The sequence below is a fragment of the Carettochelys insculpta genome, chromosome 16 (genome assembly GCF_033958435.1).
Source record: "Carettochelys insculpta isolate YL-2023 chromosome 16, ASM3395843v1, whole genome shotgun sequence".
NCBI classification, from domain to species: domain Eukaryota; kingdom Metazoa; phylum Chordata; order Testudines; family Carettochelyidae; genus Carettochelys; species Carettochelys insculpta.
Genome location: NC_134152.1, coordinates 4518305 through 4660954, shown reverse-complemented (window position 1 = coordinate 4660954; position 142650 = coordinate 4518305). Strand labels below are relative to the sequence as shown.

The 142650-nt window shown below is 48.8% G+C and overlaps 1 protein-coding gene across 2 annotated transcripts; it reads left to right on the top strand.

The window, feature by feature from the left end:
• Positions 1-25667: 25667 nt before the first annotated feature.
• On the top strand, positions 25668-140401 carry AXIN1 (axin 1). Of its 2 annotated transcripts, none has more exons than XM_075010836.1 (10): positions 25668-25872; positions 27917-28885; positions 89085-89225; positions 107586-107682; positions 115393-115530; positions 123130-123674; positions 126077-126253; positions 132819-133064; positions 138083-138250; positions 139905-140401. In XM_075010836.1, the coding sequence occupies exons 2-10, from the start codon at positions 28008-28010 to the stop codon at positions 140029-140031; spliced, it is 2517 nt and encodes an 838-aa protein (XP_074866937.1). In that variant the 5' UTR covers positions 25668-25872; positions 27917-28007; the 3' UTR covers positions 140032-140401. The 2 variants fall into 2 exon arrangements, with proteins under 2 accessions (XP_074866937.1, XP_074866938.1); XM_075010837.1 differs by having other exon boundaries at positions 27914-28885.
• The last annotated feature ends 2249 nt before the right edge of the window (positions 140402-142650 follow it).

The window sequence follows — 142650 nt, the reverse complement described above, 5'->3', positions numbered from 1 at the left end:
TGTAAGACATTTAACTTGATATTGCACAATCTTTGGATTTAAAAAAAACTGGAAAGGTATCAAAGTCGCATGCATGCAATAAATGGATGAAAAGCTGGCTAATTGACAGGTCTTGAAAATTAATTGCAAATGAGGAATCCTCCAGGAAGGGGTGTGTTATCACTGGGATCCTGCAAGGATCAGTTCTTGGCCTTATGCTATTTAGTATTTTTATTAAAGACCTGGAAGATAGCTCAAATAGTCAATGCAACGGGGTGTAGCTGGGCCTTGCTGGCCCCCCTGCTGGAGGCTCTGCTTTCCTGATATAACCTGCTGCAGGGCAGAACAGTGGATGTGGGTCCTCCAGGCCTACCTAGAAAATCTGCACAGAAGCAGCCAATCAGAGCACAGCAGGCTCAGATAAAAGGAGCTGTAGGGGGGCCGAGTGGTGCATTGGCTGGCTGGGACCAGAGGAGGAGCGGGGGAAGGAGCGCTTGGTCTGGTAGCTGCAGCTTGAGGAAGTTCCCTCAGGATGTATTCTGATGGCTGTTTGCGTGTAGCGAGGACAACAAGTCTGAGCACGTCACCCCTGAAGAGAAGGGGGCTATGCGGGAAAAGGCCCGGGGAACAGCAGCAGGAAGCTGCAAGCAGTGGTATGTGGCTGCTGTGTGTCACGTCCTAGGGCTGGGACCCTGAATAGCAGGCAGGATTGGATTCCCCCGCCGATGACGTGCCTAAGCCCTGCGAAGGGGCCAAGGCTCGTTGAGGAGCCTGAGTGAAGGGCTGACAATCAGCGTTCTAATTTTTCCCACCCCATGTGGATTCAGTTTTGTGACGTGTGACGCATCGCCTCCGTGTTGGTGCATGTAACAAAATTCCTGTGGTGGAGGGTGAGGCCAGGGGTTCTGAATGTGGGAAGGGGCTCAGACCTCGGGCAGAGGATCGTGGTACAAGAGTGTGAGGGTTCTGGCTGGGGCCTGGGCTTGGGGCGGGGGGAGCTGGGGATGAGGGGACCAGGGTGGAGCAGAAGGTTGGGGGTACCAGAGGCTCTGGCTGTGGGTGCATGCTGTAGGATGGGGCTGGGCTGAGGGATTTGGGGTGATGGAAGGTGCTCTGGAGCTACTGTGAGGACAGAGGACTCCCTCCAGCGCTTTCACTCTCTTCAAACCAGTACCTGAGGGGGAAGGAGCTTCTCCACACTGGGGTTGGGGTGGCAGGATAGACATCCTTTCCCCACCATGGCGGGTTGGATCTGGGGCTCGGCTGTGGGGGGCCAGGGCTGGGCTTCCTGAGTGCCAGTGGCACTAAGCAGGCACCTGTGTGGCCATGGAGCTTAGCTGAAGACCCGGTTGCATGCAGTTAGTTTGAACTTGTTGCTACCTCAGAAAGGATCTATTTGTGTTGCTTGTGTGCGTTGGCCAAGGACTGAGCCACCATAGATCTCCCTAGTGAAGGTGACAACCTACAGGGGCACCCGAAAGTGGGGGAGGGGGGGCGGGAAGATGAAGTTTGCAGTTGACCAACTGTTGGGAGAATGGAGAACAGTGTTGGGGACAGGTGTGCATTAGAGGATGGTTTGGATTCCTTGGTAAATTGGACGCATGCGACCAATACGTGTTTTAAGGTGGCTAAATTCATATCTCAGAACAAAATATGGGGGCCCATCTAACAGGATGGGGAACGCTATCCTGGGAAGCAATGACTCTGGGAAAGATCTGGGGATCATGGTGGGTGATCGGCTGCACACGGCCAAAGGGGCTAATGCAATCCTTCGATGCATGAGCCGGGAAATCTAGGGTAGGAGCAGCAAGGTTATTTTACCTCTGTATGTGGTTCTGCTCCAGCTACTGCTGGAATCCTGCATCCAGTTCTGGTGCCCACAATTCCAAACGTGGAAACATTTGAAAAGGGCTCAGAGAAGAGCGATGAGAGATGATTGAGGAGCTAGAAAATCTGCCTTTTCATAGTAGACTCCAGGAGTTTGGTCTGCTTAGCTTAAAGAACAACAAGAAGTCCTGTGGTACCTTATAGACTAACGGATCTATTGGAATGTAAGCTTTTGTGGGCAAAGACCCATGACCGCTTATGCTCCAATAGAGCTGTTAGTCTATAAGGTGCCACAGGACTTCTTGTTGTTGTTTGCAGATAAAGACTAACACAGCTGCTCTTCTGATACTTAGCTTAAAGAGAAGATTATAGATGAATCAAGTCACTTCTTAAATACCTACATGGGGAACAAATTTAATAGGCTTTTCAATCTATGAGAGATGATCCAATGGCTTTGAGCTTGAGCTAGACAAATTCCGACTGGAAACATGGTTAATTTTAAGTCGGTAATCATAGAAACAACTTATCAAGGGTGGTGGTGGAATCTCTCCATCATCTGAATGTTTTGTGGGTTTAAAAAAACAAGACTGGATGTCTTTCCAAAGATCTGCAGTGGGAATTCTTTTGAGGAAGTTCTCTGGCCTGTGTTCTTGTTGATCTAGACAGTCCTCCTGCAGAAGTCCTGTGGCACCTTACAGACTAACAGATATTTTGGAGCATAAGCTTTCGTGGGCAATGACCCTCTTCATCAGATGCATGTAGCTAGATCAGTATTTCCCAAGGTTTCGGTACATGAAAGGTTTTCCAGGGGTGCATGGCAGAAAATAATAAATCACTCAAAATCAGGAAATAAGCACTGGGCAAGAGGATACACTGGTAAGGCTGAAGTCCTGAAAGGGCTATGCAAATGTTTTACCTTTGGGCGTCACTGGTCTAGATAATCAGCCATCCCTTCTGGCCTTGGGATCTATCAATAACAACGGGTTTCTTTAATGTACACCAGGACCCAAAGAAATCCTAGCAATGGCATAGGCCTATTACTAAATAAGGCAGAAAGCAGGGATGTGTACAATAAATATTTCTGTGCTGGATCAAGTCTCACATGAGAACCGGTACTTTCCAGTCCATGACTAACCAAAGAGGATGTCAGCCAGCGTCCTCTAGGACTAAATGATTTTAAATCTGCAAGACCAGGTAACTTGCGCCCACGTGTCCTAAGAGAGTAAGGTAGCGAGATCTGCCATGAAGACTGGATTTGATGACCTCATGAAGTCCCTTCCAGTACCAGTGTTCTGTGAGTTGAGCTCTAGCCTGCTGATGATAATGTTTAATAAATCCTGGAATATCGGGGAATTTCCAGACGCCTGGAAGAGCGCTAATGCTGTGCCAATATTCAAAAAGGGTAAATGACATGACCTGCATAATCATAGGCTGATATCAGTCTTGGACAAAACAGTGGAAAACCTCATATGGGTTTCAATCAATAAAGACTAAAAATTAATACCAGCCATCTGTTCTTATATCTGACCTCATTCTGGGGTGAAATTCAGCATGGTTGATAAAGGTAGCTGCTTAGGTGCAGTGTGTGTGTGTGTATATAGATGTCTGGGCATTTGACTTCAGCACTGCACAATATCTAATTGGAGATACACATCTCCTAGAGCTGGAATGGACCTGGACAGGTCATCTAGTCCAGTCCCCTGTCCTCTTGGCAGGACCAAGCACCATCCCTGACATCTATTTGCCCCAATCCCTAAATGGCCGCCTCAGGGATTGAACTCACAACCCTGGGTTTAGCAGGCCAATGCTCACACGCTGAATAATAATTTAACTGTGTATGGTATCTATAAAGACCATGTTAAATGGTTGGGCTCAGACAAGTTACCCAGGGGGAATTGGTGTGGAATGGACGTGTTTCTAGGGAGGTTTTGCAGGCACCAGTAGAAGGCCTTATGTCACTCAAAATTTTCATTTGTGATGTGGAAGTAAATATAAAATTGGGGGGTGACCTGAAGACTGGCAGAATGGTGACTATAGTGATGGAGGACAAGGCAGTCATGCAGAACGATTGGGATCAATGAGATGCTTGGACCCATTCAGACAAAAGTTAACACCACCAAATACAGATGTAGCTCGAGGCGCAGGGAATAGAAGCCAGGCTTACAGAAGTGGGGGCTGCATCCTGGAAGCAGCGACTCTGAAACAGATTTAGGGCTCCAGAGAACAAGCAACTAAACCCGAGCTCTCAGTGCAATGCTCTGATAAAAAGGGATCAGGTGATCCTGGGGTGGATAGGGAAGGGAGCACGCAGGTGATCTTTTTTTTTTAAACCTCTGTGCGCAGCATTCTGAGACAATACCAGAATAACAAGAAGTCTTGTGGCACCTTATAGACTAACAGATATTTTGGAGCATAAACTTTCGTGGGCAAATGCTCCAAAATCTCTGTTAGTCTATAAGATGCCACAGGACTTCTTGTTATTCTCAAAGACACAGACTAACATGGCTACCTCTCTGGTACTGGAATAGTATGTCCAGTTCTGACATCACCTCTTAAAAAGGATGTTGGGGGAAAAAAATTGGAGAGGTGGAGAAAAGAGACACAAAGTATTCTCAGGCTGTCAAAATGGCCTAGAACAAAGGAAAAATTTTTTTCAAGGTCCAGATTTGATGGACAAAGTATATTCAAGTTCCAGAACCCCACCCCCCACCCCACCGCAGCAAATTATTTCAAAAGTAAATAAAACAGATTTGGGGGTCTGTTCAAAGTGTCAGGCAATCTGGCTTTGACCACACCTGCCCCAGAGGGAGACTTCAAGAATGTTTAGTTTATCAGAGCTGATATTGCGAGGTGACTTGGTAGACAGGAAATACCAGGCAATAAAGAACTCTTCAGTCCAGTGAAAAGGCAGAACAAGAACCAAGGGCTAGGTGATGAAACCAAATAAATTCATTAGACATAACTTTTTAAATGGTGGGGGGGGTAAATAACCCCCAGAACAAACTACCATGGGAAGCAGTAGGTTTACCATTATCAAGATGGGATGCTTTTCTGCAAGATATGCTTTAGTTAAACACAAGTTATTGGGGTCAATACAGTGTTGGGTGTAACCGATGAAATACAAGGGCCAGTTGTATACAAGAGGTCAGACAAGTCAAGCTAGTGGTCCTTCCTGGCTTTAAACTCTCAGAATAGCTGAGCTGAGGCATTAGAGTCAAATCCCTCCCCCCATTTTTATTCTTGTAATGTACAAGCAATAAAACCATCACACGCACCCACCCTGCCCCCCGCACTCCTGTTCAGTGGCTGAAAGGTTCAAAATTAATTGCTTTAGGCCTGGAAAATGAAACAAAGGGGCAGGTCAATTTCACTGGTGTGTTTAGTCAGTTTCTAGTAAACCTGTGCTAGAACAGGCAGCAGTACCCCTTGCAGAGGCTGCTGGGTAACGTTTGTTTAACACAGCTCTTACAATTAGACTTCTTTTACCATAGCATGAAAGTACTTCCAGCTGTGTTCGGTTTGTTGTGTGTTTTAAATTATAAAACCTACAGCTGGGATCGCATTGGACGTGAAAGTTCCCGTTAAGCTTTTACCACAGGTTGCATCGAAGCAAAACTACTCCATAGCACCATCTAGTGAAGCTGGGAAGCGTATCAGCATGCATCTGATGAAGCGGGTCTTCGCCCACAAAAGCTTATGCTCCAAAATATCTGTTAGTCTATAAGGTGCCACAGGACTTCTTGTTGTTCTCAAAGATCCGGACTAACGCGGCTCCCTCTGATACCAGAGCTTTCAATGTCCGATGAACTCCACCTGTGCAATCAAATGTAGCAACTCTGTAACTAAGAGGAATCAGTACTTCCTGTCATAAACCCAATTGTTTTTTATATACCACTGGTAATCTAATCTTAAAGCACTACCTCATTAACCCCCACTTCATTAATCCTCACCCTCAGGGAGACATTAAGGCAGGATCCACAGACTTGGGTTTGGGCTGAGGGCAGGTCCATGAACCTATATGAAGTCTGGAGCCAGATAAGATGATGTTTTCCCTCTTTCTTGACTGGCTGCTTTGTGTAAGTGTCCAGCACAGTGTGAACCACTAGTATTGCAATCCAATATAGGCATCGAAGCCAGGGTTCCCTCCAAATTTTTCCATCTATGAGCGGAATAAATTTTATGTGCCCCAAAGCATGTGCAGATGTACACCACCGATAAAAACAAGTGCTGCCCATTGTGGGTGGCTGTGGGTGCTCTACTAATCATCTGGGCAGCATTGGAATCTCTCCGGGGCAGCCATCCAAGCCTTCGGCTTACAGGGAACACTGGTCAATGCTTATCTGCAGCCTATGTCACTAAAGCCCTGCACAGGTACACAACAGGCGTCCACGTTCACAAAAACCGTCTGTGGATAGCTGCGTCCACATCTGCAGATGCCTCTACCTGCGGATGTAAAGGGGATAGCGGCATATTTGCAGGGTTCTAGATATAAAATTTATGTGCACAGCCATATCCGCAAAAATGAGCCATGGATTTGCAGGGCTCTGTATGCCACCGCTCAAACTTAATTTACTTCTCTGGAGTCTGAGTCAGTGAGGCTTGAGTGGCTGGCTGGGCCTGCAAAGCAAACCTGAAAATTGATTTTCAGACTCCGACAGATGTTTGTGTAGTTTTATAACCTAGCTACAGCCAGCTCCCACCCTGCCCAGGAGACTACTATGTGCACAGGGTCAGGATGCCCAGACGCAATCTCCAGGCAAGTTAAACTACAACAGTGCTGTGGAAAACGTGATAGCTGATCATTAGTATTCACTGCAGGTGAAAAACTGACAGCGCGATGCCCATGCACCACTTAAGTCCCACTTACACCCTAAAAATAAGCCTTAAGTGGGCTTTGAGTGGCTCACAGTAGAATTGAATTTGTAGGATTGAATTTCACCCCAAAGGCAGAAATCACAGGGTGTGTTAGAATTAGGCAGAAAATGAACAATCACTTGTATTGGCTTTGCACATGGAGGAGGGAGGGGATGGTCTGGGGAGGGCCTTTGGTTAGATGGATCCAAGTCTCAATCTTAAACCAGACCTACTCACACTTGGGTTTCATCTGTGCAGTACACCGCGGTAAGTGGTGGGACAGCAACCTGTGTAGACGTACCCAGCTTGCCTAGATCTAGCTAGCTGGAGTAACAAGAGCAGTAAAGATTTGGCAACATAAGCTAACTGTTTGTGTAACTATCCAGTGTTCCCGCACTGCCATGGCTTCACCCTGTTGTTCTTAGAGCTAGTTAGATCTAAGCTATACAAGCATAATAGTCCTGCTTAATAGTGCAGGCGACTAAAGTAGACCTCAAGGGATTCTGTCCGGTCCTAGGATTCTCTGCTGCAGTCACATCTCTGCTTGAGGTATAAACAGCCTCTAATTCACCCAAAATATTGGTGGTCCCTTTGCACTCCTTCTCAAAGCTGCTCATGCTGAAATGAGGTCTCTTATTAATCATGAAGATGTCCTTATTTCCTAACCCTGACGATTTCCTGGTATTTACTGTTGGTATAATGAGTAATGTGGTACTTAATTCTAGTAAACTGCAAGGTATAAATAATTAAAGAAAATACATTCTGTGATGTGCTGTCATTTCTCTGGAGGTGTTTTGTCACCGACACCCTCATCCTGCAGACACTTAAACATGTGCTTAACTTTACTCACAGGAATAGCTACATTTAGCTAAGTGAGGTTATTCACATGAATAAAAACAAGAAGTCCAGTGGCACTTTATAGACCAACAGATACTTTGGAGCACAAGCTTTCATGGGCAAAGACCCACTTCGTCAGATGCATGCTTTGCCCGCGAAAGCTTATGCTCCAAAGTATCTGTTAGTCTATAAGGTGCCACAGGGCTTCTTGTCATTTTTGAAGACCTGGACCAACACAGCTACCTCTCTGACACATGAATAAAGTTACATACATATTAAGTGTTTGCCAGATGGGGAAATTACTTCCAAAATTGCGTAATTCACAAGAGATCTCCATGTCATTCACCTGAGTTAGTGCAGCGGGGGTGGGGAATTGTAATGTAGGTTTAGGAAACCAACATGTTAATTGCAAACTTCAATGTGAAAAGAATAAAATTTCAAGGAACATTCTATTTATTTTAGAATGCAGATTTACCCTTTGTTTCAAAGGGAGGTTTTCTGAAACTCTCCCAACAGGAATAGCTATATTTTAAAGATTTACTTGTAAATTGTTGTTGTTATTGTTATTATTATTATTTGTAAGTAGCCTCCTGCCATATAAAAGAACTAGACTGTGAAATTGATGAAAGACAAAAACGGAAACTGACCAGTTTGACATCCTTCTCTATACCTCTGAATGGTAAATCAAACAAACCAATTTCTGAGCAAACAGGAATTGTGATGTTGTAAGTTCATTGGGTCTGAAGCCAAGAGTTGTCAGTGAGACAGGAAGGGACGGCTCTGGTTATTGCAATAGCTTCTTCTTCTATTGACAGATCTACTTAGTCAGTTTTAAACGTGACACCCCCACAGTATCCTACGACCCAAACACTCATTCCGAAGTATTGATTTTTGAAAGGCAGTAGGAGGCAGTAAGGCTTTTGTTTTATTCTTTGCCTCTGATCTGAGATACAGTACTTGAAGTTGAAAGAAGAGGCAAAGGAGGGCTCCAGCGAAGTGTTTGGCTTGAGTCTGTATTGAATTTGCCCTCCAGGGTGGAAAGCGGAGGCTGTGTGTCTTTATCCTTAGCTGCATATTTCGGGTCTGATACTACAGCACCCCAGTGTTGACATGTATCAAAGACCCTCACAGTGGCCAGTGCTTGTAACTTCCCCCTCCGAACATCCTTATTTGCCTTCAGAAGTGAACCTTTCGACAAGCTGTAGAGTCCCTCCCCCACCCCCTTGTCCATCTCTACTAGGCTGGGGATGGCCAGATGTGTCCCGGCAGTACCCCTTTGCCTCACAGACATGGGAGTCCTCACTGGGAGAGGTTTCTAAAGGAGGGGATTAAATTAGATCCTAGGTGTAATTCTGCCAGAGGATGGGGCCCACTACTAAGCTCAGCGATCCAGCAAGAATACATCAGTCCCCAGTGTGCGAGACCAGTCCCCCCAGGGTGGGCAAACCTTTGGCTCGTAATGTTTAAGCAATAAAAAAGGAATCCATGCAGTGCACAGAAATCTCCGGGCCTTGGGCGGTTTGTGAATGATTGATTGATTTCCCCCGGCCCTTTCATCTCCTTTCCTGCACACACAAAGGGGCGCGCTGGTCTGTGCCAAGAAACGTGTTGTCGGCAGCTGTGTTTGCAGCTGGAGCCATGCCGCGGGGGAGGGGAGCCCTTGGGGCTTTTAAGAAGCCCAGCGCAGTGTGGCTGGCCAGGCTGAAGGAGAAATGGCAGCTTTGCAAGTTTGCTTTCTAGCCCACAGCAGCTCCCAGCTGCGGAGAGGACTCAACTTGAAGCAAGCACGCGGGAGGGCAGAAAGGAGGCACTGTGTTTTTCTATCCGCGTCACAGACAGCGCTCCTTAGTGGCAGCAGGGGCGGCTGGAGCCAATCGCAGGTGGATTGGGACAACGGAGCAGGCCAGGGCCTCCTGTAGGAACCAGAGAGGCATGTTAGGCTTCACTGCGCCCTGGCCTCTCGCGGCTTCTCTGGGGTGCCAGCAATAAGATGCTGGGGAGTGGTGAGAATTAGTGAGGTCACCCATGAAACTTGTTACTCTCAGCTGGAAGGTGCTAGCAGCTACGAATGTGCCCTCTGCCCTGCTGCGCGCCGCCCGTAGGCTTGCGCAGCGATGGCTGCCTGGACGTCACCCAGCCCTTTGCACGCCAGCATCTGCCCTGTGAGCCACTCTGGCTCTACAAGGCTAAGGCTGGGGCAGAAACTGCAGCGAGTTACCCTAGAGTGAACGTCAGCTGCTCTGAGGCGTTGTTGCTGATTCTTCTGACGCTGTCGCTAGTCCCACGACAGCGCCGCCCTTCCTTGGCACGGGGTGATCTCGGGGGTGAACGCAGGACGCCTGCAGTTCTCTTCTGCTCGCTAGCTGTTGCCAGCCGTGGCCTGCAGTTCTGGCTGCTGTCCGCAGAGGCTGCTCCAGGGCTGGCTCCTGCTGGTGCTCTTCTGCTCCCTGTCAGCGCGCTGCCGGCCTGCTTGGGAGTGGAGCCGTGGAGGCAGCAGCAGAGACGGCTGCTAACTGCGCGGTCCACATGGCACTGCCCTGGCGGCGGGGAGGAGGAGGGAGAGAGAGAGCCAGATGCTTGTGCACGCTCCACACCCCCAGCCGCGGCGCTGCCAAGCGTCTGGCGCCTTACCTGGCATTTGCACCTGGCTGCCCACGTGCAACCTCCCGCACCTGCTTGAGCACTGGGCAGGCCATGCAAGGACAGCCAGCCCTTAGCCAGCCAGCCCCCTTGGCCAGGAGGGGTCACTGAGGTGTCTTCTCTCCCTGCTGCCTCTGCTCTATCCCTCCCAGAGGGGCCTGCAGGGGAAGGGTTGCAGTGGGAACAGGCCAAGGGGGAGCCCCGGGCAGTGCCAGATTTTCTGCCTGCCCCTGCCAGCCACTACCCACCTACAGCCTCCCTCAACCCCCGAACCAGCCCTGGAGCAGCTGCTGCTCCCCACAAGTCCACACCGTGCCCTGGCCACCACCCTGTCCTTTCAGCGCCCCCCATTCTCCCTGCAGTCCTTGTGCCTGACCCCACATACCGTCCCTTAGCACCTGCAAACAAGCACAGCTGCCAGGCCCACCCAGGCGGCGGGGGGTGGGGGGCATATGGGACAGTTGCATGGGGACTCCTTTGAAATGCAGCAGGCAGCGCTGCTCCACATGGTTCAGGGGGCACCGTGGTGTGGTCTGAGTGGCGCTAAGGGCGGGCTGGAAGCGTAGAGTGGTGCCACCCTGCCCCTGGGCCCCTGGTGGCTGCTGGCCCCAATGCACTCAGATGACAAAGACCAATCCCAGCTGCTCACCTCTCAGCTTACCCCCAACAGCGCCCGGCTTTCCCCAGCCAAGGGTCAGCACTGATGTGTTCACCTGGAGCCAGAATTGTCACAAATAAATTCCTGGAGCGTAGGGCCAGACAGGGCCATCAGGTCATCTAGCCTGGCCTTCCAGATGGCAGAGGCCAGAGATCCTTGCCCCCTTGAGTCAAAGGCTGGAGACAGATGGCAGGAGACAAATCGCTTGATCACTGTCTTCAGTTCACCTCCTCTGGGGCACCTGGCACTGGCCACTGTCAGCAGACAGGGTACTGGGCTGGATGGACCTTTGGTCTGACCCAGTATGGCCGTTCTTATGTTCTTGCCCCTGCAAAGAGCCCAATGACTTTTGTTTGGCCAGTGCCTTGTCCAAAAAGACACTCAGGCTCAGGCTGAAGCCAACCAGAGGCAGAGAATTCACTCCCTCTCCCCACACACACACTCCACCCCCAGCAGCTTCTTCCAGAGGGCTGGCACAATTCCCAACTCTTTCTTCTCTTTCATTGCTCCAATTTACTTTTGCTATTTTTCCTTCAAATTCTTCTGTAACACACTTTTCATTCCCGCTTACTTCAAGAGGGTATTTTGTGACTCTTCCCGTGCCTTGCAGCATTTTCACCGGCCTCGTCTGTCATTTTAGCCCCAGTTGCCCCAGTCTGCCCTGCGGTCCAAGCTAATGCTGTACGCGTCGCAACCTGTACTAACTGCTGGAAATGTAATTTCATCGATTGGATCACTGCTACACATCGAGGCGCCCTTTATCACCACATGGCCTGAAAAAATTAAATCTGAAAAAAAAACGAGCACTGCTGCTGGGCAGACAGGCGAGCAACACTGCATTGGATCTGGCGTAACCACTACTAGTTGTTGTCATGGCAGCTAAAAAAATCAGATGTTCTTTTAGATGTGACTCACTTGACTTAAATCCTCGCACTTCAGGGGGAGCATCTACAAATCTCCTCCATTTCACTCTGTCTTGGGACAAAACTTCTAGCTGACTCCAGGAGTGCCCCATTTGTTGTCCTTAAACCTCAGTGGATTTTCTCCGCGTTGTCCAGGGTCTTCCTCTTTTGTGTTTCCTTGCGGGTTCCATTTGAGAACTTGGCGGGCTAGGCTGGACGATGGTTTTCTGAGCGTGTGGCCTGACCATCCCCACTTTCTTCCCTTGATTTGAACGTCAAGTGGTCAGAGCCGGTCTTAGGAGCCGGCGAGCCAGGAGTACCGCCACTTTCAAGAGGCCGCCAAAAAGCCTGTCCGGCGTATTGGGCTTGGCAGCCAGCTTTCCCCCATGTTGCGCACTCCTGAGTGCGCACTCCACTCCCAGGCCAGCCACCGCAGTGCTGTCTGCATTCCCTGGCAGCCCCCACCGCACTGCCTGCGCTCTGCTCCTGGGCTGGCCCCTGCCACGCCGCATGCATCCCCAGGCGGGCGCTCTGCTCCCGGGCGACCCCGACCCATGCGCACTCCAGGATTGGGATGGCTGCTGGCTGCAGAGCTGGCACAGAGCTCTGGGCTTGGGGTTATTGTGGGGGCCGCCATTTGGAAGGGGCCGCCGAAATTTGCCTGGGGCAGCCAATTGGCTAGGACCAGCCCTGCAAGCGGTTCTTGTCCTGCTCTGTTCCAAAGCTCCTCATTTGTGACAAGGGCTTGCCGTTTGATGGGAAGGATGTACCTCAGGCGTCTGCTTCTGAATGTCTGTAGCTTGTGATGTGAAGACTTTTTAGTACGCCAGGTCTCGCGTCCGTACAAGAGCGCGCGCTCTCCATCTGTGTTGAAGATCCGCAGTTTCATCTTCGCAGATATTATTTGTGAACGCCATATGGGACAAAGAGTCTTGAATGCAGCTGTTGCTTTCCCTAGACGGACTAATTCCAAATTTCTCTTTTCGACCATCTGTATATGCAGTATTTGACAAAAGCAACTCTGCTTTTCATTTAGATGCACTTCATACCTATTCTCTCTTCTTTTTATCACCAAGTGTAGAAAATCTAAATCCGCATTTTGCTATTCAGTTTTCCGTCTGTAACTAATAACCCCCATGACCAAAAGTTTTGATGTTATTTCCTTGCCTTTCAGGTAGTTTGGCTGCACTTTACCGTGAATGGCATGTGATGCGCTTATGTTGTGGGCTACAATAGTTCATCTCTTGAATTCCCAACGGTCCTTGTATAGTTGTTTAGTATTTTTGTCGTAGCAGTTCCAATTAACTCAACATTTTGAGGAGTAAAGGGACTTCGATGGAGCTCAGGCACTTCCAAGTACCCGCGGCTACACACAAGCCAGCACTTCAGAATTTCACACTTCGAAGCTGCTGTGGGGGAGATTTTGACTAACGAACTGCTGCATATGCACCGCAGCACTTCATTAGTAAACTCCCAACACCCTAATTACCCTTCGAAGTTAGGGGCTAGTCTAGACACAGCCCTAGGCTCTTTAATCTGTCTTCTAGTAAGCGACCAGGGAGCTTTGCGACCGGGTGCTGGCAAACAGGGTGCGTGCTAACAGGAGGGAGTTTGGAGAGGCTCTCCTGGAGGAGGAGAAGGAAGGAGCAAACTAAAGCACCTTGGGGTAAGTGGCTGCTTATATTTGGAGGTTTTGGGCTTGTGTGTTTGTTTGGAGTTTGGAGTTTGTTTGTTTGTTTGGAGTGCTGAGCTGAGTGTTTGTTTGTTTGTTTGAAAGGCCGTGTGCTCAGGCAGGCAGGCAGGCAGGCAGTTGGAAGCTGATTAGGTTTGAATTGAAACACCGTGTGCTGATTGGCTGAGCTGTAGGCAGAGGGAGGAGCTATCAGGGAGGCTGAGCACTTAAACCCTGCTAGTAAGCGACCAGGGAGCTTTGCGACCGGGTGCTGGCAAACAGGGTGCGTGCTAACAGGAGGGAGTTTGGAGAGGGGAGTTGAGAGGGGGAGCTTGGAGGGAGCCAGTGACTTCTGTTGCCCTTAAACTAAATCCTTTATAACAACCTCTATCTGAAACATTTAATTAACCCTCATATATAACTAGAGTAGGAAATGGAGGCAGAAGCCCAGCAGCAGAGTGGGGGCTATCCTGTTTATTGTGTCGAGTGCAGTATGTATGACTACCTACCCTGTGGGCGGGTGGCGTATGTGTGCGCTCGATGCAAGGAGCTCCTGGCCCTCAGAGACCGAGTGCGTGCTTTGGAGGCCAGGGTGGCTGAACTGGAGGAGCTAAGGAAGGCAGAGGTGTTTGTGGATGAGACTTTCCGGGACATAGTAGGGCTGTCCCACCTCCAATCTGACAGTCCTGAGGCTGTTACGGAGGATGAAAGGCTCAGGGAAGGAGAGCAGTCAAGGGGAGCAGAGGGAAACCATCCCGTAGTTGGGACCCTCCTTCCAGAGGGTGATGTTGTATCCTCTCGTGCCGAGGATACTTCTCCGGGGGAGGGAGCACTAGCTGTTAGGAAGAAGTAGGTTTTAGTAGTGGGGGATTCGATCATTAGAAATATAGATAGTTGGGTTTGTGATGACCGGGAGAACCGTATGGTGACTTGCCTGCCTGGTGCGAAGGTTGCGGATCTCTCGAGGCATCTAGACAGACTTATGGGCAGTGCTGGGGAGGAGCCGGTCGTCGTGGTACATGTTGGTACCAATGACATAGGGAAGGGTAGAAGAGATGTTCTGGAGGCCAAATTTAGGTTACTAGGAAAGAGACTGAAATCCAGAACATCTTTGGTGGCATTCTCTGAAATGCTTCCAGTTCCACGCGCAGGGCCAGATAGACAGGCAGAACTTCAGAGTCTCAATGCGTGGATGAGACGATGGTGTAGGGAAGAGGGGTTTAGATTTATTAGGAACTGGGGACACTTTTGGGGTAGGGGGAGCCTATACAGGAATGATGGGCTCCACCTAAATCAAGGTGGATCCAGACTGCTGGCATTAAACATGAAAAAGGTCATAGAGCAGTTTTTAAACTAAGAGGTGGGGGAAAGCCGATTGGTGCGGGGGAGCACCTGGATCGGACGGAGACTTCTCTTACACGAGGCTCCATAGACAGGGATTCCCTAGAAGTTAGTCAGATAGGGAACGTGGGAAATAATATATGGGCAAGATCAGATGTGAAACAATCGTGCATAAAAAAATCCACCACGTCTGTGAAAGGTGGACATATAAATAGTGGTAGTTTTCTAACATGCTTTTACACTAATGCTAGGAGTCTGTCTAATAAGATGGGTGAACTGGAGTACCTCATATCAAAGGAGGAAGTTGACATAATAGGCATCTCAGAAACATGGTGGAATGAGGACAATCAGTGGGACACTATCATACCGGGATATAAATTATATCGGAAAGACAGAACAGGTCGTGCGGGTGGCGGAGTGGTACTATATGTGAAGGATAATATAGAATCAAATGAAGTAAAAATCCTAAAGGAATCAAAATGTTCCATAGAATCATTATGGATAACAATTCATTCCTCTAATATGAATATGGCATTAGGAATATATTACCGACCACCTAACCAGGACAGTGATAGTGATGCTGAAATGATGAGGGAGATTAGAGAGGCTATCAAAATAAAAAACACAGTAATAATAGGAGATTTCAATTATCCCCATATTGATTGGGTGCATGTCACCTCAGGACGGGATTCAGAGATTAAATTTCTTGATGCCTTAAATGACTGCTTCTTGGAGCAGCTAGTACAGGAACCCACAAGGGGAGAGTCGATTCTCGATCTAGTCTTGACTGGAACGCAGGATCTGGTCCAAGAGGTAACTGTTACTGGACCGCTTGGAAATAGTGACCACAATATAATAACTTTTAATATTCCTGTGTTGGGAAGAACACCGCAGCGGTCAAACACTCTGGCATTTAATTTCAAAAAGGGGAATTACACTAAAATGAGGAAGCTAGTTAAACAGAAACTAAAAGGTAGAGTAATTAAACTAAAATCCCTGGAAGCTGCATGGAAACTGTTTAAAGACACCATACTAGAGGCCCAACTTAAATGTATACCCCAAATAAAAAAACACAGTAAGAGACCTAACAAAGAACCACCATGGCTAAACAGCCATGTTAAAAAGGCAGTGAGAGAGAAAAGGGCAGCTTTTAAAAAGTGGAAGTCAAATCCTAGTGAGGAAAATAGAAAGGAACATAAACACTCCCAAATTAACTGTCATAATGTAGTAAGAAAAGCCAAAAAAGAGTTTGAGGAACAGCTAGCCAAAAATTCAAAAAACAATAGTAAAATGTTTTTTAAATACATTAGAAGCAGGAAGCCTGCTAAAAAAGCAGTGGGGCCCTTGGATGATAAAGATATAAAAGGAGCAATCAAGGAAGACAGTGCCATTGCGGAGCGATTAAATGATTTCTTTGCTTCAGTCTTCACGGCTGAAGATGTTACAGAGGTTCCTAAATCTGAGCCAGCCTTTTTAGGCGACAAATCTGAGGAACTCACTCAGATTGAAGTGACATTAGAGGAGGTTTTGGAATTAATTGATAAGCTGAATAGTAACAAGTCTCCAGGACCAGATGGCATTCACCCAAGGGTTCTGAAAGAACTCAAATGTGAAATTGCGGAGTTATTAACAGTGGTTTGTAACCTATCCTTTAAATCCACTTTGGTACCAAATGACTGGAAGACGGCCAATATAACGCCAATATTTAAAAAAGGCTCTAGAGGAGATCCTGGCAATTATAGACCGATAAGTTTAACATCAGTACCAGGTAAATTAGTAGAAACACTAGTAAAGAGTAAAATTGCAAGGCACATAGAAGAGCACGAATTGTTGGGCAAAAGTCAGCATGGTTTCTGCAGAGGGAAGTCGTGTCTGTCTAATCTATTAGAATTCTTTGAAGGGGTTAATAAACATGCGGACAAGGGGCACCCAGTGGACATAATATACCTAGATTTCCAGAAAGCCTTTGACACAGTCCCACACCAAAGGCTTTTATGTAAATTAGGTGGTCATGGGATAGGAGGAAAGGTCCTTTCATGGATCGGGAATTGGTTAAAAGACAGAAAACAAAGGGTTGGAATAAATGGTAAATTTTCACAATGGAGGGGGGTAACTAGTGGTGTTCCCCAGGGCTCAGTCCTGGGACCGATCCTGTTCAACTTGTTCATCAATGATCTAGAAAATGAGGTAAGCAGTGAGGTGGCAAAGTTTGCAGATGACACCAAGTTGTTCAGGACAGTCAAAAGCAAAAGGGATTGTGAAGAACTACAAAAAGATCTCAGCAAACTGAGTGATTGGGCAGCAAAATGGCAAATGAAATTTAATGTGGGTAAGTGTAAGGTAATGCATGTTGGAAAAAATAACCCAAATTACACGTACTACATGATGGGGTCAAATTTAGCTACGACAGATCAGGAAAGGGATCTTGGAGTTATAGTGGATAGTTCTCTGAAGACATCCACGCAGTGTGCAGCGGCAGTTAGTAAGGCAAATAGGATGTTAGGAATTATTAAAAAAGGGATCGATAATAAGACAAAAGATATCATACTTCCCCTATATAAAACTATGGTACGCCCACATCTCGAGTACTGCGTGCAGATGTGGTCTCCTCACCTCAAAAAAGATATATTGGCATTAGAAAAGGTTCAGAAAAGGGCGACTAAGATGATTAGGGGCTTGGAAAGGGTCCCATATGGGGAGAGGCTAGAGAGACTGGGACTTTTCAGTTTGGAAAAAAGGCGATTGAGGGGCGATATGATAGAGGTACATAAAATCATGAACGGTGTGGAGAAAGTGAATATAGAAAAATTATTTACCTTTTCCCATAATACAAGAACTAGGGGACACCAAATGAAATTGATGGGTAGTAGGTTCAAAACTAATAAAAGGAAATTTTTCTTCACACAGCGCACAGTCAACCTGTGGAACTCCTTGCCCGAGGAGGCTGTGAAGGCCAGGACTGTATTAGGGTTTAAAAAAGAGCTTGATAAATTTTTGCAGGTCAGGTCCATAAATGGCTATTAGCCAGGGATAAAGTATGGTGCCCTAGCCTTCATAACAAGGGCAGGAGATGGATGGCAGGAGATAAATCACTTGTCTTCTGTTCTCCTTCTCTGGGGCACCTGGCATTGGCCACCGTCGGCAGATGGGATGCTGGGCTTGATGGACCTTTGGTCTGACCCAGTATGGCCATTCTTATGTTCTTATGTTCTTATGTTCTTATGTTCATATGCAACCTGCTCCAAAGCCCTAATCATTTTAGTTGCCCTTTTTTGACCCTTTTCTAATGCCAATGTATCTTCTTTGAGATGAGGAGACCACATCTGCACAAAGTATTCAAGATGTGAGAGTACCACGGATTTATATAAGGGCAATAAGATATTCTCTGTCTTATCCTCTATCCCTTTTTTAATGATTCCTAACATCCTGTTTGCTTTTCGACGGCTGCTGCACACTGCGTGGATATTGTCAGAGAACTATCCAGGATGACTCCAGAATCTTTCTCCTGATGAGTTGGAGCTAAATTAGCCCCCCTCATACTGTATGTGTCGTTGGGGTTATTTTTTCCAATGTGCATTACTTTACCTTTATCCACATAAAAGTTCACTTGTCATTGTATTGCCCGATCACTCAGTTTTGTGAGATCCTTTCGAAGTTCTTCACAGTCTGCTTTGGTCTTAACTATCTTGAGCAGTTTAGTGTCCTTTGCAAACTTTGCCATCTTACAGTTTACCCCTTTCTCCAGATCATTTAGGAATAAGTTGAATAGGATTGGTCCTAGGACTGACGCTTGGGGAACACCACTTGTTACCCTTCTCCATTCTGAAGATTTACCCTTTATTCCTACCCTCTGATTTCTGCATTTTAACCAGTTCTTAATCCATGAAAGGATCTTCCCTTTTATCCCATTACAGCTTACTTTACGTAAGAGCTTTTGGTGATGGACCTTGTCAAAGGCATAGTTTATATGATCTTTCCGAAGTAATCTAGTATCAGATATTACCCCTAAGGTACGTCTTCTGTAGCCTGGATGATTGGCCCATTCAGGGATGGTCTAGACAGTATTTGGTCCTGCCAGGAGGGCAGGGGGCTGGACTGGATGACCTCTCAAGGTCCCTTGCAGTCCTAGTATTCTACAAAGCTCTCTGGAGGTCTGATTTTGTGCATCTCGTAGGAACATGCGAAATCAACCTTCCAGGGATCACAGTTGATCCCTGTACGCCTCGTGAGATGCAAGAAGTAAGGGAGGTCACCAGGAGAAACTCTCCCATCAGCCTTGTTCAGTAGGGACAGCCAAGTAAGCTGAGCACAGATAGGTTGATTCTGTCTACACAACTGCCGTAGCTAGAATTGCGTGTCTGCGGTCGACTTATTTTGCCTAGCGTAGACGGAGCCTTAGGAATTTAAACTTTTAACTAGTTCCATTTGTTCTCCACACAGACAGGTTTGATGTTCCTTCGTCATTTCTCCTTTTTTAGAGAGATCAGATCTTTGGTTGTAGCAATGGGGAGGGTGAGTCCCTCAGTCAACTCTTCATTGAGTCTCTTTTCTGCCACTTCAGTACTCTTGCTCCTAACCTGCTGGGCACAACTGCCTGCAAATGGAATGACACTAGTCTCTGGCACTTACTTGTCTTGGGAAAATGAGACACCCTGTGTGGCTAGTCCAAGCTCCCCGCCATGTGTCTGAGAACCTCCCACTCGCTCCTCAACCCTGCATGGGGCTGGCCCAAGCCCCTATCCCCATGTAAGGTGGCCCCCGCCCCAGGCTGGGGCTGGTGTTGCTACTCCCTTGAGCCCTGCCTCCCCACCTTGTGCAGCGCTGGCTTGGCTGCTTGCTCCCCTGCATGGTTATCTCAGGCCACATCTACCATACCCAGAAGTTTGACCCACTCAGAGCCAATCTTCCGGGGTTCGATTTTGCGTGCCTGCCAGAGATTAAATCGACTTATCATGGGTCACCAGTCAACAGCTGTAGTCCTCGCTATTGCATCAACCTGCCTCAGCGAGGGCGACCTGGTAAGTTGGCTGCAGATAAGTCGATTCTAGCTCTGCAATTTCTGTAGCTAGAATTGTGTTTCTGCAATCGACTTACCGGTCCAGTGTAGACCAAGCCTCACTTTTTTGACAGAAGTTGGCGCTGACAACTTTTTTGACAGAAGTGTCTTGTTCAGCCACCTGCTCAAAGAAGTTTGTTTGCGTTTGTTGCGGAGCAGCTTCAAGTTGTGCTTAGCTTGCATTCAAGTGAGTTACGCGCAACCTGAAGCCGCATATTTTGAGGGTTTACTGTACTGAAAAATTGCTTCCTTTCTCTTGTTTACTGTAAAATTATAAAACAAGTGAATTAGAATATAAATACTGTGCTTAATCCTGGGTGTGCAAAACACAGAGCTGTACAAACAGGTCATTGTATGAAATCTGTTTGTACCTACTTTGATAATGCTTTTTAAGTAAGTCTGTTGTAAAACGAGTCAAATAACTTGTACCCCCTGCAAGACCTCTGAATACCCCACGAGATACAGGAACCCCTGGTTGAGAGCCACTGTTCTAAAGGCCATGTCCATTCTGATGGTAGGTTTTGCAGGCCGATGTTCTTTTTCATCATGTGAGTCAGATGCCACTAGGAGACATTTGATTTTCTTTTTGGTCGTTCAGGTTCTGTAGTTTCCGCGTCGGAATGCTGCTCTTTTTAAGACTTCTGACAGCTTCTTTTCCCATCTCCTCCCGCTGGGATTTTTGGAAGACACTTCAGAGTTTTGAATCGGGGTCAAACGCGGTAGCTGTCTTTAGAAATCTCACGGTGCTACCGTCTTTGCATTTTGTCAGCTCTGCAGTGAAAGCGTTCTCCAAATGAACATGGGCTGGGTCATCATGCAAGACGGCTGTAACATGAAATATATGGCAGAATGCGGGTTGAACAGCGCAGGAGACATACGATCCTCCCTCAATGAGTTTTGTCACAAATTTACTTCACGTTATTTGTTTTTTAACGACCATCATCAACACAGAAGTGTGTCCTCAGGAGCCATGGCCAAAGCACGAAGGGGCAGACGAACCGTTAGCACATCAGGCATGTAAATTCCTTGCAATGGCAGCCACAAAAGTGAACATAAGAACGGCCATACCGGGTCAGACCAAAGGTTCATCTAGCCCAGTATCCTGTCTTCTGACAGTGGTCAGGATTTAGAGCCAATGCCAGGTATCTGAGAGGAAAGAACAGAACAGGTAATCATCATAATGATCCCTCCCCATCACCCTTTCCCAGCTTCTGAGAGAGACTAGGAACACCATTCCTGCCCATCCTGGCTAGCAGCCATTGATGGACCTAACCTCCCTGAATTTATCCAGCTCTTTTCTGAACACTCTTAAAGTCCTGGTCTTCACAACATCCTCTGGCGAGGAGTTCCACAGGTTGACCGTTCGTTACATGAAGAAATACTTCCTTCTGTTTCATTTTTTTTTAACCTGCTACCTAACCATTTCGTTTGGTGGCCCCTAGGTCTTGTATTGTGGAAACAAGTAGATAACTTTCCATGTTTATTTTCTCAACACCAGTCGTGATTTTATAGAGCTCTATCAGATCACCCCTCAGTCTCCGCTTCCCTATAGATGAAAAGTCCCACTTTTTTTAATCTCTCCTCATACGGCAGCCGTTCCAAACACCTAATTGCTTCTGTTGCCCTCTTCTGAACATTTTCCACTGCCAAGAAAAAGTTGCGTGGAAGGGCCTGTTCCACTTTCATGTGACAGTGTAAATAAGACGTGGGCACCATTATCGGCCAGAACTGAAAATAAAATAGTGTTTATCTTAGAGATTGGCTGAACAAGAAGCAGGAATAAGTGGACCTGGAGGCTCTAAAGTTTTTCTTTGTTTTGGCATGCAGTCATTTAACCAAAAAGTCAATGTCCCTAAGTTGCACTTCCTGATAAAGACTGCACTGTAGTACTTGTTTGGGCTGAATTGAAAATTGCTATTTCTTATCATTTTTCCAGTGCAAATGTTTGTAATCAAAATAATATAAAGTGAGTACTGTACAGTTTGAACCTCTCTAATCCGGAACTCTCTCGTCGGCAACATCCATAGACTGGCATGATTTCAGTTTGCTGGACAATCACTTATCATGAGCATGGCCAAGCTTCCCATGGCCCCATGAAATTTGTTTCCAGCCACCAGTCCTGGCTCTCAGGGTTCTGTGCTGTTATTTAGCTGTAATTTACCCCAAATGTCTCCTAAGAGCTCAGTAAACAGTGGAAGTGTTGGTAATGCTGCTGGACAATACTGACCTCCCCTAGCCTGGCAAATTTTCTCATCTGGCACCTGTCAAGTCCCGAGGGTGCCGGAAGAGAGAGGTCCAACCTGTATTCTGTGTTTGTAACCTTAATACACATATTTGAATATGTAGAGAACATCTAAAAATGTTTCATTTCAATGGGCATTCAGTTGTTTAACTGTGTGATTAAAAGTGCGATTAATTGTCATGTTTTGAGCTGATTGCATGAATCGTCTAATTGACTGGCAGTTCCCTGTTTAATCCATAGGGTTTTTTTTAAAGAGTCTGCATCTAAGTAAAAACAACAAGAAGTCCTGTGGCACCTTATAGACTAATAGATAGTTTGGAGCATAAGCTTTCATGGGCAGAGACCTGACAAAGTGGGTCTTTGCCCGCGAAAGCTTATGCTGCAAAATATCTGTTAGTCTGCAAGGTGCCATGGGACTTCTTGTTGTTTCTGAAGATACAGACTAACTGGGCTATCCCTCTGATACTTGTATCTAGGTAGGCATAAGAGGAGTCATGTCTTTTCCTGCTTACAGTTCATGTTGCTTTTCACATGGCTGGCCCTTTAGTACTACCTCTTGGTGAGGTCACTGTTGACTCTTGCTCAGACTTTATTTAATCTGAGCCGGGAAACCAGAGCCAATACTGTATTTTTTTTTAACCAGTTCTAATTGTTCGACCTGAAAAGAGCGACTGATAAAGCAAGTGTCTACACCCCATCATCCACTGACACAAATGTAAGGCTTGGGATATTCTTCCAGGAAATACATTTTATTAAATCATGTTGCCTAGCAATGTTCCCTCAATTGTTTCCATCCACGTGCGGGATAAATTTTGTTATGTGCACCACCAATAGAAACACACGCTGCTGGCTGTGGGCGCTTTGCCAGTCAGCTGGGTGGCAAATGGGTACCCGTCCAAGCACTCAGCTTACAGGGAACATGATTGACTAGTGAACTTTGGGGATCACGCTGGTATTTCAGTTTCAAACTGATAAGATATCCTTTCCCAGATTCTCAGAGAGGTCGCCGTGTTAGTCTGTAGCTTCGAGAACAACAAGAAGTCCTGCGGCACCTTATAGACTAACAGAGATTTTGGAGCAGAAGCTTTCGTGGGCAAAGACCCGCTTCATCAGATGCACGAGTGGTGGTGTGGGGGGGGGGGTTCAGAGGGATATTTAAAGAGTGGGGTCCCAGTAAAAGGGAGAGCCAGAGCTGACAAGGTCTGTTCATTCAGGGTGGAAATGGCCTATTATCAGTACTATGTATCAAAAGAGGAAAAAACAAGTCAGATCAGACAGAGGGGATGTGCCCCATTGTCAGAATCTTCTCTGACCTGGGTGTTAACATCTCCACAATAGATTCTGACAATGGGCTGCATCACCCGTCTGATCTGACTTCATACATACTGCTGAAAATGGGCCATTTCCACCCTGACTGAATAGACCTTGTGAGCTCTGGCCCTCCCCTTTACTGTCACCCCACTCTTTAAATACCTCTCTGAACCCCCTCCCCACACTCATGCATCTGATGAAGCGGGTCTTTGCCCACGAAAGCTTATGCTCCACAATATCTGTTAGTCTATAAGGTGCCACAGGACTTCTTGTTTTTCCCAGATTCTGAATCTCAACCCAATGGAATCCCTCAGGTCTGGGATGGGGACCCATCTCTCCTCTGTTTTAAGGTGTCCTGAAATGTAAAAATAGCAGATGCTAAGGGAAATGGTATTCTCCGAAATGTCCTTTTAAAATAAAACCCTGTCCCTTATTTTTTCGCAGGGTTTTTTTCCCTTATGGCCACACAGCAAAGGCAGTCACTCTGCTCAGGTCCCCCAGCAGGGATGGGTTGGATGGAGGCCATCCAGGCTTTTAGGAACAGCCCTACATGAAGTCCCTGTGGCCTCGTCTCCCCATTGGAAAGGCACTTCCACCCCCAGAGAGGCAGGAATAGCAGCATGGAGCCCACTTCTCCTTTCTGAGAAGCAGCAGCAGCTTCCCCCACCCTTTGCAAACAGCAGAGATGGCAGCGGGGATTCTCATGGTCTTGTCCCAGCAGCTGAGGTGCTTGGGCAAAGCCTCCTCAGAGCAAGGGATCTCAGCAATAGCATGGTACATGTAGCCTTTCCCCTCCTTGGAGCTAGTAGGTCAGGCTCCCAGCGGATTCAGGCAGGCAACACAACAGCAGTTCTGCTTGTGCCCTGTTTTCAAACTATTCTACCTCCCCTGGAGGGCTAGAAGTTAACTTTTTGCATCTATGGAAAATTTGAGATTCTGACATAAGCACATGACTCCAGGAGCTAAGGAGGATGGGGTCATAATTCAGAAAGACCTGGACAAACTGGAGAAATGATCTGAGCTAAGTAGGATGAAATTCAACAAGGACAAACGCAAAGTACTCCACTTTGGAAGGACTATCCAGTTTCATGTATACAAAATGGGAAGTGACTCCCTAGGATGGAGAACTGCAGAAAAGGATCTAGGGGTCCTCGTGGACCACAGGCTAAATATGAGTCAACAGTGTGATGCTGTTGAAAAAAACCCAAACATCGTTCTGGGCTGTATTAACAAGAGTGTAGTGAGCAAGATAGGAGAAGTCATTCTTCTGCTCAACCTTGTGCTGATTAAGCCTCACTTGGAGTATTGTGTCCAGTTCTGGACACCACATTTCAAGAACAACGTGGAGAGATTAGAAAAGGTCCAGAGAAGAGCAACAAAGAATGATTAAAGCTCTAGAGAACATGACCTATGGGGGAAGATTGAAAAAACTGGCTCTCTTTAGTCTGGAAAAGAGAAGGGTGAGAGGGGACATTATAGTGGTATTCAAGTACCTAAACAAGTGTTACAATGAGGAGGGAGATAAATTGTTCTCCCTGGCGTTTGATGACTGGACAAGAAGCAAGGGGCTTAAATTGCAGCAAGGGAGGACATTAGGAAAACGTTTCTAACTCTCAGGCTGGTCATGCTGGACTAAAATGCCGAGAGAGGTTGTGGAATCTCCACCACAGGATTTTTAAGAGCAGGTCGGACAGACATCGGTCAGGGATGATCTAGATGGTGCTGGGTCCTGTGGGGAGGGCAGGGGGCTGGATTTGGTGACCTCTGGCCGTCCCCTGCAGTTCTAATATTCTGTGATTCTTTGCCCTTGTGCCTTCATCTGGCCTTGCAGACCAGGCCTGGCCTCCCAGCAACCCCCCAGGCCTGGCCCGGGGCTGTTTACTGTGCAGCAAAGGTTCAGCAGTGGGTCTGCCACGACGGGACTCTCCATTTCCTCCCGGCCCCGGCCCCGGGCTTGGAGGTCGGGGGAAAAGAGCCGGCGGGCAGTTGTGGCTCGGGCGAGCCGAGGAGCCTGCAGCTGCTGCAGAGGTGGGCCGGGGCCGGGGGGATTGTGGAGGGTGCCTGGAGGCAGGGCCGGGCGCTTTGGCCGTGCCCTGGAGCAGGGGTTGGCTGGTGGGGGTCAGATCCCCCCCACGCCCCCGCCCCCCTGTTAGCCTGGCCGGCGGCGGCGCCTCCCTCCTCCCCGCCTTTGTAACCCCCCTGTCACACGTGGGGCGGAGCGGTGGGGCGGCCCCCCCCTCCCCCGCCGCCGGGGCCCTCCGGCGCCCCCTGGCTCGGCGCGGCGCGCTGCCCGCAGTACCGGGCGGAGGCGCGGGGGGCGCGGCGGAGCCGGCCTCTCCCGGCGGGGCTGGAGCCGCGGCGCAGGCTGAGCCGTGCGGGGCTCGCTGCTCTCCGCGTCGCTGCCAGACCGAGCGGCTGCGGCCATGGGGGGCCCGGGCCGCCCGCCTTGTGCTGCTTCCCGGCGGCTGCTGCCCGGGCGCCGCCGCCGCCGCCGCTGCTGCTGCTGAGCCGCATGGGCCGGGCCGGGCCCCGCGCCGCGGCTGCTCCGAGCGGGTGAGCGAGCGGGAGCCAGGCCCCGGCCGGGCTGCTCCGAGGCCGAGCCGGGGAGGCCGCCCCATTGTGGGGGCCGGCGGGGGGACGGGCCCGCGGCGAGCCGGGGCCGGCCGCTGTCACTGCCGCGGAGCCTCCCAGCCCGCGGCGGGGGGGATCCAGCTCCGGGCACCCAGGCCTCGAGCCGGCCCGGAGCGGCACGTCGCTGCCGGGAGGGGGCCCGTGTCCCCGCCCCTCGTACCTGGCGGTGCCCGGGGTCCCCAGGCGTGGCGCTGCGCTGCGCCCGGGCGCGGGAGACCCGGAGCAAAATGGCTCGTGGCTCCGCTAGGGATGGGGCTCCGGGCAGGCCAGGGGCTTTCTGGGGAGGGCCGGGCTGCTCCCAGGGCCGCCTGGGGCTGGTGATGGCCGAGGGGCGCGGGGCAGAGGGTGCCCTGGACGTAGAGTACATTGCAGGTGCGCAGGCAAAGCTCAGCGGAGAGACTGACCGGGGTGTGTGTGTGTGTGTGTGTGTGTGTGGTGTGTGTGACCCAGGAACTGTAGTAAGTGGCAGTGTCTCATGATCACAAAAACAACAGGTCCTGCAGCTCCTTAGAGACTAACAGATCTGTTGCGGCATAAGCTTTCGTGGGCAAAGACCCGCTTCGTCGAAGCGGGTCTTTGCCCACGAAAGCTTATGCCGCAACAGATCTGTTAGTCTCTAAGGAGCTGCAGGACTTCTCGTCGTTTCAACGCAGCGGGTCTCTGCCCACGAAAGCTTCTGCTGCAGCGGATCTGTCCGTCTCCGAGGAGCCGCAGGACTTCTCGTCGTTTCCGAAGATACAGACGGACTCGGCCACCCCTCCGATGCTGGAAATACGCAGTTACCTCGGTCTTCAAATCAGCCTGGCTCTTTCCCACGTTATTAACTTTGTGATGACCTGCAAGCTGGTGTGGCGAAGGCTAGCAGGGGCCCCTTTTAGCTGTGCGTTTTCAGCTGAGTGGGGAGCAACCCAAATGGGAAGGCGGTCAGAAAGATGCATTTGTAGGGGTGTGCTTTGGGGGAGAGGCTTTTAGTTCATAAAATAAAATATTGTTTGGAATATTTTTCCACATGCAGTTGAGTTGGTGATCTGTGAGACAGCTGCAGCTTTCCAGCAGTCCGGGTTTTGAGGTCACCGGAGTTATTTTGTAACGCACAATTTTGGTTAGCGCCTTTAAAGTCTTCAAGTTGTATTGTTTAAGTGCAAAGTAGGTACCAGAAGTTATTCATCTTACTCCTCCGGTCCACCAGAAACACACACCTTCTGCACCATGTTGATTCAAATTAACTTTTAAAAAATATTGTTCGATTATTTCTCATCCTCAGGTGGTGATCAGAAATGTTCTCACGGTCAGCGGCAAATAATGTTCGTTAGCTTACGTGAAACTTAAGCAAATAGCCTGCATTCCATGAAGTGCGACGTTCTGCAGCTGTACTATAAAATACACACCGCTTTTACATGATGCTCATCTGTGGCAGGAATATAATTGAGAAATAGTGCAAAATATTCTGGGAATGGCAGTGTATTATTATTACCTGTACATCATGATTTTAATTTCGCTACAGGGTGTTATTCGCTTTCCCTAATTAATGCTGAAAATGCTTGTCAGAAGTGCTGAGATGATGTTAAAGTGTGTGGGGGAGCGGAGGGGAATTTCAGACGGTTGATTGTGTTGAAATTTTTTCCCTGCTTGATTAAGTCTTCATTTTAAAGCTAATTGGAGGTTTTGTTTTCCACATACTCTGAAAGCAATTCCAAAAGCTATTTGGAGACATGGATTTGGTATTTAGTTATGTAAAAATGCTGTATATTTTCTGAGTTAAGGGTATACAAATACACATATTAAAAATTCAGCTACATCTCCTATTTCAGAAGTGTATAAAATCCTCAACTAGGATTGTCCATCAGCTTGTTTAGAAACCTCAGTAACAGGAAGCTTGGGAATACTGGAGTCCTCTGCAAATAGTCATGGGTTTTAGAATTTTTATCAGCCGTGTTTTAAATTTTGTTCTCGTTTGTTTCAGCAGGACAAACACATTCGTTCTGGAACTACTGATACTGGTGTTTTGAGACGAAGCCCGTTCCCTCATCGTTCCCGTGCAAGCAGGTGCCATAAAAATGAATATCCAGGGGAAAGGCTTCCCTTTGGATCTTGGGGGAAGCTTCACCGAGGATGCTCCAAGGCCACCGGTCCCTGGTGAGGAGGGTGAGCTAGTTTCTACAGATCCAAGGCCCATCAGCCATGGCTTCTACTCTGGTAAAAGCGATGTGATTAAAAATGAGACTTCTACAGCAACACCGAGGCGCTCTGATCTGGATTTGGGGTATGAGCCCGAAGGGAGTGCCTCTCCAACTCCACCCTACTTGAAATGGGCTGAGTCGCTCCACTCCTTGTTGGATGATCAAGATGGGATAAATCTGTTCAGGACTTTCCTGAAACAGGAGGACTGTGCAGATCTGCTGGACTTCTGGTTTGCCTGCAGTGGCTTCAGGAAGCTGGAGCCCTGCCTCTCCAATGAAGAAAAGAGGCTCAAGCTGGCTAAAGCGATTTACAAAAAGTATATTCTGGATAATAATGGGATAGTGTCCCGGCAAATCAAACCAGCCACAAAAAGCTTCATAAAAGATTGTGTCATGAAACTGCAGATCGATCCGGACATGTTTGACCAGGCCCAAACTGAGATTCAGTGCATGATCGAAGATAATACCTATCCTTTGTTCCTTAAGTCTGATATTTATTTGGAATATACAAGGACGGGTGGGGAAAGTCCTAAAATTTATAGTGATCAGAGCTCAGGGTCTGGGACAGGTAAAGGACTGCCTGGATATTTGCCTACTCTTAATGAGGATGAGGAGTGGAAGTGCGACCAGGACACTGAAGAGGATACCAGCCTAGATTCAGCCCCATCCAACAGGCTCACTCAAAAGTTGCTTTTGGAGACAGCAACCCAGCGGGCCACCTCAACCAGGCGATACAGCGAGGGGAGAGAGTTCAGGTACGTTAGCCAATATCACTAAATTTCTAGTGTCCCATGCGTAGAACTTTTGTGGCAGCTGTTTGGGCTTCTTGGGCCGTTTGCGAATTCGGGGGCTGCGAAAGAGTCAATTTTGGGGCTGGAATGCAAGCTTTTTTGGGGGCGGTGGGGCGTAGTCTGTCTGAAATGTCTGTGAGTGCTGAGAACTGCACTTGGACATGTATCTTGATACTATTAAGGGCACCCAAACCCTGTTTCTCATCTTGAGGAGAGCTTGACTTGAAGCTAGGGCTGGTGAAAGATGTAGAGGGTAATGCGCCAATAGTAGCCACGGATGGTCCTCACACGTACACTGAAGAATGAGGCAAACGAGCGGCATTTCCAGGCTCACGTATGGCTTGTGCGAGGTGTGGGGATGGGGAACGTCACTGTGTGGTGGTTGGGTTGTGGATTTACGTACACATTGTAGGACTTTTCCTTGCAAATACATGTTCAATGCGTCTGATGGCTGGTGGCTCGAAGTTTCTTGTCACTGGAGTGATGGCACCTATCTTCTTCCTGTGCCCCAAACAGGGTGCAGAGCAATCCCTAGAAGTGATTTTGATTTGGTCTCCAAAGGCTTCCTGATGGTTGATTCAAGTAGAATTTGCCAAATTTTAGCTGTTTGTTTTCCTTAGAAGGCTTTTCCTGCCATGCAAATAATTGCTTTTCATAAATAAGTTTTTCTCTTTCCCGTCGTTCCTCTGGTAGCCTTCCAGCTAACACGGTTTTGTAAATTCAGTTAAAAGTCCAGTAACACCATTTGGCGCAACAGAACATGCCCAGAATGCATTCTTATCGCTTTAAAATCAAATCGCCTTTTTAAAGGCTGGCTTAGGCTAAAATTTGCCCACTTTGTGAGGGTTAGAAAATGAAGCAGCTAAAAGTGTCCTCATCAAAGCTGCCCTGGCCTTAGGAGAAAGTATTTATGGATTTAATCTCACTCAGCAGTCCCTTCAGGCTGGCTGCTGGAAATTTATCCGTCCCTCTGCAAAGCCATAGCCCACTGCAGATGCTGAGGCATTTTCATTTTGATCCTTGTTTTCCTACAGATTTTGAGGAGGGAATGTTGAATGTGAAACTTTGAAAAAAGGGGGAATTCATGTGAAACCCTGCTGGTTTAATCAAGAGTCTGAAACCCAAAATCCCACATCCTGGGACTTTCCTGGGGAGTTAATAAAAGCCTTGAACATTTCTTGAAAAGCATTTTGACTGAGCAAATGGATATTTACTATGAGGGAAGATTAGGCAGTTTTAAGATCTAAGTATCTTTTTATTTAAGTGATAAATAGCTTGTAAGATTGGAAATTGTTTGAGGCGCAGTTCTCTAGAACAGGTCACAAAAGAGTGTTTACCACTTCTCCACTACTCAGAGCTAATTTAGGGAAAATACGGTAAATGTATTGGTTGAATACTTGTTTGCTGTGTTTTAAAACTGTTAAGTTCTCTACTCTGTGTGATAAAGTTCAGAGGCTTTCATGTGAGATCAGAGCAAAATGAGGTTGGATTAAACACAGGTTGTGCAGCTCTGCAAAAAATAAAGAGGGATATTCATCTTTCATAAAACATTGTGCCCAACAGTCTGTCACTATGGCTACAGATTTTTCACAGTCAGGTGTCTTGGAAGTTCTTGCCACCAATGGACGCTTACAAGAGATGTATTTTGTACCTGGAATTACTGAATAGGAATACAGTTTATTAAAAAAATATTTGTGTGTGTTTCTATAGGTCCAGAGGACCAACTGAGCGAAGAGGCTGTACAAATATAGATATATGTAGACATGATCCACCTCCCCATCCAAAAAAAAAGCTCAAAAATAATTTGAGATCTTCACTGCCAATCCATCTTTTGTAGAACATGTCATCTAACCAAAACCCTCCAAACATACAGGCTACGTCTACACTACAGTGCTCTTTGAAAAGGAGCCCTTCCAAAAGAGCTCTTCTGAAAGAACTTCTTTTGAAAGAATCTGTCCACACACAAAAGCGTATGAAAAGAGTGATCTTTCGGGGGGGGGGAGGGTCAGGAATTGGAAAAATCAGGCTTCATGAGGGCTGCTCTTTCGGAAAAAACGGCCGGTAGAGCATCTACACGTGTTTTCTTTTGAAAGGGGGCTCTGTTCTTGAAACAGGAAAGGAAGAGCGATTTCCAAAGGAGTGCCAAATTCTTTCAGTTTACTTTCGAAAGAGCGCTTTTTGTGTGTAGACGTTCCCGAGGATCTTTCGAAAGAGCCCCCTTCTGATAACTTGACTGATTTTTTGGACTGAGCAAATGGATATTTTGAGATAATTTGAGTCAGGCTCAATTTATTTGGGTCACATTATCTCGAAATATCCATTTGCTCAGTCAAAAATCTTTCGGAAGAACTTGCTAGTGTGGACGCAGTATAGTGGACCAACTGTTTTGAATGGTCTGGCTTTTCAACACTAAAGCCTTGCTCCTGCAAACGTTTAAGTGCTTGGGTTATTTTCGCCATGGTGGATTAAAAAATGGTCAAAAATCTGATTTATTTTTAAAATAAAACCTGGATCTTTTCTTTAAATAGTTTGTAATTATGAAAACCTGTGCTAAGGCCTAAACTCGTTACAATTATTTTAAAGTAATTTAATGTTTGTTTGTTTTTTTATAAAGCAATATTTTTGTTGCCAAGCTTTAAAGTCAAATCACAGAATGTGTGGGAGTCACTGGGTAAGCTTCACTGCTTAACGAACCTGAGTGTGTGTTAAAGTGCTAAATTCTCTTTCGACAGGAATAACCTCTTCTGCAAATGGAGAGAGACTCTTTTTGTCATTTGAGTTTATTCAGCTAGTTCAGTTTAACCAGCAGCTCATTCTGAGATATGAAACCAACTGGGGGCTGTGAGGAAGTAGGAAAGCTTGTTTTCCCCTTCCAATTTCTGAATGAAAACTAGGAGTGAGAGGATGAGATCTACTAGCTCTAAAACCTTGAGGCACAGGGTGACTAGTCAATTGAATTCGCTAAGTACAGCTGAGAATCCTTACGTTTAATAAATCAGTTTGGTTTAAAAACAAATGATTTTGATACATTTTTGATAACCCTTTTTGTTTTGATGTACCCAGCAGATTCAAGACAATCTTATTTAACTTACAAAAAGCCAGTCATTTTAAAATATGTTATGTATTTCCAGTTGCATTGGAATTTCCATCCAAGTAGAACTTGATACAAGTACGTAAAAATTAATAATCTATTAATGTATCATTCGCTGTTTTTCCTAACATAATGCAAATGTATTCATAGTCTTCAATTTTACATTTTGAATTAAGTTGTAGAAGTACTTACATGAGTCCGTATTATCTCAAAATATCCATTTGCTCAGTCAAAAATCTTTCTGAAGAACTTGCTAGCGTGGACGCAGGATAGTGTACCAACTGTTTTGAATGGCTTGGCTTTTCAACATTAAAACCTTGCTCCTGCAAACGTTTAAGTGCTTAGGTTATTTAGTCCGTAACTAAATTAACAGAAATTAAAAAATTGGGAAAAGGTTCTATTTAATTTCAAAATTACATTTTTAATGGTACAAGACAATAAAAAAACAGCATTTCTTTAGGAAAATAACTGATAAGTACAAATGCAGAATAAGGTTTTAATCCATGACTTACATCATGGTTAAAATCACTTCAGTTTAAATTAATCCACTTTGCTTTTGAAGCCTGTTGGACTACTTACATATGTAGGTTTGCATTGTATATAAGCACTTGCAGATCAGGGCCTTCGGGTTGTTTTCAGCATTTTCAAAACTCTTCCAGCTTTGTATCTAAGATAATTTTCAGTTTTTATTATTGAAAGATCACTAGTATTATCATTGTTTCTTTCAGACTCTTACATCTGTAGTTTGTTTAATCTTCCCCAAACTTAACCTCTGTATATTCCTTGGAAGCTCAGTAAAGAAGAATTTGTACAGTTAGAACTTAAACTGTTTCTGTTTTTGTGACCATGCATTTTTGAATCAAATCCAGATTTTTGCAGCATAAGAGGCTTAAAGGGTTAAATTCCTCCTCTCTTGAAAATAAAAATATTTAAAATATTTGCTCAAACTGTTCAAGCCTCTTATTAGTGTGATATATTCCTGAAGGTATGTGTATGCAGTCTGCAGAGCATTGTTAAAAATAAAAACTGTCATTATATCACCTACTGTGTTTTTGTACATGAAGGAAAAGGCCAACAGTCATTATAGGTAGGCTACAGCAAATTAATTGGACATTGGTTATGGATCAGTGAACTTCAAAGAAGGTAACCTCAGAAGATCTCATGCATTAACACACAGCTTCCATAACTGACACTAGCATGGTAGTGAGCGTAACTAAATCTTTCATTAGCCTTCCTTTGACATCCCCAGATTGGATTTTCTGAGATAAGGAGAGCAGAAATTTTAAGTTTTGCCTCAGAACTGCTTAGCAGAGTTATTTTGAAATGTTCTCATAAACTTTGCAAATTTTAAAGATTTGGAAGTCTGCTGCCAGTTGTTAAGTTTCCGGGTTACTTGTCATTCTTCTTTTGTGTGTGCTGGTTTTGTCTACTCTTTATTTTATCTGTTCAGATTTGGTCTAAGAAGAATTCCCCGCCAATGGATGCATATCCGGTACTCTGGGTGCTCTTCACTTCCATCATAAACTGGGACTTACCAAGCCTCCTGTTGAACAGTGAGATCATACTTGCTGTACTACAGTCTGTCTTGGTGGTCACTCGATAATGAGTAGGACCTCTCATGTCACTACAATAAACTCCCACCTACCGTTTTGTTTTATAAAAGAATAATTAACTTTGTTTTAGAAAATACCTTACATGCACTTTCTTGGCTCTGTTTTGGCATTGGTAATCAAGGGAGAAGCACTGTGTAACAGCTGTTCCGGTTATTTTTTCACAACAAAATAACCTAGTGGTGGTTGGTTTCTCCATTTTTAAAACTTTTTGAAATTTTGTGCCACTCTGAAATATTTCCATGAATGTGACATATACTAAGGAAAATAGGTGGTGTGGTTGGAAGGGGACATGGTTAAAGGTGACATTTGCTGTCATTGGAGGATGGAAAGTTCGGCTTGAAAGGGCTTGAAGCGTCAGAGCTGGGAAGCTTGTGGAAGGTGGGTGTGATGTCTGAGGGCTTGTCTCTACTACATGGAAGATCAACCCAGTTAGGGTTGATCTTCAGGAGTTTGATCGTACGCTTGGTAGAGACGTTGAAAATGGAACTATCTGAGGTCGGCAGTCTACCCCAGTACTGCTCAGGAGTAAGGAAAGTCTCCCGTCAACCTCCCACTGTGAAGAAGGTCAGGTAAGTCGACTGCAGATAAGTCAATTCCAGCTACGCAGTTACAATAGCTAGAAGTACATATCTGCAATCGACTTACCTCCCTCGAGCAGACCAAGCTTGAGTAACATGAACTAGTTTTTGTATGAGGCTGTCTAGGCCATATTATTTTTCAGTCTTTGCGGAGTTGAAAGCATGTGGGGGCGGAGGGTAGGAGGGAAGGTATTTCATTCCAGCTATAGTAAATGTGAAAGATGCTCATTAATGTTAAAAATAGCATACCGACATCAAACTTCAGTATGTAAATTTATCTGAGTCAGCATAACCAAGGTTGAAGGAAATCCTGGGAAACAAGTTCTTTGAATAGATGGAAGTACTTCTTTTTAACCGTTTTTAAAAGTAAATGTAAGCACTGCTGGCAATTAAGGGGTAGAATTGGGCAGATCTGCGTTCATCTCAAAATGTAGGAAAAAATGGTTCGTGTAGGTGGTTCAAGAACAAATGTGTATTGAAGAAAACTAGTACAATCATTTGAATAAGTTTGGGGATCTTGTCAGGAAAACTGGAAAATAGATATGTGATGGCGTAAGTCCTTGTTCCGGGCTGGGGCAACCAACCAGTTACAGATTAAGAGCCAAAAGAGCTGTGGATGGAGTGCAAAGAGCCATGTAGTCTAACCCAATAGCATCTAGGCATCCCCAGTCCCCCAACTCTGTACCCAAAACCCCTCCCCTCGTCCTAGAGCCAGGCACCACCAGCTGCCCTGCTCTTACCCAATGCCCTCCACCAGAGCCAGGCACCCTCAGTCCCCCTGCTCTGACCCAATGCACTCACCCTTCCTCCACAGCCAGGCACGCCCAGCTCTCCCCTCTATTCCTATCTCCCACCCCTCCCCAAGAACGAGGCTCCCTAAGTCTCCCCACTCCAATGCCTAGGTCTTACCTGAGCTTCCGCTGCTACTGCAGTCACGCGCTTGTCCCTCCTGGAGCTGGGCACTGCGTGCAGCGCAGCCCTGAGCAGTCGGGGTGCATTTCATTGAGCAAAGAGCCACAGGTTGGCCATCCCTGTTTCTGGCCTTCCAGAAGCAATCCAATACAAGGTAAATTCAGAATGGTTTCTGTACACCTTCAAAAGGCAACAAATGGCAAAGATCAATGGATGATTGTGCCGTAATAATAATTGAAAATTAAAGACAATGACTTGCAGCCTTCTTCATTTGAACAACATTGCTTTGATTCCTTCCCCAAATGATCAGCTCAAAGCAGGGATGGGCAAACTTTTTGGCACCGATTGGGTACCGAAATTGTATGACAGGCTGGGTAGAGAAAGCTGGAGAGGCTGTGCCTTCCCAAGCAGCCAGGCATAGCCTATCCCCTGCCCCCAAATCACCTGCCTCCTATCCAACCCTCCATGACCATGCTGCTCAGAGCTCCAGCGCTGTGAGCACACTGTCCAGGCACTGGGGAGCTGAGGTTACCAGAGAGGAAGGGGCAGAAGGGAAGAGGCCGGGGGTTAGCCTCTCTGGGTGAGCTGGATCACCGGCTGCTCCGGCTTGTCATGCTGCCCTGGAGTTGGGTTGGGTCCTGGGCAAAGCTGTCCTGACCATGCTCCGTGGCGGGAGCTTGGGGAACAGACTGAAAGGTCCAATGGGCCAGCTGCGGCCCTCAGACTGCAGTTGGGTCACTTCTGACTTAAAGGAATAACTGAAGCACTCATCTCGGATTCGTCCTGCTGCAGGGTGGCTGGCATGAAATAGCTATAATCTTGCTTTGTATTTGTACTTCAGCTATTTTCCTGAAAAAAAGAGAGAGAAACGGTTGATTCTCTTCAGTATAATTTAGCATGACTTTTTGCTAACTTGGAAAATATATTACATATACGCATGGCTTAAACAGTTGCACAGCTTAACATACATTTATTCAGAGTTTTAATTTCTACTCATCACTTGTTCGAGGCTGCATTTGGATGGAAATTAGAATTCTATTAAAATGCACAGAACCATCATTTTAAAATTCATTTGTAATAAAAATGGCTTTAAATAAGGTGGATACTTTTGTGCTATAAGTTTATCAATAGCCTATTCTGCTGTTTAAACTGACTTAATAAAATATTGGTATTTAGTGAAATGGACCAATTGTTTCTGGGCCCAACGTTCTTGAAGATTTTAGAGCTAGTAGATCTCATCCTTGCACGCTTTACTTTTTGACAGCGGAAGACTCTTTTTCATGCACAGAGAAATTTTTTTCATTTCCGTTTATTCAACTACTTCAATAACGAATTCATACAAAGTTGAAAAAACAACTGGGAATCTTATTTTATTCTTCCAATTTAGGATTAAAAATAATCTGGCATTTCCGCAATTTTGGTTCCAGGAGCATAGCCAGCGACATCCACCATTTCTGTAGTCTGACTTTCTTTGATACTTTGGCAGCGAATGTATTTCTTGAGTATTATTTATTTTCAGTAATTTAAATGACTTTAGTAGATTACAATAAATGTAGGCTTTAACATTGTCATAATTTCAAATTTAATTTTAAATGGGGATTCTAAAGAGAAAATATATTACAATTAAATAAAACAATCTAATTTTCAAAAATCATTGATTTTTATCCACCCTGCTCTACTCCATAGAGCTGAACTTGCCAGTCCAGTGCTGGATTTTGCAAGTGAAGAAAGAGCACCGTTTAAATAAGTAACTCAAGCCAAAAAAAATCAGCACTTAGATTAATGATCAAATGGCTGGCAGATCATAAAAGTAAGGGTTTCAAGAATCCATACTTGAAAAATTTGATCTGTTATCTAAAAAAAAGACCATGGATCATGTGAAATTGGTGAAGATGCCATCCAAGAACTTAAAGGAAACTATGAGCCATTTGCACAGACAATAAAAATAAAAATAAAAAAAAATGAGAACTGCCTCAATACAAAGAGCCGAAGGTTCTGATTTACGGGTACAAAGCTTATTTCTTAAACTGCGTTATGAAATAAACAACGTTGTTGTGAAGCACTTTGTGGAAGCTCAAAAATGCTTTTAGTCGTCATTAACTTCAGAGTAGTTTTGCTGAAAAAGCAGGATCAATATTATGGTTTCCCAAGGACATTTTCTAGAAGATTCTGTAGATTTGCATTTAAATTCCATCAGTGTTAAATTTTCATCAAGCAGGAGGTGGCTTCTGATCAAACCATAGCCCAAGATTTCATTAACCTGACACTCTACCAAGAGGTACGAGACCACTTCAGAAAAAATTTAAGATGGTTTCAGAAGGATATAACAATTTAGTCTGACACTTCGCTTGCAGTTTTAGTGGAAATCTGACTCCATTGAACCATCATGGAAGAAATGGAGTTCCAAAGAAAGAACACTGAAAAATACTGGACTGTGCTTAATCTTTCAAGACAACTGTACCACTCCCAGGGGTCTTTTGTCTTGAAGTCCCCCAAATTTCACCTCCCATAAAACGTACTGCATACAAAATCAGATGTAAACATGCAGAAGTATCACAGTACATTGTTACTAAAATTGTTTACTTGCTCATTTTTATCATAAAATTGTAAAATAATTGGAATGTAAATATTGTACTTATACAGATTGAACCTCTCTAGTCCAACACCCTTGAGACTTGACCGGTGCCAAATTTTGCCAAACCACAGGAGGTTAGCATTGTCTAGCAGCGTTACCAACGCTTCCACTGCTTACTAGGGTTCTTAGAAGACATTTAGGGGTAAATTACAGCTAAATAACAGCACAGAACACTGAGAGCCAGGACGGGTGTCTAGAAACAAACTATGGGATCATTGGAAACTTTGCCACACCCATGATAAGTGGACATCTGGCGAACTAAAACCAGGGCAGACCAGAGAGAGCTGGATTAGAGAGATTGAACCTGTATTTCAATTGTTAGTAAGTAGAGCAGAATAAATGTCGTGTGAAATTTGTTTGTTCTGACTTTGCTAGTGCTTTTTAGTGTAGACCGTTGTTTAAAAAAAAAAAAGACAAATACCTAGATGAATTGCTGTACTCCCTGGAAGACTGCTGCATACCCGCTGGGGGACACATACCCAGGTTGAGAACCACTGGCTTACCCAGCATAACTGAGCCCAAATCAGGAAGAAGAAGTTTAACCCATGGCTGGTGGAAGATGCTCTTCATGTTTCTTTTCTGTTTGTGTTTACATTTTGAGACCCAAATTTCTACCTTGGCCTGCGTTGGCAAAAGAGTTTGTCACAGTTTGTTGCATCAATGTTGTGGAAAACAGTGGAAAAAAAAAACCTAGGATGGTTGAATTCAGAATCTGCCCATTTTTGTAACTTGCTTTGTGGTGTAGCCAGCCTGGCATTAACAGGACATGTTTTCATTAAGTTTGGATTGGTTTGGCTGAAACTACATAGATGGGTTGGTTATTGAAAGAGGGCAAAGGTACCAGAGGAATACCTGCTTCTAAAATCAGATACAGAAAAGTTGGATCTTGCTGTGGGAGTTGGGTTGTTCTGTCCACAGAAGTACAAGATTTTTGCTGCACAAGATGCTCCTTGGGGAAATAATACACTTTGAAAGAGATTCACTTGGGCTCCTCCGTTTGGCAGTGTTTTTTTGTAAACTTATTTTTCCAGATAATCTTATTTTGTTTGTTATGAGGACCGTCACAACCTGGACCTGTAGCCACGAACAGGCCACAACCTGTGCCTCAGAACCAAAGTCTTTTTGCTGGGCAAGGCTAGTGCAGTGCTGAAGATGTGTCTCCATTAGGAAGAGTAGGGTGCCATGTGCCTCAGTGGAGGCCAGGAAGCTTCCTTGGCTCAACAAATCACCTTTTGACATAGGCAGTCTAGGCAGACATTGTCCAGTGTGGCGCCTTCCCTTTTGGAGTATGGTTTTGAGAAGGTTATGGCAAGTCAGTTCTCATAGCATCTAGTTTTGCCAGATTTTCTTGGCCCTGGTCAGTCGAGGTGCAGAACTTGCTTTGCTACTGCTCTTGTTTGGTTGATGTTCTTTCTTTGATGTGATGGACACCAATTCGGGGTCACTGCTGACGCATCAGACATGCAGGCTGCTCTCCGGACTGCTGACCATGAGGTATTGCTGATTTGTCTTCAGTCCCAGGCAGGAACGTAGGCAGCTACCTTGGAATATCTTTTTTTTTTCCTCATATCTGAAAGCCCTCAAAAGATTATAGTGGATAATCCCTAATGAACTCCAAGGGCACTCTCATGCTCATGGGATAGCACAAATAAGAGTTTATCGTCCTTCCTATTTAGGGTCCGGGCCATCCCAAGGTGGGTGCAGGGCCTGGAAAAACTCCCTGTCTCTCACAGGGCCCACCCTGTCCCCAAACCCTGCCCCTGTTTTGCTCCCTGCCCCAGGCAGAGTGGCCAGGGAGATTACGGGGCCTGGCACAGCAGCTGCAGGGGTTGCCTACCCCCACCTGCTCACCACTCGGGCCGGGAAAGCCGGAGGCTCAGCAGTCTGCCCTGCCCTGCCCCCTCCTGACCTGCTGCTCTTGGCTTCGCTGTGGCAGTGAGAAGCAGAGCACCCCGCCCCGCGGCAGTCACTTCCCACTGCCATGGTGAAACCATGCACAGCAGGCTGGGAGGGTGGTGGGCCGGCGCGAAGCAGGCTGGGAGCCTTCTTGCTCCCGCTGCTTGAGTGACGAGAGGTGTGGGAGGTGACCTCTACTGCTGCCACGCACCAGGCCCTGTAAACCCTGGCTCCTCCTATCCATAGGACAGTTGGGCGACCACTGTGGGGCTCCCAAAAGCGTGGGGCGGCTGTCGTGATTCGTCTTATGGATGGGACAGCTTTGTTCAGGGTGCATAGGGAGCGGTAGGGAGGTTAACGAGGGGACTTGGGCAGCGGTCCTTTCCGTCCGCTGGTGACAACCGCAGCTCTGGGTTTATCTCATGGTGTGGTGGCAGATGGGATGTGGAGCTGGCTGAGGTGTCTCCATTGGACAAGGCCAAGGTGATGCTGGTAGGTTAAGAGAAACAACTGAAAGTGAAGGTGGAGGTTATGTCTGGCTCTAGAATTGGGAGAATTCCATCACCCTTGTTAGACTGAAGGCTTGACTGGCGATCTCACTAGAGCAGCGTCTGCGGTTGGAAAAAAGGGTAGGAGCCGTGTTCAAGGAAGGCTTTTGTCAGCTGCATCTGAATAGGAGGGTATCTTCTCCCAGCAGAGAGGCCTTTCTGTACAATCAAGTTGCACTGGTGTAACTCAACCCATTTTTAAATTGGTGTTAAACTGATGCAACTCGCTGCGTGGACACGCTTATCAACTGTTTAAAGTTTGCTGGTTACAGGGTTTTGCTTGGATTTCAGTTAAAAGTTGGTTATTTAAACCAGAGCAGCGTTTCTTTGTAGAGATGGCCTGATTTACCAGTGGAGCTGACAAAATAGTTCATCAGTTGCGTTCGGGTGTGGAGTGACGTGGGTTTCTCTTCAGACCTAGACACAGCAAACCACTGGTCGTGGCTTCTGATAAGCCATGACCACGTTATCTCTCTCTCCCCTTTCCTTTCAAGGATTGCATTGAATCTTATTCAGATCACAAAACGTGTTTTTTAAAAACAAGTATTTTAAGTAGCGTTAAGGAGGTTTTTAGACTTCTTTATTGCTAGCGCCCTCAGGCTTGTTTTCAGGCACCGACGCTCAGAAATCAGCAATAAAATCATGCAATAAACCACCGTCCTTTTCATAGAGATGCTTCACTTGTTTTTTTTAATATAGCGTCATGCAGATTTCTTAAAGGGTGTATGTTTCTGGTAGTATGTCCATACCAGAGCCTCACAGTTCTGTTGGCGCCAGTGCTAAAGTCCAGTATTTGGGAAACGTAGTTGGATCTGACAAAGCGGGTCTTTGCCCACGAAAGCTTATGCTCCAAAATATCTGTTAGTCTGGAAGGTGCCGCAGGACTTCTTGTTGTTTTTGAAAATACAGACTAACTTGGCTCCCTATCTGAAAGTTGGATCACAATTTTGAATACTGCGCAGTTTCCAAAAAAGATGGCTACTGAAAAGCTAAGTGAAAATTGATCCAATCCCAGATATCTGGGCTGAATATATCCAGTTAGTGGGCCGTGTGGTATATTTACGTGCCTCGCAGTTCAGTCTGAAGTTTGATTTATCTATTTAAAGGTGTTCTTTGTGTCTAGAGGGGGCTAATTTTCCGTGCAATGTGTCCTGCAGCTGGAATTTGCTTTCCTCATATGGTGGTTGGAGCCTGGGTGTCTTAGCTGTCAGGATGTGCTGCAAAGCTGTATTATACTGATGGAGCGGGTCTTTGCCGACGAAGGCTTATGCTCCAAAATATCTGTTAGTCTGTAAGGTGCCACAGGACTTCTTGTTGTACTAGAGTCCTAGTCACCTTCCTCTCACAGAGCACCAGTGCAGAGCCACTGGGCACAGAGGCTTGCCTGTGTGGACCACCTTGCAGGACAGTGATTTCAGTGTGGATGGGTGCAGTCAATTTTGGGCGGTTCTGATTTGCTTGGATTTCATTTTACTCCATCCACGTGTCCAACACTAGGTAAGTCCATAAAGAATGGCAATGAGCAGGCGTGGCACCGATGAGAGGCTGTGGCTCATGTTTTGACATGTTCAGAGCAGATACACGTAGGACAGGGCGACACTAGGCCTTAAAGTCGATCATAGAGACGCAACTCTAGCTCAGGGAGTTGCGAAGCTGGAATTGGTGTATTTACGATTGACTTACCTGGCCATCTTCACTGAGGGAAGTCGATGGGGAAGTCCCTTACTCCTCACATGAATGAGGAGTACAGGGTGGGCTGCTGACACTCGATAGTTCGATTTCGTGTGTCCCCACTGAGCGCACAAAGTCAAACCCCAGAACATCAACCCTGACTGGGTCGAACTCGCAGGTATTATGGATGCGGACCCAGCGATACACCCTCTTGCTGCTGTTTCAGTTTCAGCATATGTAACTCACCCTACCTGAGAGGTAAAACAAGGGTGGGTCATTTGTGTCCAGCAGTTGCTGTACATATTATTAAAGAAACTTAATCCTAAAGATTTAGTGGGAAAAGAAAATTCTGGTTTGAAAAGTGGCCATTCATTTAGTGCAGAGAAGTCACACCATAAGAAGAGGCTTAATTAACAGAGGCACTGACATCTGAATTAGTTTGTAGAAATATCACTGGCTTATTAGCTTCCTTCTGAACTCTTTTAAGAAATTACAGTTAATAATTGAAAAGAAGGAACCTGGATCTTTTATAAGACCCAGGTCTTTTAAGCTATAGGTGGAAGCTAATAATGATTTAATTTGCAATCTGCCACTGAGTGGAGTGAATTAATTGGTTTCCCTAGGTGGAGGGATTTGAGATGGATAGAAACTGAGATTAATTATGTATTTTTAATGGAATATGTAATGGGAACGAAAGCAAGAACCTGTAGAGTTTGGTGTGGTCTGTGAAGGTGGGCATGATATTTCAGTATGGAGAGAATTTAGTTTTTGTTCATCTGTAAGAGATTTAGTCTCAAAAGCTGACGTGATTAAAAAGCTAAATTGGCTGGTTCTGTAATTCAGAACATCTCTGTTTGGTGAGTACAGACTCAACTGTACTGCACACTAAAACAGCAGTTGGGTTTTTCTCTCCCCTGCCCTGAAGGGCAGTAGAGGCTGTGCTGAGTGCAAGAACTTTTCTGCGGTTGGTTGGAGTTACGATCAGTGGCTTATTATGAGGCTCTTTAGTGACAATGGACTGTCATAAATTTTCCAGTTTATTTTAATAGTGGTAATTTGGCCGTTAACCCATGTCTAGAAGAGCAGCTGCGCTATTGCCTGTATAGAATATTAAACAAGACCAATGTCCTCAGATCTAATGGCAGTAATTAACTAGTTGCTACCTACCTAGCAGGAACATGCAGTTCTGCAGCCTCGAAATCTACAGATTGGTTGTAGCCCCAGCCCTCATCGAAGTACAGCTATTTTAGTGACAAACTGTTGACGGAAAAAAGGCCGTTTTTATCTAAAAATGCGGTATATACGTTGACTTCAAAAATTTTATCTGCAGTAGTAATAAGTAATTTAACAGGCACATTTCCGTTGCTGTCCTAGCATTAATGTCAAATGCCAGCAGTTGCCACTGATTGAAATAAAGGACAGTAAATGCCATCATTTAGGGATCTTTCAGTCTTCTAAGACATAATTGCTTGACCAAAAGCCAAAATTGTTGAAGACACAAATAACGTTATTTTAAAACATGCTTTTACTTTCAAGAGGATAAACTACCTGCCTTCCTTCTGTAGGCAGAAGCTGCTCCTTGTCTAGGTAGACATTCCAGAATCTTGGTCTTTCTCTCAAGTACTACAGGAAAAATCTTTCTCTGTATTGAAGTCCTGTGTTGTTTGTCCATCTTGAGTCATTCTTTGTCCACTGCAAGGGTCTCTTCAGTACTGCAGTGAAACCACAGGGGCATATTTCAACCTCCCTTTGCCAAGTCTATGTGGTTTTTGAGGAAGGTTAGAACTATGTTCCCAGACAGATCTGTCTCTTCATTCATCTTTCTGCCAGTATGAAACTTGCCATGGTCCATTTTCCAGTAAGTCATCAGTCACAAGCTCTGTAAGATGTTACCATTAGTAAGAGGCCGTCAGTCTTCTGCATAAAGCAATAGGTCACATGCATAACTCAGTATTACAACTTAGCATATTTTTCCAAGTCTCTCTCATTTATGAGGTAATGAAGAAAGGCTGCAAAAGTTTCTGGGTAAAGTTGAATATTCAAAGTTCTTTAAATGCATGTGTGCAGCCAAATTGTCTTGACAATTGATGTACCAGTGCAGAGACCAAAGTAGTAACAGAGAGGGAGCCGTGCTAGTCTTTATACAATCAAGTCACTTCAGTGACTAACAAAATAATTTATAAGGTGAGCTTCCATGGGACAGACCCACTTCTTCAGAGCATAGCCATACCAGAACAGACTCAATATTTAAGGCATAGAGAACCAAAAGCAGTAATGAGTTGACAACTCAGAAAAAAAAATATCAAGGTGAGCAAATCAGAGAGCAGAGGGACGGGGGGTAGTTTGTGAAGCAAATGTAGGATCATTTAAGTAATGGGTTTTGGAGCCATAACCCTTCCTTTAGAACAGTGTTTCTTAAAAAAACTGTGTTCCGCGAACACGTGTGCCACGAGCATTTGGAAAAATACACTGATGTTCTATATTTTCTGTTATTAAAACCAGGCACAGTGTTTCTCCTTGATTGCTGTTATACCTGATTAAATTACTTCATTTCATTTTTGCTGTATATGTTGCTGTTTGGTTTTTTTTAAAAGACAATTTTCATAGGTGTTCCACATACAAAAACTTTATTGTCTGGTGTTCCGTGGCCTCAAAAAGCTTTAAGAAACACTGCTCTAGAGTACCAGCTTGCTTAATATGTTTTGTTGCAGAGATTTGGGGTGTGTAAAATTACAGACGGTATCTCAGTAAACTTGTGTCATTGGATTGCCCTGCCCTGGTGAAATCTGTTAAGCATCAAAACACGATAGTTCAGAAGTTGCTAGAAGTTATTTCTGCACTTAGAGTGGGGCACTGTGCTGCCATGAGCAATGTATGGATACTAACAGAGAGGAAGCCATGCTAGTCTATACACTATCAACACAAAAAGCAAAAAGCACTCAAGTAGCACTTTAAAGACTAGCGAAATAGTTTATTAGGTCAGCTTTTGTGGGACAGACCCACTTCTTCAGACCATAGCCAAACCAGAACAGACTCAATATTTAAGACACAGAGAACCAAAAACAGTAAGCAAGGAGGACAAATCAGAACAAGATAATCAAGGTGAGCAAATCAGAGAGTGGAGGGGTGGGGGGGAAGGTCAAGAATTTGATTGAGCCATTTAATTCTTGAGCCAATCTAATTCTTGACCTTCCCCCCCACCCCTCCACTCTCTGGTTTGCTCACCTTGACTATCTTTTTCTGATTTGTCCTCCTTGCTTACTGTTTTTGGTTCTCTGTGTCTTAAATATTGAGTCTGTTCTGGTCTGGCCACGGTCTGAAGAAGTGGGTCTGTCCCACGAAAGCTCACCTAATAAACTATTTTGCTAGTTTTTACAGTGCTACTTGACTGCTTTTTGTTTTGTATGGATACTGTGTGGAGGCATATGGCTGAGAGGCACAGAGGATAGAGAGCACAGGGAGAGAGGCTTCCTCTCAAAATATCCTTGACTCTGGCCATGTCTACACTAGCCCCAAACTTCGAAATGTCCACGCAAATGGCCATTTCGAAGTTTACTAATGAGGCGCTGGAATGCATATTCAGCGCTTCATTAGCATGCGGGCGGCTGCGGCGCTTTGAAATTGATGCGCCTCGCCGCCGCGCGGCTCGTCCTGACGGGGCTCCTTTTTGAAAGGACCCCGCCTCCTTCAAAGTCCCCTTATTCCCATCTGCTCACAGGAATGAGGGGACTTTGAAGTAGGCGGGGCCCTTTCAAAAGGGAGCCCCGTCAGGACGAGCCGCGCGGCGGTGAGGCGCGTCAATTTCAAAGCGCCGCGGCCGCCCGCATGCTAATGAAGTGCAGAATATGCATTTCAGCGCTTCATTAGTAAACTTCGAAATGGCCATTTGCGTGGCCATTTCGAAGTTTGGGGCTAGTGTAGACGTAGCCTCTGGGGGAAGGGTTAAAGGCATAAGATTTAGAAGACATGCAGTCAAGTCATCTCAGCTTACATTATGTTTATATCCTCTCTATGCCAATGTTGGCATAAAGGGTGGAAATGAGTTTCTTCCATTCCTCTCTGCCATCTGCGCTTATTTCCATCTGCACCCTGGTGTTGAGATCAACTGATCTGCCCTCTCTACAAAGAGCTCTTCTTAAATTTTTGCTTGGGCTCTCACTTTTCTTCACGCTAGTTGGGTTCCACTTGGCAGGTCCGCGTGGGAGTCTGCCTGTGGGTATGCTGAGTATACCCCAGATATGGCCAGCACTATTTTCTGTTTCTAGTGGAGAAAAGCATCTGGATGGTGGTTTCTCTGACCTCATCATTGTTGATTAAGGCTATAGCTGTGCTACAGCACAAAGTTGATTTTAAGGCACTTAGTTCGATTTTACAATGTGACTGTCTTTGCTGCGAATACCTAATTTTAAGGGGCTCTAAGGCTGACTTCCTTGCATTGATCCTTCGAGGTGATGTAGCGCCAAGTTCAAATTTAAAAGGTTGAATTAATGCTAGTGTGGAAACAGCATTACTTTAAATTGATATTATTGCCTTCCAGAGGTGTCTCATAGGTATCCCACCATGCCCCACAGGTGTCCGTTCTGTCCACCTTCATCTCTACTGCTCTCCAGGTGCAGAGGAAGTAGGTAACAAGAAGCCCAGGAATTTGAATTCATTTTCTTTCTGACCAGCTTGGATAGCGCACCTCAGAAGCCATCCATTGCATCTAGCCTTTGCATCTAGCCATCATGATCCCTCAGGATTCTTCTGATCTGAGTTCTCAGGGTCTAGATCTTATTTCCATCTGGGTTGAAGAATCAGTGATTATCAGACTGCACGTCAGAACATGAAATGTGGACATTCATGAAAAAATTTCACAGAGCGTGATTGTGAGAGGTTATACCCAGGATGCTCAGCAATGGAAAGTCAAAATAAAGTATCAGAGGAGTAGCTGTGTTAGTCTGTTTCTGTAAAAACAATGAGCCGTCCTGTGGCACTTTACAGATTAGCAGATTTATCAGAGTATAAGCTTTCATGGGCAGAGATCCACTTCATCAGATGAATGTAGTCGAAATTCAAGAGGCAGGTATAAATATATGGGCACATGAAAAGAAGGGAGTGCCAATCAAGAGGAAGGCCAGACTTTAAGAAGTCAGTTCAGTCAGGGAGGATGGTCAAGCACACATTGTTGCGTGTGGTAGGGGTGGTATCACAAAAGCTAAATGCAGCAGGTTCATATGGCAGCCTACTCATTCATAAAGCTATTTTTCAAAGCCTCCCTGATTGCTGTTGTTTGTGCATCTGCATTGCTGAAATCCCTTGTGTCCGGCAGTGTATAAGCACTGCCCAGGGCGTCTCCCTCTGCAACCCAGGGTAGCATGAAATTTTCCCCGTTTGATTCACAAATCTTATGGAGAGTACAGCACGCTGCAACCACGGCGGGGGCACTGGTTTGAGAAAGGTCAGACGGCACCTGAATCTTGGAAGAAAGTCCCATTCGGGAGCTTTCTGTACAGACTGGAAGTTCAAAGATGTGTGCATTGTGCACCTTTGCTGACCATCTCACATTGATGTTGGTGAAACGAACCTTGTGATCCACCAACACCTGCAACACCACGGAGAAGTAACCCTGGCGTTTTAGGTGCTCTGAGGCCAGGTGATCCGGGGCCAGGATGGGGATGTGCGTTCCATCTATGGCCCTACCACAGTTAGGAAACTCCATGGCAGCAAAGCCATCCACTATGTGCTGCACATTTCCCAGAGTCACAGTCTTCTGCATCAGATGGTGACAGATTGCGTTGGCTACCTGCATCACTGTGGCCCCCATTGTAGATCTGCTTACCCTGAATTGATGTCCCACTGACCGGTAGCTTTCGGGCATTGCAGACATCCACAGAGCAATTGCCACTTGCTTGTAAACTGTCAAAGCGGGTCTCATTTTTAGTACTGCTATGCTTCAGGGCAGGGGACAGCAAGTCACAAAGCTCCATGAAAGTGGTCTTGCACATGCGGAAGTTCTGCAGCCACTGGTGGTCATCCCGGACCTCCAAAACCATGCAGTCCCACCAGCGGGTGCTGCTTTCACATATCCAGAACCGGTGCTCTGCTGCAAGCAGTGCATTCAGGGTGGCCAGCAGCTCTGCATTCCTGGTCTCCAGTTCTTCAGGATCATCATCAGACTCATCCACAGCCGCCTCATCCTCTCGTTGGATTAGTCTAATAAACTACTGCACGACATTTCGGGAAGTGGCCGCAAGACGCTGTGCAACAGCTCTAACCTGTTGCAGATCCATATTAGCACCATGCAGTGGCATGAGCCAGGGGCAGGCTTTTGGAAAACGGCACGAAAAATGGCATCAGATTCCTTGGGCTGGCCATTTGTTTTCCAGTGGCAGGAGGGTTGGGAGCTTTGCACTTGGGGATGGTGACCTCAGACACCCACAAGCACTTGCGGCACGTTTTTTCCTATAAGCCACTGGCACAAAAACCCAGAATGCAACAGGCACTGGGATAAGTACCCACAATACGTTGCTGACAAAGTCGAACATAGGTAAGGCAATGGAGACACGGGATGTTGACTTTCTGGATGTTTGTGGACACATCTTCAGCTTTGTAAAATCTAATGATAAAAAGTCAACTTCAGTAAATTCGACATTATTTCGTAGTGTAGACATAGCCTAACTCTTTCCCATGCTCAAGATCCTTTGCAGGCACTTATATTTGAAGACGTATTATTTTCTGTCTAACGCTATGGCACATCTCCAGCTCTTGCGCCCAAATGTTATCTATCATTTCCCTATCCTGTTCAGTTAGTGAATGCTGTGGATGGCTTTCCTGTCCTTGGTGTGACTTCCTTCTTGAGGTCTCCATTGCTTAATCTGGTGCTGTCTGGGTAGATGAACTGTTCTACCTTACTGTGTGAGGTACCTTACCTTCCAGTGAGATGTTGCTGTTTGATTTTTGTCCTCCTAAAACTGCTGTTAATATTTGCAATTCACAAGCTCTTTATTATTGACCAAAGCATTTTATCCCTATCTTAGAGAGAAGCAGCTTCCCTTTCTGTGTAGTTTTGCAGGCAAGGTAACTCAGATGTTGCACCAGGTAGCTGCTAGCACAGCAGGGGATAAAACCTAGGTCTCAGATAAGGCAGAAAAAAATAAAAATTACCATCCCGCATCCACTTAGCTTTTTGATATGAACATGCCAAAGCTGAATTGCTCCAGACAGTGACTGCCCGTGAATCTTCTGCCTTGTAGCCGTGGCCTGGCAACGGAAGCTGTGTGTCCCAGAATTAGTGACGGTGTCTGTTGCTAGTCTGATCAGCTTCTGGCAGTAGAGGACCTACTGTGGCAGGTTCAAGTGTCCAGCAAAGACTTGGAGTGTTTCAGGTGACAGCGAGTACATTGCATGCTGGAAAGGCTTCCGTGATCTTACTGTTTCGGGGGCAAAATCGAGGAAATTCTCTTCTTGCTACAAACTGACTGAGCTTGGCAGTTGCAGAAATCCTTGAATTCTCTCTGACTGTGCCTTAGTGCTGACTTCGTCGGGGTGCAGTTCACTGCCGTAGCTTCCCAGGGCCTGCCAGACTTCCTTTCTCGGAACAACTCTGCCATGTCCCCTCATCTGATCTGACCTGACCTACCGATTTTGACGTCAGTATTCTTTTGTCTGTAGATTTCAGTGCAGAGACCAGAATTGGGCTTGTAATGGAAACTTAGTTGTGACCTCTGTTCTTTTTACATAATGAACTCTATTATGCTAACCACTGTGCTCACATTCTTCTGTACCCCAGTGAATTTTACAGGCACCATCTGTAGCTCAGAAACTGGCCTACCTGAAATACTCAGCTAGTTACAGCTTTGAGGGCAGCCACTCTGCAGCATGTTTGTAGGTGGGCACGGGTAATTGAGTAACAGCCGTACCGTTGGTGTCAGTGACTGAAGGTAAAGCGTGGAAAGTTTTCAGAATGATTCATCTGCCATTGTTTGAAAACATTTGGATTTATTAAGCTGGGTGCGGGAGGGGGAGAGAATTCATGCAAAACTGCCACTTACAGCTTGGGGGGGTTTATTATGCACCTGAGTAAATGGCTCTCTCGGCAGGTTGAGGGCTGCAGATATCAATCTCGCCTAAGGTAAATCTCGCCCGCCTTTATCTGTACTAGTGTTTTTCTTGCAAATTTCCACGGGCGCGGCTCCACCGGTCAAAGCACCCGTAAAAACGGTAAGCTGGAGACGGGGGTTTGCCTTTATTTTAACCGCTGTTCCATCTAAGCCAGCTCCGTGCGAGGTAAGCTAACCAGATGGTAAAAACACTACCAGTTGATCTACGCAACTGCCCTGGCTAGTACGGCAGGAAAAGCCGTAGGCATGGAGCAGGCCTGTTGATGGGGGGGCGGGAGGGGAAACAGGGCAGTTGCCCCTCCAGCCATCACTGCAGCCAAAGCAGTGGCGGCATCTGGGGCCCTGCACCCTTTGAAGTGCCATGGCAGCGCTGCTCCAGCTGTGCGAGGCTGCGAGGGAGTCGGGAGGGGCCCCTGCTGCAGTCTGGGTGGCGCTGAGGGCTGAATGCCCTTGGCCCCTCCCCTTCTGTTCTTGGCCCCGCACCTTCCAGGGTGCAGAGCCACGCCCCCCCACCATCTAGCCCCGCTGATGGCACCCCTGTAGTGGAGGGACAAGCTTAGTGTAACTGTCACGACTGTGGCTGAGTTGTCCGTTGCAGTATGAGCTCCTACGTGTATTTCATTCCTGTTTTATGTGAGTGCTAGCCCAGGATTATTTGTTGGTTGAGCCATCGTGGCAGTAGGCAAGCTACGGGAGAAAGGAGATTAAAGGTGTCTACCTTTAATACCTCTGCTCACCCTTCTTGCCCTTTCCAGAGGGCGGAGAGTGGGGCATGCTAATGAGGCACTGAATATGCATTTCAGCACCTCATTAGTAATCTTCGAAATGGCCATTTGCGTGGCCATTTCAAAGATTTGTGCTAGTGTAGACACAGCCTCAGTGTTTAACTTAAATGATTGTAATAGGTTATAAAGTGGTTGAGCCTTAATGCAGGTGGTTGATTTTAAATTTAATTGTAAATACGTTTGTTTTTTAAAAATCTGCATTTAAATCAAAAAATCTCATTTTGATTAAAAAAACCTCCAGTTTATTTTATAAAAGTTTCTGTCCACCCCGTAGTTCTTCCAAATGCATTCAGTCCACGTGGCAGCTTGTTTGGGGCCGGGAAAGCAGAGACCAGTTGCCTCCTGAGTTACAGCAGCACCGCTCTGTGCGTGGCTGCACCTGATGGGACATTCAGCAGCTAGAGCAGGTACAAAATGCAGTTTCCTGCCTGCTTTGTGGGGCTCCCCAGAGGGGACGTGTTGCATGTCTGCCATATAGCCTAAAGGGCTGTTGGTTCCCAGTTCATGGGATTAGATGGTGCCCTGTGAAGCTCTGCATGGTGAAGATCTTCCTGTTTCCCAGCAATTCTGCAGCAGTTGTCACCAGCTGATCTGCTTGAGCTGTCTGCTCCCAACGTGAGATGGAGGGACCAGTAAAGGGCTAGGGACTTAGGAACATATACTGTCCCAAATATCTTGTCCTTCAGGGCCCATGGCAAAGCCCGTCCACTCCTCTTGAGCAGAGGTTGCTGATGGAGCGAGTGGTTTGGTGTGGATCGGTCAGGTGGATTTTCATACAGACGTTTCTTTGGCCGAGCAGTATCAGTGTGGAAGTGAGCTGTGCTCTTCCTCTGCCGTGCAGCAGGCAGGTGCTGTCTCACGAGGAGAAGGGAGTTCTGGCTTCAGTTTCATCTCCTTCATAGTTCTCCCAGGTCCTGCTTCTGCAGGAAGAAGCAGGTGGTGACCGTTGCTTAGGGCACCGTTTAATTCTGGGCTTATGCAAGTTCCACCATCTCATCAGGATCGAGAAACTCAGAGAATTGTCCTGGAACAACAGTAACTGTCTAAGGAGCCACAAGCAGCACCAGTAACTTCTGGCCGGGAAGATGAAGTGGTGGAATGACCTTCTCCAGTCCGGACACGTTTTGACAATGCCTTGGGTCTTTCCCACAGTGACCTACTGGGGGCCAGTATAACCCAGCACCCAATCTACATTGTCCAGTCACAACTTTGGGCCTGATGTACGAGGTTAGTTGATGCTTCTAGGCGGAAGAGGGTGATGTCTCTGAGGGTATACCCGCAGTGCACCTAAAAACCTGTGGCTGACCCATGCCAGCTGACGTGCCCATGGGGCTGGGGCTTACAGGGCTACTTAACTGCAGTGTAGATAGTTGGATTTGGGTTGGAGCCGCTTTGGGCTGCAGCCTGAACCTAAACATCTGCACTGCAGTTCAGTAGGCCCCTTAGCCTGGTGAGCCCAAGTCAGCTGGCACAGGGATGTCTGTCTGCAGTGTAGATATGCCTGGTGAGCGAACTCTGAGGGCAACCTCTTGATGTCAGTCCCTGCTTCAGAAAAGCTCCACTGCCTTGGCTTGAGCCCCATGGCTAAGATGGCAGAGTTGAGGGCAGTCATTCTGCTGTAGCCTAGGAAAACCAGGATCCTCCCTACTTAAGACATTCCCTCTTCTCTCCAGGCTGTTGTGGGTCTGCTGCAGAGTTAACCTTCATGTTTACTCACATGTTGCCTCTCACTCCACACAGGCAAACGCATGGCCCAGATTTGGTGGTGCTTTCCACCCATGCTAGCTGGCTCATCGCAGGCTATGGACAGTGAGGATGCAGACTGAAGCTCTCAAATGCTGGTAGTCCTCCCTTGCTTTCCTACAATTCCCCCATGTGCCCAGAAGGATGGACGTGTTCTACCACAATTTGCTAGGAAGGAATCAGAGCGGCTCCACTTCTGCCACACAGAGGATTGTGGGATATACCCCAGCAGTCCTACAGACACGAGTGAGTGCAGCAAGAGGGGGAACGCAGGGTAGCTCAGGTTTGGCTTTGCTGTGTGGTTGCTCACAGCCAAACAAAGCCGACCCTTCTGCCGATCTCCCAAGTGACCTGCACTGAAGACCCACCGTGTGATGGTTTCTTTTCTCCTCCTTTGGGGGTTCCATCAAACCTGACTTCCCTGTTAATTGCCTTCTGTGGCTTGGCAACAGCCAGTCCCTCTCAAGTAGCCCATTCTGCATGTAGCCGCCGGCAGTGCAGAGTAGGCTAACCCTTTGATTTCACAGCCTTGGAAGTCATCCTGGGAGCTGAGCCTAAGGACTAAGCCGAGGAAAGCAGGTGGGACTGGAGCCAAACCTCTTTTTTCTTAGGGGACAGCAGGAGCACTCTATTGTCTGCAAAGTGTTGCCAAGCCTCAGAAGGCAGTTAACAGGGAAGGAAAATTTGCTGCTTCTAAAAGCTGATTATTGTGAAGGGTGTTTTTTTTTTTTTTTTGGAGGGGTGGGGCGTGTCTGTGAGTAGGGAAAAACAGGGGTGCGCGAGCGAGCACCTGAAATCATAAACCTTCTGTCGTTAGCTTGCTTGCTCCTGGTCAGCCAGACTGTTGTGTTATACGATAGGATGTTGTCTGCAGGTGGAGTCTTTGTGTTCCATTGTCAAGTCCAAAGTTCATTAGAACCATCAAGATTCTAGGCCGTCGGCACAGAAGACCAGTAAAGTCCAGCATCATTCTCTTTGCAGTTCTAGGAAGGCAGGCTGTTCCCAGGGAGTTATTTATTATACGTTCAGCGGCTGTGGGAGCGGAAGTCGTAAAGTATCATTTTCTTCTTTTGGAGGGACCAGTGTTTAGTGCTCTGGATCCAGAGTGTAAATCTAGAGGGAAAGGATTGGTCTTCTGGCCTTCAAATGGCTCCTGGAGCTCTTTCTCCTCTACAGAGAATCCTTTTGCCTCCTACTTTCTTTCTCTTCCTCTCCCCAGAGAGTCTCTGCTAGGCCCTGGGTTATACTGTTACTAATCAAGTGTTTTTCACCCGCCAATGGCTTAAATTTCAGTTTACAGATTCCCGCAGGAAGTGTGCAGAGTATGGATTTGGAAAGGGTGGGCAGGACTTGGCAAAAGCAGCTGTAGAATGTAACGAAGAGGATTGAGGTCTGGAACATGGCAGCAAATATTGGGTAGCTCCTCAGAGTGGGCTCACTCGCCGTAGACAACGGAGTGGCACTTGCTCCCTGTCAGGGAGCGCATGAACTACGTTTGAGACGTGATGAGTTGGGAAAGAAGAGTGGGGATGGGGTCCCAGGAGGACAGCAGCTAGCAGCATCGTGGGCAGTGGCCTCAGTTTGTGTCATTCCATCCCCTCCGTCCTTTCTCATCCTCTCATATCTAATGTTCAGACCAGCGGTGTCCAGTATGAATTCCAGGGTCATCACACCTGTGGTTGTTGTCTTTCCATATTCACTACATTCCCCCCACCCGCCTGGCTCTAAATAATTCCCTTCCCTCTCCCACAGAGCCAGGCATCCCCCACCCCTCTGTTCTAAATGCTGGCGATTCACCAGAGCCGCTGGGGCTGTGACCGCTGCTGGCACGGGCTTCTCCCACCAAGCAGTGGGGCGCATGTGCAGAGCAGGGGGACAGCACTCCCAGCGTGCAGCTGAGCCGCGTTGTGGTGAGCACGTCTCTCCAGCCGCATTCGCCACAACGCGGTGTCCTGTTTGCTGCGAATGGCGACCGTAGGGGGCCCAGTGGCTACAGCTACACTGGAGAGTTTTGTCAACAACACTCGTGGAGCAGCTACACGCAAAACGTGTTCTGTTGGCAGAAACCATCAATAAAAAACCCGTGTAGACGTTCTGGGGGCCCATCTGTCGACAGAGCAGATCAAAAGGTCGATCTGCTTTTGTGTGCAGACGCGATCTGCCGACGGAAGTTTTGTTGGAACCTCCCTTCCGACAGATGCTTCTGGAGACGGATGCTTCTAGTGTAGACGTAGGGTTTAGATGCTTCTAGTGTACACTGTGAGTGTAGACCGAGCCCCTTTATGTCACGCACCAGCCCGCTTCTGTGCCGCGAGGTTACCCAGTGAGCTGCACCTCTTGACACAGCCTGGTTTCTGAGCACCCCACCTGTCAGGTCCCCCACCTCCCACCTGTCTGCTGGGGTGGAATCACACAGTTTTCCCACTCTGACTGGGCCCTGGCACTAATGGTGAATGCATCAGTGGGTCTGACTTAGGCCCTGAGCCTGCAACTCTCTTCCCTCCGGGGCAGTGACGGCGGTAATCATCACTGCCCAAACTGCTGCTTTAAAACCATCTTCCTAGGAGACAGCATCTCACACGTGAACTTGTCTCCTCCCCCGCCAGCCTTCTGTTGATCTCCATGGTCCCAGCCATAGAAAACCAGCTTGCATTGTCCCTGGGGACAGGATCCTTTAAGCTAACAGCTTGCCTTGTTTTTCCACATAAGGATTGGCGCACGCTTTTCTGGCGCTATTGTATTGCTTTCCTCTTCGCTTGTCCCTCTTATTAAGCTAGATCAGTACAGAAATAAGGACATTCTGATCAATTTCACCTCACTGAGCAGGCCCTTTACAACATTCAGGCTATATATTACACATCAATAGGAGAGGGGTGTAACCCGAGAACTTCAAGGGCCACTGTCAGATTTGAAAATAATATTTTAAAATTGTTTCCTTCCTTGCACCAAGTAAATTAAACTCTCTAAAAATGAAAGCTATCCATGTCCTTTGCACACAGCAGTTGGTGCTTTATTGTTGGCCGTTTGAATTTCTCACCTCTTGGACAACGCAAATGGGCTGTTACTGTTCTGCTTCTCTAAAATGTTTTTAGTGCGTTTATTTCTGACTCTCGTGCCCTGGAGCTACAGTATGGGAGTTAAAAATGCAACCTGTGAATATTTATTTGTTAAATGCCATTGCTTCCATTTGAAATGTTAAAAGCCATAGAAATAGTGCTCTTAATAGTAGTTTTTTAAACAAAGCTGTTGGTTAACAAAAGCTACGTTTGGGGCTGAATTTGACTGCACACCATTCCTTTAAAATCATTGTAGATATTCATAATGTAATGTAGATATTGTAGGTATTTGTAATGTAATATAGATGAGATGGGTTCAATCACAGAGATCCCTAAGTGACTGTCGCTTGATGTGCTGAAATATTTCTGAGCCAACCTTCCTGCGCACCCCCTTTACTCTGTCTTGCTGAGCCAGGCCCTCCAACCTCCTCCAGCACTGACAAACAGATGAACCCTCAATGGTGTGGTACAGACATTGAGATCAGCTCAGCTCTGGGGAAGCTCGCTTTACACTGGGTTTATTAACAAACAAAGTGATTTGATGAAGTATAAAAAGTAGACTTTCAGGGGTTGCGATAGTACACTGAACAAAGTTGCTAAGCAAAATGAAGCAAAATGTGCCAGCTAAGCTTAATACGCTGAGAAACTGATTACATGGAATATCTTCCCTCAGTTATTATGAGCTTCTTTCACAGAGTGGACAGCTCCCCAGTCTGGGCTTGATCCTTCCCCCCGTTCAGTCTTAGATGTCTCCTGCAGTCATCTCGGATGGTAATCAGGGGTCTGGCAGCACTTCCTATTGTTTGGCGTCCCACGTTTCTATGGCTGTGTCTACGCTGCAAAAATAACTTTGAAGTTGAGCATCTGCACACACCCTGCTTCGAAGTTAAACTGGGAATGGAGTAAGGACTTCGAAGTTAACTTCGAAGACCCTGAGACCAGCTACTCCAAAATAGGCCAAAAAAGCCAATCACAGAACACCACTGGTCACTACCTGCAGCCCCCAACTCAAACCACTGCAACGCATTATTAAAGATCTACAACCTGTCCTTAATCAGGATGCTGCACTCCAGAAGGCCCTGGGTGACAGGCCTGTTCTCACCTACAGACAACCTCCCAACCTTCTGAGGATTCTCACCAACAACCACAGACTATACCACAAAAATACCAATCCTGGAACTTTTCCTTGCAACAAGGCCTGTTGCCAACTTTGTCCACATATCTATTCTGGAGATACCATCACTGGACCTAACCAGGTTATTCGCAGAATCACGGGCACATTCCCATGTTCCTCAATTAACATCATATATGCCATCATGTGCCAACGATGCCCAAGTGCTTTGTTTTTTTGGACAGACTTCCAACTCTCTTAGACAAAGAATAATGGGCATAAAACAGACATAAAAACACTCCTGATTCACAAACTGTCAGCCAGCACTTTAATGGAGTGGGCCATTCTGTTAATGACCTGAAAGTCTGTTTTTTTACTGAGAAAGAACTTTAACAGCCATTTGGAAAGAGAGGCTGTTGAACTCTCTTTTATATTCAAATTTGACACATTAGCAACACGTGGTTTGAACCGAGGTGGCAATTATCTGTATCATTATAAGGACTCTTTTACATACTTGGCTTTATCTAATTCTTGACTTCCCCCCTGCCCTTCTGCTGTCTGATTTGCTCACCTTGATGATAATTTTTCTGATTTGTCAACCTTGATTGATATTTTTGGTTCTCGGTGCATTAAATATTGAGTCTGTTCTGGTCTGGCTACGATCTGAAGAAGTGGGTCTGCCGCACAAAAGCTCATCACCTAATAAATTATTTTGGTAGTCTTTAAAGTGCTACTGGACTGCTTTTTTGTTTTGATAGCGTATAGACTAGCACGGCTTCCTCTCTGTTACTATTCAAAGTAAGGGAAACTGTGTGTAGACTCTCTTCTGGTGACTTCGAAGCAGTGCCTAACTTCGAAGTTAATCTCAAAGTTAGTTCCTAGTGTAGACACAGCCTATAGGTTTTACCGAAGGCGGGACTCCTTTGTGTTCTGTTTAAACCTTTGCTTGTTTTCAGGGGAAAGGTAGAGGGGTCCTGGCACCAGCTGACATGTCTTGGTAGGACCAACCCAAGCCCCTTTCTCCGAAAACAAGTCCATTTACAGCTGCTTGTCTGTATCAATGAGCCATCAAGTTTCTGAAATACCCTGAATTGCCCTCGCTTAGTATGTCTACATCAGCAATGCAGGTTAATACTTTTTATTTCTAACTTTAAATACGGGACTAATGTGTGCACACAAATAATATCATGTTCGGCAGATTATAACTTTTCAAGTGATACCTTACGCAAAGTATTTTGCACAAACCCTTTCCAGTTACGCATATTCCTAATTTAAGCATATTTTCATAAAGCACAGAGAGAGTCAAATGACAATTATGAAAGTAAAATCCCATTTAATTAGTTTACTGACTAATTGCTTAAATGCGGGTGCAGCTGGGAGAGGGGCTCCCTCCAGCATTCATGGGGGCACTGCTCTGTCTGAGGTGGAGCAGCCCACCCACAGTATGCTGCACCAGGCTGTTCCATTCGGGCTGGCTCACCCCCCGTCCTCAGCACTTGTGAGCCAGGCCTACCGCAGACAAGGGCTGTTACAGCCAGGTTGGAGAACCCCCTGTCTGCAGCAGTGGGCAGGGGACTTCTCCTATCCCCCACTGGTTAACCATAACTGGTGAGTCTAATCCATTTAGGGCAGTGGTTCCCAAACTTTTCGGCTTCACGCCCTTCCCTTTTGATTTTTGAGAAGCCCTCACACCCTTCCTGCCTCTCCTTTACCATCATCCAACCCCCTTTTAACAAAAAATTCAATTCCTAATATAAAATAAACACAAAAACTTGATATTAAAATGTTATTTGAAATGAAAAATAAGCACAAATAGTTTTTCTTGGCCCCTTGTGGGTGCCTGGTGCAGCCCCAGCTGGCCAGCTGCCTGAGCCCCATTGCCAGCTGCCAGAGCTGCCCGCGCCAGGTACCCACCCACCCGAGCACTGTGGTGCCAGAGCTCCCCGTCCAAGTTGACCAAGCCCCACGCTGCTGGGGCCAGCTGCCCACCCGCCAGCTCAAGCTGCCCAAGCCCTTCCAGGCCCCTCTGCCAAAGCTCCTCCCCTCCCCTGAAATTTCTTCACATCCCCCAGGGAGGCACGCCCCCCAGTTTGGGAAACCATGGTGTCGGGTGAAGCTTACTATCTAACCATTAACATCCCTAGTGACGATGGATTCATCTTGAGGAGAGAGCTTTGGCTTGGCTGGGCTCATGAGTTAACAGCTTTACAAACTTTAAATATCTGTTGTAAGGTCAGCTCTTCTATGGGGAAATTAATTTTTGCTCTGCGACAGGGCTGCCACAGTTGTTACGGCTCCCACATCCCTGCAGAATGGTGTTATGATTCAGGGATTATGATTTGATTTATTAAATACAACACCCTGTTTTGAAACTAAGGTTCTCATGCAGTGTTCTCCAGGACTGTGTTTGAAGGCTTGTGTGATTGACTCTGAATTACCTGCAATTTGTTGGGAGTTTCCATTTCTAAGTGTTTATTGCCGCTGTGGGTATCTGAGGAAGCACTTGATTATCCTGTGCTTGTAAAGTTTAATTGGCCATTTTTTAATTGTAGTCCTCGGCAGGAACAATATAATTTCCTGTGGCGTATTGTTGTTTTTGTTTGCTAGTTAGTGCCAGAACCAGGAAACCAGGAGAATCTGCTTGGAATAAGTTCAGTGACTTTAGGGTGTGTCTTCATGACCCAGAAGATTGACCTTGTCAGGATCGATTTTCAGGGGTTTGATGTCGCACGTCCCGTCGGGTTGCGCAGAATCCTACTATCAGGGTCGGCCCATTTACTCCTCAATCTCTGTGAGGAAGGCCAGGTAAGTTGATTGTAGATAAGTTGCTTCCAGCTATGCAATTGCAATAGCTGGAATAGCATATGTACAGTCGACTTTAAGGTCTACTGTAGAAGCGGCTTTAGTTATGAAAGGTCATTTCACAGGGTGGCTTTTAAAAGAATTAAGTGCCTCATTTTATTAACACTGTGCGGTTACTTAATGTGATGCTGCTTTCAAAGTCCTTCACGAAAGTTAAATGTCTGGCAGTGCCAGTGTATGGATAACAGTGTCACACTTGATTAAAACATTCACCGTTGACATGAGTGAAATCTTCCAAGCTGCTGGCTGCTTTTCTTCTCATGCTGTGGCTGAGGTGTAGTGCAAAGAGAACCCTTCTGGCGCAGGCCAGAGAAATGCTACAGCGTGATCAGTCAGAGCGCTTGCTGATGTTTGCTAAAAGTGAAGGGGGAAGTCGAGCAGTGCAGAAATCAGCAGCTTCAAGGGAGCCAGGGATTTCAGAAATCGCCCGGCCCCTCTCTCTCAATCAGGAGGGCTAGAGGGGCAGAATGTGGAAACTGAAAAAGGGTTGCAAAGAAGGAATCTGAAAGCCGTCCTTCAGCTGCACTCCTGCTCAGAGGGTACTTCCTTATCTACCCCCACGGCCATGACAACAGCCATACGACTGTTGACCAAAAGCTGGCAGCGGTGCTCTGGGGCTGCCAGGCGCACACTGGGACTTGCTGCTATTTGAGGCAGCGCTAACTTTCCGGGACGCTTTCTATGGCTTGCCAGCCGTCCGGAGGTGGGAGAAACCTACTGTTTAGTGCTGCAGCTCCTCCTGTCTCTGGCCTTACTCAAAACTTAGATGCTGTGGGAATTATCCTGCAGCAAGACCATCAGACTTTAATTACTTTCCCATCAGAGTGGGCTCCCCCTGGCTTTTCCATCAGGTTTGCTCCCATCCTTCATGCGGCATTAAGATGCCTGCACACCGTGATCATCAGTATGCTCCAAAGAAGGGGATGTGTGGGGTTTTCATTGAATCCCTGGGCCTATATTTTAGTTTTCAAATGCTTTTGGAATAACTACTTCGTAGTTTTGTATCAACGGCTGCTCGCTGGGGTTGAAGGAATTTCTGTTTTGCTCTGGCCTGGCTTATGCAACATTGTCCTTGCAGTTTCCTGTGGTAGCAGTGGGGGCGATAAAAGGGGGGGCACGCACACCCCTGCCCCCCGCACTCTGTCAGTGCTGTGCTTCCAGCGAGTGTGTGTGTGTGTGGGGGTGCGATTTGCCCTTCCCCTGAAGCATTGTGGCCCTAGAGCAAGCGGGAGTGAAGTTTACACTGCTCTGTGGCTGCGCCATTCGAAGGGGAGGGATCGCACCCACACACACCGGAAGTATCAGGTGGGAGCAGAGCAGGGGCGGTGCATGGGCGGATCGGGGCACGTGGCTGGTGCACCCCCTGGAACCCCTTATCAGTTGCCACCGGTAGCAATGGGGAAGGTGCTGAGACAGCCTGGCTGCCAGCATTTTAATGTCCACGTTGTCGAGACTGGATCTGACCTGCACTGTTGCTGGAGCAACTGTGGGGAGACATATATGGGATGCGGGGAGAATGCCCTAGTGTAGACAGGCCACCGAGGAGGTACTGTCAGGGCCCAGTGTTCACTGTCCTGTTCTCTGCTGAAGCAGTACAAGGAACTGGGCCAGGAGAGGCTCTTTTGTGAATGGCTTTGCCTGGTTTTCCAGCAGGTTTCAGTTGGTGGTTTTCTGTACAACTTAGTTTATTTTTTTCCCCTTAAACTAAGTCAGTTGGCCTGGGCATCCCTCTGTTTTGTTACTGGAACAGGTGTCAAATCGCACCTGCCTGGCTGCATCTGCTTGAGTTGGAGGATGTTGGGGAGGTCAAGGGGGGAAGAGAGAGCAGGAAAATCCCACTTGGAAGAGTTTTTATAACAAAACCTTTTACAAACCTCATGCCATGGAAACATGCAGCGGAGCTGGGCTTTGGTATTCTGCATCTCTTACGCTGGGGCTGGGGAATGGGGTGGAAATAGCTCCTGGGGAAGGGAGTGAGTCAGCTCGCTCACCGCTGAATCTATTGAAAGATTTAAGGAGTGCGTCTGCCTGGTCATTGCTGGAGCTTGCCTTCAAGAGTGGGAGGCTAAAATACCCCCCGGGGACAGAGGGAAACTGTGTTTTAATTTGGTCCATAAAATTTTAAATATAAAAGCGTCCCATGCCTTGACTCCCTGCTCCGTGCTACCCTGAGCCTTCTTTAGCAAGCATATGCTTTTCAGCTCCTGTCTTCCTTCACACTAGAGGCCAGCCAGTTTTCAGCCTAACACAGTCTTCACTCTTTTATTGCTTCATTTGGGCCATAAAGTGCCTTTGATGTGTCGTGCAGGGCAGGGTTCATTGTGGGTGGAGTAGCTATACAGTGTTATAAAAATAAATAAAGCGCCTGGCAGGAGTTTGAAATCCCATGGCCGGTCCTCTTGGATCCACAGATAAGTTGATTGTTCAGAGAGAGAGATCTTGCTTAATATCTAACTTTGGGTAATTGATTTCCCCAGAGGCCTTTCATCTCTGGGTTATCTGTGACTTCTAATCTGATTGTTTTAAGCGGGCGATCAAAGGAACCCAGAGAATACAGTTTATTTTCCCACTGCTTGAAAAGAATGTTGTTTGTACAGTGCATTACATCACCTGTTCCTGCTGCTCCAGGATTGCCGCACCAAATGTTTGTGGTATAAATAGAATACATAATAGGCTTGTAGAGGGTGATGAAATTTGTCCCACTTGTGCTGTAAAACAGAGGTAACTCGCTGAATACTTTCTTCAAACTCCAGTCTGCCCTGGCACATGCTGGCATAGAGTGGGCAGAATTTAAATAATTGGTTTGCGAGCGCCATTTAGCTGAAATTAGGCCCTGTAAAGGCACTGTCCTAAAAATGTGCCAGTGTTTGCAGGCAGGCGGGGAGGGAAATTCTTGTAGTTTAAATTGCTGAGATTCTTTCCAGGCTCTGCAGAGAAAGATTTCAACGTTCTGAACTTTGAATACAAAATGAAATCCCTGGGCTGTCCTAGCAGTAGTATCTGTGCAAACACTGTGCCTGCTGCTGGACAGTCACAGAGAAATTGTGTACATTTAGATCATTGGCATTAAATCTTTAGGGTGGAATCTTCAAAGTTGCCCCAGGGGGTGAGACTCGCAGCTCTCTTTGACTTATGGTAGGACATGGGCTCCCAGCTACCTAACTGGATGTCTACACTGTAGTCTCTACAAATGTGTTAAAAAGGTAGTGTGGAAATTCCCTAGATTTCACTGCAGGATGTGAATGTGTGTTCTTTTCCCTTAGCACAGAGAATCATAGACTCCCACTGCTGGAAGAGAGCTCAGGAGGTCACTGAGTCCACCCCCCTGCCCAAAACCGGACCAACCCTTACTAAATCATCCCAACCAGGGCTTTGTCAAGCTGGGACTTAAAGTCCCCCAGGGATGGAGGATCACCTCTTTGGGTGATGCATTTCAGGGCTTCACCACCCTGCTGGTGGAAAAAATGAAAAATATACAGAGCCACACATCTCATAGAGCAGAAAGGTCACCACGTCCAGTCCCCTGCTCTCTTGGCAGGACCAAGCAGTATCCCACCGCTTTTTTCAATCTATTTTGCCCCCGATCCTAAATGGCCCCCTCAGGGATTGAGCTCACAACCCTGGGTTTAGCAAGCTAAGGCTTAAAGCGCTGCACTCTCTCTTCTTCCCTCACCACTCACCATATCAAGGAGTAAGAGGTCCATTGCCAGCCCCAAATAGTTGGATTTCACACATCACTACCAGGCATGTGAAATCAAGCTCTGGAAGATCAAACCTCATCGAGTCGCTCTTCCTGCTAGTGTAGACATCTACTGCAGGGGTTGCCAGGAATTAAAAAGGAAGACAGAGCAGGCAAAGAGAAGGTAAGAAAAGAAGGTCACGTCAAAGATGGTGGGAAGGCAGCTGGAGGAACCTGACTTTTTCCTGCAGCAGGTGTGGCTCCGGCCTGGATGTACAGGCCCCCTGCAGCGTTCCCTGTAATTCGCCCAGGCTTGTGCTTTATGCTTCCTATTGAAACTCAGTGTCACCTTATGTGAAGCTTGGGTGGCTGCCCAACTGACTAGCGGAGCGTCCACAGCGTGTGTTTCTATAGGTGGTGCGCCATTGCATGTGCCTCGATGCATATAACAAAATTTATTCTGCACATGGGTGGGGAAAAATTAGTGGGAACATTGGCCCCCAGGTACAGCTGTAGGAGGATTTATATTCATTCATGCTCTAAGTCTGTTTTGCAAAGCAGCAGGATAAGGCCAGTTTCCTTGAAGGAGAAGCATTCTTTCTCTTTCTTTCTCCCTTCCTGTCTTTCTTTCTCTCTATATATGTAGGTCGTCTGTATAGTCAGTTTTGGGATGGCGTCCTCATCATCATCAACAACCACCGTGGGCTCAGCTCCTGTTGGTGGCGGATGCCTCTCTCGCTATTTCCTTCCATCTTTGCTGCCATTGGGGCAGGGGCTGGACTCAATGGCCTGCCTTCCAGTCCTACTGTTCTGTGATTCTATGATTCCCTGACCAGTGCAGAGTGATTCAGTTTCTGTACACTAGCTCTGCACCAATCTACTATATCATCTACCCATTCTGTGTGGGGTCTGCCTCTCCTGTTCGAACCGTCCATCATGCCGAGTACCAGGATCTTGACTTTTTATTCGTTGTCCATTCTGCTGATGTGCCTGAATAGCTGTAACTTCTGTTGTATAATCTGCAGTAGGTTCTCTTTCGGCTGTATCTGCCTGTATAATTCCTCGCTGGTGACCTGCAGCCATCCTATTCTCACAATCTTTCTATAACAACTCCTGTCGAACGCCAATATCTTTCTCTTCGACTCTTTCGCTATTGCCCTCCCTCACGGCCGCACAACACGCTGCTGAATACACATTTTGAAGACGCTCAGCTGCATTCCTAAGCTAATCGCTTCGCTTTTTGCAGATCTTATCCATCACCTTCAAACTTGCTCTTGCTTTTGCTAGTCTACTCACTACTTCTTTCTTACAGTGAGCAAACTTTTTAGCCCATGCCCCCCTTTTCGGCCATATAATTAGCTGGGTCCCCCACCCCCTGCAACCTGTGGGAGGACTAGGGGAGGGATGCAGGTGCGTGTATGCACTGGCTGAGGGCTCAGGCTCTAAGAGAGCGGCAGCTCCTCCCGAGGGTGGGGAGAAGCACTAGGCGGCCAGGCCGGCTGTGGTGGCATGGGGGAACCCAAATGCCGTGCTGGGAAAACCCCCAGCCAGCTCAGCCCTCACCGCCGGGAGCCAGCCACCTCAGCCCAGCAGCGGGACAGGTGCCAGAGGTGCGTCGATCGGCTCCCCCTTGCCCCGCCGGCTGTGTCACCCGTTAGCCCTCTGAATAATCGCTTCTCTAGAGCTGCAGGCAACGCTCCAAAAATGCAGCCCAAGAAGCTGTTAACCTGCGGGAGACCCAGCCACCATGGAGCAGAAGTTCAGCTGACTCTGTCTGAGCGGCGGTTGGAGAAATGCTGAACCACATGAGGGAGTCCCCCAAAGAGGATTTATGTGTGGTTCTTGTTAGTGAGCAGAGCAGGCAGAGAATCTGTTCCTTATACTAATTGGGGCCTCGACTTTGAAGAACACAACTGTCAGGGTGGAAGTTTTGGAGATCACTGACCTGTATTTACATTGCTTAATTTCCTTCAGACGAAGGCTTTCCAACTGGGCGCAGGAGTTCAGACTCTCGTTGGTTGTGTTGCCAGAGATCAGATTAAACATGCAGAGAGGCGTTAGCGTTTGACGTTCCCAGAAGCGGCCTTATGGAAGGAAGGCTTTTACTGTGGGGGTGGGAAGCCCAGTTGAAGGCGCGCAGAGATGTGTTTGGATTTGTGTTGGCACATCGTCCGGATTTTTGGGATTCAAGGGAATTGTGCAACAGCGGCGTAGCAGCCTGCAAAATTGGAGCATGTAAAAGTCAGCTGCTTTTGCTTAGAGGCCAGTTTTCAAAGATCGGAAACTGGGTCAAAAATTATTTTTACTCCTAGAGCAAAAGAAAAAAAATTAACATTTCATTTTGTGTGACTGACGTCCTTCCGTCCAGTTCCACCTGTTGCCGAGGCTAATCTCGACCAGCTTGCCCAGTGGCAGGCTGAGTTTCACCTGGGGCTGGTTGAAGCTGACTCTTGGCAAGTGTTATTGATAGAATTAGGAAACGGCTTGCAAATCTATACCTCACTGGGGGGAGGGATAGCTTAGCGGTTTGAGCATTGGCCTGCTAAACCCAGGGTCGCAAGTTCAGTCCTTAAGGCAGCCATTTAGGGATTGGGGAAAATAGACACCAGGGAGGATGCTTGGTCCTGCCAAGAGGGCAGGCGACTGGACTAGATGACCTCCAGAGGCCCCCTCCAGCTCTAGGAGATGCTTATCTTCAATTACAACATATAGTAAGCTCCTGCTCTCCCTTTGGGAGCTCACACTGCATACAGCAGGGTTGGCCAACTAGTTAGAGGCTAAGAGTCAAAATAGCCGTGGATAGAGTACAAAGAGCCACACATTGTAGATGTATCTATATATAGATAATATAATATCTGTTTTATATCGATAGGTAAAATAAATGTATAATACATGGCTCAGTGCCCTCCCCCAGAGTAAGGCATTCCCAGGCCCCCTGCTTTAACACACTCCCCCTTCCCTCCCCCAGAGCCAGCCACCCCCAGCCCCTCATTCTAACCCAATGCCCTCCCCCTCCCCCAGAGCCAGGCAGCCCCAGACCACCTGCTTTAACCCAATGCCTGGGACTCACCAGAGCCGCCGCCACCACCAAGCACTTTTCCCTCCAGGTGCTGGGGCATATGCACAGAGCGGCAGTAAGCAGTCCAGCCACATGGCTCCAAGCAGGAGCTGCATTTCATTGTTTGGAGCCAAGAGTTGGTCGCTTCTGAGACGAAGTTTTTGCATCATACCGATGGTATGTAATTCCATGGGGGACTGTGATTACAGAACTGCCCTCCGGCTCTGACACCTCCAGAGAAGTACCAGCCCCCTCCCTCGAAGAGGCTCGCATATGCTGGTTCAAAGTGGATTCACCGGAGACCAATGGACAATAAAAGGACTTTTGGATCCGTAGTCGAATTTTAAGCTGACTCAGGGGCTTCTTTCTGATGCAACAAAATGAGCAGGACTTTTGGTTCAGGGGAGGCCCCAGTCTTTCCTGGGAAGGGTTGGAAGGCCTTTGGCTTTCTGAGGCCCCAGGAAACTCATGGGTGACCTCTGCTAAGCTTCTTGGCATACATATAGCAAATGTTATTTTTATGTCTCTTCTACGATGCTTTCTCTGTGAAAATAAATAGGCCTACAAAGAGCTGTGTGGTGCCTGCAAGCGATTATCGCCATTGGTAGCCACGGAGGCCAGAACACAGTGTGGATGCTGATTTGGCTGGGAGGTTTTGCTTTCTGGAGGTATCACAGTGTAGGCAGAGTACAATTCAGCCTGGCCAAAGGCTAGTTAAGGGAGAGAGAGATAAAGGTGTCTGCTTAAAACAGGTGACGCAGGAGGAGGTGGGAGCCCAGCGAGAGGTGGTGCATGTGGTGGGCCGCAGAAGGGAAATAAGGGTGCGGTTCCCCTGAACCATGACAGTAATTACAACTTAGCATCGCCCTATACTGAGGGGTCTGCTCTCAATTGTCAAGGTGCTTCCAAGCCTGTGGGTTCTCAAACTGTAGTGACTTTTTCCCCCCTCTGAGGACTGGTGGCAGGCTGCACCCTTGTTACAGTGATCCACACCTTCATCGCTTCCGGGCTGAATTAATCTGACTCGTCGCAGTTAGGAACAAGTGCAGCAACCTCGACAAAATTTCACTTGGGGTCCTTGCAGCAGTCTGTCGGCAAGACCAGCGAGGTGCTGGGAGCGCCTGGTGCACCTGGGCCGTATTTTGCCCACCCTGGGGTATACGCATCAAGAGATCATTGCTGTAGTTTTGTGCCATCTTCATGCTGCACCAGGTCTAAACCAAGCTAGGGCTAGGGAAACGAGAATTCTGGGTGTTCCCATGTCTTGTCCCCTTCCCTTGACCCAAAAAAAGGAGGGAAAAGCCTGGGTGGTGATGAAAAAGTTGTGTCAAGTGATTTCTTGGGCCTGTTGTTACTGCAAAGCTCCCTGTTCTGCTTAATCACACTGGCCTTAGAGGGTTAACTCAACAGCTGGACTCTGGGATTCCGCTCCAGGCTTATGTTCAGAGTGACCGAGGATGGATGAGTGTCAGTCTAGTCCAGCCTCTGGACTCCCGTGTCACAGAACTGCTACTCAGTCTGGGACAACTGGCAGCCAAATCGCGGTGGTTCAGAACCAGAACAGGAAGGAATGCTGCATGTCAGGATTGAGGAGCGCTGCTGGGGCCTTGTGGAGAAAGCATGTGCCGCTCCCTGGCCTTGCACTGCTACCACGTATTTCTAAGTTACTGATGCCAGAGAGGTTTCCATTGGAGGTAACTGGCAGCAATTAATGAATTTAGAGGTTTTGAGCCCAAAAGTCTGGTATTTAGGGTCTGTTCCAGCATCGAAGAACATGTTCTGTGCCCAAACATCATTCCCGGCCTCTCAAGGGAGGCTCTGCTGTCTGCAGAGAAATTGTCTGAAACACAATTACCCTGCCTGCTTTTCTCACCACCACACTCATTTATTAATGTTTGTTCAAGGTAACGGAGTGGCTGGGCAAATACCAACTCCAGGGCACATCTGTTTTGTTACCTGAGACACAATATTGACACTTAGCAGCTACTGGTTTTAAGTGCGGTGATTACAGATGAAACTAAGGTATTGGGCTGACTCCAGAGAATTTTGCCGAGTGCCGCATTTCTTGATTCGCGCTACATTTTTCTCATATCTTTGTGGAGGGATATTTTCATCATCTTTGCCCTTATTCAGCCTGGCAAGAGGTTGCAACTGAGGATATGGGATCAACTCAATGCTTTTCGCTCCACGTTTTTTTTCTATGAGCAGGAAATCTTTAAAATCTCACCCATTTATTATAGAGGAGGAGCTGGCAGCAAAGTCTGTAGTTAGGGTTGCCTAACACTTCCCATTATATTAAAACCACTGTTTTCAGTTGCTTATAACGTTACCAAACTGTAACTGATCAGGCTGCAGTTTTCCGTGCTGGGTCTCTGCCTAAGGCCGAAATGTTTTGGAAGATTTTAACACAAACAGAGTTACGGAAAAATATATTGTTTGCCAGTGGTTAAAAACAAAACAAAACAAAAAAATACCCAACCAAACAAAAACTTAACAACGGTGGACAAACTTCACAATTCCTCAGTGCTTTGAAGCAGGGACAAGTGGTTTGCCGAGGGAGTTGCTGTGGCATCAGAGAGCTGCCTTTTGCTGTCACTGTGAAAAGTTGCTCACATTCAGCTAAATTATAAGCCTCTGGAAGCAGCTGTTTGCACGTAACTGACTAGAGCCTTGTTGGAATGGTGCAAGCTCTCTGAAAGTTCCCGCTTTACTGAGCATGCTCGGACCAGGGCTAAACAGAACTGTTTTTTGCAGTTATTCCTTGGACTCGGTGCCGCTGTGGCAGCAGCACTGGTACCGAGAGGAAAGAGATTTTCTCTTCTGTTCTCAGGGCTCCCCTTACAGGTGCGTATGCAGTACGGAGGCAGGAGCCTGAATTGAATGGAGTTTGGGAGTAGGTTCCGGTTGCACGGGGGAGGTAGGAGCGGAGGAGAGTAGGAACGCTGGAGGGATGATCTGGGAATGGGACAGGGCAAAAAGCCATTTCTATTGAAGAGCATCCCCCAGAACCAGGGACTCCTGAGGTCCAAATTTTTGTCCATCAAACAGTAGTAAAGGCCTTGGCGCAGATATACATCTCCTAGAGCTGGAAGGGACCTCAGGAGGTCATCTAGTCCAGTCCCCTTGCCAGGACCAAGCACCATCCCTGACATCTATTTGCCCCAATCCCTAAATGGCTTCCTCAAGCATTGAGCTCACAACCCTGGGTTTAGGGCAGGTCAGTGCTCAAACCACTGAGCTATCCCTCCCATTAAGGAGGAAACCACACATCATGGGGTGTGAACCCATGACCCTGAGATTAAGGGTTTCATGCTCTACCAACTGAGCTAGCCAGGCCACTAGCTGCAGGTCATTCCCTGCTAGTGACCATCCTTCATGCAGGATAGCAGCTGCGAGTGCTGCTCTGTAAGCCTGCAGCGTACAAGTCTGGACTGCGGAGCTGCAAGTGCTAATCCTGCTGAAGACACCTGTGGAAATCAGTCTAGTTCCACCGAATGGAATTTGTGGCGTTACGGCTTTTGCGGAGGTTCATTGAAACGGGAATTGCAAACCAGATATTGAAGGGACACTAAAATGGAAAAGTCGGGCACTCAAAAGTTTGTAAAAGGAGAGAGTTAAGGTTGCTGTTCAGACTTACGTCAGCCACCTGGAGGCCTAAGCAATACCGTTGTGTCCCCTGAAGCTGTACAGTACACCCTCGAGAGACGTGCAGTCAAGTTGCACGTGTCTCGGGTTCACGCAGGTGCCGCCCCGGACAGGAGCGGGAAACTGCTGCTGTCAGGGGCGGCAGCTGCAAGTCAGGCTCCCGGCTGGGAGAACTGGCACTGCAAGCAGCTGTCTGTGCATCAGGCTCCCTACCTGGGGAGCCCAGTGGACACACAGCTGCTTGCGGCGTGGTTTCTCAGACACCGCTGGGCAAGCAGCTGTGTGCCCCCCAGCTGGGAGAAGCTGGGGGCTGCTTGGCTGCCCCTCAGCTGCCTGCTCCCCCAACCCTTCCCAATTTATGCGAAATTCGCCCAAACGCAGCCTCCACGTAAATGGAGGGATTACGGTACTTCGGTTAGTGTGCAGGGGAGATGGTGCTGGAGGAATGAATTGCGGTTGCTTTGTGACTGACAGTGTTGGATGCAGGACCTGGGCATTGGCCGCAGAAGTTCAAAGGTGTGTGCTGAATGGGGCAGAGGGCGGCAGGAACAGAACGGATGACCCTGTGGTTAAGGCAGAGCTCCTACGTCCCTTCAACCTAAACCTTTGCAGGGGGGACACCCTGTTCTTTTTTTTTTCCCCTGGGAGCTCAGTCTGAGAAGTTCTGGGTATGCACAGCTGTGGCCAAAGTCAACTGGAGCCGTAAAGTGCTAAATACTGTGAAGAACTAGGCCATAAGCATCTCAAGTTGGATATCCAAAATTAGTGACAAATTCAGCCTTGCAGCGTGTGCATGGTATCCCTGTGCCTCGGAGCCAGCTCCAGGGGTGCTCCAGGGCTGAAAGATATAGTGGGTACGCAGCATCTGGTAGGCACAGCTGTCGGGCAGTTCTGATGAGCTATTCCGGAGTTGTGTGTAGGTCCTGCGAAGATAACAGTAGGGAACACAGAACCTGCCTATGACAATCAGCTCAATGCTGGAGCAGCACAGAGTGGGCGTTAGCTGTGTGACTGGCTTCGCGGTGATGTGACAGACACACAGACGGGACATCATCTCTTTTCATGAACCTTATCCCCAGAGATCTTCTGAACGTCCTGGCTCTTGTAATGGACTGGCTTTCTGGTTTCACTCTGGCATTAGCTGCTGAAGGAATCATGTGGGAGCTGTCATTATTTTCCTCGCTTGGCTATTTTGGTCTTTTTCCAGTTTATTTTCATATCTGTTTACACGGACTGAGCGAGCTCCAGCTACCTGGAGCTGCTTAACGAACGCCTGGGGAGAAGAGGTCAAATTTGAGAACTAGGCATTTTTCCTAAAATTCCTTCTGTTGCACAGGGGTTTCTCACCGAGACCCGTTCTGCTTTCAGACTTCGGTGGGCTAAAGATGTGGCTTTCTTGCAGGGTGGATTGTAAAATTCCTTACAAGCCCACTGTTGAGCATTGTGCACCGCTGACCAACCTGGAATATTCTGCTGCCACTGGAATCCGTTCAGGTTTTATAGTTTTACACGTACATTTTGCTATGTTTTTGCTGGCAGTGGTGTTTGCGTTCTGAAGCAACCTGCAGGAGGCCTGCAATTACAACTGGTGCTGGGATTTTCATTTGTGAGCTGAATCTAGGGCAGGGGTGGGCAATAATTTTTGATGGGGGGGGGGGTGCTCCCAGAATTTGGTGAGTGGTCACAGGTCGCACTCTTCCTTTATATTAATGGAGGAGCGTGGGGACTGGGATGGAGGTTGGGTGGAGAAGGGAACTCGGGTAGGGGGTTGGGGTGAAAGTGTATGTGTGTGGGCTGGGAAGGAGCTTGGGTGAAAGAGGGGGCTGGGACGGGGGTATGGGTGCAGGAACAGGGGTGCAGCAGGTAAGGGTTGTGACGGGGGTGCTAGAGCAGGCCCTGGCTTGGAGGTGCTTACCTGGCCGCCCAGCAGATCCTTCAGACAGGCTCCCTGCCTGCTGTAGCTGCCATGCACTGCTCAAAGCAGCCAGCTTCAGGAGCCATGTGCCCCTCTGAAGGGGGTGGGGAGATAGGTTTCAGGTGCTGCCCCCACCTCCAGCACAATCTTGCAGCTCTCATTGGCTGGTTTCCGGGACTAAATTTTACCCACCTGGATAGAGTTTGTTTCCGCTGTGCAGAAAGCGCGAGTTCATTTCCTTCCAGAAAGGATGTTCGCTTGTAATGCAGCAGTTCTCAGACTGGGCTGGGACACCAAACTGTTGTTCTCGAAGATACAGGCTAACACGGCTACCTCTCTGATACACATCCTTGTACAGCTGCCTTCCCTCTCCTTGTATTTTAATGCCCTGTTGCCTCTTGTCTTAGGCTGTCTGGGACAGGTCTCTGCCACCCTGTCTGTTTTACAGCAGCCGGTAAAGTAGGACCTGATCCTGGTTTGTGCCCCCAGGCCCTGCTGTAATGCATGTAAACCAGTAATAAGTCTTCTGGCATGCTTGTGAATCTGAAAGAAATCAGGAGGAAGGATGCTGTGCTTTCCCAGGGGAACACAGCTCTCGCGTGGAAAGAAATGTTTTTCGCCGGGTGTGTGCCAGTCCACTGAGACTTTAGGAGCAAGTTTTTCCCGTTTTCCGATACAGAGCCAATTTGTCCGAGAATTTTTGTCACCTCACCAAATTTCTTCTGTGCCTCTCTAATTCACAGCCTCTGCTTGGGCAATTTTTGCATTATTCCTCAATTCTTTCAACTAGCAGCATGTGGCAGTCCAAGATTGCGGCACTGCAGAAGTTGCTAGTGAGAAAACATCCACAGTGGTCCTGGAACTAGCCTTTGGGAGTGGGTGCTAAGCTGCGTCCCTGCCCCCCCAAAGCTGTTGGCACCCTTCACTGCCCTAGGCTGCTAAAGTCTAAGAGGCAGTGCCTGGGATTCCCAAAAGAAAGTTGCTTTCTGTTGTACCCCCCTGATTTGTCAGTGGCTGTGGAACAGAAGGGCCATGTTGTCGGCAAAGTCCAGGTCGTCCGGCTGGGTTCATGTTGTCCCCTGAGTCCCGTTTCTTTTCCCTGCTGTTCTCCTCTTTATGGCCCAGTCTGTCACCGGGCGAAAGAATAATGGTGGCAGCAAGCAGCCTTGTCGGACTCCGGTCTTCACTTTGGAGCTCCTTGTGAAGTCTTCTCCTGCATTAAATTTTGCGGGTCATTCCTTCATAAGAGTTCTTGATGAAACTGCCCTGATCGTTCGATTTAGCAGGGTCCCTCTAGGCATGCTAAATCGAACCCCGGACGATTGACCGCCACCGCATCCATCTTCCCGTAAGTGTAGCTGTACTAAAAGTCTCCTCTACTTTTTCTTGAAGGTGTGACCAGGAAGTGCTATAATTTATTGGGCAGGGAGATGGGAAGAAGGTGCTGGCTTATCTGCTCTGGGGAGGAGCTGTCACTGCCGCGTGTTATTTTAAAGGGCTGGCTAATCTGTGTGTTGAAATTCTAATCCATTGCCTGCTGCATTGTCCGCAGGTGGGCTTAAACCTGGGACCTCGGCGCAGGACCTTCTACAGTTTGAGCTCTAAGCCAGCTGGCTGTCGGCTAAGGCTGTGGAGGGTAGTCCTGCTTTCTCTCTATAAGTGGTCTGTGTGGGTTACAGACTGATTCAGTGTCCAGTCCCTTTGATAAGCTTCTTACCAAGCAACAGGGAAACATTTCGCCAGGATCAATCTGTTCAAAAGTTGGGCTCAAATCACAACTCGTGTTAAAGGAGGCACCACTGATGTGAGGCAGGAGGACCGGCCACCATGTTAGTCTTTGGTTTTCTGTCACTTGAATTGATTTGCAGTTAGTTCTTGCGTTTATGCCGATGGTGAATTTGTAGTTAAGGTCAGTCTGAGACGTCTTGTGTAACCTCCCTTTTGTATACTAGTAATCTGTGTAGAAGCTTTCTCTGCTGTCTGTGTTGGATGGAAGCTGGCCTGGTGCCTCCACATGCCCTGCAGAGAAGGAGAAGCGGTTGCAGATGTTCATAAGTGATGTCTGGTTCACATACTGCCCAGCCACGGCAAGTTTCTGTCTCGGCTTTTCTAGAGCATCTCTCGCTATGGTTTCTAGTAGTCACTCGTGTCCAGGGGCTGCAATCTCTTTTCGTGGGCAGGCAGCCTCACTTTATATTTTGCTGCTGTCGTGAGTTTCTAAGGCCTTCACCAAAGAGTTGTCTCCCCAGGAGGGGCTAGGAGGTATTTTTAATCCCTCTTTTGATGTAAGAGGCTCATAGTGGTGGATCCTGGAAATTCCTTCTGGGAAAGAAATTGTGAGGACCGTGTTGACCATTCCTGTGTGTAGTACTGTAATCCTAGAGGTCGCTGCAATGGTTCGTTTGTATGATGCCTCCTCCTGGTGGTGGTGAGGAGGGTGAGTAGTGCTTGCAGAATAGGGTCACTGGCAAATCTCAGTTTTTCATGATGTTTTCATTTTTAACTGTCACTCTCAATTAACTATCCGGTAGAGTCACAAAACAAAAAAGCAATCGTAGCATTTTAAAGACGAACAGAATAATTTATTAGGTGATGAGCTTTCATGGGGCAGACCCGCTTCCTCAAATCTGGTCTTCAGATCTGGGAAAGTGGGTCTGTCCTGCGAAAGCTCACCACCTAATAAATTATTTTGTTTGCCTTTAAAGTGCTACATGACTGCCTTTTTGCTTTGTGAAGATACAGACTAACACGGCTACCTCTCCGCGACTATTCAGTAGATGTTACAGGAGACATTTTAATGTCAATATTTGTAATCTCTTTCAAGACGCAGAAGCTGTATTTTTAAATGGCGAAGCATTACTTGCAAGTCCAACCTAAATCGTTCAAATGAGTGTGGGAAAAACGCCATACATCTCAACTTTAGTAAGGGGTTTGATACCATCTCTCATCACATTCTCATACATAAACTAAGATACATACGTGTACCCCTGTGGTGCGTAGAACTCTTCCAGAGGGTCCATTAACTCAGTGTTTCTTAACTTTTTTATGAATAAAAAATGGGACTTATGTTCATCTAATTTTTTTATTTATCCTTTTTGCACAGTCATAAGTACAATGGCAAGTTTATTGCCTTATAGGCAATTTCTTCCTACCAACCAGTTGTGATTAAGTTGTTTAAACAAATGTGTTGCAATGGTAGAAAATAATGGTGTGCGTGATAATTGTATGTACTGGAGGTTCTTATAACTTTTTTAGAAAGGAGTACTCTATACGAAAGGTTGAGAAACACTAATCTAGATGTCCTTGCTGTAAAATGAGTGCACAGCTGATCAGAACATAGATTTGTTGGCTGTGGTTCACAGTCAGACTGGAAGAGCGTATAGATTGGGTTCTCCCAGGGATGTGCTGTTTGCCCGATTCTGTTCCCTACCTTAAGGATTTGTATAGAAGATACGCAGGGAAAGTTTGTGGATGATGCCAACCTGGGAGAGGTTGCAAGTGCTTTAGGGAACAGGATTAGAATTCAACGTGATCTTAAAAAACTGGATGAATAGGATGAGATTAAATGTAGCACTTCGCTTCTGTTGTTATTTGGGCACAAATAATTGCACACCGAGCAAATAGGAAATGACTGGCTAGGAGGGAGAACTGCAGGCAAAGATCGTTGGGTCACAGTTTAGACGACATATAAATGAGAGTCAGCAATGTAATGCCGTTGGAAAAAAATAGATGTCCTTCTGGGATGCATTAGAAGGAGTGTTGTAGCCAAGACCGGAGAAGTAATTCTTGCATTGTACTCAGCACTGACAAAGCCCCAGCTGGATTACTATGTCCAGTTTTCGGTACCGCACTCAGAGAAGGACTTGGCCAAATTGGAATAAGTCCAGAGAAAAACAAATATCTATATTAGAGGTCTAGAAAACATGGCCCATGAGGAACTATTGGTAAAAAAATTGGGTTTGTTTACTCTAGACCAGCGATTCTCAAATTGTGGGGCAGGACCATTGTTCCATGTAAGATGTGATCTTGTTCAGCTGCTCATGAGAGATTTCCATGCGACCCAACTGATTAGCACAACCCCCACAATTAGGATTTTTGTTTCTCCTGGTGGTGCACATTTGCACATGTCTTGGTGCACATAAAATTCATTCCACACATGGCTGGAAAAGGTGAGAGGGATCTTTGGTGAGGTCCCTGAAGGAGTCCATGGCACACTTTGAATGGGGTCGCTACTGTTGGCTTAGACTTGGTAGGCCTGGGACTAAAACCTAAGCCCCACTATCTAGGGCACAAGCCAAACCTTGAGGGTTTAGGTTACTTCTGCCCCACCCCCACTCAGAGGCTGGGGCCTGGGCTCCCTCCCTCCATCATAATTGTGGTTTTTAAGCTTGGGTGGTCCCAGGTTTTGGTCCCCCCTTCTGCAGTCCTGAAGTAATGTTTGTTATCAGAAGGGGGGTGGTGGTGTGATGACTGTTGAGAACTTCTGGTCTAGAGAAGAGTAGGCTGCAGGTCACACAATAGCAGGGGGGTTTCAGTTTGTGGAAGGTTGTGATAAAGAGGAGGCTAATAAATTGTTCTTTTCTACCTGGGACAGGACAAGAAGTAATTGGCTTAAAGAGCAGTGAGCCAGCGAGATTTAGGTTAGACGTTCAGCAAAATGTCCTAATTGTGAGGGAAGTTAAGCACTAGAAAAAGCTACCTAGGGAGGCTGCGGGCTCTGTGTCTGTGGAGGATTGTAGGAACATGCTAGACAAACAGCTGTTGAGGATGGTCTAGATCGGGGTTGGCAACCTGCGGCTCCGGAGCTGCAGGCGGCTCTTTAAGGAGTCATTTGCAGCTCCTGACGCTGCTGCCGCTGACTCCTCTTGCAGCTCCCCGCCCTGCTGCTGCTGAAAAAATGGAACTCAGCTTAATTGGTTAAAGGGCCGGCAGGGCAGTGGGAGGGATCCGCCCGTTAAACCAGCTCAGTTGAGTTCCATTATTCGAGCACAGCAGGGCAGGGAGCCGCCCGCACTGTAGGTGGGGGAACTGTGCAGGAGGGGGACAGCAGAGGGGCAGCCGCGCTGAGAAGGAGCTGGTGGCTGCGGAGGAGGAGCAGTGTGCCGTGGGGCGTGGAGGGTTGATGTGAACACAGCTCCTTCCTGCCTAAGAGCCTGTCCCCAGGCACAGTGTCTCCTTGTCCTCATTTGCTCTCCAGTCCAGACGGGAAAGTAGCTTAAACCTTCTCACTGGTACGAATCGTTGTGTGTGCGGCTCTTGAAACAGAGGCGACAGAAAGTAGAGCTTGATGTTACTTATTCAGGACTGTCTCGTACTCACGCGCGTTGTGGCTCTGGAAGGATTGATTTTGTAACTTGACTTGAAAAAATGGCGCTTCTCGCTATTTTGGCTGCAGACCCCTGACTTCGTGCTTAATCCTGCCTCAGTGCAGGGGACTGGACTGAATAACCAATCAAGGTCTCGTCCAGTCCTTTGATTGATGCAGACCGTAGATTCAAAGACATAGAAGAAAATGCGTCAGAGAGGTAGCTGGGTTAGTCTGTATCTTAAGTCCTGCGGCACCTTATAAACTAACAGGCATTTTGAAGCATAAGCTTTTGTGGGCAAAGACCTGCTTTGTCAGATGACTGGTCCGGTAGATGTTCATCTGACGAAGCAGGTCGTTGCCCACAAAAGCTTATGCACCGAAGTATCTGTTAGTCTGTAAGGTGCCACAGGACTTCTTGTTGTTATAGAAGAAAATGTTTTTGCTGCTTTGATTTGAAACCTTCTTCCTAGGACCAGTGTTGCTGTTGATTGATGACGAAAAATACCCGCATTCTCTCTGTTTTGGGTTTTACCTGTAACTCATTTATTTTTCATTTAAGTATTAAACGTGAGAGATTTAATTTAGACATACAGAGGAAAGGTGTGCAGTCTTCTTTCAGAGGAAGACCTCAATTTCTATTCTATAGTAGCAAGATTAGGTTTGTACAATTTTGAATTAAAACCTGTACCTGGAAACAAGAGACTAGATTGCATCTGGGTAGATAAGAATGAAAACAATCCCACTTCTGTGGGCAAAAGGAGTTGGAGTTAGTATATATAAAGGCATAGCTGGCTGAAATCTCTGGAGAGGTTTTTCCACCCAGTTTCTTCACAACTTTATTGTCATTTTCTGTTTTCTGAAATGCTGATTTTTGAGTAAATTAGGTTAAGGATCTATCCAGCGTCCCTGAAATATTTGGGCTAACCAGGTCTTTAAAGGAACTGGCCAACGTTAGTGGACAAAACAATGTTAAGTGCTTTAAATCAAATGATGCTATGTGTATGTCAAGAAAAAGTATTTCATTATAGCGTAGATGGAAAGGGAAATACTCAACCCAAAGCGAATTCCCAACATGCTTTTAAGTAGTTTCAGTTTTTCTTTGCTGCCCTTCAGTGGCTTTCTAGCTCTGCGAAATCCAGGCCACTCTTTCCACACGCACGTCTGTGCACCATGAGGCATATTTGATGCACGTTTCAGCCGCAGTTTGCATCCTAATCTGTGTGACTGGAGGCAGCGTCTTTATGGGGGTTTTCAAAACTACCTTGTTCACAGCAATGCACAGGGGTCAAAGGACCTGGAAACCCATGTCTAGGTCCTTTTAATATGTGCCAGCAGCAGCTAACCACATTCTAGTGTGGGCCAGCATATAAGCAATTTGGTCAGTAGAGCTCTACCAGCAATCTGTCGACAGAGTGCTGTCAAGAGTTACTTCTGTTGATGAGGAACAGAGAGGGAGCTGTGTTAGTCTACATACTATCAAAACAAAAAGCAGTCAAGTTGCACTTTAAAGACTAACAAAATAATTTATTAGGTGAGCTTTCTGTTGACAAGTTTCTTGTGTAGACGTAGCCTAGATATTTTATTGGGGGGGGGACAAATATTGATTGGATGCCTTTCTAGTGCTGTAAATGGTGATTTTATTGCTTACCTTACCACTCAACAGCCAGCAGCCTGTGTTTCTGCTGATGGTGCACATCCGTACCTGTCTTGGTGCAGATAACAAAATTTATTCCGCCCATGGATGGGAAAAATTAGAGGGAACAGTGCACGTGGCACAGGTCGCAGTGTCCTTTTTGATTTATGTAATAAACAGAATGACCCGTCCAAAGGTTATCTGATCTTTCAAGGAGGCCACTTTTAGGTTGACTCAGTGGTAAAGTTGACACACATGCTGGCATCAAACCGCATAGTCTGTCGAGAGGGACTATGGATGGAGCCACTCAGGATTTACTGGCACGTTATCAAATCAACCCCCATCTTCAGGCTTTTGATTAGACTCTTTGAAAGAAAGCTGTGGGGTGAATCCCGGGGAGAGGAAAGTCGGTTACCTTTCTTGCATTTGTAGCCTGCTTGGCTTCCAGCTCCAGAAGATGCTGGTGCTGTCCTTGCGCTAATCTCTCAGCACTAATGACAAAGAAGGACAAAATGTTGAGCATGGGAGATCAGTTTTATTTCAGCATATCTTTGAATAGGAAACCTTTTTGTTCAACTGATAAGTAATCTTTTTCTCTTACGCCAAAATGTCCTTGTAGATTTTAGTCTAATCTCTTGATTAAAAGCACCTCACCTCCACTGTTCGGGCCTTATTATCAGATAATTGACAGCACATGATATTTAACTATGCCTAGGGAATGGCTCAAGGTCATGTAGCATAGGATAACGAGTGCACATTTTTATTTGGCTGACGGTGATGGTGAAATTTAGCACTGCATGAAGGATTATTTTATGCTGTCCTGGATTCTTAACATATCTCTCAGGGAGCTTGCTGAGTTGGATACTTAGGCACAGAACTAAGACTGCCTTGAAAATCAGACTCCATGAAATAGTTACATGCAGGCTTGGGTAGACGTGAAAACCAGGAATGAGAGAACTCCATTTTAATTAGTTTTCTCAGCTCAGGAGTCAGCAAGTTATTTTGGAAGGTGTCCTTTTTAAGGAAGGATGGGATGCATTCAATTAAAGCTTCGTTTTCCACTGCTCACATCCATGGGGTTAAAACAGCTTTCTCTGAAGACTTGGTCCGCATCTACGCTAGGAGGTGAAATCAATTTTAGCTATGCAAATCCTTTTTCTAGCTCTTCTCCTGTATCCTCTGGGCAAGCTGTTCATAGGTGTCCACATTTCTGTGGCTGAATCTTAGCTGTGCCTGCACAGCGTCTTCACCCACACAGACCCAGGAGATCCACTACCTTCTGCATACTCCAACCAGGAGCACATCTGCCGCGCAAACTGGTATGGTCAGCTGGGCAGTTACACCCAGCCCTGGAGAGCTGCTAGGTGTTCTTGTCAAGCTGGTCAACCAAGAAAAGGAATTTCAAAATTTGGCAGTCTTTGAAGGGGAGAGGCAGCTTCCTGTCTCCCTGAACCCTAGGCAGTGGAGTTCACAACAGTGACCAGAGTGGTCAGTGCAGGGAAATGTGGGAAAGCTCCTGGAGGAGTCATCAGAAGTCACAGTGTATCTACATTATCATTGTTTTGACCCAACTATGACTGCCTGTTGCTCAGGGGGATGGTATTTTAAAGTCAGCATAGCAAGTCACTTACACTGATGGGAGCCAAATTTAAGTAAAGCCACATCCACAGTTAGTTGAATTTAAGCTGCCTTGCATCAACCTAACCAAGTTGTGTGGGCCAGGATGTCAACCCTCCCATTTAAGCTCCATTTTAGCACCAGTGAAGGTGAGAGCTTTGTACTTAATGCGCTATTCTTGTTTCTACTCTAGGCATGAAAAATAAAAAGTGGCGTTTGGGGAGTGGAGAGCGGCTACAGGGGAACGAACAAATACTTTTCTGTAAATAATGCTGTCATAGAAGCAAGTGTGTTTGATAATATCAGGATTCTTGCACTGGTTACCTAGCATGCGAGAGGTCTCTCCCATTATCTTAATTGAAAGAAATACATTTTCTATCTAGTTCAACTTAATCTTTAACAGCAGAATATGAGTTTACTCAAAGTTGGAGTGAGGGCCGGCCTAGGGCGATGTTTACTGATTTCCCAGGATGGCTTTGGCACATGCAAATATTCCGTGAACGTCAACTCTTGGGAAGAGGATAGACGTGATCCAGGCATCCCCACAGCCACTGCAGCTAAGCAGAGACACTTGGTCCAAACTGACTGTCTCCAACATCTCGAGGGTGGTGCCCCGAGCATAGGGGCAGAAAGCACCTCCTTTGCCGAGTCTTCCCACCTGCGCGCCTGCCCCGCCATCGCCGCTTGGGTTAAGGATGGTTTTCTCTGCCTGGCTTTGCAACTCATAGTTCATTGGATCGTGAATCCTGTTTTAATTGTTCTGCATGTGACCGTTTTGGAAATCAAAAGAGTGGCGAGATTGAGGCTTAAGTGCTTGAGAAATTCTTGTCGTGTTTTCCTTGTGCAGCGCAAATAAAAGTAATTTCAGAAATCAAGACTTATAAAGCATTTGTTTATCCTCTTCCATCACTCCACTCCCGTCAAAGGGATAATACAAGTTTGGGTTTGCCGCATAGATGTCCTTAGCTGAAATTTACAATCGGAGTATGTCTTCACTGCCGGGAAGGAAGATCAGCCCGGTCAGGGTCAATCTACCAGCGTTCGGTTTTGCACCCCTAGTAGAGATGCATGGAGTCGAACTATTAGGACTTCACATTTGACCCCTGTACTCAATTTTGCAAGGAGTAAGGGAGGACAGCCAGGTAAGTCAGTTGTAGATAAGTCAGTTCCAGCAACTTTAATTGAGTATTTACAGTCAACTTTAAGAGCTGTTGTAGACCTGGCCTGCGTGTGAGTTTGTACTCCTTAGGTATTAGCATCTCCTTGAATGAGGAGAGGCTCAGCTCCTCGTTGTTAGACTGCCCGGGTTTTTTAGTCGTGGTTGTCTTTTTTAGTTGCTGTTGCAAGTGTTCTTCAGAGGCCCAGCACGAGCTGTAAAGAGTGATATGGGCCAGCTGAAGAGAGTTGTCGGGGAAGAGAACACGTAGAGAAGGGTGAAGTGCAGATGGATTCTTCAAAAGTAACGTCACCTGTTTATAATTGCTTTGAAATCCTATACTCATTACTTATGCTTACCCAGAGTTTATGTTCACGTTTGAGTATTAGGGGCCAGAGCTAAGATGAAAGTAATCCCTCCTGTATACATGCTTAAGTGCATAATTTAACTAAACATAACAGTTGGAACTAACCTCTTTCCTGTATTCTCAGTGGAAAGTTCACAGTCAGGGTTCATTTTAATAGAGTGCTTTATCTTCTTCAGTCCTCTGGAATTGAATGGAATCAAAGGCCCCCATCTGTTCCATGTTATCCTTTTGGAATTCCTTCCACCATCTCAAATGGATACCAAAAGAATTCCTCTTAGCAGTGCTCTGCAGGGCCACGGAGGTGGGGATTTTCCTCTGTATCGGCACCACTCATTTCTTTAAATGCTACTTTTCTATGGCTGGATTGCTTCTAGCAGTGGTGGAAGGAGAGTGGTGTTAGCTCTTTCCTTGCCTTGACCGGACCTGCAAAATGGAACTCCAGATGATGGACACTGACTGGGTGGATCTGCCTGCAAGTGTAGACAAGTCCTGAGAGTTGGTCTCAAGCTAATGAATGAACGGAGTGCCAAGGCAGACTGGTACCCTCTTTTCTGCAGCCTGCAAACATGGCTTCCTTCTTCAGCTAGAGGGTTGTCAGGTGCATGGAGAGAGATTGAGAGCAGGTCTACATAAGACCTGAAAGTCAATCCTGTATGTGCAATTCTAGCTACGACAATTGCATAGCAGGAATCGACTTATCTAGCATCGACTTCTCTGGCCATCCTCACTAAGGGAGGTCAATGGGAGAAACTCTTCCGTCAGCCTCCCTTACTTCTCACAATAATGAGGAGTACAGGGTTTGACTGTGGAGCCCTGATCATTTGATTTTTGCGCGTCTCCACTAAGCGCGTGAAATGGAAAAATGGACGATCGACCCTGACCAGGTCGATCTTCCGGTGAGTTTAGATGTACCCTGAGTGGTATGCCCTGTCCTTACTGGCTCTGGAGGTGGTTTATTAAACTGGATCCCAAGGTCCTGCAATGCTGCTAATGTGCCAGTTTAAAAGCCAGTGATGATATTGATCCAGTAACCCTCTTCAGGATGGCTCCTGGTCCTGCTGCTTTTTGTCTGCTGTCTCCTTAAAAGTTTTTATTCCCATCTGCTTCCTGCCTCCTTAAACCTCCTCCTCCACACTTGTACTTCTTGCTCCTGCAGGTCGTGCTCTTCCAGCACCAACCAAGAGACGAAATTGCATCTCTAGGGGTTTCTTGTCAACACTTAACCTGAAGACCGACGCCCCGGTGGTCAATCTTCGGCAGTTCAGTTTAACTTGTCTACTGGGGCCACGCTAAATCAAATGATCAAGGCACTGCTGAGGAGGAAGGGAAGCCAATGGGAGAGTTTCTTCCGTCAGCCTCCAGCTGTGGAGACGGTGGCGAAAATGGTTTAAGATACACTGATTCCAGTGACTCAATTTTCAGAGCTGGAGTTGCGTCTCTTAAATTGATTTTTTTTCCCCCCTGTAGTGTAGACCCGTTCTAGGTCACAGCAGGAGTTGATGCCTCAAGCTCGAACCTCTGCCATTTCTGAGGACGCCTAGAGAATGGAAGCTGAAGGAAAGAAACTAAGGCCAGGTCTACACTAGACCTTAAAGTCAATCGTAGATGTGCAATTCCAGCTGGCAAATGCGTAGCTGGAATTGACTTTCCTATGATTGACTTATCTGGCCGTCCTCAGTCAGGGGGGTGGATGGGAGAGTTCCCCTTTCGATCTCCCTTACTCCTTGAGAGATCGAGGAGCACAGGGATCGGCTGTTGATCCCTGATAGGTCAATTTTGCACATCCCCACTAGGTGTACGAAATCGAACTCCGGAAGATCAGCCCTGACCGGGTCGATCAACTAGGTAGCGTTAGAGGTACCCTGGCTTCTCTCTGGTTACTGCTTCTCTTCCCCAAGTACCGGCAGTGGAGAAGCATTCCTGGGTTACTTCCGCACGATGCCTACCCAGATCAAAGATGAAGCTGGCGAATTTCGCTGAGTTGCTTTTCCTGAGAACAACTCTGGGCAGGAACAGCCGGGTAGCCACGGTTCTCCCCTCACAGGAATTGTGTAAATCTGGGTAGGGTTCTGACAATGTATTCAGCCCTGGCCATTTGCAAGGAACGGACAAAACTGAGCATTTTAACCGGAACAATAACTTAAGGCTTTGTTGCTTCCTTGCACGCTAATGTGTGGTGAGTATTGCAGTATCAGTAGCAGGTTTTTTCTCTTCCTTCTCTTGGGCCCATTTTACCTGATCAGCTGATAAAAAGGAGAAATTGATAAGTCAAATTATTCTTTATAAGGCAGACCTCATGTTGTACTCCTTCAGTGCATAATAAATGGCTTGCTATATTTAAAAGTACTGCGAGTGTACCTGGCAAACAGTCCACTAGAAGGTGGTGTTACATTTTAATTGGGTTATCCAAAAAAGCATCCATCTCTTTTGCCCGCAGGGAAGTCCTTACCTATCCATCATCCTGACCCTGATGTAAGGAGTTCTATCTGCCTCCCTAGCGCCAAGTGTCATATCAGACTTGACAGGTGGATTATACTCCATGGTGTTGCTTTAGTATTCAGAACTGACCATATATTCAGGGGGAGCGGGGACAGAGTGGAACGGAAAATGCAAATTTTGACTTGTTATGCCTAGCTGTTTAGAGCAAAGTTGTTCGTGTTATTTCTTTGCCCTAGAAACTCGTTCTGAGACCTGATGGAATGTAGAACTCTAAGTTCTGCCAGAGCATAGCTAGAGAGACAACTGGAAAGTTTGGCTTTGCTAGAAAAAGAACGAGATGACCCACCATCTCAAGATAAGGTTTAGAAGAGGGAGCATATTCATGCTGAGGGATTGTCAGAAAACACCAGTCCTGGGGAGGCCTTACAGGGCTCTCTCCTCATAGAATAGCTTGCTGAGAACTGAAAACCATTCTGACGAAAACCTTTGGCTACCTTTATGCAAGGTTTAAAAATTCAGCTGAGCCTCCACGCTTGAGAAGACCTGCTGTTGCACAAGCAAGGGAAATACTAGTTTTTCATTCGTACGGTCAGCTCTCTCTTAACCAATATTCACTCAGCCGGTACTCTCAAACATCCCAGCGCCTAGGTCTCCTCTTCCGGGTGGCTGTGCTACTCACAGGCAGCGAAGGGATCCCTTCCTGCCCTACGCCATTGATGTTGCTTCCCCTTCTTAAGAAGGGACTGGCTCCGGGACGTGGGTGAGGAGCCAAGAGGAAGCCGCTGCATCCGCTGCTCCCCATTCCTCTGCGGACAGGGCGGTGGAGGCTCCAGGGCTGCCCAGCAACCGCTGGTGTGGTTGGGGGAAGAGCATCCTTCCGCCATGTGCCAGCCCCCAACCTCCACGGCACCACCGGATGGGGTGTCGGCCACTGAGGGCTGCTGATCCCCAGCAGGATGGGTGACCAGAGCTTGGGGAGTCAGCTGTGCCTGCACCCTCCTCCCCCCGTGGTACTCCGGGCCGGGGCCTGAGCTGCTGAGCCCTGGCAGGGAGTGCAGAGCAGGCTGCGTGGATGGAGGTGGCGCTCTGGGGACAAGGGATCCCTCTCCACTAGCTGTAATATTTTCATATCCAGCAACCTCCCAGTCCCAGGGCTGCTGGATAGGAGAGTTTACTGTAATAGGCAAGTAGGTCTTGTGTCTTAGGTGATATTTTGCACAACAGTTTCTTGCTAATTCCAGACTAGGCCTAGCATTCACCCAGAGCCATCACTTCGTCTTAGCCGTGTGCGATTATAATGGTCTTCTTTTAATAATACTTTACCACTTGAAATGGAAGCGTTCTAGTTCTCAGGTTTAGAACCAATCTGAGACCCCGTGCTTAGCTGCATACGATAGACCAGTGCACGATTAACCTGTCAAATACCATTTCTTACAGCATATATGTCAGTAGTAAAAGAGAAAAGGCAGGTTACACCAGTTGTATACCCCACTCTGTGGCAAACTCAAGGGTGGTTCGTAACCTGGAAGGCTGACGCAAAACATAGTCACAGGGAAGAAAACTGCATGAAAAGCTGCTCAGATACAGTTCTTCATGTGTGTTTGTGCTATTTTATGTGTAGAACCAAGTCCAGTATCACAGTCACGGACTAAATGGCTCATAAAAGAAGAAATCTCTGGAAATGTAACCTATGTTCTTTGCGTTTGGGGGACATTCCCCATATGGGAGGAAACGGGAGACACGCCCAACCCTGGGCAGGGGAAAAATTAGGGAGAGTTACAGGAAGTCCCGGCAATAGAGGGGGGATGGAGGGCATCCCAGAGGCAAATTTGCGTTCAGCGTTACCCAAAAGAACCACAGCTTCATTTACGATAGGATTATTCCTATTTAAACAGCGTGACAGGCTGAGTTTACGTATTCATTTGCAGAGCAAAGAAGTTAATAACACTGCAAGTTGATAACTTAATTGGGTAATAGCACAATAAAAGCAATCTGATGGGTTAATAACTTGGGTTCATAATTAAATCTCACGGCACAGCAAGAGCCGCAGGAGATGCATTTAAGAGCTGCTTGCAGCTTGCAAGGCGTGGTCTGAGTCTCCCTGGGCTTCACTTGAAAATCAGGGCACTTGTTTGGGAGCGTAAATAAGGCTGTCGGAGCCGGCAGCTAGGTACCCCACTTCCCCTTTTATTTTTGAACCTTAGCCTTGGCGTGAGGGGAAACTTTCACCCTTGGGCATGTGGTGTAGTCCGTGAGCTGGCAGTGCACTGAGAGGGGAAGAGCCAGAGCAGCGGGGGGTTTAATGATGGAGCTGGGGGAAGCCCCAGGCCTGAGCTGTTACTAGAGTGGGATGGTAGCACCACTGCAGTTAAGGGTAAGACTTGCATTACTTCAGTAGCTCACCTGCCAGGGTGGGTGACCCTGGGTTCTCTGTCTTGCTCATTGGTTGGTTGCTAGTTCGATTCCAGCTTGGCAGTGTTGATGAATAGTTGGCTAGATGGGTGAGCTGCAAGGAGCACTTCCAGGTTTGATCTCTTTTGGATATATCTTTGAAAAAAAATAAAACAACCCCACACTTTCAACCTAAAGACTGTGCCCATAACTACTGCATGCCATGACACATACTGTCACTGCTGCCCTAGTCCTGTCCCCTCGTCTAAACCAGGGGTCAGCAACCTTTCCGAGGCAAAGTGCCAAAATTTGACCTTCGACCTCTACGTAGGGTCCAAGTGCAGTCGATACTTTTTAAAGTCACTATTAGTCCTGCTTACGACAGCTTCATTGATAACTTCAGATGCAGAGCTGCACTCTTTATATAGTGGTTGGTAGCATTAGCTGGTCCGCATGGAGGAGGTGGGGTGGGGCTGAGCTCCCACCTCACCTGCTGATGAAAGCTGGCTCACGTGCTACTGTGGACATGCGGGTGGGGGTGGGGGCATTGCTGCCCTCTGCGTTAGAGTAATAAACCAGAGGCCCCGTTCGGTTGGCCCAACCTGTACTGTTTCAGCCGTAACACCATGACCGACCAGCCGGCCACTTTTCTGCTTCTCCTGTGAGTGTCTTCATGCTTTGTCCTATGCCTCAGCATGTGTAGAGAGCTCACTGGGGAAACCAGGCGAATCAACCAGCCAGGCGTCTAAAGAACCTACCACGTCCAGAGAGGAATGAGTACAACCGCTGTGTCAGAGGAGAGGCTCAGACAAAGGTGGTGTCCGCTCCAGTCCCCAAACCACAGGAGATCCGAGAGAAGTTTCCTTGGGGTGTAGAAATAAAACCTTCCCTTAAAACTGCATAACCCTTGGAGAAGGGAAAGAGGCTGCAGAGAGAGCATCACGCTGTAGGCCCACCTGTCACCAAATCAGGGATGGACAATGACAAATCGTTGTGGGAGATGACTGCCCAGGATGGAATATTGCAGAGAGGGATCTGGAGATCACAGAGGAACGCAAACTACGCGCGAGTCCACAGTGTGATGCTGTTGCAAAAAAAGCAAATGTGTTTCTGGATGCATGAACAGGAGTTCTGTGAGCAAGACGTGAGAAGTCATTCTCCCGCTCTAGTCTGCACCGGTTAGGCCTCGGTGGGAGTGTTGCGTCCAGTTCTGCGCACCGTGTGTTAGGAAGGATGTGGAGAAATGGAGAGGCAGAGAAGAGCAACTAAAATGATGAGAGGTTGAGAAAACGTGACCTGTGCGAGAAGGTTAAAAGAACTGGGTGTGTTTAGTTTGGAAAAGAGAAGGCCGAGTGGGGACATAAGAGCTTTCACATACCGAAAAGGGTGTTACCAGGAGGAGGCAGAAAACATATTCTCTTTGGCCTCTGGTGATAGGAGAAGAAGCAACGGGTTTAAACTGCAGCAAGGGAGGTTTAGGTTGGACATTAGGAAAAATTTCCTAACTCTCAGGGTGGCTAAGAACAGGAGTAAACTGCCTGGGGTGGTTGTAGAGTCTCCGTCACTGGAGCTATATAAGAACAGGCTGGATAAACATCAAACAGGCATTATATAGATGGTGCCATGAGGGCAGGGGACTGGACGTGATGACCTCATGAGCTGCCTTCCACCTCCGTTCTGTAGCATTTGTGCCTGTTTCTTGGTTCTACTTACTAACCTGTGTTCCTTGCAGTTCACCCCCATTGCTAGCTCTGCCACCATTGCTAGGAGAGTCTTCATCGTATTCAACAGGAAAAAAATCTATGAATAGCTGCAGATTCTTGCTGCTTCAAGCTAGTAACCTGTGGTAGTAGCCCTGTGAGCGGTTCCCATTGATGGCAGGGTGGCCTCATGGCTTGACCCCCTTGCAGGGGCCTACGGGCCTGGGGTGTGGGTCTTCAGCCCCCACCCTAGAGGCTGTAGGATACGTTTGGGGCATGATCCCGAGAATCTAGTTTCCCCTCCGGCGGGAGTGGGGTTCTCTGGAGGAGGGGGTGGGGCTCTCCCTTTGTGCCTGGGGGGAGGGTCCTGTAGCTGCACCCTCTGGTGGCTGACCAGGTGGCAGGGCTGGCTCGGGCCCTGCTTGCCTCCAGAGCCAGCTCCTGCCTCTTGGCTGGTCAGCCCCAAACTGGGCTGGCTTCCCTCCTTTTATGCTCCTCCAGGCCTGACACTGGCTGCTGGTGAACTAGAGCGGGGCCGATGGGGCCAACAGGCTCAGTTTAACCCCTGCCCTGCCTGGCCTCCCTCTCTCACCCTTACAAGCCGCAATTAAGATTGTCATCCCAATTGTCTTGTGTGTTGTTTTTGTTGCAGGCATGGGCCCTGGAGAGAGCCGGTTAACCCTTACTACGTCAACACCGGGTATGCGCTGGCACCAGCCACCAGTGCGAATGACAGCGAGCAGCAGAGCATGTCTAGTGACGCAGACACCATGTCGCTGACAGACAGCAGCATGTGAGTTACCTGCCCGGGGAGGGCACAGCGCGGCGTAAGGTGGGACGTTGTCTGTCTGTTTCCTGGCGATGGGAATTACCGGCCGCTCGCTCATTTCTCAGATTCCAGGCGGTGGCTTCGGCTGTGGAAAGGGGTCTGGGCTATAGACGGTGGGGCGGATCATTCAGAGGACTATCTCAGAGTTAAATGGCTGCCACGGGGTGTACCTGATGTGACCGATCTAGAGCCAGTTCGTTCCTGTCCTGGTTTCCTTTTGAGCTTTATTGCTTTGTTGTTATCCGTGGAGACGTGGACTATTCTGCTCTGCTGAGCTAGAAGTGTTTGGAAACTAAACCAAACAATGACCAGCAGGTGTTTCTGTACCAGCCAGCCGGTGCAGGTGGGTTTGCCAGGTGAAAAGCAGAGATTAGCTGCTCATTGGCCCCCTCCTTTCATGGATTGAATCAAACGGTCTTCCAGCTGTGGTGTTTCGCCTCTTGTGTTATTTTCTGAAGGTTCCCAGGTTTATGAAAAACCAAGTCCTTTCAGAGAGCCGGTTACTGAGATAACAGCACCAGAGTGTCACCCGGTAATCGCTTTGTTGGAGTACAAGTCAGAGAACTTCTTGGGCTTTTTTTCCTGGAGGCGTGGAAGGAAATCGTTTAGATTGTGGCTGATAAGTTGGGGGCAGGGTGATGCAACAGCTGTGAAGGCACTGACTTGGGAAATCTGGGTTCACATCCCTGCTCTACTGGAGACCTCCCGGTTGATCTTAGCCAAGACACTCTGTGCTTCTTCGGTTTTTCCCTATCTGTAAAGTAGGAGTGATAGCCTTGCCCTCCCTCCCTGGTGGGTTGGGAGGATAGATACATTAAAGATTGTGAAGTGTGTGCGTAGGTACATTTTTTGGTACAGTACTTACTTCACATCAAGCCATTTGATTGATATGGGCTCATATTTATTCATGTGTCCTCATTCTACTCTTCAAATTGTCAGTAGAACATGTCTCTGTGTTGTGTGTCCTCTCCTGTCACGTCCTCAGTTGCAGCCTTCTCTCTGCTAAATATACATACAGGGGGGGTTCGACCCACTATATCAATTATGAATAGTGAAGTTCCAGGTTTCCTTCTTCCATTTATTTTTAATAAGTGCAAAAGACACATCACTTTGGAAAATAATTTCATTAAGCCACCGCAAGTGCTCCATAAGAAGCCGTCAAAGGAATACTCAGAAAAGCAGAACAGTTAATGAGTCTTGCTTTAAACAGTACAGTTGGCCAAGGTATCTTCCGAGGAGACTCTAGAAGTGTTAACAAATCTTGTTCTATGAGTAGTTGTCAGTATGACAGTTCACTGGTGACGATTTCGGCTTGTCTCACCCACTGGTTTGTTTGGTCTTGGTCTTCTCACTCCTGATGAGATCTGAGTTTCTCAGAGATCTATGAAATAGTTATGTGGTAGCATGAGAACTGAGGCTGATGTGGGACCTTAACTTGTTCTTCTAAAATTTATAGAGTTTCACTTTGAGTCACTTTTAGGCTGCTCCTTGTACTCTCTTGCTTTCAGAACTGTTGGCAGCTAGGAGAACCAGTAAGGTCCAGGAACTTATGATTGAGTGTTTCAGAGAAGCAGATCTCTGATGTCGTCTGACTTGCTTCATAACGCAGGCCGGAGGATTTCCCACAATGTCTCCTAGCACAGCTTTTTCAGATAAACATCCAGTCCTAATTTTTAAAGTGAGCAGCGATTGAGACTCCACTGTGACCCTGGGTAAATTGTTCCAATTGTTAATTGCTCTCCCCGTTAATAATGTATGCCTTATTTGAAGTGCGAATTTGTCTAGCTTCATTTTGCAGCCATTGGCTTGTTCTACCTTTCAGACCCCAGGAGATTACCATTGCAGGTTGAACCCCTCATCTGGCATCCTCGGAACTTGACAAGTGCTTAAGCGAATTTGCTGGACCATGGGAGGTCACTGTTGTCTAGCACAGTGTTTCCCAAACTTAAAACATTTGCATATTCCTTTCAGGACTTCAGCCTTATTGGCGTACTTCTCCCAGTGCCCTCCCAGTGCCGTCCCAGTGCTTTTCTCCTGCTTTTTAGTAATTTATTTTCTGCTGTGTACCCATGGAAATTCTTTCGCGTATCACACTATGGGAAACAATGATCTAGCACATTACCAAAACTTCCACTACTTATTGAGCTCTCAGAAGACATTTAAATATAAATTACATCTAAATAACATCACAGAACACGGAGAGCCAGGACTGGAAGCTGTAAACAAACTTTATAGGACTGTGGGAAACTTGGCCACACCCATGAGAAGTTGTTGTCCCGCTAACTGTAATCATGCCTTCTTTAACCAGTTACTTATCCATGACAGGAGCTTTCTTCTTATCCTAGGTCGGCTTACTTTCCTTAGCAGCCTTCAGTGAGGACCATTGTCAAAGGCTTTCTGAATCCCAAATACGCTATATTGATTGGGTCACCATCGTTCATGTTTGTTGGCTGACTCAAAGAAGTTTAATAGATCGATGAGGCAAGACTTCCCTTTACACAAGCTGTTGATTCTTCTTCCACATACTGTGTTCGCCTGTATGTGTGATTGTTCCATTGTCTCATGCTGAAACTAGACTTTGAGCCCCGGGTTTAAAAAATGTGTGTTAGACTAGCTATCTGCTTGTCACCTGGCACACAGGCTGATTTAAGCAGTAGGGCACATAGCACAGTTAGTACTTCTGCAATTTCATCTTTTGAGTTCCTTCAGAAGTCTGGGGTGGATACCATTGGGCTCTAGTGGTTCATGCGTCAGCTTGTTCCACAACCACCTCTATTACTTCAACCTGGGAGAGTTCCTCGGATTTGTCTGAACATCCTCCGGTGAAGAATGACACAAAAAATTCATGCTGCCTCTCCTCGGTGACCTTGTTCTTAGTCAAATTGTTAATCTGTCTTCGTCACGTATCGGTTCCCAAAGGGAGCAGCCCCTTGATTTTGTTGTCGCTTTGCCTCAAGGTTTGCCCCTTACAACCTCAGTGTTGAGTTTACACTGTACAGAACAGAGTTTAGCGCACACCGGTTCCCCATTAGCAGAAGAATCCTGTCACCCATAGCCATTCCACAGGTTGATGCCTGTATCGATAATCCTTTAATGGTGGAGCAAAGGATGCAACTTTGTACACCTGGCGTATCCGTCCATTTCAGATTTCCTCAGTAGAACTGTTCTCGGCACGGTATTTTGTGCCTGAAACATATTTGGTGATGGTGCTAACGTTACGAGTACATGATCTGACTGGAATTTATCTTCAGTAATATAAACCTCCTCACAGTGGGACTCAGGTAATAGCCTTTTCAACATTGGAAGCCCAACAGCAGCAAGGGGTAAATTTGATAATGACTGTATCTGAATTGTACACGAAGACACTTGCACAAGGTGTGATTATCTTCGTGTCGGACAACATAGCATGGTGGGATGCTGGCAACTTGTCGGTAAACGCTCAGTAACGATCACCAGTTGCATCAGAACTCACACTGCGGGGTCAAAATCCTGAGCTCTACCTAGTGAGTTAAAAGAGCAGCTCCACCTGCTCAACAAAGAGAGGAAAATGTGAGAAAGGGAAACAGATAATTGCCACAAGAGAGCAAATGGCTCCGTTACCTCAGGTCTTGGCTCCAACAGCGGTCACTGCCAGATGCTTCACAGGAAGGTGCCAGAAAAGTGTAGTGGGCAGTAAACTGCCCTGGCTGAGCAGTGGGGCTGCTGAAACAGGAAGTTTTTTTTATTAAGTGAAGTTCTGCCTGAGACTAAAGATGGGGGATCTGGCTTTCAGAGGGGGTGTGATGGCAGCTGAAATGTTAGGTTCTGAATACCTCTGAAAATCAAACCCAGGATGTTCACCTTAGATGTGGTGGTCTGTGGCTTGATGACTAACAGAGACTTGGGAGTCTACTGCTTGAGTTTATTTTTTTAACTTTATGTGATATTTACTCTTGCAATTTGGAGCTCAGTTTAGGTCCCAGGTTGTCACACACTATTTACCTCGTTTAAATTTTGTCAGGACGAGGACGTCTCATGTGTTTGTCTCCTAGCTTTTGCTTACATCCAAAGCCTTGACCTTCATTGGAGTAATTGGTCCTCATTTTCTACCTTGAGGCCCTCAACTCCACTCTGCCCTGAAGAAGCAGCTATTACCCACAAAAGCTCGTGACTTAATACATTTGTTTAGGGTGTTACAGGACTGCTTCTTGTTTGTGAATCTCCTAACACGGCTGCCCTGTCTCCTTTCCACCCCCCACAAGATGCTGAGTTGCCATCTAGTGGTGGCTCAGTGAACGTTAGTTGAATTTCTCAGTCTGTTTCCTAGTGTATGAGTGACCCATTATCACAATTAGCCCCTTTGGTGGCAACTCAGGAGAGGGGCATGTTCCTGATAGGTATCAGAGGGGTCACCAAGTTAGTCTGTATCTTCAAAAACAACAAGAAGTCCTGTGGCACCTTACAGACTAACAGATATTTTGGAGCATGAGCTTTTGTGAACAAAGACCCACTTCATCAGATGCATGAGTTGGGGGGTGGGGTTCAGAGGAGGTAATGAGCCACATCCTCCATGACTCAATAGACCTTGTCAACCCTGGCCTTCTCCTTGACTGAGACTCCCTCTTTAAATCCTCCTATGAAACCCTCTAACTTGTGCATCTGACGAAGCAGGTCTTTGCCCACGAAAGCTCATGCTCCTGATGTGGACGTCGTATTAATAGATTTACCTGTGAGCTTCTCCCCTTTAGGAGAGGAACAGTGGCTTACTTTCCCTACATGCTGTGATTTAGACAACCCTGTAGCACCCACAGCAGCTGCTTGCACAGAAAAGTCATATATTTAAAAAGTAAAAAGCAGTCAAGTAGCACTTTAAAGACTGCAACAAAGCCCGCTGCCAGCTTTGTCCACATAGCTTCTCTGGAAATACCATCACTGGACCTAACCAGGTTACTCACAGAATCTCGGGCACTTTCTCATGCTCCTCCACTAACATCATATATGCCATTATGTGCCAACAATGCCCAGATGCTTTGTATATTGGACAGACTTCCAACTCCCTTAGGCAAAGGGTCAACGGGCACAAAACAGACTTCAAAACCCTCCAGATCCACAAACCAGTTAGTCAACATTTTAATGGAATGGGGCATTCTGTCAATGACCTCAAGGTATGTGTGTTACTGAAGAAGAATTATCGCACCGTTCCGGAAAGAGAAGCAGCCGAGCTGGCTTTTATATTCCAATTCGGCACATTAACACATGGTTTAAATCGTGATGGGAACTTTCTGAGTCACTACAGGGGCTCGTCTGCACACTTGGCCCAATCTAATTCTTGACCTTCCCCCCCACCCCTCCACTCTCTGATTTGCTCACCTTGATTATCTTTTTCTGATTTGTCCTCCTTGCTTACTGTTTTTGGTTCTCTGTGTCTTAAATATTGAGTCTGTTCTGGTCTGGCCATGGTCTGAAGAAGTGGGTCTGTCCCACGAAAGCTCACCTAATAAACTATTTTGCTAGTCTTTAAAGTGCTACTTGACTGCTTTTTGTTTTGATAGTGTATAGACTAGCACGGCTTCCTCTCTGTTAATATTTAAAAAGTATTTACAGTATATTTAGCTTCTTCTGATAAAATGCAGCGACTTGGAACATGGAGGAACCAGCACCATGTAACCAGCTGGTTCTTGTAGGTGGGTCATTGCTATGCGTTTAACTAAGAGTCTCTGTTCCTCTCTCATTTTGTTCGGGTATAGATCCGTAGAGTCTAAAGCCGGAAGGGGCCACCCTGATGATTTAGGCTGACTGCTTTCTGTGCCTGTGTAGTACAGGTCACAGAACCCCACCTTTCATGGCTCAAAGGCCAAAGGTGGGCCCTTCAGATGAGAGGCCTGTGCCTGGAGTCGGGAGAGCCTAGGGGAAACTTTAGAGGTGGAACTTTCTCTTTCCTTGGCCCTTCCCTCAGTCTCAGTTGTGGCTTCCTACGTTTCACAGGTCCTATTTTCAAATCCCACATGTAAACCATTGTCTTCTGATAATATCCTGAGTATTGGCAAGTTGGATACCATGGGTTTGTGTCCGCTGTGGGGTGGATCGACACGGCAGCGATCGATGCACCAGGGCTCGATTTATCAGGTCTTGACTGCCGCTCACTTGCCCCTTGACTCCGGTACTCCATCAGACCTAAGCGATGTCAATTTGTAGAGCCTAGCCTGGATACAAAATCTATATCCACATCCCTGTCCACAAAAATGAGCTGCAGATATCCCGTGGATGTAAAGGGGTATCTGTGGATTTTCAGGGCTCTATCGATTTGAGCTGTGCTACTAGAGTAATTCCAATTTGTTAGCTTTAGATCTTCCTCAGCTTCTGATTATGTAGCAGCCCTCACCATTGGTTGTCAGCGGGGCATGGTACAGGACCGTCAGCATCAAAACTGCAGGTCTTCACCACCTGAACGAAAGGAGTAATTCCATTTTCTGGTAGCAGTCACTTACCCTCTAACCAGGCCAGACACAAAGAGGAATAGGTTACACTGAGCCACTGTATTAGACCGCCTCATCGGACCTGTATTAGATACCTTGCTGCCACTCTTCTTTAGCATATTAAAATTAAACTCTTCTGCAAGTTCCAACCTATTTCTGCTTTGGGTCCACAAGTCAGAGCTTCTCAGGCTGTTTTACATCTAGCGTCTCCTGCTCCTCCAGTGATACCAACCTCAGTTCCATTCATTTCTTCTTGTATTTCCTATGCTTCCTTCAATGTTGGTTGTGCTACTCACTAAAACTAGCCGTGTCGCTCCAGCAAGGCAAGTGGCAGGAAGAACCAGCAGCCCAAGTACTGACCTATGCTCTTGGACAGCATTCCCTGTAAGCTGAACCCTTGGCGGGATTCAGGTGCCAACCAGCTGCTTAGGCGAACACCCAAAGCTAGCGGCAGGTGTTTCTATTGGTGGTGCATGCAGTAAAATTTATTCTGCTCATGAATGGAAAAAATTAGAGGGACCACTGGTCTCAGGAAAGTGCATGGGGCAGCTGGTCTGCGTCAGTACCAGGGCTACACTGTTATTTTTAGCATGCTTCCTCTCATCAAAACTAATGCCTGGATGTTTTCCAAGTTGGAGTTTCTTTCCCTGGAAAGGGAAAAGGACGGGCATTTGTTAACATCAGGCTTGTGGCTCTGTTTCTAACCTAACCAGAAAGAACTTCAGGTTAGGCCGGCAGATATGCTACTTATGTTGCCAGGTTAGATATGCAGGAGCACTGTTGCAAGGATGGGTGTGAGACCATTCTACCAAAATATCCAGAGCAGAGCAAGATTCTTACCCAGCCAAGGGAAAAGCCATCACGGCACTTGGGCAGTTGTTTCCTGGGTAGGAGGAAGAGAAGTTGCAGGTGAGATAACTGTGGTTAGGTTAACCGTTTGGTCCCTCAGTCCCTCCTGAAAACACGACAGGATAGACTGCATGGTCTCACCTGACAGGGCGTATAACCAAAGGGTTTGTAGGAGCGGTGACGTGGAAGAAGTGCCCCACTGGGGCTTGCTGCTGTGAAGCAGAGTTGATGAGTCAAATATTCCTCACGGTGCATGAGTAGAAGTGATGGTTGAGAAAATAACAAGAAGTCCTCTGACTCCTTATCGACTAACAGATAATTTGGAGCATGAGCTTTCATGGGCAAAGACCCGCTTCATCAGATGCGTGAGTGTGGGGGTTTCAGAGGAGGGTATAAAGAGGCAGTCTCAGTCAAAGGGAGGGCCAGAGTTGAGAAGGTCTGTTCAGTCCCAGAGGATGTGGCCCATTATCAGTAGCTAATGTGGAGAAAATGGCACCTTACCAGCCGGTTTGCTTCCGGTCTCACAGGCTCAGTAGTGCAAAATGATCTTAAATTCGAATCCTTGATGTTTGCTAGCACTTTTCATTTACAAACCCAAGTAATTATCGCAAGATTACGGTTAGTGGGTTGGCTTTGGAAGCTGTAAAAAACCCTGGTGCCCTGAGGGCAACAAAAGAATCAGGCATTACCGGTTGTGGCTGCCCGTCTGCCTTGAAAGGTAAGGAAGCCCCAGTGTTTCTGGACTAGCCGACTAGAACTTTGTCAGGAAACAATTATCACTGGTGGAAAAAGAAAAGATAAGCACAAACCCTCTCACCTGCTCTCCCCTGTAGTCCAAGAGCAGTTCTTTTGGGTACGAGCAAGGATCATGCAGTCAGCCATGTCCACTTGGTTTTATAAAGTTACTTAAATTAAAAGTAAAAAGTTGCCATATTTAAAAAAAAAAAAATCACTGATTACTTTTCAGCTTCTCTAGCTGTTGAAAACATCTCAAAGAAAGTTACCTGACAAAAGGAAAACAAAAGTGCAGTGTTGGTTTTCATTGCTTTCCCTGTCTATTGAAGGCGGTTTTGTCCGGGTAAAATTAAAGTGCTTATCTTTTGAATTTGCTTCCTCTGGTTGAGTTGGCCTAGCGTATTGAATGAGGGAATGTTCCGAGTTCAGAGGTGGCACTAGGGGATCTAGTTAAAGTGACATCAAAGAGAGCACAGCAGGGCTGAACATGTGTTTGAAGCTGGCTAGATTAGAGACCATTATCAGCCTTTCGCTACTGTGCTCTGAACAGAAAGTCTGCTCTTTCCTCTGGGACTGGGGCTGCAGAGAATTTTTTTCAAAATCCTTTGCAGTACCCAACCTGCTAACAATGCTGCCTTTTCCATGAATGTTTAAGCTCCTTAGAATATGAGCTGTATTCTGCTACGGTGTTTAGCCATATGAGTCTGTTTACATATTTACCAGACTGTAACTTTATAACAGAAATAGATCAGGTGATTCGGTGGGGAAAGCGTATTCTGTAAAATTGTCAGTAGTTTTGTGGTGATTGGTCTGGAGAGAGCTAAGTGTTAAATCAACATTGATGAAACTGGGTTGTTTTAACTCTTGTGGGGCTAAAATTATTTTCCATGTGAACATTCACTATTAAAGAAAACAGTGCACTCCAAAGAAAGCCGTCACAGTAGCCTGTTGTTACAGCAATATTTCTCAGGGAAACACCTGGCTGTGTGCATGATTTTAGTGACTTGGTGGAGTGTTGGTTGGGTTCTGCCATTTGTGTTTTTCTTGTATTACATGACTTGCGAGCAATAATTAGCCTCAATTTTTGTTCTCTCTGTTTTCTTCATATTAGAAAGCATTTGTCATTAATCATGTCTGTTTAATGGAATTTCATTTTGAGTGTTTGGGTTACTAAATAAAGTTCCATTCCCATGAGATAATGGAGTTGCACCAGCAAACAGTAGCAATCCTGTGTGCATGCAGTAACGAGAATCGTCCTTAGAGGACAATATAATTTTTAGTGACAATCTTCTGCAAAAGAGAGCAACTGAATGAAGTGCTTATTGAAACAACTGTTTGGTAGCAAACTTAAGTTGCAATAAAAGTCTGCTCTTTTATTGTCCTTTGAACAGCTTGGTAGTTGTAATTCTTTGGCGGTTACAGTAAGCAGTCTGTTCTCGTTGTCAGTGTGTGAAAAGAAATGTGGGAGCTGGTGATGTGCCGGTTTGAAACAGCTTTGTTTTCTGCACTATTCAGAAGCAGCTATAAAAGATATCTTTTGCAAGTTTGTGTAATACAATAATAAATACAGCTGCCATGTGCAAATGTGAATTACCCAAACGTTACAAGTTGCGTTGTGCCTGGTGTACGTGCGCTGCTTTTCAGAATGAAGAGGGGGCTATTTGTCGTTGGAGCTGCGTATTAGAACGGTTCCCAGATATCTGTCTCGCGAAACTGTGTCCCATCTGCACTAAGCCAGAAATGATTTACCACCAGCAGTGGTAGCAACTCAGCCTGTAGAACTCCTTGCCAGAGGATGCTGTGAAGGCCAAGGTTGTACCCCGGCTGAAAAAAAAAAACCCACTAGATTTCATGGTGGATAGGTCCATCAATAGCTAACAGAGAGGGATGCAAATAATGTGTAAAACAACTATTGCATGTTTTACTGTTTACCTGGGGAACTAAAGGTGCAGGGGATGCTATGGAACTTCTGCGTTTTTGGCTTTGTGGCTGTCCCTGCATCTGGGGCTCCCCACCAGTGTTTCCTCTAAGCTGAGCTCTTGGGCAGCCTCCCAGGAGAGATTCAGATGCCACCCAACTGATTAGCAGAGCGCCCCCAGCCAGTAGGCAGCGTGTTTTTCTCGTGATGGTATGCATCCAGATAGACCTGGGTGCACATCGCAAAATTGATTCTGCAGATGGATGTTAAAAAATTAGAGGGAACACGAATCCCTGCTGCTGTTCTTTCATCTGGGAATCCCACCTGCTGCCCCTGCACCCAGAGCTCTACTGCCATCAGCACCGGGACTCTGGCACTTTCTTCCCCCCACCCCCGGGGTCCCTGCTGCCAGAGTAGCAGAAGAACACCATGCCAGGGTCTCCTGGTGTGCTTGGGTCACAGCAGCTGAGATGGACCCTGGGGCTGGCAGCCAGGACCCCCAGCGGAGTTTAACCATTAACAAAAAAACAATAAGCATCAAGCTTATCCGTTAACCAGTATAACGCTTAATGCCTGCTATTAGCCAGGATGGGCCCGGATGGTGTCCCTAGACTCTGTTTGCCAGATGATTGCCTGTTCTGTTCATTCCCTCTGGGGCACCTGGCGTGGGACTCTGGGCCTTGGAAGGCATCCTCTGGGCTTAGATGGACTGTTGGTCTGACTCAGCATGGCAGTTTTTATGTTCTTAAAACCTGATAACCAGCACCTAGGCACGATACCAACAGCAGGAGCAGAGCGTGTCACAAAGAGGACAGTTTCCTGCAAGACCTTGGAAAATGTCATTGGATTAAATGTAGGTGTCTGTGGAATCCCTTGTATTAAACACAAAGGTTACGTATTCTGGTGAGCCCAGGGAAGTGTTCGGAACGTCAGATGACTATATTAAACAACGAGCCCAAGGAGAATGGACTTTGAGACAGCATCAGGCAGTTTGCATTGGCCCAGCTTTTTCAAGCCTCACCCTGAGGACGTGACCATTGTCTGCCAGTTACCATTGCCAGAATCTGAAGATTAAAGGCCCCCAAGCTTTGATCTAAAGGAAAACCTAACCAAATCGTGGCTCGTTCCTTCTGCGCTAGGGCTGCTATGAACTTGTAACCACAGTTCATCGCACTCCCCATTGTTTATGGAAATATGCTTATGAATGTGACATAACTGGAATGCGCTTTATTCAAAACACTTCACACAACATGTCATTAGAAGAGTTGTTACCTGTGTAGTGTATTTGTGTGTATGTATCACTCTGATATTTGGCATTAGGAATATGGTGTGTACACTTTTACTCATCTAGACAGGCTGAGTGAGGGCCATTTAGGGTACTTCAGAAACTTGTAACATCAGCGAAGGGTCCTGTGGCACCTTATAGACGAACAGAAAAGTTTTGAGCATGAGCTTTCGTGAGCACAGACTCACTTCATCAGATGCTGGACCATGCTCAAAACTTTTCTGTTAGTCTGTAAGGTGCCACAGGACCCTTCGTTGCTGTTACAGATCCAGACTAACACGGCTACCCCTCCGATACTTCAGAAACTTGGTGACTCATGGATAAGGATAATGATCTGGGAATGGGCACATTTTTCCTATGAACCATCCAGTAGGAGGTGCTCAGATTCCCCATAAAGACATCTGTTTGGGTCACCTGATGCTGGGACCATCTTGGACATTGTACTTAAGATGTTGCCCTCCTTTCAGACCAACATGAAAGCATGGAAGAAAATGTCGCAATGCTAGGCAAAACTGCCTCAGCGACTGGACTGAGCATTAACAAGGGAAAGACCAAAACAATGAGGATCAACTAGTCCAACAACACCACCATGACACAGGGAGGGGATGAACTAGAAGATGTGGAGCAGTTCACCTACTTGGGCAGAGATGGAGGAAAAGATAAGGATATCGTTGCGAAGACAGGGAAAGCAACAGCTGCATTCAAGACTCTTCATCCCATATGGAGTTCACAAATAATATTTGCAAAGATGAAACTGCAGATCTTCGACAAAAAGGTGAGGAGTGATCTCTTGTACGGACGCGAGACCTGGCATACGAAGAAGTCTTCAGATCTCAAGCTACAGACATTTGTAAGCAGATGCCTGAGGTACGTCCTTCAAATCGAATGGCAAGAGTTTGTCCCAGATGAGGAGCTTTGGAACAGAGCAGGGCAAGAACCATCTGACATTCAAACCAAGAGAAGAAAGTGGGAATGGATAGGTCACACTCTGTGAAAACCGTCATCCAGGATAGTCCGCCAAGCTCTCCAGTGGAACCTCAAGGAAAATGCAGAAGAGGAAGATCTGGGACAATGTGGAGAAGATCTACTGAGATTGAAGGACAGCTGGGGCACTCCTGGAGCCAGGCAGAAGTTTTTCCTTGAGACAGAGTGAAGTGAAGGGGACTTGCAGATGACCTCCGCTCCACCCGGAGTACAAGGGATTAAGCCAAGAAAGTTGTTGAAGGTGAGAAAAATTTGACCTGAACACAAAGGCAGGAAACCAATCAGTGGGCAGCAGCTGCCAGGTGTGAGGACACCCCTGCTTACCATGCAAGGTGACTGCTGGAAACATCTGAACAGGGGAGAGGATCAGGGCCAAGCTGGGAGGCTGCCTAGTTTGTGAGAAAAGATGATTGGAACTACTGTTAGGGTAAGACAAGAAAGTTGACCAGAGATACTCAATTTTAGCAATCTCATTTGCATAGCTAAAATCGATGTATCTGCACTCGGCTAAGTTGTCTGTCTACACAGGGGAAGGTCAACAGGAGAGTTTCTCCCTTCAACCTCCCTTGCTCCTTCCATCTCACAAGTAGGACCGAGGTCGACTGTGACATCTGGTCTGGAGCAGCCGCCTCCTCATCCCTCCCACCTGGTTAATGAGTTTACTGGTTACACCGAGCACTTAACCAATTAAACAGGATTTTACAGCCCTAATCAGGAGGGAGTGAGATGGGTGGAGCCCTGCAAACCTGCTATCTGCAGATTGTGGATGCAATTTTGGTACCCCTGCAGGGCTCCAGAGATGCGGCTCTCTGCCTGAGAGAGGTGAAGCCTGGCAGAGGGAAGCTTAAAACAGCTGCCCTTGATGGCCAGAGAGGGGAATACATGTGCGGCTGCCCTGAACTTGGTGGCATTGTCCACCACGACAGAGCTATCCTGTGCCTTGAGCCTCCTGCACTGGGATTTGCAGCATGAGTGCAAAACAAAAGCCTCTGTCTAATCAGCAGTGTCTCTGTGCTCCGTAGGCTGCTGCTTCCCTCTCAGGGGCAGCCCAGGCTTCTACTTGGCTGGTCTTAGCTCTGCCTCGGCTGCAACCAAGGTATCAGCTAGCCTGGTCTCCACCTACTTGGAGAAGTATCTTGTGTTTGCACAGACTGGTGCCTTATCTCTGTATTTCCTGGGGCAGGTACCGCATCATAATGTTTACCTGGTTTTCACAACTTCAGTTTTGCTGAACTTGACGCTCTGGATGGGCGGGAGGTGCCGCCGGAGAATCTTAACCCGTGTGGTGACGCTCTTGTTTTGCTGTTTTAAGATCATTTTTGTGATGAGCTAGAGAGGGTCAGATGCCCAGTTCAACAGCATTCATCTGTCTCTGGAACGCGATGCCTTTGAACACCAGAGCCAGTCAATCCCAAAACTTCAGGGAACGTTGTAGGCATCACCAGCCAGAACTTTTGATGTGAGAGGAAACTGAGAGGTGGGAATTGGGGGACACGTGGTAGCTGATTAGCGCAGCCACAGCCTCAAACACCTCTGCGGATGTCTCCCCAGAAAAGAACTGGTTCCCAGCTGTTCTCCGTCCAGAATAACTGCACCATGCTTCTTTCTGCTTCTCTCGCAAGGAAAGTAGCGTGTTAACACCCTGAATGACTTCTCTCCCAACTAAAAGGGCTCGTCTGCAAAGGTGGGGGGTGGTGCAGAGCGCCCACAGCCAGCAGCCTGTGTTTCTATTGGTGGTGCACCTCTGCTCATGTCTCGGTGCACCTAACAAAATTTAGTCTGCCCATGGGTGGAAAAAATTACAGGGAACCCTGCCAGCTTTGGGCGCTCTGCTAATCAGCATGGCCGCACCTGAATGCCTCCTGGGCGGTTACCTAAGTGCTCAGCTGAGATTGTGGTTGTGGGCTTCTGTTTATCGGTGTGACCTATTCTTCTTGGGGCTCAAGTTGTCCGGAGGTTTTGTCTGCCATGAAAAAGTAGTGCTTTACAGAGTTATTACACCTGCAGCCAGTAGGAGCAGCCCAGTGCATTGTTCAGTTCATACAGACGGACAGCACTTTGAAAATGCCCCAAAAGAAAGGAAGCCTGGGATGGAGAGAGCAGAATCATGGGATTATTTTTAATTTGATCCCGAGACCCACTGATTTTTTTGCCTGGTGGCTTCTGTTATGCATCCCACAATCTACCACGAGCAAAATGCATCCATTGCAGCAGTGATGCAAAGACGTAGCATGTCCCTGCTGCATGTACACTGACGTGAATTGAAGCTGGGTCCAGCCGTCCTGTGTGCATGCTACTTGTGTGGTTTATGTTTTGCACATCAGCTCGGGGCCAACAAAACCACTGTGTAGATATGGCCGAAGAAGAAGGATATGTGGCGGGGAGGGGGAAGTCAAGCACACAAACCCTGGTATTGTGGCAGAAGGAGCACCCTGGCATGGGAAGTGAGCGGGGGATGGAAGAGGCCCCTTAGGTGGGGGAAGGGTGGGAAAACCAGTATGGCCCATTGTAAAATTATTAAAATCAAAGCAATTTAAACCGCTGGTTTTAATAATTATTTAAATCAGGAAACCTTGATTTAAATAATTAGTTTTAATCCTTTTTTTTTTTTTTTGAATTTGTCCTTTTTATTTATTTTCCTAAAAGAGAGTAATTCTCTTTGGTTGACAACTGTTAAAATATTGATTTGCAATTAAATGTACACTTTGTATTAAATTTGCTACTGCTTTTCGCTAATCAGCAAGATACGCGGTTTTTCTACCCCTATATTTAAGCACTTATGTAGCTCAACATTTATGCAATTTTTTGTTGTTGTTAGAAAATGACAAACAAGCGCTTCTTATTTACTAGATGATTATTTTTTCTTGTGTTCGTGCCAAGCTCTGTTTGGATGGAAATTGAAAATCAATGGAAAAATCACAAAACAGCAGTTTTTAATTAAACAAAACTATGTTAAATGTGCCAGTCCCGGGGTCTGCAACCATAGCGAGAAGAGCCGTTTTTTTTTTTTCAAATTTAGTTACAAAATCAGACCCTCAAGAGCCGCAGTGCACATGAATACGAGACAGTCCTTGGTAAGTGAAGTCAAACCGTACCTTTTGTGACCCCTGTTTTGAGAACGGTCCACGCACAGTGTTTTGTACCGGTTAGAACGTGTAAGTTACTTTCACCCTGTATTGGAGAGCAAAGGAGGACAAAGGAAACGCTGCACATGAGGATAGGCTCTTAAGCAGGAAGGAGCAATGTTCACATCCACCCTTCATGCTCCCCCCATTCCCAGGCTCTATCTTCCTTGGCGCCCAAACCTGCCACCCATCCCCAGACTTCACCCACCTCAGCCCCCAAATCCACCCGCCTACTCCCAAGCTTTACGTACCCTCCCACAAAGCCACCCCCAGGCTTAGTCAGTCCCAAACCTGCCCCCCATCTGCATCAGCCGACGACCTCCTCCAGCCACACTCTGGTCAGCTCCTTGCCCTTCTTGCGGAAGGCCACGTACAGCTTGAACTGCAGGTGCCCGTTGTACTGGTGCGTGTGCACGTGCTCGGCCAGCAGATGGCAGTACCGCTTGGTCGGCTCCGCATGCTGCCGCTGTTCCTCTGCAGCTACCGCCTCCACCCCACCACCGCCGCCTCTTCCTCCTCCTCCTCAGCAGGGCTGCATGGCTCTAGCAGGGGCAGACTCAGCCACCCCTCTCCCCGGCTCTCCTGCAGGCTGAGCGTTCCCCCCTGCAGCACGGGCAGCTCCTGGGCCTCACCTTCCGTGAAGCTGGCACTGATGGGCACCTCTTGGGCAGTTCCCGCCTGTACCTAAGGGCTTGTTCTCTCAGCGGCCAGGGAAGGAGGCTCCGCCTCTGCCACCGCGGCCCTCTCCACCGCCGGCTTCTCACAGAGACTGTCCCCCCTGGCCTTCTCTTCTCCAGCTGCCTGCTTCTCCGTGACAGATCCTGGGCCCTCTGCCTCCACAGGGGACTCCTGGGGGGTGCAAAGGGCCTCGGCCTCCTCCTCTTGCTCCATCCCCTCAGCTGGCCCTTCTCTGTGGCAACAAGGAAGGCCGTAAACAATGAAGCGAGCAGGACTGGAGTGTGAGGCGGGTGAGGGGCTCTCTGCAACTCCCTGCCCTGCCGCCGCTGAAAGACTGCAACTTAATTCACTTGGTTAATGGCCAGATCCCAGCCGCCGCCCTGCCGGCCGTTAAACCAATTCAGTTGAGTTCTACTGTTTCAGCGGCGGCAGCATCAAGAGCCTCAAATGAGCCCTTTAAAGAGCTGCAGGCTGCCAACCCTGTGCCAATCCATATGAAGAGGTTTTTTTGCATGTTTTGCATTAATATCTGGTTTATCAAACACTGTACGTAGTGAATTGAACTGATTTCCCCTCACCCCCGTCCACCTATCCTATTTGATTTGTTTTTATTTGCATTTTTTTTCTTTTTCTTTTTGGTCCTCTGTACTTACATATTGGGAAAGAGATTGATCTGAAGAAGTGGGTCTGTCCCATGAAAGCTCATCACCGAATGAATCATTTTGGTAGTCTTTGAAGTGCTGCATTTCTGCTGCTTTGTTTTGATTTGTTGCTGGTCATGCAGGCCTTGAAGTTTTTAAAACTAGTAGATCTCATCCTCTTGTGCCTAGGCTTTCCTGCTTGAGCTTGTCATTGAACTAAGGTAGGGGAACAGCAGCTAGCGGCCACCTCCTCCCCACAGGGCCTGTGGATGCAGACCTCAGCTTGCCTGATCCAGTCTGCAAGACTCAGAGCTTCAAACTCCCCACCCCACTGCAGGTTGGATGCTGTGCAGGCAGGGGAACCCCGAGCCTTGGGGTCCAGATCCAGACAAGCCACAGTTCAGATCTGGGCAGTGGTCCAGGGGTTCCCAGCCTGCTCTAGTATTTAAACCAGGGGTGAGCAAGCTTTTGACGTTGGGCAATTAACAGAGCCCAGCCAACCTGTCTAACGGAATCCAAACCGACGGAAAATTTGGTTATGTTCTTAAGAAAATCCCCCTTTTTTGGCACTGTCAGCAAATAAGCATATGGAGTACGTAAAACTAACCAATAAAACTATGTAAATGTGAATACACACACACACACACACACACACACACACACACACACACACAGAGTAACATATTCCAACATTTGTAATAAGATGGACAGTAACGGAGAGGTCACCGTGTTAGTCTGTATTCTAACCAAACAAACCAGCTGTCATGTAGCACTTTAAACACTAACAAAAGAATTCAGTCAGTGACGTGTTTTCATGGGACAGACCCACTTCCTCAGATTTATACCTTATTTTGTTAGTAAAGTGCTGCATGACTGCTGGTTTGTTTAATGAGATGCATGAGATGGACTCGAAGACCTCCTGAGGTCCCTTCCAGCCCTAGGGTTCTGTGATTCTAATAACTGGCTCCGTAAAATCCCCTCGATACACTGGCCATACACCATCAACCTGGGCTTAAACTGCAGCAAGGGAGGTTTAGGTTGGACATTAGGAAAAAGTTCCTAACTGTCAGGGTTGTCAAACAGTGGAATAAGTTGCCAAGGGAGGTTGTGGAATCTCCATCGCTCGAGATATTTAAGAACAGTTTGGATGAATGTCTACCAGGGATGGTCTAGACAGTACTTGGTCCTGCCACGAGGGCAGGGGGCTGGACCCGATGACCTCTCAAGGTCCCTTCCAGTCCTACATTCTATGAGCCGAAGACCCAGTAGCCAATCATCCTGCTTCCTCCCTAAGAAATTTCACCTGCTCACCCCTGATTTAGACAAAACAGGCCTCTCTGCTCAGGGAAGCAGCCATTGGTACCACATTCTGTCACTCCCTGTGGATGCCATCCAAGTTCTTCCGACGGCTGCTCAGCTTTGTGCTACTGTTGGAAGAACTGGTGGCGTGCATATCCCTGAACTGCACCGGTTCAGCCTAGCTAGCTCAGTTGACAAGTAGAAAGAGCCTTTCTCCCCCCAGCGTCCTGGTCTATGAAACAGGGAGAATACCTGCCTCAGAAGGGAGTTACGGGGCTTAAATGAACCTAGCGTGCTTTGAGATCATCAAACAGAAGGCACGAAAGTGACGCGTATTGTCCTTTTGTCCTGGCAGAGATGGGATCCCACCATACAGACTCCGAAAGCAACATCGGCGAGAGATGCAGGAAAGTGCCAAAGCAAATGGACACGTGCCACTACCTCACATTCCTGTAAGTAGCAATATCCACCTTTCCGGGCGTTTATCTGCCGGTAGGAGAGCCTGCAGGTGCACGCTCAGTCTCCATGTGGTCTCGCTGCAATGTTGGAGTCCCGAGGGAACGCCTGGCTTTTAAAAACAGAATCGAAAGGCAAGTGTGATAGTCCCTTCCTGAATGCATCCTTCAGCTCTTTGGTCTTACGGTGAGCCCTTGGAAGCTAATCTTGCCTCTATTTCTGTGACGTGTAGCTAGCCATCCAGAGCCCAGTAAAACTCAGCAGAGACCCCACGTAAACATAGGTATACAGTTCAGGGCTCTGGATTGGTGGCTATTTGATTGAACAAACAAATGTCAATTCCCAAGCAGTATGTCTGCCAAGTACAGCCCGGCTGGATGCAGAGAGCCACTGTTAAGGGGGTGGGCTCCTTTCTTGTCACTGGTTTTACCCCTGTTCCGTCCGGGCACACAGGACGCCGTTAGAACAGAGATCCCCAGTCTGAGACTTGCGAGCCATCTGTGGCTCTTTAAGGCTCCTTCCCTGACCACTGTGAAGAGCTGATGCAGTGCACGCCGGGAGGGAGTGAGGTACATCCCGCTCCTCCTCCTCCACCGCTGAGTGCCGGAACAGCTGATTGCAGGGCTGCATGTGTTGGGGCCCTGCAGAGAGATTTCTGGGACGCCATAAGTCCAGCGATTTTTGCAGGTCATTCCCCCGGCTTAGGTCAGGGCCCTGGGCTGCATCCCCTAAAGCTCCTCTGTTAATCTGGCTGGCAGAGGGGCAGCTCCGCACACTGCTGGGCCAGGGTGCCAACACTCCATCCACATGTTGCCCTTGCCTGCGAGCACCATCTCCGCAGCTCCCATTGGCTGGGAGTTGTGACCAAAGGAGCTGCAGGGGCAGTGCTTTCAGTCGAGGGCAGGGTCTGGGGCCCCCTGCCCCGTGCACCCCACATCCTCCCCCTACCCCCATGCTGGCCACTTCCAGGAGTGGCAGTGGACCAGGCCAGTCAGTGAGCCTCCTCCAGCCCCACATCCCAGCCCCCTCCCCAGCTCTGAGCCCTCTCCAACACATTAACTCCTGCCCAGGCCCCACACTCCCACCCCAGCCTCCTGCTCTGGTCCCTTCCTGCTCTCCAAACCCCTTGGCCCCCTGCTTGGAACCCCCTGCTGTACCCCAAATCCCTCCTCCCCAGCCCAGAGCAGTCAAACCGCTCATCCTTCCTGTACCCCAGTGCTCTGCCCAGCCTGGATTCTCTCCCCCTGCCCCCCCACCCCCCACCGCATTCGGAACCCCTTGTGCAATAAATGGCAATTACGTGTAGCTTTCACGTATTGGAAACGTATTTGAACAATGGAGAGTATTTGGATATATATTGTGCGTGCCCGTCTGTGTGTGAGAGAGGGCGAGAGGTGGGAATGGTGCACAGGGCATACAACAGCCATGTGACTCTTTGGTTAATAATGGTTGTACGTGTGGCGTCACCCAGCTGTAAGTACTGTTGCATTAGATTCTTAACATGGCCCTTAGGTAGGTGTCCGTATCTCCCCGGGCCTAAGGTGGGACATGGGGAACGACCCTGGTCCTGGCCAAAGTGGGACGGATGGTCACTGTATTTGGGGCGCCAGGAACAGGGCTGCCACCCCGCCAGCAAAGCTCCTGGCTCCTCGGAGCTGTGGGTGGCAGCCTGTGCTGCTGCACCAGCTGGGGGGAAGCTGGGCGGCTCCGTCTCCAGCCCCGATGCAGCCACGGTTCGCTCCCCCCGGGCTCAAACCCCCTGCAGCTCTGGTTCCAGCTCCCCCCAGCTCCAGCGGCTCTGCTCAGCTCTCCCCCTGGGCCCCAGCTCCCGCTCCGACCTCTGCAGCCCATCTCAACCCCCTGCAGCTGCGGCTCTACCCTACTTCAGCCTCAGTGCCAGCTGCCCCTCTCTAGCCCCGCGACCCCACCAGCCCGGGCTCCTGCTCCAACGCCCGCTGCCCAGGCCCAGGGTCCAACCCCACTGAAGCCCCCCCACAGCACCTGCCCCACCTCCACAGCCTCAGATCAGCTCCAGCCCCCGCCAGGGAAAGCCAGGCAGCAGCTGAACCACTGCGCGGTCTGGCTCCCAGCTCCCTCAGGTGGGGTAAGCCGGTGAACCCTGTGAAAAACAGGACTGTCCCACCGAAAATGGGACAGATGGACACCCTATCCTGAGGGCTCTGTAGCAACTTCTGCCTGTTTGCCAGTCACTGTAGGTATTTTTCCCCAGAACGAGAAGTTACGGGGACACGTCACATTAGCAGAGAATAAAAATTCCTCTTTCTTCCTGGGGCAGCTGTGCTCCCACACAGATCAAACGGAGAAAATGTCCTGGTCCTCCGAGACCACGCAGTGCAGGCCAAATCCGCTCTTGGTTGAATCTTGTGTTTTAAATTGTTGTTTTGCCTTTTAAATTAGATTATTTTTCTCCAAGATTTAAAAGGCTCTCCTGTGCTTTGATCATTGGGTTGGGAATAAAAGCCCAGGCTGTGGAAGCTTACTAGCTGCTGTTGTTCAGCCTCTTCTCCTTTTCACAGAGTTGCTTTCACAGTGTGGTTGCTGTCGAAAAGACTGGCTGGGTGCCTTTTTATTTCCTGCTGCTGCTGTTCTTACTGTAAGCATTGCTTTGTTAAAGTTGAAATTTGAAGGCTTGGCCGCCTTTTTTTTTTTTAAGTTGCCGAACAGTGGGAACCACTGAATGAATATTCTCTGGCTTCAAAGCCTGTCAGCAGCTTTACCTTTTGGATAAAAATAATAGTGGCTCTCTATTGATCATGTGTACTGGCAATGCTTCAGTGAACTGCAGGTTATAAATTCCGCGAGTGGCACATAAAATATGTATGGTGAACTCTGCTTTAACGAACTTCCATCTCCCAGAGATTTCTTTTGTTGAGATGAATAAAGTGTCGTTCCAGCGGTGGTTACTCGCAAGCTAATTCGTTTTGCTTAGTGTGAAATTTTATTGACTTTTTTTTTCATGGAAAAACAATTTTTTTAAAGGCGAGTTTTAAATGGGACACCTACGTTTCTATTGTGCTTATCTGCGTGTTCTTCGCAAATTACCTGCTCCTTGTAAATTTCACCCGGCCACTCCGCAGTGAAAGATACAGTTTTCCCATTAGGGTTTGTGCTTTAATTTTAAGTCCCAGTGGAGAGGATGCATTGTTGCATATTTATCTTCGAGAGGAGGAAAGTTCGAGTCTCTCCAGGGAAAAAGAAGTTTAGTTCAGGCAGTGTGGCACCTCCTGGCTGCCAATTACTGGCATGAAATTGGCATAGAGTTCACAATGAGGCTGCTCAGCCCTGGCTTTATCCATATGCTCAGAAAGGAGAGGGTAATTAGACAATGCATTCTAGCATATGCCGGTGTGGCATTCGATAAAGTTTGTTTTTCAACATGAAAACTAGAAGCACGTGTGTCAAATTAACCCTAGCCAATTAACATCTAAGCCAGTACATTTTTCCACTGTTGCTTTCCAAAATCAGTCACTGCTCTGCAGCAGGGTCCATAGTTAAAATAATCCCTTCATCTCCCTAAACCTGATGTGCAGCGCACTCTCGGACAGGCAGTAGTAACCTCTTAACTTTTGTCTGGTGGAGAATTTCCCGACGGCACACAAGGCTTATCAGAACAGCCTATTGCTATCATGAAATCCATTCGTAGAGCTTGTGCAGAAGGCATTGCGTAATTCCCCACCAGTGCCAGGGAGGAAGATGAGTTGGTGAAGCCCTTTAGGGATCCCACCGTTCATTTACCAGGGAAGAGTTTAGCTGCAGCTCTAATGGTGCTACAAAATGCTTCAATAGATTGTAGACCCTTTTGTGTCAGCACCTCTGCAATAAGGTGTGGAAAATACAGCCTCTTCAGATTAGCTGGTGGTGCTGGAGAGAAAGCGTTTATCAGCATGTCTTTAGAAATGGCCAAGCTAATCAGCAAGGGTGAAACCCCATGTGAGTTTTGTGGTCACCAGAAATGACCTTTAAAACGTTGAGTCCAGCCCATGACATCCAGTGTCCTGCACAGTCCGCACCTTTTACAGTCGCTTTCGGGGGTTAGAATTTTCTTCTGTGCAACAGGTCTTTGCCTCCAGAATGGGACGTAGGTTTGTGTCCGTCGGGCAGGCAGTGATCCATGAGATAAAACTGTTGGGCCCAGTTCCTCCCTTCTCCAGCAAGTGGGAAGACCGTTTTCAGTTCTGCTGTTTCCCAGGGAGTGGCTGCAGCTGTTGCATCTCAGAGAAGGCTTCATCTTGTGCTTGGATTCATGTGGCGCCCTGGAGCCACACTGAGAATAAGAAGGGAAAGCATATCCCCAGAGAAAATGTGGGAAAGCGCCGAGTGTCCTGCCTGTGCCCCTACAGCAGGCCTGTTCTGCGTGAAGGGCCTGGCCACCAGCCCAGTGGTCTTCACAAGATCCTCTGGTGCTGCATGAAGAAAAGCTTCCTTTCCACGCTAGTCATGACTTTATAGCTCTCTGATCATATCCCCCCTTGGTCTCCTTCTTCTTCTTCTCTTCGTCTTTTTCAGTCTGGAAAAGAGGCGATTGAGGGGCGATATGATAGAGGTATATAAAATCATGAATGGTGTGGAGAAAGTGAATATAGAAAAATTATTTACCCTTTCCCATAATACAAGAACTAGGGGACACCAAATGAAATTGATGGGTAGTAGGTTCAAAACTAATAAAAGGAAATTTTTCTTCACACAGCGCACAGTCAACCTGTGGAACTCCTTGCCCGAGGAGGCTGTGAAGGCCAGGACTCTATTAGGGTTTAAAAAAGAGCTCAATAAATTTTTGCAGGGTAGGTCCATAAATGGCTATTAGCCAGGGATAAAGTATGGTGCCCTGGCCTTCAGTACAAGGGCAGGAGATGGATGGCAGGAGATAAATCACTTGATCATTGTCTTCTGTTCTCCTTCTCTGGGGCACCTGGCATTGGCCCCTGTCGGCAGACGGGATACTGGGCTGGATGGACCTTTGGTCTGACCCAGTATGGCCATTCTTATGTTCTTATGTTCCTTTTTTCTGAGCTGAAAGTTCCAGTCTTTTTATTCTTTCTTCATACAACACCTGGTCCAAGCCTCTCATCATTTTTTGTTGCCCCTTTCTGAACCTTTTCCAAAGCCAACATCTCTTTTTTGAGATGAGGTGACCACACCTGTAGGAAGTGTTCAAGATCTGGGCCTGCCATGGATTTACAGAGAAGCAGTAAGACGTTCTCCATCTTATTTTCTATCCCTTTTTTTTTTAAATGATTCCTCGTCATTGATTCCTTCCGGGTGACCAGAATTGTCTGTAACTTCTCAGAACTGCCCAGAACCTGTGTTGTCACCGGGCCTGACCTGCCTCCCAAAAGGATTTGGAGAACAGCCCCCCAGCCCCATCCACCAGGGCATCAGTCCTTCCATGTGGTTCATGCAGAATAGGCACTTTCTCCCGGGGATCCTTTCAGCTGGAAGTGCTGGCTGCAGAAATCTCTCAGGAGCGTTGGATCTGCACGCTGCTGCCAACATACGGTGCAAAAGACAGGCCGTGGCTCGGAAGACCGTCACGGGCCAGAGTACTTGTGCTGTTCATGTCTTTCAGCTCTTCATCCGCTGTACTTTCCAACACTGTTTCACTGTCCTTGAGGTCAGTAAGCAAAGCCCACCATGCATGCACAGGAGGGGCTCTGGCCTCCTTTAAAGATAACCTTCCTTCCCTTGACTGCAGCCTTTGCTGGAGCAAACCAGGAGCTGGGCTGGTTGCAGAAAAAAAAAAAATTCACAGAGATTTGGTCTCTACTCTTCAGTCTGTATCATTCCCAGGTGGAAGGGTCTTTCCGTATCATAGCTGTGTTATCCTGCACATGACAGTGTCCATCAGTTGATCCCAGATATGCAATTCTAGCTATGCAGTTAGCGTAGCTACAATGAACCTGTCAGGATTGACTTTGCTTCCCAGTGTAGATCAGGGCTCTTCGGGCTTGTGCCAACGTCCCTTACGCCACATGATAGCATGGAGTACCAGGGTTGACAGCTAAGCCCAGAGAGATCAATTTTGCTGCATCTTTACATACATGGGAAAATCGATCTCCACAAGATCAACCGTGGCGCGTTGAACTCCCCTCCTCACCCCCCATGTAAGTATAGACATACCCACAGAGTTGTCGAGAAATGTAAGGTTGGAGCTGCGTTTTCTGTACGGCAGTGTTTCTTAAACTGTCTTCTGCAGAACCCTGGTGTTCTGTGAACAACTCGCAGGCATGCTGCGAACGTTTGGACAGATAAGTCAAAGTGTGTGTGTTCTGTTATTAAAACCAGATAAAATGTTACTTTTTCATTGCTGTGACACCAAATTAAATTCCTTCATTTTGGTTTTGCTGTATATGTTGGTGTTTATTTTGTTTTGTTTTATTTTTTGGTCTGACGACAATTTTTGGGAGAAAAATTTTCCACGTAATAGTTTGGTGTTCTGTGGTCTCACAGAGTTAAAGAAACGCTGCATTTGTGTGTGCCAGTAAGTATCTATTTGCACTTTATAAAGTGACAAAATATTGCTGTTCTGCGACACCAAACAGCAGTCTGTGCGTGACTTTGAATAGGACTAGTTGCACTTGTGCATCCAGTTAGAGCACGTGCTTGTAACTGTGAGAGATTGTTGCCTTTTGTGCCTGGGTTAAGAAGCACAAACTGTGTTGGGTGCAACAGAAAGAAAGATCTCGCAAGCTAGAGGCCACAGAAGTTGTCCCCCACATCACCACTTTTGGGGTGCATTGGACCAGACTTGCATAGATAAGTAGGCAATCTTCCTCAGCCTAGACTGGGGCGTGGGCTAAGGGACTGGAGCACAGGACCTATGGGGAGAGGCTGAGGGATTTGGGCTTGTTTAGTTTACAGAAGAGAAGACTTGGGGGTGATTTAATAGCAGCCTTCAACTTCCTGAAGGGGAGCTCTAAAGAGGAGGGCGAGAAAGTGGTGTTCTCAGTGGTGTCAGATGGCAGAACAAGGAGTCATGGTCCGAAGTTGAAGAGGGTGAGGTGTAGGTTAGATATTAGGAAAAACTACTTCACCAGGAGGGTGGTGAAGCATTGGAATGCGTTGCCTAGAGAGGTGGTGGATTCTCCATCCCTTGAGGTTTTTGAGTCCCGGCTGGACAAGGTCCTGGCTGGGATGACTTAGTTGGGGTTGATCCTGCTTGAAGCAGGGGGCTGGACTAGATGACCTCCTGTGATTCTGTGGGTCTACGTGACAGAAGCCAAATATGTAGGTTAGAATTCCCCTGGCCCCAGAAGTGAAAAGATGGTAAGTTTTCTGTTACAAATTTCTGATGTTTTGCCACTTTGGTAAGACCATATCAGCTTGTTAAATTTAACTGGTGTAAGCAGTAAAGACTCAGCACTCGCATAATTCAGTGGTAACCACACCCTTGGAGTTGTCACCTTAGAAAATCTCATTGTCATTAAGGAGAAGTGTATGTTGGGTGTGGAAGGAGGCCCCGGTAAGGAGATCAGAACTTTTGGTTTCATCAGTGGCATGAGGTTGGCACGGAGGAAGCCATCCCTTTATGTTCACCAGCCCCTCCAAATTTTATCCTCCGAGCACTACCTGCTTCCCTAGTAGGACGAAGGCATTCCAAGCTGAGCTAGGGCTTGGCTTTAGGATTTCAAAGCTTTTGTTTCAGTTCGTTACTCCTTTCACTAATCGATGCTGTGTTCTTTCTTCAGCGTACGTACCGAATGCCAAAGGATATCCATGTTGAACCACAGAAGTTTGCTGCGGAGCTGATCAATCGCCTGGAGGAAGTGCAAAGGGAACGGGAAGCCGAGGAGAAGTTAGAGGAGCGCCTTAAACGTGTTCGAGCGGTTAGTAGCGCCCTCGGCATCTCTGGAAACTGGAACCTAGCAGTAGTTTGAATAACTTGCCCAATAGAGATCCTTCAGCAGCGCCTGTGTTCAGTAACACTGATTTGTCATAGGTCATGATCCTGCTGAACCTGGTGATGTTTCATGAGCGCTTAGATGACCAGGTGCGACATCAGGGTCTCTTTCTTCAGTGATGAGCCTTAGATTAGCCAAAAAGTCATACCAGCTCTTAGCCCCCTGGCCAGCTGGGAACGGGAGAAAGGCGAGTCAGTCCAGTATGAGATGTTTTGCCCACAAAGCACAGGTCGTCCACAAAGCACCTTTCCACTCCTGATGTTCACAGAATCACAGGGCTGGAAGGGACCTCAGGAGGTCATGTAGTCCAGCCCCCTGCTTCAAGCAGGATCAACCCCAACTAAGTCATCCCAGCCAGGACCTTGTCCAGCCGGGACTCAAAAACCTCAAGGGATGGAGAATCCACCACCTCTCTAGGCAACACATTCCAGTGCTTTACCACCCTCCTGGTGAAGTAGTTTTTCCTAATATCTAACCTACACCTCACCCTCTTCAACTTCAGACCATTACTCCTTGTTCTGCCATCTGACACCACTGAGAACAGTTTCTCACCCTCCTCTTTAGAGCTCCCCTTCAGGAAGTTGAAGGCTGCTATTAAATCACCCCTAAGTCTTCTCTACTGTAAACTAAACAAGCCCAAATCCCTCAGCCTCACCCCATAGGTCCTGTGCTCCAGCCCCTTAATCGTTTTTGTTGCCCTCTGCTGAATCTGCTCCAGTACCTCTACCACGTTCGGTGTTCCTAGGTTGGCGTCCACGCTGTTCTGTAGACGCAGATGTTTTGCTGAGCACATCAGGGTGTTGTTACTTCACAGTCCTCAGGCAGCTGCATAGTTAAGGTCCCACGTGGAATTAATTTTGTGCATCTCTGTTCCTAGCGACCGACTGTCCACCAAGCCAGATCTCCACTCCACAGAACCAAAGGGCTCCCCAGTTGACTGCTTCAGCAGAGATGTCAACAGCTTGGTTGCATCTGAAACTCATGTAATCTCTAGGGTGGCCCATTGGCCTCAGGACAATGAATAAAGGCAGCTGGTGTGGACAAGCTTGAACTACCATTGCCTGCTCTATTTCTACAGTACTGCTGTGCGGAAGAGCTTTAGCTGTGGCCCAGCCGATTAGCCGAGCACCCACAACCGGCAGCGTGTTTCTCTTCTCTTGCGGTGGTGCACGTGCCCACCTACCTTGGTGCACATAATAAAATTTATTCCAGCCACAGATGGAAAAAATTAGAGGGCGCCCTGGTTAAGTCTCCAGGGCTGTCAGTTGAAGACCTTCCATACAAATGGATTGCTTAGGTTTGTCAGCGATCGCTTTTTGAGGTGCTAGTGTAGGGGTTAGAATGTTTGACGTGAATTGTAGCTGATCCAGATGCCGGCGGGTCTGGGGTTGGAATGGTGACGTAGCCCACGGCTTAGTTTAACCAGCTTGTTCGCTTTCAGCCTAGATTCCAGGTGCTGACTTTGGCGGTAAGGGCTGCTCTTCCAGACCAGGCTCCCAGCAGAGCTTTAGCACCCGCCGATGCTCCTCAACCCTGGCTTGGCGTCTTCCCTGGTGATACAGGCAGGGACCCCTCTGCTCTCACATGCAGCCCTGCCATTGCCCAGGACCTGCACTCGCAGCTCTGGTGTACTGATTTAGATAGAATAAAGCAGGGGTCTGCAACCTACAGCTCCAGAGCCATGTGGGGCTCTTTAAGGACTTCTTTGTGGCTTCCAGTGTTGTCATTGCAAAGTAATTAAAAAAAAAAAAAAAACCCTCCTGATTATTTTAGATATTTCGGTGAATTCTACAAGCCGAACAAAGAACAACTCACACGCATCGCAGCTCTTCAATTATTGATTTTTTTTTCTTTTTTTAAACCAAATTCAAAACAAATGGCTCTTTTGGTTGCCAATCCCTGGAATAAAGGAGCCAAAGAGTTAGAGGAGTTAACATGATCCTGAGACTGACTGCCAATGACCATGTTAAGCAAGGTTGGGGGGTGGCAGACGGAGCCCTGGCAAACACACAATTAAACAACTTTTAGCCCTTTATTAGATGAAGAAAAGAAGGAAGCGGTTAAAGCAGTTGAGATGTGAGGCTTTGAGCTGAGCCGCATCTTCCATTTCCCTTTAGTGGGAGAGAGTCTTCGGAGACCACAGAGAATGGGTGGATGATATAGTAGATTGATGTGGAGGTAGTCTACGGAAGCTAAGCTGCTCCACACTGGACAGGGAGGGATGGAAGGAAATAATGAGGGAGGCATTGGACACCAAAGGGCGCTGAGCCCATCGTGGTGGTGATGAGTCTTCAGAGAGGAAAACCCAGCTTGCTGGGCTCTCAGATGGTCTTGAGCTTGGTAATGCCCATCCTTTGTAGAAAAAACAGCAGTTGATATGGGCTGTTGTTCCTGCTGTCCCGGAAAGTCCAGTTACATCCTCTAAAGGAGACACACAAAGGAAGGGATGAGAGTGACAAAGGCTTTTTAAAAAATGTAGCTTCTCTCTTTGGTTTGGACTCAGTTGCTACCTCCGTGCTGGGGAAACACAAGCCCCGCACATGGGCTGGACATTTGGTGACCTTTGCCATTCCTGAAGAAGAGCTTGGTGGAGCTCAGAAGGTGGTTTCCCATGCTAAGACTTTGGCCTAGTAAAAGAAGCTGCTCACCCACCCTGTCTTACCAGCAAACTTGTACCAGCACCAGACTGTTCAGGACAGCCTTGCTCTGAGCTGCCTCTTTGGTGACCGCCTACGGCAGTCTCATCCAGCTAAGCCAGAGTCCTATGGAACAGAAGGCAAAAGGAAGCGGACAGGAGAGAGAAGAGAAGAGGAGGGGAAGGGAAGGCCCGCGTAGGTGGGGTTGTGTCTCACAAGGCCTCGCTTCCCAGGTGCTGGCTGGAATTCATAGAATCATAGAACACTAGGACCGGAAAGGTCCTTGAGAGGCCATCGAGTCCAGTCCCCTGCCCCGACGGCAGGATCGACCACTATCTACACCATCCCTGATAGACATCTATCTAATCTGTTCTTAAATATCTCCAGCGAGGGAGAGTCCACAAACTGAAGACAGCAGTGTCCTTTGGCTCCCTCTGTCTGGCACAGTCTGGTCAGGGCCTCTCTCAGGATTCGGACAAAGGAGGCCAGACGGTAGGTCCCTGGAGTTCGTGGTGGTAGGAGCCATAAGGGTGAACATGGCTCCTTCTCTTTTCTTGTCTATCCGTCCCCGGCAATTGTTGTAACCAGCCCCACTTCACCCCACCTGGTGTGATGGGCAGAACGATCTGTCTTCTGCTTGGTTCACAAGTCAAGCCTTATGTGCAACATGCCAGTTTTGGTTCACCGATATCTAGTCCCACACATTCCCCAAACGTGACCTTAACACAGTTCTTGTTGCTGGCCACGGCCCCTGGCAGCGGAACGAACTCTCCTATGGCTTTCTCTCCTATCCTCTTTGGACATCCGCAGATACGTAAGGTGATTATTTTCCCCCAGGTTACGTACTGTGACTTTTATCTCAACCTGAAATTATTAGGGTGTTAAGCGTGGGGCGGGATTTCGGCATCCCTAACTCAATGAGCAGAGCTGCGCAGACTTCCCCAGGTCGTAGTGTCATTGCTGGAGAGTAGGCAGATGTGGTTTGTAAATGCTCACTGTTGCATTCTGAACCTGATTGAAGGGACCTCGGACAATATTTCAACCAACAGGCCCCACCTAGTGGGCACTGAAGAGCTGATTTCGTGATTCTCTTCTGGAAAGCGCCGTCTGCAGGGCCCGTGTGTCTCCAGAACGTGGCCAGCAATGCGTCCTTCTCAGCAGCACTGATATAGGTGCTGGAGCTCACGCCCAGGAAGGGCTAGAGTACGTGCTTCTCAGAACCCCGGGTAAAACAGGGATGGTTGTGGAGATAAAACCCCAGAAGATCATTCAGTGCAGGCATCTGAGTGTACATTTTGAAGATATATTTAACTACAGGTTGGACCTCCTGAATCCAGCCCTCTCGGGACCCTGCTAGAACTGAGAGGTGTGGGGGGTGGGGCTGTGTGTCAATTCCAGCCCCTCTGCTGCCAGCCTCCAGGTTCTCCCAGGGGGCTCCCGGCTTCCCGACTGGGCTTCGCCCTGCTCCCGGCCCAGAATCGCTCTATCTACGTTCGATTTATCAGGCCATCCACATGGCGACCTCCCTTGCTCCTCAGGAGAAGGAGGGGTGCCAGGGTTGACTGTCGAGCCCTGATGGGCTAAATCGAACCCCGGAAGATCAACCCTGATCAGGTGGATCTTCCGGTAAGAATGGACCTCCTCAGTGACCTCCTGAGGTCGCCTCCAGACCTCTGGTTCTATGACTCTGTGTATTCTGCATTGGAGTCCTGGACAGAACATGAGTCCCTGGCCCCTGGTCCATTCCTGTAAGCAGAGCCCCGTTGCCTTTCTGTATGCAGCCCCCTCCTTGCACGCTGCACTGATATCCCAGCCTGGCACCATTTCATTTGGCAGGTGCAGTGTGGCCCGGTGAATGAGTTTGGTCTGCTGTACGACAAACCTGGGCCCCAATTTGACCTTGTGCAGTTTCAGCTGTTTTAGCTGCAAGCGAGTAACAAGAGCTGGGAGGTGCCAGAGGAGAATTAACCATCAGCAGAAGGAGAGCCTGGAATGGACTGCCTTCGGGTGCCCCAGCCAATATGCCTTCCGCCCGGCCACAGCACAATTCCTCTGCCACGTCTGTTCTTCCAGCCACTGGGCCCGTGTCCGTGATGAGCCTGTTCCCAGTTGGGAGCAGCCTGACCCCACGCTGCATGGCACAGTGCCACCTGCCAGCCTGAGCCTGCACGGGCACCATCTGGCCAATCCCCGCTTGCTCCGCTGAATGCAGCGGACCAGCTGACACTCTTGTCTGCTTGCGTCGGGAGCCGGGCGGTGTACACTGACTCCGGGAGAGCGCAGGGAGGGGGAATCTGTGCGCATGAAAGGTTCAGACAAGCTGCCATTTTGCCAAGCAGCTCCTTGGCCGAATGAGCTGAGATTTGCACCGCTTGGTCTCCACCTGACCGGGATAGGTCACACCCACCCTTCTGCTGCTTCAGCCACAGCTGCAGTCGTCCGTCCCCCCACCCCGCCGGGAACACATGGCCCTGTGGAACCTCAACCCTAAAGGCTGTTGGCCTTCCAGGGCCGCCTCGTCAGGCTGAGCTCCTCTGGGAAGGACCCACCCTGCCGCGAGAGTTCGAGGAGCCCCTCGCTAGTTGCAAGGGTTTCCAAAGCCAGTAACAGCTGTGATACCCCCGTGCTATTACTTTGCGTGGGCGTGCCTCGTGGTGTGTCATTTCACTCACCTGCATCCGCTACCCAAGCCGCACTCACGCTCGCCTGTTAGGGTTATCGTGGATGTAGAGGAAAAGACCCCGTTTCTTCCTGGGAACGACTGGGGAGAACACAGCAAATTCCAGCCGGACATGAGACTGCCCAGTCGGGCGTGCTTTTCTCTGCATGAGCATTCTGCGTGTGCTTACTGGACCCGCTGTCTGGGCCTTGCTCTGCGACCCTTCCCAAGTAAGCTTGTTTAGGTCTCGCCAAGCCCTACGGTGTCTGTATTGAAAGGGCCCCTCTCGGGTGCAGGCGGGAACTGTCTTGGAGAGGGAGCCGGAGCCCTGCAGCTCACAGGGAGAAAGAGGAGCTGAATCCTCCTGCGTGCTGGCAGCCACTCCTGCTCTGTTTAACACACGCGTTCCTCAGTCGGGGGGACCCGGTTTCCTCGGTTGCTTTCAAGCACAAGTGTGGTAGTGGTGGCTGTGGCATGTGGGAAAGGAGTCATGGGAGAGCCCTGGGCAGAATGAGCTCCTCGGCATTCAAGAGCGGGTGCAGCAAAAGAAAGGGTGGTGTGGGCGCTAGGCTGAAGCAGGTGGCTTCCCAGAGCTTGCTTTCTCTCCTTTCCGGGCTTTGCACCCTCATCCCTCTTGTGAAGGGTGCCCATTCTTTGCATGAATGTTCTAATTACGTGCCTGACACGGGTAACGTCAGGTTTTCAGCTCTCGAGCACAGCCGAGTGCAGAAATCGCTGACTTCTCCCCTTCATCTGCACTGACCCCTTGCCACTTTCAGAGCTAATGAAGTGCCTGCCACAGATGATGCTTACAGCTGGTGTGTGCCAGTGTGCTCTGGCGGATAACGCTGGTGCTGCAGGGTCCCCAGCCTTTTCAGTAACACGGCACACTTCAGTGAGGTGAGCAATTCCACAGCATGTGCACTTTTTTCAGCTGATTCGATTGCTCATAAACGTTGCCCTTCCCCGCCAGCCTATTGGAGCATTAAAACCATGTCCCGCTGCCAGTAGGTTCCCGCCCCACCCCCCCTTCCTTTCTCCTTGGCACAGCAGGGAATAGGCTTGAGCCCTAGCTGGCACAGGGTCCTCAGTTTCCCCTTGTGGTGGCTCTGCAGAGGAAATTGACCAAGTTCCAGGGCACAGGTGGACGGTTCTCAGGGCACACCGAACATCCTGCTCTCTAATGTGTGGCTTGTCGTCTGCGAGAGGAGAGCGGGGAGCAGGCTGAATTGTTTGAATTCTCCTGTGTAAGTAACAAATAAAGGCAGGATCCTGACTTCCCCGCAAAGTAAGTTTCTTAGCATCTCCGTTCATCTTGGAGAATTAAACCTTTTCACAGCTTCAGCATTCCTGGCTGCCAGCAAGGGAAGGTTTTTTTTTCCTTCTTACTGGAACGCTCAGGAGCTCAGATGGAATTCAGTGTTTTAAACCAGAGCTCCCAACCGCTCTCTGTGATCCCCCTTGCAGACGAACGCAAGACACGTTTTGAGTTTCTTCAGGTGCATGAAGTGTTTTGCCTTAGGCCTCCAAGGTCACACATTTGGAAGGCAGAGCCCTGGTTTCTGAAACTGCTCAAGCTGCGTCGTTGTTAAATGAGCTCCTGCATCCCCTGCTTTCGTGCCAAATAATCACCCGAGTGAGAAGTCCCAGAACAGGGAGAGCCCTCCTGGTTTTTTTTCCATTTTCCATCCCTTGTTTGCTGTATTTTTTCCCCTGTTCAGCAAGCAGTCGGGTTGCCTCAGAGGGGGCAGCCATGTTAGCCTGTAGCTTTACAAAAAAACAAGCAGTCCCAGAGCACCTGAAAAACCGACAATTTTGTTCATTAGGTAATGGAGCTTTCAAGGGGGTCTTACTCCCAGAAGCTACGAAATTGGTAGTCTTAATGTGCTATAGGGCTGCTGCTTGTTTGTTGTGTTGCCTAACCTATAACTTTTCTATTTTATCCACTACGACGGGATACTTTGTTGGATGCTTTTTGAAACGACTCATACGAGCTGAGCGCTGCCTTTCCTTTGCTGGAGGCATTTCTCCCAACAGGAGCCATCTTCCCCTGAATACAAACAAATTACGGTGTCCTAAGGTTTCCGCCCGTACATCTAAGTGGTTTGTTTCTTACGTGGTCACACGTCCCCTTGTAGTTGTTGGAAACAAGTCTGCCTTGCTGCCTGCCCTTCATGTGTTCGGCAACACGCACCTCAAGTTTTCTCCTCTTTTTCCATTGCCCTTCAGGAAGAAGAAGGGGAGGACGCAGACATCTCTTCTGGCCCTTCCGTCGTTAGCCACAAGCTGCCTTCTGCCCACGTCTTGCATCACTTCGCTCCTCGTTATTCCGAGATGGGCTGTGCTGGGATGCAGCTGAGGGACGCGCACGAAGAAAACCCGGAGAGCATTCTCGACGAGCACGTACAGCGTGTCATGAAAACTCCCGGTTGCCAGTCGCCTGGACCTGGCCGTCATTCCCCCAAGCCCCGCTCACCGGAAAGTGGCCATGCTGGAAAGCTGCAAGGGACAATACCTCCAGGGCATGGCAAGCACTCAGCCAAATCAGGAATGAAACTGGATGCAGCTAATCTGTATCACCACAAACATATCTACCACCACATTCACCACCACAGCGGGATGAAACCGAAGGAGCAGATTGAGGCGGAAGCCAGCCAGAGAGTGCAGAACAGCTTTGCTTGGAATGTAGAGTCACACAACTATGCAACGAAAGCCCGGAACTACGCTGAAACCCTGGGCATGGCGCCCAACCCCGCGGAGTCCTTGGGCTACAGGTGAGCGCGGGGCTGTCGAGTCCGAGAGCCGTTGCTTGGTAGCAGGGCCCTTTGGGAATAGACTGTGGTAGCGGAGGTGTGGAATTCAAGGGTCACCCTCGGCTGGGCTCCGAGCCTGGCAGCCCTTGGTGGGACAGAGCGAGGGTCTCCCTCCATCGTGGTGGTCTGGCCTTTCCCTTCAGCAGTGATCTCTCCGGGGTCACTCGTGTCGTGCCACCTGGGCTGGGCTGGGCTGGGCTGCTGCAAAGGGCAGTGCCCGCTGTGGGGCGTGAGGGCTGTTCTCTCCTTTCTCATGGGGAGGGGGATGTTGTACTGAGGTCTCTGGGTGCTGCGTGTGCCTCGAAGTTGGCTTCTCACCTCCCGCGTTCACTGCCCGTAAGTTAATGGCTCTGTGGCATGCCCTTGTCAGGCCCGCTGAAGGGGTGGGGCAGGGAGGGGAGGAAGCGATTTCCCGGGGGCCGCTTTGAAACGCCACAGAAGCACGGCTGTGCAACTCCTGGGGGAGACCACCACCTCAGAGCGGCACTAAGGGCTGACTGTCCTAGGCCCCACCCCTTTTGCGCTAGGCCCTGCCCCTTCCACCCTAAGCCCTGCCCATTCTGGGCACAGATCTAGGCCCCCTCCCACCTCGCTCCCAGGCCCGAAGAGGCTGCCAGCCCTCATTAATGGGGAAGTCAGCGTAAGCGCGGTTGGAGCTCTGTATGACTCAGGACCAAAGGTACCTGTGGGAACTTTTCTCGCTCTGTCTCCTAAGAGTAGCTGGAGTGATTGGAGCCTCCATCCCCGGGTTTAGCCGGACAGGGACAGGGCTGTCGTTTCTCGGTGGTGGGGCCGTTTCTTGGCACCAGCTGTGAGGACAACCACGGGAAGGTCTCTGATCCCTCCCTGTGCCGTCTTCCTTTCCCCTCCCCTTTTCCCGTCTGTCTTTCTGGGGCAGGGCAGACGGCAGTGCTGAGAGCTTGTTCCTTTTCTGTTAGGCCAGGGTTGGCTGGTTCTATTCGCGCGTTACCAGGGTAGGCATCATCCCAATGTCTTTCTGACCTGGCTGATGAGTGCTTAGGAAATGCCCTGTGCTGATAAACATTGCCGGGTGTAGCTGATGGAGTGGGCTGCCTGCAGGAGCACCCCGAAGGGGCATGGCTGGAGCAGCGGAGCCCACGCAGCAGAAGTGGGGGGAGACCAGAATTGTTTCCTGCAGGGGGTGGGGTAGATGATGGGCGGAGGTGAACAACGGGGCTCTGGGGGAGGGCTGCTGAGGTGCCCCACCTGGACAGGTTGGTGGGTTGGCCTTGCGGCGGGGGCAGGTGTCAAAGCCCCCATTGCAGCCTGGATTGCTGCATTTCCTGGCGTCTGCGCTTGGTGGGAAATACAAAATCGGGCCTCGTAATTGCCCAGAGGCTCCATGGGGCACCCAGGACGTACACTGAGATCCTGGGAGGAGGCCGGGGTGGAGTTCCCTCTCTCGGGTATTACGCAGTCACTTGCTGTATTCAGAAGCATCAAGGCTGGCCGCGGCAAGAGAAGAACACTGGACGGAGGGACGTGAGGGTCTCAGACCCTCGATGAGGTCACAGGCTGATCCTGTGTGGCTGGAGGAAGACACCCAGGCGAGGAGCAATGCCACCAGCCGGAAGGGCATGTCCTATTCGGGGCGGGGCCGGGGGGAGGGGGTTACATTTCGGCTCCAGAACTGGCCTGGACGTCCAAGCTTGGGCTGTGTTGCCGTGCTGAGGCCGAGATCGGCATTCAGCCCAGACTTTTGCTCCCTCACCAGGACTAGGTCTGCCAAGCATGGTGTCGCATCGCCGTGCCCAGCCCTCCTTCCGTGACAGTGTGCAAGCGGGTGAGGGCATCCTTGGGAGCAGAGTGGACATGCACCCTGCCTCAGCCACTCCTAATTTCATGGCAGTTAAGACCAGAAGGGACCCTTGGGTCATCTAACCTTGATGATCCAGAGCAGCCAGCTAGTTAGCCCTGCACTGAGCTGAACGGGTGTAGACTAAAGTATTTCAGTCCTTGGGAGACCAAACTGTTATGCTGCACTGGCAGAGGACAGGCACGACCAAGGTACCACCACTGCCCCAGGCCCCTACAGCAGCAGAGAATTGGTTAGGTCGGATACGCCCGGGGAGACCAGGTCTCGGGCAGCTTTACCCCAAGGCACAGCCTAGCCTTTGATCGAAACCCTGAAAAACGGTGGTCTGGATCGCAGTGCAGAGCGGTTCCCATCTTTCACTGGGATGCCCCCGGGCTGTGTTGCCGAGCTTCTGTGAACCAGTTCAGCTCGTGTGGCTGTCATCCCAGGGCACCCAACTGCCCCTCAGAAGAGCCCTAGGCCCCTCACCTCTCTGCTACGCATGGGTTCTGCCGCATCGTTAATGTCTCGAGCGTTCTTCTTGCAGCGGGAAAGCGAGTCTGCTCTCGAAAAGAAACGTCAAGAAGACGGATTCAGGGAAAAGTGATGGTGCCTCCTATGACATGCCTGGATCTCCCGAGGACGTGGAGAGGAACCAGAAAATCCTGCAGTGGATCATAGAAGGAGAGAAGGAGATCAGCCGACATAAGAAAACAAGCCACGGGTAAGGGCGTGCCGTTGGACGGCCGTGTTCCTGGGGCAGTGGGGAGATGGGTGAGGGTGCAGTTCTTCAGAAGCCCCACGTCTGTAGCCCCAGCCAGAGTCTGTACCGAGGTGCACCAGTGAGTGATGGGTGTGCAGGACTTGGTGGTGCAGGTGGGGAGTTCTGATTCCCGTTCCAGTTTCCAGGCAGGCGTTCCCATGAGCCTAGTTGCATCAAGGTGCCTCAAAGCCTAGCTGAGCCTGGTTACTAGGGCTCCCCAAGGATCACGCCTTAGTCACTGAGGGCTGGGAGCAGATGTCCTAGCAGTCACGGCCGATGGTTTGGCTCCATGCCCGCCAGGGGCCCGAGAGCCCAGGGATACACCCGGCCCTCTCAAGTGTGGGTGAAAAGGGGGCTTCTCCGGAGGACCCATTCAGGTTCAGCCTATCTGCTGCCTGTCTGGCCTGGGCTCAGACTCATGGCTTCCTGGTGGCCCTGTCTTGGGTTCTCCCACAGCCTCTGAGCGCCAGCAGTTCTGGGAGCTGGATTCTAGTCTGTTTGGGCATCATCAACAGAATTATTAGCTATGTTATATAACTGGAGATAAGCCTCTCCCAGAGCTGGAAGAGCCCTTAGGAGACCATCTAGGCCAGTCCCCTGCCCTCTTGGCAGGACCAAGCACCATCCCCAGCATCTATTTGCCCCAGTCCCTCAAGGGCTTCCTCAAGGATTGAGCTCACAACCCTGGGTTTAGCAGGCTAATGCTCAAACCACTGAGCTATCCCTCCCCACTTCTGCCTGCTACTGCACCACCGGAAGCTGTGCCCTGGCAGAGCAGCATTGGCTGTTCTGGGCATCTCCTGTCCTGCAAGAAGTTCCAGCACCAGGCATTTCCTTGCTGGTTTCCTGTTAGTTTTCCTTTCTCCACCAGCAGTGGTGCCCACAGTTGCCCGACTGCGTAGCGTGTTAATGAGACTGCGTGCCGGGCGCAGGGAGAGTTTCAGTTACTCGTGATGGTACTGTTTCTGCTTGAAAAGCATCCTCCCTGTGCTGCGCATGGACATGCCAAAAACAGTGAGAGGGACCAGGTGGGGGAAGCGATGTCATTTATTGGCACAACTTCTGCAGCGGCAGGAATCAAGCTTTCAGGCTACAGGAGCGCTGCATCTCATCTCAAAAGCTTGTCTCTCTCCCCGGCAGAAGCTGGGCCAGTAAAAGACATGGTCTCTCCCACCTTGTCTCTTGGGACCAGCGCCACTGCAACACCACTGCAGATGGGATTCGTTGCCTGGAACAGGGCTGGGGCTTACCACTGCATGCTCTGGGGAACCCTAGTGGCTCATAGCTGCTGCTCTTCGGGTGCCCATGTGCCCCACTCGCCCGGCCTTGGAGATTTTCATTAGCGGCGCTCATTGATCCCGCTCACTGTTGATATCCTCGTGCCCAACACCAAGGCCGTTCCAGGCTGGATGGGCAAATTGCCCCTTGTTCTGACCCATCCTGCCCTGCGGTGGAGCTGGGCACGTGTTCATTGTGTGCGCCTCAGCTACTTGCTTCCTTAGTTTTCGACCTGAGTTTCGCTTCGCTGCTCAGTTTGCGAGTTAGTTACTGACTGTTTGAGAGTGTTTTTTTTCCCCTCCAGGCAAATCCTCCCCGCATGGGTCATGCCCTGTTCTCCGGGGGTTAAACGTTGCCTCTTTGTGTAGCGAGGCTACCCCAGTCACTCCCGCTGACTGGGACAGTCTCCCCGCTTACGGAAGTGGAAAATCGGTTAAGCCTTCAAATCCCAGCCACGGAAGGACCAGGAAATCATGCTATGCCTTGTAATGGCGGAGTGCCCCCTTCGTTCCGCTGTGGCGCCAGTTCAGGAGAACAAACCTGCACGTCAGCCTCCAGGGTGTCCAGCCCCCTTCTACCTCAGCCCAGCTGTACCGGAGAGGGGAGAGCCTGAGGCTTCCTGTGACGATGGGAAGAAGAAGGTCTGTAACTCCCCTCTGAGGGAATGTGCCTCAGAAGGACCTCGTTCTTCGACCAGATCAACAGTCTCAGAGACTTCATCCTTGACACTTGGTACCATAGAGATGAAGGGCTTCTCTGGTATCAGTGAGCTGGGAAAACCCTATAGGCCTTTTGAGAGCACGCATGGCTGTGAGAAGGCTCCGGTACATCTAATGGAGATGGCTAGAGCAAACGTGGCGCATCTGAACCATCGACTTAACTCCCCTCTCTCGATCTCTACCGAGGTCTTCAGTACCGTGGAAGGCACAGCCATCCACATCCACAGCAGGCACCATCTGTGAAGTACTCAAAATCCTTGATACCGTCCTACAGGGACAAGGTGACTGGGCCGTCGGTACCGCAACTCCAATTGGCATCCCCAGACTTTTGGTACCCAAGGAACTTATCGGTGACTGAGGAAGAGCCTCCATTTCTTAAAGGTACCAGGTGTCTCTTTTGTCTCTGAGACCAACAAACCACTTGGTCTCTGGAACCTCATAAATCCTGGTACCATCACTTCCCCTCTCTCTCCATGCTGTCTTGTTAGAGGAAGAAAAACATGATGATGGAGACCGATGTCATTGGTGTGTTTCCAGGGTTCTCCTGGGTACCCATATAAGAATCCCCTGTCTCAGAGTTGTCCGGTTTCTCCAGAGAAGCCCAGAATATGGTACAGGATTTCCCATTGGATGGTCTGAAGTCGTTCGCAGAGAATCCCATTAAATCATTTCATACTGTGAAAGACTCCAGGACCGCTACGTGTTCGTTAGTCATCTGTGCTCCTGAAAACAAAAGACAGTCCAGTAGATAGCAAATGGCTGAGAGGTCCCACCTGAGACACTTCTTTGGTTTTAAGAGACCAGCGGAACCACCCCCCCAAAAACAGACAAAGCCTCCAGAGATCTTCTCGCCCACTCTGCACGGTTCACCACAGGCTTCGGCATCAGATGCGATGAGCTGATGGAGGCTTCAGACCTTCCCCTGTCGTTAGCCCATCGGCTGCAGTCATAGTCCTGCTTCCCCCCATTTGGGACTGACTCCAGGGCTGTGCTGGGGATTTTTGGAAACTACACAGTATTATTAAACTCGTGCCCCGTGACTGAGGGTGGCCGGGGAGGAACAAGCGATTTTTTGAGAGATGTGATTTTATGATCTTCAGCAATGCACTGAATGAAGTATTTTAAAAGTAAACTCAGAAGCAGACGGGGGTTGGCAAACGCGTGGTAAATGGCTTTATTACCAGTTGAATGGCTCTGGTACAGGTCCTGCTAGTAGCTCGGGCGACTTTTCCACTGTTAACTAGATCCTCTCTGGAGGAAGCAGAGCCACGGAACAGGAACAGGAAGAGGCAGGTGGGTGAACATTAGGACCCAACGGTGCCCCAAATTTCCAGTGTCCTACGCTGCTGGGTATCCTACATCTGGATAAGGACGGCTCTGACTGACTCTCCCATTTCCTGCAAGCTGTGGGAGTTTACTACCTTGGGCAAAACAGTTCTGGAAGTAATATCAGGCTGCACCGTCCGTTTCTCTACCTCGTTACTCTTCAGGGACACTTCCCACGAGCTTTTCACAAGACAGGAAGTAAACTCCCTCCTGCGTTTAGGAGTGATGGTGCCGGTCCCCCCTCAGCACCAGGGAAGGAGCTTCTGTTTGAAGCACTTCCACGTGCCAAAGAAAAACTGACTCCAGTCAGAAACTGTCTTCAGCTCCTACGTCACAGGGCAGTTTGCACTTCCGTGGCTGAAGAGCTGAGATTGCCCTTGCCTGTTTCCAAAGGTGCCAGAGATCAGTTTGGTCACCAGACAGCCTTGACTAGCCGTTTTCAACCTATAGTCCTCAGATCCCCAGGGGTCCCCAGATAATTCCTAAGATTTCCAAAGGGGTCCCCACCTCCATTTGAAAGGTGTCTAGAGGTCCACAAGTGAAAAAAGGTTAAAAACCACTGTCCTAGACGAACAGTTGCTCACTGGGTGAGACCCTCTCTTGACCAGTGGCAAGCTGATTACAGTGTAGACATGGGAGTTCCCTTCCTTCAGCCAACACCAAGGATAACCACAACCACAGAGGTCTCTCTCTTAGGATGGGGCACGCACCACCGTGCTCAGGTGGTACTGAGCAGACGGTCGCCCTCCACATCAGCCTGTTGGAGCTCAAAGAAGTCAGATCTGCCTGCCGCCGTTTTCTGCTGCTCCTCAGAAACAAGTCCATCAGATTCATAATAGACAACATGGCCTGCGTGTTCTGTACCAAGCAGCAAGGAGCGCGAGGTCACCTTCCCTCTGTGCCAAAGTAATGCGGTTATTGAATTGACGTGTGAAACATGGCTGAAGATTTCCAACTGTCTGTCCCCTGGGTAGGTGTAATGTCACAGCAGATGCTCTGAACTGGTGTTTCTCCTGACTGTTCAATGGGAGTTGTGTTCCCAGTTACTTGACAGCCTGTTTCAGCCTTAGGGGTTTCCAGAAGTTGGGTCTCTCCACAGCTGTGAGGAGGAAGCTAAATCAAAATTCCTTGGGGGATACCTTCCTCTTCGCTTGAATGATGAACATGGTTCATGCATTGGCCCTGGTCCCTCTGATTCTCAGAGGGGTGAACAATATCAGACCGGATCAGGCCAAAGTTCTCCTAACGGCCCTGACCTGACTGAGGTGGATGTGCTGTCCTTCATGCTTTCCTGAGACCCTCTGAAGCTCCTCTCCCTGGATGATGGTCTACTGTCAGATCCCAATATGAGCACTTTTTGCCTCAAGGGATGGCTCCTGGGTTTGCAGGGATTAAATTGGCTTGTTCTGTAGCAGACACCAGCTATTGCTAAAAGGTAGGAAAAAGTCTACCAGAAATACTTACCTTTGAAAAGAGAAGAAGATTTAGTCACTGGTGTGAGCTCCAGAAAGCTCTTTCCAAATCTGCCTCGTTTCTACTTATTCTGGATAATCCTTTGCAAGAAAAACGATCCAGACAGTCAGTTCCCTCAGGTTCATTTGGCCGCCTTAACAGCTTTTCAGACCCCCTGTTGAGGAGGTCTCACTTTGCACATCTACAACTGTGAGGTTCGTGAAAGGTCTTGAGAAACCTTTTTTCCATAGGCAAAAGTCTCCACCCCAGTTTGGGAACTTAACTTTGTTCTTAAAAAAAGATTTTATGAAACCTCCTTTTGAGTTGAGAGCAACCTCCCCTGTACTGAACGTGTCTGTCGGGACAGCCTTTTCAGTGACTGTTATGTGAGCCCGCTGAGTTGAAGAGATTGGGACCTTAATGTCAAATCCTCATTTCACGGTACGCTGTGAGGTCTGAGTTTCCGTAAGGCCAAGCCCCATGTTTCCTCCTAAAGTGTCATCTGGGTTTCATCTGAATGAGACCATTTACCTCCCAGTTTTTGTTCCAGAATGCAGGATTCCACTCTGGAGACTGCTTTCTGTACCGCAGCTATCTAGAGCCTCTGAGCCATCAATCTAGAATAAGACCGAGTCATTTTGTAAATCTCCCAGACTGCTTGTTTCATTCACAGACCGATAGAAAGGTTCTGCTGTTTCTATCCATCCTATCAAAATGCATTTCTGGATCGTAGCCCTCCTTGTACACCGTGGCTGGCATCCCACCCTGCTCTGGTGTGGCTTGGGAGGAATCTGTCTAGATGTAAGCTTTCTGTGGAAATGCCCTGGTGCCTGAGCTCTGTGGTTGTCCAAGCTGGTGTCTCTAGGTCTGAGGTGGCAGTTGTATATATAATTGGAGATACACATCTCCTAGAGCTGGAAGGGACCTCAGGAGGCCATCTAGTCCAGTCCCCTGCCCTCTGGGCAGGACCAAGCACCATCCCTGACATCTGTTTGCCCCAATCCCTAAATGGCCTCCTCAAGGACTGAGCTCACAACCCTGGGTTTAGCAGGCCAATGCTCAAACCCCTGAGCGATCCCTCCCCTGTTGGGGATGGAGTTCTTTCCTCTATGCCAGTCTCAGTTCTGAAGCTGCCCTGAAGCGGAACCATCCCTAAAGGCGCGACTTGGAGAGGTAGCTACACCCCGTGTGGCAGTGGTAGTTCTTCGACATGTTCTCCCTGTGGGGGCGCCGCTCCCTGCCCTCCTTCCCCTCTGCTTTGGGAGGAGCAGTGAAGCAGGAGGTGAGGCAGTTCGCCCACCCAAAGAGGGGCAGGCGGGTACCTGCAGAGGTGTGCGGGCCCAACAGACGCCGCCAATGAAAATCTCCCGTTGAGGCCCTGCAGGACCCGTGTGTTGGAAAATCCCACGTGCACAGGGTGAGCGCCCGCTCTCTTCTCGCTCCTGGTGGGTTTATTTGCGCCTGTTTGGACGGTTTTTGTGGCTCGCAGAGCAGGTCCCGGGACCCCTTGTGTAGGAAGCCAGTTACTCTCCCTTGAGGCCTTGCAAAATTCCACCTCCGCTGGCCCCTCGGACCCTGCTGCATCCTCAAGCTGAGGTACGATGTTCTCCACTCCCTCTCCTGGGTGAGGGGGCAGGGAGCGGCCTGGGGGTGCCGGGCGATGTCCGTGTGTGGTCGGTGCAGAGCTGCGAGGCTCTGTCTGTGTCAGGAGATGTGGCTGCATGTGTCAGATGCTGTGTTTGTGTCTGAAGCTCCTCAGGTGCCAAGAAGCAGCTGGCCCATGATATGCCCAGACCCCTCTCCATCGAGCGCCCCGTCGCCGTGCACCCCTGGGTCAGCACCCAGCTCAGGAACGTCGTCCAGCCTTCTCACCCCTTCATTCAAGACCCAACCATGCCGCCCAACCCCGCCCCCAACCCGCTCACGCAACTGGAGGAGGCCCGCAGGCGACTGGAGGAGGAGGAGAAGAGGGCTGGCAAACCGCCCCCCAAACAGAGGTGAGGGGGTTGAGTCTCATCCCAGGGAAAGGGTGAGGGGAGGCTGTTCGGAAGCAGAACCCAGAGGCCAGGAGGGGAGGACACGGGGACCCCCTCAGGCACAGTCTGGGTGCCGCCTGGGACGGGGACTCTGTGGGGAGGGTCAGCCTCTCCAGCTGCTCCCAGCCAGGAGGAGGACACTTGTTTTTTAGCAGCTCTGCGGCGATGTAACGGGGGGCGTGATTTTTCATGGCCTGGGCCAGGGAAGGGAGAGGCAGAAACACGCAGTTCTGGTTCTTCTCTGGCACTGATTCATCGCTGTGCAGCCATTTTTCCAGTCACATGACTCCCTGTGACTCAGTTTCCTCATTAATCAAGCAGCGGTAATAGTCCTGGCCCTCAGGTCCCCTGCAGGAGGGGTATGGGATTAATCCGCTCCTCACGTGAAAGGCATTTGAGACGTGCAGGGTAGTTAACAGCAGTACCTGAAAGCCTTCCATTGCTGCCAAATGCCTTTTTAACCAGCCGTTCGTGCAGCTCTCCAGAGCGGTCTTTCTCAGCCGGCGTACACACGCCCTGGGAGTACACCGAGGTCTTCCAGAAGGTACATCCGCTCATCCAGATATTCACCTACTTTTACAACAGGCTACATTAAAACCACTAGTAAAGTCAGCGCAATCCGAAGGTTCATTCAGACAGTGACTTGCTTCTGTTGCTTCCTGTGCCTTACACTGAGCTGTAAGTACAGGATTTCTATTCCAATTCATTTATTTGATCATAAGTTGGGAGGAAGCCTGTGAGTTTTCAGCGGTCGCCTTCTGCGATAGTTTTGTGAGTGTAAAACAACAACAAGAAGTTGTTTTTAAGCGAGGTGTAGCTTGGTGGGATGCCAAACAGACCTGACTGCTGCAGAGGGGACACTGATCTGGACACAGATTGTGTTCTCTGTAACTCATCGTCTGCTGCCCAGAGCCGGCAGCCCACGCCGCTTTCGTCGACAGCAAAAAAGAGGGGAAGGGGCATCTAAAGACATAGATGTTTTCTCTGGCCCCATGACCAGTCCCCAGGTGAGCACTGGGAGGCATCAGCCGTCTGTGCTTGTGCTTTGGAAAGGAGTAGGCGCTCTCCAAGCCGGGCCTACAACCCAAGCCCGTTTTCCATGGTGTTGGCCTTTGTCCCTGGGAAAGGCCCTTGGTATAAAGGAAGCACCAGACATGTGCTCCAGCAGGGCCAGCAGATTCTGCTGTTTCTCCTAGTGGGAGAGCGGGAATGCTCTTTACAGGCGACTCGAGTGAGCTCAAGAAGAGGGGAACGCGGGAACTCGGGTTTCCTGGCTCTTGGCGTATTCAGATAACAGCTGCGTGTACGAGAGCTGCAGCTACCTGCCCCAAGCTGCCTCCGCTGCTCCCTTATTGTGCTGCTGTGGGTAGAGCAGGGCCATGGCGGGTCTGGTAAGGCGGCCAGCCTTCCGTTCCCAGCATACACCAAGCATCCTGCAGTTCAGGCAGGACAAACGAGGCCCTCTGTCTTGTCCCTATTGGAGGCAAGATGAATTAAGCCTGTAGGTGCCATCTGCGACCTGTATATTTCTTGACCACAACAATGCACATCCCTGGCTCTGGGAGGGTTGGGGGCACCTCTGGGAATGGGCATTTTTCCAAACCTCTTTGATTTTTGGCTGAGAACTCAGCAAAACGTATGAATGTTTTCCTCTCATTTGAACACCTGTTTTGCCCCCCAGCGCCGCTCCCATTTGTGGGTGGTGTTCTAGCTCCCTGGCTGTCTGTGCTTCGTGACGCAGAGTGAATAAACTTTGAAGCTGTGTTAGCACTGGGAGCGGGGGCGGGCGGCAGGGGCTTAGAAACACCACGCGCCGTCGGTCGTTGAGTTGCGCTTTACACGCCGGGCTTGAAAAGGAAGCAAGTGGATTTCCCTCACCCCAAGTTTTCGGAGTCGATATTTACATAGGCACATCACAAAGTCACCCAGCCTGGAAGCCAGTAGTTAAAGGTTAAGAGCTCCGTTTTGTGCTTGGCAAGGTCTCTTTTTGTAGTGAGCTTCCAGCTCAGTTCATAGGAAAGCCTCTCTCCATGGGCATCCCCTCGATGGGCGTGGTCATTTTCAAAGCTGCCAAACGTTTGCGAATTTCAAAGCAAGCGCTGCCTCCGGCTCACGCAGCGGGGGAGTTTGCCTAGATTTTAGGAATGCGTGTATCCAGCACAGATAAAGGATGCTATGGAGGTACAAGGCGCTGCTGGGTACCCACCTGTGGAATTAGGGTTCTGTGCCATTTGCTGCAAGAGCTGTAACCATAACGCCTCGCTTGGACCTAGCGTGTGCCGCAGGACTTCATGAGGGTCTGAAATTAATGAGTGATGGAAAACGTGTCCTCCCCCGTGGCCCCAGCGTCTGGCCCGGGGGCAATGGAGGGATTGTTAGCAAAACTGCCACCCAGAATTTGACACACAGTTTCCCCTGATTGTGTAGCTTCCAACCCTCCAGAGGTGGGTGTGCGCTGCAGATTCAGGGGAGCGTGTACCCCTCACCGGTGTTCCCTGGAAGCTGAGTGCTTGGGCGGCCACCCAGGAGAGATTTGGGTGCCACCCAGCTGATTAGCGAAGCACCCACAGATGGCAGCGTGGGTTCCTATTGTGGTTCACATCCTCACGTGCTTTAGTGCACACAACAAAATTTATTCTACTCAGGCAGCAAAAAATTCAAGGGACTCCTGCTGCCCTCCAGTGTTCCCTGCGAGCTGTGCGCTTGTGCGGCGGCTCAGGACATAGTCCAGTGCTGCCCGGCTGATGAACAAGGTGCCTAGGGTTCGGCTGTCGTTTCTATGGATGGTGCACATTTGCACATGCAAGGGACAAAAATGATTCCACGTATAGATGGAAAAAATGAGGGACCGATGCTCCTCGCCCCCAAATATCTGACTGGCTTCCAGGCTGGATAGATTCAAAACTACCCCCTGAATTAGCAGCTGGCGGGTAGGGGGCCAATGGCAGCCGAGCTGATTCATGGGAGGGGGCCAGAGCTAGCCCTGATTTGCTGTCACATGTCAGGGGCCAGAGCTAGCCCTGATTTGCTTCTTTCAAAGACGTTAAAACCCTCCCGCCTCTTGGATTGGCAATCAGGAAATGAGTCCTGCCCTTAATAAGCCGAGCTGCTCTACGCAGCCTCGGGAGGAATCTGAGAAGCAATGGGGTTTGCGTAGCCCAAGGAAACGCCAGCCTGGCCTGGCACAGGCAGCTGGCAGGGGCCGGGTGTTTACATTGCAACCCTGGATGCAGGACTGCCCAGGGAGCGTTCTCCACTGGCTTACACAGCCGGCTCCAGGGGAGATGGATTCGTCCGGCTCTGCAGAAATTCTTGCTCTCGCTCAAGTGGAAAGGAAGTTTCTCCTCCTGCTTTTTCGTGGGCGGAGGGGGGACGCGCAGCGTATTGCAAACGGCAGCAGCGCTAAATTCCCTCGGCACAGATGCTGCATGTGCTGCTGGGCCGCATGGCCCCTCTGTGGAGTGGAGGAGGCGGTAGAGGGGCACCACCGGGCGTCTGCAGAGACCGACAGCCTCTGGAGGCGGCCGTCAGCAGAAATCACATGCCCGTCAGCTTGCACAGATGTCCCTGGCTTGCAGCGCTCCTGCCTGGGGACACTGAGCTGCTGCCCGGAGGGCTGGTTAGCAAGGCCCACTTTGCCCAGCTTCCGCTCCTCCTCGTGTGAGCCGCTGAGCCTTCTCCCGCGAACGGCGCAGCGCTGCAGGAAGGGCTCCCTGCCCCAGGTCGGGGAGGGGAGCAGCTGAAATATGCAAGAGCTGACCTGGAACCCGCGTCCTCTCTCCGTGGCAGCCAGACCTTGCGAGCAGCACCATCAAGGCCGTCTGTGGTCCCCATCCTCTGCCCCCTCCAGCAGGGCCTGAGCAAGCAGCACTAACCCCCTCCTCCCACCGCCCCCCGGTGCTGCCCTGTGGGGCTGAGCACCCTCCAGCTCACCTTTGCAGAGGATGCAGAAAGACACGTGTCACTATTAAACCTCAGCACCCGCTGCTGGCAGCGAGCATTAGCTGAGGCTCTGAGAGCTCCAGCGACTCACCAGGGCGCTAACAGAACCGGGGGTCAGCCCTTCAGTCTGCCCGTCCCACTCCCCATCAGCCCCCAGCCCAGGGTCTGCCGCGTGGAATCCTCTCCCAACACACGCAGACGGACACGCCGGCCTGTGACAGAGAGGGCCGCAGGCCGCAGGGCCATCCCATGAATGGGCTCGGCTGCCACCGGCCCCCGGCTGCGTGCAGAGAGGTGCTGGTGCCAGCACAGCCTTGTCCTGGCTGGGAGCTGGCGTGGGGACCACGGAAGGAACAGGCCGGAAACGTGTCCTGCCCGGCAGCGTTTTGGTGGACCGAGTCGAGCGGCTGCAGCGGGAGGCCCATTGCTGGGCAGCTGGAGCGTGCGCTGTCTTAGCCAAGCCAGCTGCTCGGTACAGCCCAGGGGCTCGGCCCGTAGGTTCTCGTGTGGCGTGGCTGAGGGCACATCCCACCCAGCCCCTGGCTCCTGGCCCGGCCGGGGAGGTTTCAGTGCCAGCGCCTGGCCTGCTCTGCTTTGCTGTCGCTCTGATGGAGTCGGAGCTGCCTCACCCCCCCGGCTGGGCTGTGAGCACCTCCGGTCCCCAGCAGGATCAGCCTGTGGCAGAGGCTGAGTTGTTGGCTGTAGTAACATGGGGCTGGGCTCCAGAGGAGCACGAGACCTGCGCCCCCACGTTAAACCGCCCCCCCACGGGCAGCCACTGCCAAGCCCCTGCCCCAGCTCTGGGAGGGTCAGCACCAGCTGACCAGGCGTCCTGAGGAAGGACCCCAGTTTAGGAAAACCCAGCGCTGCCCTCCCCCAGCCAGGACTGTGAGCCAGGGGGTCCCACCAGGGCCCGCTCTGGGCTGTCCCGGCTTGGGCGGGTGTGGGCTTGGGCTTGGCCCCCGCGGGAGCAATGCTCCTTGGAGCCTCGGCCCGGACCAGATGCTTAGCGGGGCCGTTCTTGTTTCTCATGGCAGGTTGAAGCCCCAGAAGAGACCCGGCACTGGCGCGCCCCCGCCGTGTGAGAGCATCGTGGTGGCGTATTACTTCTGCGGAGAGCCCATCCCCTACCGCACCTTGGTCAAGGGGCGTGTGGTGACGCTGGGCCAGTTCAAGGAGCTGCTCACCAAGAAAGGGAACTACAGGTGAGGCGGAGGAGAGGCCCACGGGACGGGCCATTCGGCCGAACCTGCTCCTAGGTCCCTGTGCCCCAAGAGGGGAGCCGAGGCCTCTCTCCGAGTCAGCAGAACTGGCACCTTACTGGGCACACCCCCAAGCATTGGACGTGGCCTGGGAGCTTGGCTCCCAGTGGTTCTCCTGCAAGGGAGCCACACAAGGGACGGTCCCAGGGAGGCTCTGTTCCGCAGTCAGCCGGGAGCGCCGTGATGCTAACCCCAAAGCAGCAGGTGTCTGTGGGGAGCAGGAGACCACGGCAAGTGCCCCTAAATCCCCACTGCCCGTGGCAGATGGGGGGGGAAGGGTTCAAGTATGTGCTGCCAAGGGCCCCTCTCCAAGGGCAGGGACTGCAGGTGAGTGAGGGCGGCTGGGAAACCTTTCCCAGCGTTGAACGGAGCCGCTTGCGGTCTCCGCCGGGCAGAGAGCCTGGGAGTTGGAGAAATGAGCAGGCTCGGGCCCCAGCGCCGCCCAGCCGGTCCAGCACCGCAGAGCGGGTGCCTGAGCTGGGCAGGGTGGCAGTGCCACGGAGTCCGAGGGCCCTGGCATCCCTGGCAGAGAGGGCCAGCGCCCGCCGTTAGCGGCGACCCGGAAGCCGTGTGAGCGCTGCGCCCAGCTCTGGATTCACGGGCCAAACGCAGGCGACGTGGCCGGAGGCGCTGGCCTGTGGCCCTCCGCCCGGCAGTGCCGCCGCTGTCGTTAGCTGGGAGAAGTTGAGGCTCGGGAGGCTTCTGGGGGGGTGTTCTTGGGAAGGCCGGGAGAGGAGCCGATTGCCAGGTGGCCGGGGGAGGTCAGGGCAGGAATCCCACCTGGGTCCTGGCTGCATGGCTAGTGGCTGTTCCTAAAGTGGCTAGGTAGGGGGCTTGGTTCCAAGCCATGCTGGTGCCGTGCTGCTGTCCTGTCGTGGCCCTTGCACTGCTGGGCTCCCTGCAGCCCCGCCGTCAGGGTGGAGGAGGCCCTTTGTCCTGGGCGTGGTTTCCCACGTGCAGGAAGAGTGGGTCGCAACAGCCGTGGCTGCGAGCGACTGTCTGCTCGTGCACCACGCCTGCAGCCCTCCCGCCTCCCCAGGCTCTGCCGGGGCCGAGCGTGGTTTGCATGGAGGCCAGCTGCATTCTGGGACCTGTAGTGTCGCCGAGCCATGTTGCTGACCCTCAATGGGTGAGCAGCTTTGGTGTGAGCTATGGGACCGTTCGGGGGAGAGCGTCGGCCCAGCCTGGGCGCTGGGGCCACTCCCGCAGGTATTTGCACTAAATTGGCCACGTCAGTCGTGAAGAGCCGGCCAGAACCTGCAAAGCTTATCAGCAGGAGCGTGGGACTGGTGCCTGAGTCTGGGCCTCTGCTAGCGCAGGCATCTGGGGTCCCTTCTGCTGCGCTGCTCTGGAAGGAGCGGGATTAGGGGGAGGCCAGGAGAAAGGGGTGTTAGATCTGGCCCTGGGTGTTAGGGATATCTGTTGCTCTTTAGCACACACAGCCCCCTGGGGCGTTATTACAGAGGAATCAGATGTAGGCCCGGTTGAGCTTGGGTCTGTGTCACAGCCCATGGCTGGGGCGGGTGCTGACCTGTTGGGTGGGACCCTGCTGTGGCCAGCTGGCCGATCCCATTCACACACCCTCTCTGCCCCGCAGGTATTACTTTAAAAAAGTGAGCCACGAGTTTGACTGTGGCGTGGTGTTCGAGGAGGTGCGCGAGGACGAGGCCACCCTGCCCATCTTCGAGGAGAAGATCATCGGCAAGGTCGAGAAGATCGACTAACGGGAGAGCAAAGGGGCCTGGGAAAGGCTTCGGAAATCTAGCCAGTCTGGGGGCAGAGCCGGGGTCGGCGCTCTGGGAGGCCCAGATCCCCCGGCGCTGGGCAGACCCAGGCTGAGGGAGACGCCTCCATCCCTCCGGAGGACTTCAGAAGCTACGAGTTGCTGGGGGAGAGGTTCCACTGCGCAGACCGGCTGGTGACAGACAGAACATGACGTGTCTTGTAGCATTGTACAGTCACATTAGAAAGTGTAAGATGACCTTGTTTACTAAAGCTGCATATTTTTGATATATTGTAATAAAAGGAAAATCTTTCCAATGTCACGGTGCTCTTCCGTGCACGTCAGACCGACAGGGACTTCGGAGTTCACCCTGCGTGCGCAGCCGTCTGCAGTCTGGCCTTCGGCTGCCTCTCCCTGTGTCCGGACGGGAAATGGCTTTCAGTTGATGCTACTGTGTGTGTGTTGAGTTGGAGAACACCCTCAGGGACCTTCTCACAAGCTGCTGTCTCCGAGGCTGATCTGGACGCTGGCTTGCAAAGGCCGTAGCAGGACGACCTGGGAGTACTTTTTTTTTTTTTCCCCCTCCAGGCATTCTTGTGGCCGAGTGAGCCGGGGAGGAGGGGGTTGTTTTTAGAAGCTCTTAACATCCCCAGCAGCTGTTCGGTCAGTGTCTGATTCCTGCAGCTCAGGGGCGTCCCAGTGAGCGTTCGCCACAGCTTGGCCAGGCGGGGGCAGCGCGGTGCGTCGGGATTGGGGACAGGATTGGCCGCGTCGGTTCTGATGAGAGCTTTCTTTGCAAAGCGCCATCTCCTGCTCTTGGTGCCATAGGTCAGAGGCGATGGGGAAGCCTGGTGACACCTGCTCCGAGCCGGGAGCCTCTCCCGAGCGTGTGCCTGACCAAAGGGCTCTCGGCGTACGTAATTCGCGAGCAGAACGAGCCCTCCTGCAAGCCTCTGGCTTCGTGAGACTGGGAGTGTAACATCCCAGCCGGGGATTCACTAGTCTGCAAATGGCAACCATCGGCCGTGCCGGGGCATGGTCACCTCTGCCAGTGCTGAGGCCTTGCGTGGGCCTGGGAGACCTAGCAAGAGCTAAGGGGAAGCCACTTGGCAGCTTGTGGTTTCTCGTCCATGCTGCAGAGCTCCCACGGCTGCTGCGGGAGAAGAGAGCTCTGACCGTGGATTTCTCAAGGCGATCCCTCCTTGTAGCACTGCTGCTAACACTGGGCGCTCTGGAGGGGCACGGATGAAAACCCTAATCCCCCTTGGCTGTTTGTGTGGCCCAAAAGGGCTGTTGCTGCCCGTTTTCCTCTCGATGGAGCCAGGTGGGACCCTTTATCCTCAGAGCGGGATGCCCTGTATGCCCAAGAATCTTCCATGAGGATACCCCCCGACAAGAGCAGTCGCCCTGACTTAGGGGACATCTGCACTTACGGGAAGATTGGCGCGCTGGGAGCAGCGCTTCCTGGGTTTGGTGAGCGCATCAGTGGAGATGCGCTAAGTCGAACTGTCGTGGTGCTGCCGTCGACTCCTGAACTCCTGGAGGTTGCGGGAAGTCGGAAATTGACAGGAGCGTTTCTCCGGTTATTTCCCACTGCGTGGAGGGCGGCAAAAATCGGTTTTCGATAAGTCGACTCCAGCGCTGCAATTCTCATAGCGGGATTTGTGTATCTAAAATCGATTTTTGCCTGCCAGCCTGAGAAACGGCTGTGGAGAAGACGGGATCCTCGGGGAAGGTTCCCAGAGGGTTTGCTCAGAATCAAGAATGTCGGACGCTCAGGATCCAAAGTGGTTGTTTAAACGTGGTCCTTCCTGAGCCTGAGAAGCGGAGAATCCAGGTGCGGCCCTGAGCCTGCTGCGTCTGCCAGCAGCTCGCTTGTCCCTGCACCGTTCTCCCTCTTCACCGACCCACTGAGATCTCTTAATCCGCCACGTTCTCTGGACCAGTCCTCACCCCGCACATCGGGGGGCCTCTCTGGGCTGGTCAGTTTCTGCCATAGCTGGAGGGTTTTCCAGACCGGCCAGGACTGTTCTGTTGTGTGTTCCCAGCTCTGCTCTTTCTGTGGCACTAGCCGCAGGCGCGGTGATGACAGAAAGAGGGGATGCGGTGAGATAAGCCCATGTGTGTGAGCCACACAGGTAGGTTTGCCTCTCAGTATATCGTACATGTCACAGCATGCCTTTTGAACCCAGGTCGGTAACTTGCCTCTCACTAGGTGAAGTCCAGCAAATGAGAAACTGTTTTCATCCAGCGAACTGCATTACAAACATTTTTCTTTGGACGTTTGGCTCGTCGTCTGCGTCTGGTGAGATGGTTAATGTGCCCGACAGCTGCAGGTTTTCCACATGCCCTTGTTTCTGAAGGGTTCTGCTGTAAATACGTACCTTTCCAAACCACCTACAGACAGCCTCTCCAGAGCGTTTTCATGTGCTGACTTGTACAATTCTCATTTCAAAGGTACTTGGATAATAATGAAATAATAATAATAAAAAGAAAGAAAGAGCAACCTGCAGCTGGCTGATGATTGCCTTCCTTCTGTGGAGCGCTCATGAATGCAGAGCTCAGTAAGAGCTGCCCCCAGGGATGTGGGCTGAAGTAGGTAGCTTGGAGGGCAGCTGGA

Bases quoted from the DNA above. Each gene is read 5' to 3' on its own strand.
- AXIN1 (XM_075010836.1), top strand. From the start codon at position 28,008: ATGAATATCCAGGGGAAAGGCTTCCCTTTGGATCTTGGGGGAAGCTTC. The intron at 123,675-126,076 runs GTGAGCGCGGGG...TTCTTCTTGCAG, and splicing joins GCGGAGTCCTTGGGCTACAG to CGGGAAAGCGAGTCTGCTCT. The intron at 126,254-132,818 runs GTAAGGGCGTGC...TTGTGTCTGAAG, and splicing joins CATAAGAAAACAAGCCACGG to CTCCTCAGGTGCCAAGAAGC.